The sequence below is a fragment of the Chamaea fasciata genome, unplaced genomic scaffold (assembly GCF_029207755.1).
Source record: "Chamaea fasciata isolate MVZ Bird 193981 ecotype frontalis unplaced genomic scaffold, bChaFas1.0.hap1 SCAF_2, whole genome shotgun sequence".
In the NCBI taxonomy this organism is placed as follows: domain Eukaryota; kingdom Metazoa; phylum Chordata; class Aves; order Passeriformes; family Sylviidae; genus Chamaea; species Chamaea fasciata.
In genome coordinates this window covers 111,849,339-111,967,839 of record NW_027094087.1, presented here as the reverse complement: position 1 = coordinate 111,967,839, position 118,501 = coordinate 111,849,339, and the positions used below count along the sequence as shown (strand labels likewise).

Below are 118,501 nucleotides of genomic sequence, written 5' to 3'. Positions count from 1 at the left end.
AAACACAACGAGTTCCACCTCGACATGGGGAAGATTTTCTTTGTGTTGAGGGTGGCAGAGCTCTGGAACAGCTGCAAGGGTGGACACAGAGCTCTCACTCTGGAGATATTCCAGACCCACCTGGATGTCTTCACTGCTCTGGGTGGCTCAGCCTTGGCAGGGGGTTGGACTGGGGGATCTCCAGAGGTCACTCCAACCCTCTGCCTCTTCCCCTCAGCTTTTCCCAGCCAGTGCCTTTTGTGTGTTGAAACTGGTGACATCTGAGATGCGACCTGAGACGCCTTCAACCTCCTGAGAGTTCCCAGTAGTTCAGCTGGTCTGGCCTGAAAAGAACATTTTAGATTTTAAACCCATTCCTCCTCCGAGATTCTTTTATTTTTGGTGGGTTTATTGATGTTCAGAAATACCAGTCCATTTTTGGTTTTCTCTCACACAGGAGTCAGGCAAATCACCTCACCATCACTTCGCACAGTAATTTAATGGCCAAGGATTCACAAGAGGAGCCAGGCAAGGATATGCTTGGTGAAAAGCAGTGAGCAAGACAAGCACTGGGCAGAGAAGGTGATGCTTCTGAGGTAGAGAGAATTGGCAAGTGGCTGGAAAATGTGGTGGAAGTCACCTTATGCCCTAAATCAAAGCTTCACTGCCCAAACCAGAAGAAAAACAGGGTCACCACTACACAAAGATAGATCATTTGCAGGTGGGTTTCCTCCTTTTCATAGGTAGGAATCTAAACAGCCAGTATTTAACGAATGAATGAATAGTAATAAGGTGTCACTTCTGTGGCAAGTCTCTTTCTGTTTTCAGTTGGGTAAAGATGAAAAAGGAAGAGACTATTGCTAAATTCCTCCATGTTGATAGGAACCCTTACAGCTTCTGAGTTAATGTCCAGTTACTCATTTGAGAGCACTTTGCCTTTGAAGGAGTTGAGAATGCTGAAATGAAATTTTGTTACCTGACAAAGCATTAAGATGCTATACATTTATTGACTCCAAACTGTATGGTTATTTCTCTTTCCTGCACACTCCCAGCATTTGACTAGGGAAGCCTAATTTGCATAATGCACTGTTAATAAGCAATTGCAGAATATGCAAACTACTGCTCTGCTCACGTCCTGCAGAACTGACATGAGTGCACATTATCTGAAGCACAGTCTGTGCAGTTCCTTCTTTCTTACTCTTGATGATGCCTCTGTTTCTTCATTGCACCTAAGACTGGCTAAATTCTTTTATCTATGAAAAGGTAATGTCTCTAATTACAAAAGTGTTCACTTGGTCTGTGTGTGGCAAATTCATTCTAAGCAGACACTGAGGCTCAGTGTGACAAGGGAATTAATGTTTGGAATGCACAGGGAGGTGCTCCCTGTTAAATTCGATGACAAAAATAACCAGACGTCTTTTGGCCTGGAAGGTGACGTGGCTCAGGGAACAGCTGTGGCACAAACAGGAAGCAGTGACAAGACATCAGAGTTACTCCCCTGGATGACCACTAATAATGATCATCAACTGCTCTGAAGGAGGAAAAGGGTCTGAAGCAGCTCAGTTTTCTCGAGAAGCAGCTAAGAACTCTTTCTTTATAAAAGTTAAACAGCTCAGCACCCAGAAGTGGCAGATAGAATAAATCTGGATCTATCTGATCCCTTTACCACAGGATCATTTTACATAAACGAGGGAAGCATCATTTAAAGTTTTCTATACCCAGAAACTGTCTTGTGAGGACAGCTACAGCTTATGTAAAATTAATGACAAGAAGAATTTATTTTGCAGTTTCTTGTCCTCTACTCTCTGTCTGATTTTGGATGTATTTCAATGTCAGATTAAAGTTAAGCTTCAGGTATGTCACTGTTGAAAGGAGGTCTGCTATCATCCTTATTTTCCTGTTCTTTTCCCTTTTCTGTCAAAGCACCAATATTCTTAAGGTCCTGCTGATCTTGTATACAAGCTTTATTTGTCCCAATTCCCGAGAGGGTAATTTGTGCTGATTACCTGCTCTGCCCTTGCTGCTGGCAGAGCTGGCAGCTGCCAGCACCGACTGCCAGGCGCTCTGGCAGGGACAGCAGAAGCTGCCACAGCTGTGAGTGGCCCTGAGGAAGATCCTGGTTTGAGTTTGACAGAAGCCCCATAGGGGGCCCACAGCTCCACTAAAACCCAAAGCCTGCCAGAGGTGCTTAAAAGCAGAGAAAGACAACAACACAGGGAAGGAAAAGGCTGCTGGGATCAAGATGCCAAAAGGTGCTTCCTGTGGGAGAGAAGACAGCCCTGGATGTCCCTTTATCCTGCCTTGCAGGTCCTCACTTTGAATTTAAGCTCCTTGTTTGGTTTGCAGATCCTCTGCAGAGAGAAATGGCCAGAAAGCACTTTTAAGGCCAGTTATGCTCCTGTTTCTCCTTGGACTTTATTCTCTCTTAGGAAGGGGAGACTTTTGCAGTTCAGGCATCTTGCAGGGAAAATGCTGCTGTGTCGGCACGCACCCCACACCCCCAGAAAGTATTTTCCATATAGGGAAAAGTTTAAGACTCACCCCTTGCATTTCTTATAAGGTAAAGGACCCAGAAACTTCTTTGCTGTCCTGACATTTCTCTGCAAAGGCTGGACCCTCAGAAGTATTAGGAACCCCAATACTGCTGTGCCAGGCCTGTGAAACAACCTGAACGCTTCCTTCCAGCACTGACCAAGTTCTAAAAACACACATTGCACAATGAACATTAGAAAATACTATTTGTTGACCTCTATGTTTCAATCAGTGCCTTGCTTAAAAGGGGTGATAAAAATACAGCGGGGTGCACGGTGCACGCACGGCCTCTTGATGAGGTAAGAGCAGCATGCTGCTTAATTCCCACTCACTGCACTTTGGAATTCCTGCCCACCAGGAGCTCGCTGATCTCTGTCCCTGTCCTAACATGCATCCTTCTTCCAGGGGTAATGCCTTGGTGAGCCAGCTGTTCTCCACTGTGCCAGCAGTGTGGCTCTAGGGAGCTGCCTTTTCATCTTCTGCCGTCAAAATTAACAGGACGAGTGGAGATAATTTGCCTGACTCACGGGTTGGTTTCCTCACTTCACACATCACTCAGTCATTCCTGACAGAGTTGGTGACTCTGGGAGGGCCAGCCCTTAGCACTCAAGTCAGTTTGAGTTTTGCTCCAGGCACAGGTGATCCTACATGGTTTTTGATAGGGCAGACCTGGGCAGGATTATGTCTTTTGACAACACTTTAAAGAACAGAAATCTGCAAGGAATTTTTTTTTTCCTCTCTTAGAAGACTGTAATTTCCATTTTTTTTTCCCTATAAAATGTAATGCATGGCTGGTAACAGATATTAGCAAAGTGTAAACAGGAGCTGCCAGGAAAAACTTAATGAAATCAGATCTGTTCCTCCTGACACTTAAATATAAACCAGATTGTTTTCAACAGCCTTTTTGGAGGAGAAAATGTGGGATTAGGGAATTGAAATATTATCCTAAGGGGAGTTCTTGTTTGGGAATATACATTTCAGGTTTTTTTAATATTCTGCAATATCTTCAGGCACATTTTCAGTATTTTCTGAGATCATGGGAACAAACAGTGGACAAAATGGAATTTACTGTCACTAACTTCCATATACTGGGGTTTTTTCATCCAATTGAGAATTAAGCAAGATTCTGAAATGCCAAAATCCTTTGCAAAATGGGAACTTCTTCCCACCCAGCTCCTTTTAAGCTCTTTACTGACAAAATGAAATCTGCTTACTCTGTTTGTATGCCAAGTAAAGATGGCCTCTTTTTGTGCTCTAAAGTCAGAGGAACAAGCAAATGGCCTTTCTAGCCACTCAGTTTACAACTGCCTCTTCCAAGTACAATTAACATTGCATATCCTGAAGGCAGGACGATTCAAAACCCTAAGTTTGCATGAAAGTCATTCTTGAAATACAGATAATGCTTTTTTTTTTTGTTTCTTGGCTAAATATGACCTTTCATTTCCCTCCTGCAGATTATCCAAGGGAAAGTGTTCTGCTGTATTTATATCCTGCCTCCCATTTCTCTGACCTCACAGCTCAGTTTGAAGTACAGACTGCATTCCATTCTTCAGACATCTGGGAAAATTGTCAGGTTTTTCCTTCCACCTAAGGAGTCTCCCTTTCCACTAAAGTGCATTGGGGACATACAGAGGTTGCTTTGGTTCCTTTTAGGAAATTGTTCCTGATGTCTTTTCTCAAGACTTTGATGTCAGTCAATGTTACTAGTGATACCAAGAAAGCAGTAAAAAAAAAAAAAAAAAAAAAAAAAAAAAAAAAAAAAAAAAAAATTCGTATGGTCAGTATAAGAATAAAGCAGCACCAATACTACAATTTTCTTTATTTTTCTCTGGAGGTGTGTTTGGGTTGGTTTTTTTTTGGTTTTTTTTGGTTTTTTTAGGGATTTTTTCCCCCATTAAATAAAACCCCAAGCCAAAGCTTCTTTATTCAGGCAGAGCTTGTAGTGACATAAAGCTCAAGCAGCCCAATCCTTTTGTCTCTACCCCCTGAAGTCCTAATCTGCTAATTCAGAATGAATTCAATAGACAATAATGAAATGATTGAGGTAGATGGGACTAATTTGCTGTCTCCTCATTCCTGTCAGCTTTATACTTTCTCTTCTTATTCATGACTTCAAGGCAATTGCTTTAGTGTAAGCTCTGTTCTGGTATTTGATTTCTGCTACAATATACCTCAGTGCTCCCTTCTCATCTTCAGCGATCAAGTCTGCTAGCAAGGAGAAAGGAAATCTGCCAGCAGCATCCCTGCCTAATTCACTCTGTTTACTCCTCAGCAATTGTTTCTGTAGCCATATCTTTCACTTCCACACAGTTCTCCAGGAAATTTAAGAGTAGAAATGAGGGCAAAGTAACAAGAAAAACTAGCCCATTTCCTGCAGGAAGCAGAATTAAATTCTTCAAGATAAGTTCCTCAAAACAGATTTGCATTTAGTAACGGACGATTGTGTTTCACAGACTCCATCTATAATACTACAGCTTGGATGTGTTTTGGCTTTGGTTGTTTCTTGTGTTGTTTGATTGTTTTTGTTTTAAATTCTGCTTTCTCAGAACATTCTTGTTCATTTTTCTGTGAGCAGGTGGCTGAAGGTGTGAGAGCTGCTCCAGGGAACCTCCATCCCTGCTACAGGAGCCACTGATCCCATGAGGAACAGTCCAGCAGCTCTGCCCAGGGCTCCCTTCAGCACATCCCCAAAAAGCACCACTGCTGCTACCGCCACTTTTTAAACAGATCCTCCCTTAGACAGCAGGAGGTGCTTTAACCATCCCATGCTCCAGCCCCCTGGAAAGCCTTGGGAAGAGTCAGAGCAGGCAGAGCCCAATAGACAACTCACAGGTTTCAAATAAACGCTGGATTTTCTAATTGTCCCCTCCAGTCTGCCTAATATCTATCTTTATGTGTTACTGCCCCTCCCTGCCCATGTTCCACATGTTATAGAGTGTTTTCTTCATAAGTCATCTTTAGTACTCAGGTACTGCCCTGGGGAAAAGTCTGTGCTGGCTCATTGGTCTTGTCTGCTGGTGTCTTTTCCTAAAGCTACCAGCTGGTGATTCCCACTGGATTTCTGGCAAGATGCACCCAATGAAAGTACCAGTGTGGAAATTCTGTGGTCATGTTCATGTGGCACTGAGCCAGCACTAAAATTTTTCAACAGGCAGGACATAATGTGCTAACTCAGCTCAGTAATGTGCTAACTCCAGCCCCTCCAAGTGCCCATCTACTCCCAAACATAGAGGCACAGCCTTCAAAGCCTCTCTTCTTTTGGATATTTTTTGGTTTTGTCTGCCAAAGCTCAATGGCAGGTTACATCTGGATTGCACCCAGTGCTGATGTCAATTGTTTATACAATATTCCAGCTTTTCTGCCAGGAAAACAAAACATGTAAAACTAATAAAGGCAGCCAAAACCAGTGATTACATCAGTCCTCAGAATCCTGCTACTTGTTGGGAATAAAGTCTAAGTAAATATCGATTTTTAGATAGTCAAATACTATTTAGCAGCCCATTCTTATTTAAATAAGTTATGAATTTTCTTATTCCCCTAAGACAAAGCAATCACTCCTCGACCAAACATATTGGTCCTTTCTATCTGTGCAATTATGAATCATAAAATATATATTTTAATGCAATTTACTGGAAAGAAAATAAATATTTTAATCAGATAAGGGATGCAATAGTTGGCATCCAGACCTCTGCTCAGCTAACATCACCTATTCAGTAAAGGAAAGACAACACTGGCAAGCACTGACTTCAAAGTGCTTTGCTTTGTCTGGACCTGAGGAGTTAAGAGCACCACTTGTGAAAGTAAAATTTAACTGTCAACCAAGAAATTAGATTATCTCTTCTGAGAGAAGCACCATCACAAGCACATGAAAGCATCTGCCAACTCATACATCTTTACTTCTGTTTGCTTTTGCAGAGAAGAACTCATCCTTTTCTATTTCCTCTGGTACAAACACTGCCAGGGGCTTAAAAAGCCAAACCGCTGCCACACATCCTACCCAGCACAACAATTTCCTAGACCAAACCCTTAATTTGTGTTTCCTTCTGGAAAGCAACTGGCAAAGCCTGTTTTTTGTTTGTTTTTCTGTGAGGCTCTAGATTACACATGTTAATTTAAACCTTGTGTATGTGTGTGTTCTGTTTCTTTAACCACGTAGATCTCCTTTTATCTCTGCCTGACCTCTGGCCGCTCTGGGATGCTCCACACCAGCAGGCTGTTGTGCAACCAGCAGCACCAGCCCCTGCTGCTGCCTCTCCCTGTATTCCTTACTTATTTGATGGCTTCTGGCAATTGTAGCTGCTGGTGACCCACACTGGCATAGCAGAGACAGCAGCTGTGCCAAGTGTGGCGGCCAGCAGGTTTCAGTGATGCCAGGGGAATGGATTACAGGAAACACTCATTTGAATGGGAGATGCTGTTTATGCTTTAAGTATGAGAAATATCAGGGCTTTTTCTGGGGCTGTTTGGCTCATAATTTTTGCAAGGTGCTTGTGACAGAATAGGAAGATACTCAAGCAAGGTTATATTCTTTAAGGCATTTTTAAAGGGCCAAGGCAACAGCAGTTTTTTTAAAATGAGGATTTCACATGATGATGAATAGTTGTTGTTATAATTTGGGATGGCTAACCATGTATACCGATCCACTGTGATGGGTCTGACCTTTTCTGCTGTAAAAAGACACATCTTTTTTCTCGTGTGTGTGTGTCTGTGCACCAGCCTGAATAGACAGTGCCTGGGCTTCTTCTGATGCTGGTGCAGAAGTGCAGCCACATAATTCATGCAACTCATCTCCTCAGAAGGTAAGATTAGTGATAATCAAGAGCAGTGCATTAACTTCCCAAGCAGCATTTGGAGAAATGATGGTTTTTTTAGATCTCTGATTCACTACTTACAAAAATCAGCAAAAAAGACGGAATCAACATCTGCCACCAACAAGCTTTAAAGCAGCAGATTTTACAGCACCCATCTGCATTTGCAATGGTTCAGATGCAACTCTGAGACCCTGATTCTGCAAATGTGAGAATAAGGGGGATGTGTTTCTTTACTGACTGGGAGAAAGTGAAGGAAAGATGCCCTGGGATCATGGAGCAAAGCTGAGCACGTGTCTAAGTGTTTGACATGTGGGGCTGAAGGAACATCACACACTGGGAGTCAGTTTCTTTTATTGGTATTCCCAGCACAGGCAGTGCAAGGTAAGAGGGAAAAGAGAACAACACTGGACATTTCAGTGAGTGCCATAAGGGGGTCACTTGTCAGGCACGTGGTGCTCTACAAGGGACAGACTTACACAGATAAGCCTGCATGAGGTAACTTTAGCAGCTATTCAGCCTTGGATGAAGGAATAACACAGGGATTTTTGCTCTGGTGAGGTGGTCATGATGAAGAAGTACACCTGCAGCAGGAAGTGTGCATTTATATAAATAAACTGACCTTTGATACATGGTTTCTGAAACACTGCAGGATCAGGAAACCAGGAAACAACTAAAATAAATTCGTTCTTTCTTCTTTAATGAAGCCGTGGGCTTTCAGATCATCTGCTGTGTGATCTGTGAACGTTTGGCACCAGAAATACCTTCATGTATGCCTGACAATACTGCAGAGGAGCACCTATGCACACCTGCCCAGGCTGGGGGCTGCCTGCCTGGGGATCCCTCCGGCAATGCTGAGCAGTGCAGAGGGGTCAGGCCACCACTCTGGAGCACCTGGAGTGGAAGAGGCTGCTGGGGTGACAGATGGGGACAGCAGGTACAGGGGAGCATCTCTTCCCCCCCTGGCAGTTCAGGGCTGAGCTGGGGTCCTGTCAGAGGCCAGGGGCAGCCGTTCAGTCACAGAACGGTCAGGCTGGAAGGGACCTCAGTGAGTCACAGGTCCAACCTCCCCGGTGGATATGGCACAGGATTGTATCCAGAAGGTTCAGGAATATCTCCAGTAAGGGTGACTCCACACCCTCTCTGGACAACCTGTGCCAGTGCTCGGTCACTGTTCAGGTGGAACTTCCTGGGCATCAGTTCCTGCCCATTCCTCTTGTCCTGTTGCTGAGCATCAACGAAACAGAGCCTGGATCCATCCTCTTGGCACACTTCTTTAGATATTTATACACATTAATGAGGTCCCCTCTCAGCTGTCTCCTCTCGAGGTTGAACAGCCCCATCTCCCACAGCCTTTCGTCACCACAGAGACGCTCCAGGCCCTTCATCTTCGAGGCTGAACAGCCCCAGCACCCAGAGTCTTTCCTCATCACTGAGGAAAGTCCCTTCATCTTTGTAGCCTTCTCTAGACCCGCTATAGGAGCGCCACATCTCCCTTGTCCTGAGGAGCCCAGACCTGCACACAGCGCCCCAGAGGAGCCTCACCTGGTCTAAACAAAGGAGCCAGGACCACCTCCCCGACCCGCTGGCACTGCTCTTCCTAAAGCAAAAGGTTCCCTCCGCAGGCTCCTCCTCCGCGGCGGGGAGGGGCCGAGGCTGCCGGGTCCCGCCGCGCAGCTCCGAGCGGCGGCGGGCGGCGATCCGCAGCCGCGCCCGGCCCGGCCGCTCGGCTCGGCAGGCTGGCAGGCAGGAAGAGGAGAAGGAAGGAGGAGAAGGAAGGAGGAGGCAGCGGGAGCAGCAGCCCGGGGTAGGCAGTGCCAGCGGGGGCCGCGCACCTGCCGAGCCCGCGGCGGGGGCGGAGCGGGGGCGGCTCCTCAGCTCGGCCGCGGGGCCGCTCGGGAGCGGCGGCCGGGCCGGGCCGGCCGGGGGGGCCGGGGTGCGGCCGGGCGTTCCGTCACCCTGCCGGCTACCGGCGCTCCGCCACCTTTTGTCTCCTTTTCTCCCGTTTATTTTTCCACGGGCGGGCGCTGCCAGGAGCCCCCCCCTTTTTCCTGCTGGTTGTTTGGGAGGCGCTGCTCGGTTTCGGGGGTGGCAGCGCAGGTTGGTGTCCCGGGGGCGCGGGGCTGCCGGTGGGATCCGAGACAGAGCCCGGCCCTGCCCTACACCTGCCCTGCCTGTGGGTCCTGGGGGAAGGCGGTGCCTGCCCCTTCCCCCGGCTCGCTCCCGCTGCCCTTGACCTTTGGGATGGCCGGAGCCGCCCTGGTCCGTCCTGCCCGTCCCAGGGCACCGGCTCACTCGCAGGGGCTGCGCTCCTCTGCGGCTAAGCCCCCCTGTATTAAATAGAGGGAACGCGGCTATTTAAGTGTCCGGAGTAATGGATTTGGCAGGTTCTGGCTCAGGTGCAGAGCTGCCGGGTATTAAGCATGATGTGCATTTGTTCCGCCTGTGTGCGAAGGCGTTTTTGAGCCCTTAAGGACGCCCCGGGGAGGGTTTGGTTACCCGGTGTCTGCAGACACTGAATTAATCTCAGCCCCGGGGGAGCTGCGCTGTGGCCGGGCGGGACCTTCCCTCTGCCTCTCCAGCTCAGCTGATCCCAGGGTTTGCCGTCTTTGCAGAGGGAAAAAGCCGCTCCCCGCGTTCCTGAAATAGGGAGGAAGGAATGCTTCAGCGAAGGAGCAATACCAAGTTTGAAAGGTAAATGTGGTTTGAAAGTAAATACGGGAATGTGGCTTTGTACTTTGCGGTACAGCAAGGAGGAAGTGCAGGGTTGGTTTCACTATTGGCAGAAATAGTTGCTGGAATGAAAAGAGCATAAAACAAGTTTGAGTGATTGAATGGGGCACTGTCCTTGGGCTTCATCAGTAAAATTGAAATATAAAAAATTGTGTAGGTAAACTCCTGGTTGTGTGTTGTAGCCCATTAGTGTGATTTCTGAAGTGTAGCTTGGTTTTTAAAATCTGCTTTTATGTGCAGTAAAATGTGATCTTTACAACCTGTTACCACAAGTTTTATTGGCCACAAATTTCTTTGCTTAGGTGTGATGGCTTGAGAGGCTAGTTAGAACAGAGGCTAGGCAGTGCTAAAGGAATAAAGTAGGTATTTATTAAAAACGCCTTCAAAGGATACACCTTGGGCAGTACAAGAGCCTGGCAGAGGCTACACCCAAGATGAACGGTGGGTCACACGTTTTCACACTTTTATCCGGTTTTGGTTCCTTTACAGGTTGGGGTTAATTGTCCAATTACAGCTTCAGGTTATGAAGTCCCATCCTCTCAGATTGCTCTCCTCAATTCACTGTTTGTACTTTCTGGGCCTGAAGCTGCAACGGTGTCCTTCGTTCTTGGGCTTGAAAAGGATTGTTTTGTCTGACTGAACTGTGAGGAGAGCTTGCCAACACTTCATATGAAGTTCAGAGTTATATACTAATGTACAGAATCTGGAAAATATGAAAGCTGAAACTAAAGGCATCATTTGGAGGATATTTTTTATGTTTATTAAAATGCGTTTGCATGTCAGAGGAACTTAGGCATTATGTGGAGACAGAAATAAGCTGTTGACAAGTAAATGAGAACTCAGGTGTTTCTGCCTGCAGTACATAAAATGAAATCAATCCCTCTAAATAGAGTTAGGCTGCAGTTCTGTCTGTGCTGCTGTTAGTCCAGCCATCTTTGCTGGGAAAAGGGTGGGATCCTTGTGATGGGATTTATCCTGAGGATACACTGCTGGGAGGTGGTGTGAGTATGATCTGTGCCGCAGGTGCACAGATGCGCAACCTGGCGTGACCACTGAGCACTGAAACCTTTTGTAAGATGTGTGAAGTCCTTTCCTGCTTGCACTAGAGCTGTTAAATAGTAACCTGCTAAACAATTGCTTTGCTATAATGATAATTGCCCTGTCCTATTGTATTTTAAGAGAACTGTTTAAGGAGGTGTTTGACCTCAGGTGTTTGTTCTTTGCCGGCTTCTCAAGTTTGTTTTTTTTTTTTTCCACTGGGTATTTCTGTCACCTCACTTGGTGTGGTTGGTGAAATGATGTTGGTGTTTAGAGAGAGGACTGTGAGAGAGGAGAAATGGGGATTGGGATAACCCTGAAATCAATCTGTTACTGCTGGAGGAAAAATTCACTCCTGCTGTGAGCTACTTTTGCCAACCTCTTTTTCTTCTTACCTTTTTTCTCTCACTTGGAGCTATCTGAAGCTCATTTCAACCAAAGACAGATTATTGACGAGAAATAGTTGTTTTAAAATTGGAATTTGGATATCTGACCTAACCAACCAGCTGTGGCTGTAAGGGGCAATCCCCAGCTTTTAGTCCTTGTGTTTGTGCTCCTGCTGCCTTGGATTCATCCAACGTGGCAGTTTTGTGGCCGCGGAATGAGTTAATATTCTCTGTTGGATCAGCTGTATTTCAGGGCAGGATTTCTGGTGGATCAGCCTGTAGGACTACAGGGTCTGACACAAGGAAGGCAGGGATCTTTATCTGGAGTTGGGAGAAGGGAGGAGGGGGGTAGGGTTGCACTTTCTTTAACCTTTGCAACCTCAGAGAAGAGGTAGGAAACTCGTGTTGGGTGGGAATGATTATGGGCTTTGATTAATTGCACAATCTGATTCAGGGCCAGGGAGGGGGTGGAACATGCCAAACGAGATTAGCAAGTCAATTCACTTTTAGGGTAGGGGAGGTGGCAAGCTGAACCAGGACACGGTGGAAAAAATAGAGGTATGACAAAAATGTGTTAGGGTAAGGGAGCAGAGCCTTATCTTCTGGTGAGATACTCAGTTATGTATAGAGGGGGTAGTGTTCCTCTATTCCTGGGGAAAAAGTCTATGCATGTGGTGAAGCTTTCAAGTTGCCAGCTTGGACACAGCAGATCCTGTTTGTGGTCACTTACCTGGCTGAGGAGGAGCAGCTTCGATTTCTGTAGTGAGATGGGGCAGTGAAGACAAGAGGAGAGAGTCTCACATCTTTGCCTGCCCCGTGGCAGCCCCTAAAATTCTCACGTGAGCGCCAACCGTACGTTTGGCAGCTGTGCTTTCTTGCTTTGGCTAACCTCCTGTTGTTTACCAGGAGAGCTCATGCTGAATCCTCCCAGCTTCCCATCAGGAGCATGGCAGTGGCTTGTGCTGACATTAAACAGTGCTGCCCAGGAGGGTTGTGGGGTCGTTGCAGACCTTGGAGTGTCCCCTGTCATCCTGCTGGGGTGGCTGCGTTTGCACACATGGGTTGTGGTCACACCTTGTGCCTACAGCTCCTTTTGCCTGACTTGGCAGCTGCCTGAGCTGCTGCCAGGTAACAGTGCAGCCAGTTCCTGTTGCAGTACCTGGAATAAATTGTGGGGGCTTTTATTGTCCAGGGGCTTCAGCCCATGTTGGAACAAACAGGAGGGTCTTAGTGAAAAGTTTAAACCGAACCACCACAGGCTCGCTCTTCCCTGTGTACTGAGGACACACGTGATCCTGCTTTCTCCCTTGTGCTGGTGTAGGGAGCTCCAGTGGTGAAAAAAACTTGCTTTTTCCTTTCCCAAGGCTTTCTGACCATGAGGAGCTTTGTGCAGTGCTGATACTGGGTCAGGGAAATGGGGTGGAAGAGGGAGTGCTGGTCAAGCCTTGCCGGCAGCATTGTTAACAGCACCCACTCTCAAGCTGGAGGAGTCTCTCATTCCAGGCTGGAAACACTAAAGCCATTTTTGAACAAATTGCAAGCTCATGAATGTTTCTGATGTGCTCAAACAGATCTTTGTGAGCTGGGGAGTTGCCTGTTTGTAATCATTCTGGGACAAAAGCAGAGTGTTTTGATGTCAGCTGGCTTTGGGTCAAGTTCTGAGTGCATCTTCCCTTTGTGTCTCCACTGCTTTGTACCGTGCCGAGCTCTCAAAATAAATTATGAATTATAAAAATCAGAGAAGGCTGCAATTTATGTAGGCTTAGAATTCTCCACTGCATTTTTCATGTGAAGATTAGGGATGTTAATTACTTGCCTCTGAAATGGATAATTGCTGATTCAAATGTTATGATTAGAAAACATCCCAATAACTCGACCAGACTATTTACTTACCAGCTTCTCTTATTTGAAGACCAGCAGTAAACAAAGGCAGAGTGAAGAATTTGCCACGTCGTGACTGAAGGTAGAAAAAAAAAGCCAACAAAAAACGTGCAAGGAGATCAGCCCAGCAGCAGATACTCCACATTTGTGGAATCCAGAGGCTTTGGGGGATCTTTGTTCCACTTCCAGACGAAGAAATAACGCTGTCACACGTACAGAATTGTGTCACCTGAGATCTGGGACCAGCTGTGGTGTAGATGGCTCAGCTTCCTCCTGGGATTCGTTTCATCATTTCATTCTCACGAGATCAGTGGTAAGTCTGGAAGTGTTGGTGGTGATCCTTGCTGTGGCCAGTGTGAGATTGTATCTGTTGCCTTGCTCAGAGTTTTTAGTTTTTTCATTGCTTAATATATTCAGGAAGAACATATAGCCAGTGGTATAATAAATAAACATTGCTGACATTTAAAAAGGGAGATGCTTTTCTGTGAAACCCAGACAAACCCTTGCTAGTCAGGTGTGCTAGAGAATAAAGCCTTTTGTCCTTTTCTGTGGAAGGTATGTATTTGAAAGATTAAATTGCATTTTTAAGATCCTAGGTGGGAGGAGTGCTCAAGATTAGCTTTCTTTTCTTAGCCAGAAGTATATTTTCTCCCCAATAATTTGATGGGTGATACAGACTTGTACAGTTACAGTTTTAGTTCTTGCAACTGCAATATTAAAAAAAAAACCAAAAACCAGCAAAGCCCCCCAGCAAAACTAAACAAAAACCAAATCCTCCTTGCTTTAGGAAAACGAATCCTGGAAGTTTTATGGCATCAGTTCATGTGTTTCCTGAGATAGAATACTGAGTCATTTGTTTGTGAATAACAAAAAAATAACAAATGAAAGACCAAGCACTTTCCATCTGAGCCATTTTATGACATTTTTGCTAGTTGAGCAGCAGGAGCAAAGTAATTTCAGTTTTATCCCTTGAGAGGATGTTTTCAGTCATGAAGGTGAATAACTCTGTTCGTGGGATGGCTCTTTCCTTTGAATATGCCAGAATTATAAAACAAGACCCTGGTCATGTAAAAGTTCACAAGGCAAAAAATTAATTGAAAAAGGTTAATTAAAAATCAGGGACTGTAGTAGGCAGTGTGATATCAGATATTTGTATGTATATATGTAGTTATATTTACAGATGTTAATTTTAAGATCAAGGCTAGAAGGAGCCAGTAGACACACTTCGGGTACTTTGAAAAGCACAGATCCACAAAATGCTCTCCTTAAACAACTGAAACTACAGTTAGGGAATAGAATAGATCAGATTATTGTCTTTGTTTAATGCTTGCAGTGACAGTGAAATAAAGATGCCCTTTTAATTCAGCTGAACTGTGGAGAAAGACCCAAGGATCCCAGTGAGACACGAAGGGGAATTCCTTCCCAATCCCAAAGCTTCTCAATTCTATTCTTGTGCTCCAGTGTCAGTCTTATTGTCCATCTCTGGAAATGACTGATTCCTGTTGTTAGAGGAAGGCAAAAGTAAAGTAAAATCCTAAAAGCAGTAAGAAAAGAAGGAATTATCCAAACTGACAGTTAAGGGAGCCATCACTTACATCCTAGCAATACCACAAAACCCAACGAGACAGGGAGGTGTGGAATCTGACTATCAGTGTGTTCAGCTGATGTTTAATAATTTTGAGCTGATGTTTAATAATTTTGAGCTGACGTTTAATAGCCCCCAAAGGAGAGTTGAACACCAGGCAGGTCAGGTCTGTGGGCTCAGGGCACTTCCACAATGTCCTGCCTGTTTCATGTGCCACCAGGCTCCCTCCCAAGGCTACATCAGAGCAGATGGGAAGCAGCATGACAGGGGGGCTGGTTCTTCAGGCTGCTGGAGAACACCAAAAAATCATCTTCCACTATTCCAATATTATCAATGACTTATGTAATGGTTTTGTGTCACTTGGCACTAAAAGAAAATCTAAATAAAATAATTTTCCATTTTTTTTCCTTTTATATCGTAGGTACAGAGCTTTCATTTTCTCTCTCACTTTCCTGCTGTATGCCAGCTTCCATCTCTCAAGGAAACCTATCAGTATAGTGAAGGTAAGAGAGGTGGTGTCCTTGTTTAAACATCCTCCCGCTCCTGTCACACACGGACGTCGTTGTCTTTTTCAGTATATCCTGTTGTGAAAGTCAGGGTTAAATTTTAACTTGAAATGCCTTCAAGATGAAAGACTGATAAAGCTGGCACACAGTGATGTTTGCTTGATAAACTTTAGTGAGACCACACCTAGAATATTGCATGTAAGTCTGGGGTTTGGGCTGGAAACAGCTGTGCCTACCCTTAATTCATGTGAATTAATCTAATTCAAGGTATTGGAGAGGTTTACGTTCTAATGGTTGAGAAAAGTTGCTCATAAGTGATGAGTTGAGCATTCCACTGGCATTTCCAAGAATGTTCCCAGTACTGTTGAGCATCATAATCGTTGTTATCTGTACCCCTGTTCCAGTGAAGCTGATGACACAAATTCTCTGATTCTGGGTTTGTTGCTTTAATCTTCAGTGTTCATAACTTGCCAAACACAAACCAAATCCCCCAGTGCTGCATTGTATAAAACTGATGAGTAACAGTGGGCAGAGTACCTGATGTTACTGCAGAATTTCAAAGATTTTTGCTGTCAGGAACACCAGTTCACTGTAGAATGATTTTTCTAACCATGTCATTACTCTCTCATGTAATGATGTCTTCACCCAGCGAAATGCCAAGCACTTAATAAGGGCCAAACAGTTTTACTGATTTGGGTAGGTTTGACGCAGGTACAAAGAAATCTAGAATTGTTAAATTTCTTGTTGTAGGAGAGTTATCAGTCCCCAGTTTGCAGGTGAATTTTCCATTTTCAAACGTCCTTTTTCCATTTTCATTTCTGTTTCAGGGAGAGCTGCATAAGCATTGTGCAAGTCAAGTTGAGCTTGACACCTACAAAGAATATGCTGCCCAGATCCAGCCTGTCAAAAAGCCATTTAATGCCTCTCAGTGTGGATGGGAGCCATTTGGTAAGGCTTGGGGTTTGGGTTTTTGTTTTGTTTTGTTTTTTTTGTTTGTTTGTTTTGGTTTGGTTTTTTTTTTGTTTTGTTTTGTATTTTTCTTTCCTAATAATGAGCTAATATTCATAATTAGATTATTTGCTTCTAGATATTTCTTCACGTGTGCATGGAAGGGGTATTTTGTTTTCCATGTGCTCACTGATTTCTCCACAGAAAGCGAAGTTGTGACTTACCTTACAATTTTTTGCTACTTAAAGTCACTTAACAAGTAAAATAATATCACTTGTTTATAGCTAAGAGATGGTTTCAGTAGGTCAGTTTTCAGTGAAAAATGGGTTTTGCCTTTAGCATATCTATTTAGGAAAAAAAGAATGAAGGATAAAATCAATCATTATCATTTTGGGCTTGTTTAATTCAAGCAATCTTTTAAGTGAAATTACTTAGTGCTTATCTGAATTGGACCTTTTCAGAGTCCTTATCTGCCTGAAGGAATATTTTTCTCTCCATTTTAATGAAGAAAAAGGGGAGACTATTGCAGGAGAGACTTGACAACTTACTGGATAGTTTATGAACCCAGCCTTTCACTTGAATAGAAAAAAAAAAATTGCCTGCTGAACAATTAAATGTTAGTTTAATCGTATTTGACTTTAAATGAGACTTTGAATCATTCCTTGACACTTTTATTGCTACCAGAAACATCAGTGAAACAGATGAGTCCATTTTGTCAATGTGCCAGTCCACCCCAGTCTGTGCAGCCATACATTCTAATTAGTCTTTAATTAGCAATTAAAAAAAAAAAAAAAGTGCTGCTCTCTTCAAAGATAATTAAAGATCTGAGCTCTGGGGTTTCTGTGGACAAAATCCAATGTATTAACTCCTGCTGCAGGGTCTGCTGAAAAAATTGAATCCCCCTGGTGGGATGCATTTAAACCTGGGTAGTGTTTCTTGTCCCTTGAGCAAGGGGGGATTGAAATATTGATTGACTTTTTTTAATGGAGGCTTTTCAGCCCAAATGTCCTCCTTTTTCCATGGACATTATTGCCAAGCTGCCCCTTTGGAAAGGCACTCCAGACTTGTTCTTTCAGGTGTTTTTCTGGCAAAGCTGGGAGTGACACTGAAGGAAGGAATTTGCTTTCATGTCTGTGACTTCCTGCTCAAAGCCAATAGCAATTGTGGCAATTTAGTGCAAATAAATACATAAATTGTCTGGGTATGAGCTCAGCTCACTTGAGAGTTGGCGATTCCATCAGGGTGGAGCCCCTTTGCTCCCTCCATCCTGTCTGCAGTTCCCATTTTGGTGTCATTATGGTTGTTTGCTCTTCAGGGCAGAACTGTGGGGTTTTTTTCAGCAGAACTCCTCTGTGCTTTGTGAAATGAAATGCAAAAGGCTTTACCCATTAAAAAAACAGTCATGTTAAGCTGTTTGTTTAAAAGCCTCTCTGATGATGGATTTTTTTTTTTTTTGACATTTTGACTGTTAGGATCTCATGCTTTTGCAGCTCATCTTAACCACCTCTAATCAAGCCTGTTAAATTGGATTTTGGATTTTCTTTTGCCTAAGGACTTATAAGAAAAGGGCACCTTGCTAATAACTGATGTTTCTTCTCTTCCAAAATGCTGTTTTAAATAGGATGGGCCTGCCAGTATTTTCCTAGTATGGTAGAGGCAGAAGGGTATTTTTTTGTTAAATAAAACATTGGCGAAATATTTGCTGAAGTTTAAATGTGCCTATTGAAAATTGAATGTCAGTAAACATTCACTGATGTTTTTCTTGTTATATGTAAAAATGGTTGGGAAGTAACTAGTACATTTAAAGTGATCCTTTGTTTTGAAAATTATTCTTAGATAAGAGCAACTACAAACAGCTACTGGGAGCCCTGGATTACTCATTTTTGTGTGCATATGCAGTTGGAATGTATTTAAGGTAAAGGCCCGTTCTCTTCAGTGTTTATTTATGAGGCTATGTGACTGCTGTGATATTGTGCTTTCTTACTGCAGAGTTTCTGATGGAGAGTGAGAAATTGATTGCTGAGGGGAAAAAAACCAGGTGATTCTAAGCCCCAGTGGTATCAATCTCTGATACTTAGAAAGCTTTTTACCTGCACCAATCTTGACTGCCTTGTGCAGGAATATTTTCCAGATTGAAGTCTAGCTTGTCTTTTTTTCATCTAGAATGTGAATCAGTCAATCTCCAGTTTCCAAATTGCACTGATTGGGTTAAAATGATTGTCTTGGCTTTCTTTAGTCAAAGAATGGGAGCAGACACCTCCTAAAAATAATACCAAACTCATCTTGAAGTGTGCAGTCTTAGCTGCTGTTTGGAGATGCTTCTTTTTATTGACTAAAGCAGAATCTTCATCACTTGAATCGTTAGCAAGGGAGACAAGTCTCACTTCAAATGGCTGGAGACACATAATTTTGAGAATGACTCTGTAAGTAAATGACTTTGAATGTGCTCCAGATGAGTATCTCCCTGAAAGATGGTTGTGCAGATGTCAGAATTTAGCAATTAATGTACTTGAAGTGTTGTGTTGGGGTTTTTTTTCCCCCCATCAAGTGCTAAAAATTACTCTTTTGCCGCTGCAAAGGCAACCAGCAGTTACCAGTAGAGCTTCTCCTCAACCAGAATTAAACATCACAAAATATTCTTCATTTGTGCAGGCTTTTTGGGGTGTGATCTCAGTTTTAATTGTGGCTTTTCTCTTTATTTCCTCCCCTATTCCTAGTGGACTCATCGGAGAGCGGCTGCCCATCCGGTACTATCTGACAGGGGGGATGCTGGCCAGTGGACTCTTCACTGCAATGTTTGGATTGGGTTATTTCTATAATGTGCATAATCTGTGGTTTTACATAATGGCCCAGGTAGGCACAGTGTTAATTCAGACACAGAGTTCCTCCCATGGTGCTCTTTAGGGTGATACTGGGGGTTTTTCTCTTGCACACAGTGATGAGTGGTTGGGTGGGAGGATGTAAATGCTGAAATATCTTGTTGATGACAGGCAGAACTGATAGAGTGGATAACCCCAGGCTTTATTTTTGGAAAATGGTGGGTTGTTTTTTTTTCTTTAGTGGAAGAACTCTTTGAAAGCAAATTAATGTGTTTCACTCTGTGTCAAATCAGCAATCAAATCTTTGCAAGCTTAAATGTTGAGTGAGTTTTAAAACAAGTGTGTTTACCTCTGTCAGTCTGCCAAGACCTAAGCGACACATCCTGGCTTTCTCTGCAGGAAAATTCCATTTACACTGCTAATGATGAGCAATCTCCCACACTGGTGTGGCTGGGAACAGGCAGCTTATGTAACAAGATTCACAGTGGGGGATTTTTCAGAGCTCTGATCAGGTGTCACAGGAATTTTTACCGTTGGCCTGAAATGGAATTTAGGTCAGAACCAGGGTAGGGGTTGGCACTGGGGCCATTTTGGAAAGGTCTGCACCTTGCACTGCTGCTTTTGGTGTTGTTGCAGTAACACTCTCACCTCTGGTACCTCTGCATGGCCGTGAGCAAGGTGGTGGCATGCAGAGATACTAACCTGGGCACGGCACTTCTGTCACCTTGTCACCAATCTGTCACTGCCCCAACTCTCTGGGATCAGGTGTTTCCCAGGACAGGAAATGCCTCCCTCGGGGTTGAGCTGTCCTGTGGGATGTGGTCAGTGAGCCCTGTAATTCCAAAGGTGGTCTCACACCACCAAGCCCCGTTGGTTTTTGTCGGGTAGACTGAGATTGGTTTTTGTTGCGTGTTCAAATGCTCGTCGCACATGTGAGGTTTTGTATTGTGATATTTGTGTTACGGTGCAGTTGGAGAGAGGGAACTCCTTAGGAGTTGAGATGAGTTAAAAGTTCTGTGCAGTGTGGAGGCTGAAATAGTTCTTACTTCACCCTGAATATATTAAATTCCTCCTCTCAATTTATTTACAGATGTCTGTTAAGCATTTTAAAGTTATCCAATCTCCCCTAAAGTTGTCTTTTTTTTTTTTTTCTGCTTTATTTGATTGCAAACATGCTTTGCCATATGCTCAAGTTGAGATAAGTGTTATGCTGCTGCTTGAGTGTGAGGAATTCACTTCTCTGTTCAGCTCAGTGCAGTGTGATTTTTGGTAAACATGTGACTGAATTACAGTATTCCATGATTGAAATCATAAACTAATTATAGAGATGTAGATAGAGGGAAGTTCTCTACAAAACTTTGTAACTTGTTTATTCCTGGGGGGGAAAAATGCTTTCAGACACCTCCAAAACTAAGTTTCTAAATTCAAAGCATTTGTGTAGACTTCCTTTTCCCAGTGCAGGAATTGTGCAGGAGCCTGGTTTATGACGGGAAATGTTTATTTATTATTTTTTTTATATACTTGCAGATAGCTAATGGGTTGGTGCAAACCACTGGCTGGCCAAGTGTTGTGACATGTATTGGCAACTGGTTTGGAAAAGGAAGGTAAATGATACATAATCCAAAGGTTTGGAAGTACAGATCAATACATTCTGGGCTGTGATATTATAGTTTATTTAAATATCTTTCTTAGGCTTCTGTGGGTTTGTTGGGTTTTTTTGAGACAAAACAAAGCAGTTAAAATTTTGAGAGGCGCTTCCTTTGTTATGCTGCTTAATTTCTATATGGATTTGAAACTGTCTCCCTCTTGTCAAAACAGTGTTCTGTGGTAGCTCTTTTTCAGATGAATTATTCCAGAATTATACTAGGATAATTCTTGCAAATATAAACAGTCTAAAACTACTCTTAGCAAAGGCTGTTATTACACCATTTGAATGTGAAATTTCCTGTGTTGTCATTTGTGTTTCAAAACAGTTGTCAGGGCATAACTAAAAAATACCTTTGTGTAATGTTTTTTTCATAAACTTGAAAATTTAGAAGGCAAAATACATATGACAACTGATTTAACCTTTCTTTTATCACCTTCTTTCAAAAATCTGCTTTTTTTAAACCTCAATCCTGCACAGAGATCATTCATAATGTTTATTTTGTCACATCATACAGTAATTTTCCATACATTTAGCAAGAGCTGCATGCTAAACCCACTGATTCTGATAATGGTTGATGCATGTAGCATACAATAATGCTACTTTGGTACCATCCTTTGTATCTGTAGAGCATTATTGTTAATCAGTTCCAGAGAAGGATGTACTGAAATTCAGTATTTGATTTCTGTATAAACCACAGGATAGTTAAAAAGATCTAGCCTCAAATTAATATTCCATTTGGAAATGCAGAGAATGGTAGCTGTCATATATTACTGAACAAGACTGGGGAGTCTGTACAAAATAAATAAGTTTATTCAGGCTTTGCTCTGTGCAAAATCAACATCCTTTACTTTTAGGATGCCACATAGTGGGCTGGTGAGTAGGGCTCTGGTTTAAGTGTCAGTGACCTGGTCCTTGTTTTCATTCTGCTGTAATTCCATGGAGCATGAGCAGACTTAGATCTTGTCTTCAGGCTGTGGAAAAAATTCAGGTTTGTTCAAGTTAGGCTGCTCTAGGTAAAATCTTGCTGAGGGAAAGGCAGTTCTCCCATGGCTTAAAAGGGAAAAAAACATCCCTGCTGTCATGACTTCAGTGGGATTTTTGTGCTTTACCTTAGCTCAGGTGGAGCTGATGTGCAGCAGCTCTGATCTGGGATTTCAGGCAGGCAGGAACCTCATGAGTCTTTTAGCCAAGCATGTGCAGGTGTCATCTTCTACCAGAGCCCAGCAGGTCCAAAGTGGCATCAAAAAATACCGAATTTGCTCCACATATCCCGTAGAGTTTTCTTCTGCATGACAAATCTGACATGTCCTGCAAGCATCAGATTATCAGTGCAATGTGTTTGGAGGAGGGTTTTTATTCCCTAAAGCATCAGACTTGGTGTCCACGTGCTGCACAACATCAACATACTTATTTTAATCAAATAAACCATCCAGAGATATGCCAGCCCTAGTGGTGTTCTTAAATGCCAGTAAGTGCAGGATAAATTCTGTCATGCTCAGAGTATTCACAACAATTTTCTTAATATTTAGGTGCCTTAAAATTGCCAGATGGAGATTGTAACATAAATAAATGATGAGTTGAAGAATCATAGGATATATTTCACTGACACCACAGATGCACAGCCATTTTGATACAAAAGTGTATCAAATTAATGCTTAGAATGAATGTTTGTGTGTTTTGTTTTTTTTTTTAATGCAGGAGAGGTTTGATCATGGGAGTCTGGAACTCGCACACATCCGTGGGGAATATCTTGGGATCCTTGATTGCTGCTTACTGGGTGTCCACGTGCTGGGGCCTCTCCTTTGTGGTGCCTGGGGTCATCGTGGCTCTCATGGGGGTTGTTTGTTTCCTGTTCCTTATTGAACGTGAGTGTTTCCCTGGGACACAGCCTTGGGGGGCTCCTGTTCCTCAAGCTGTGCCTGTACCTAGAGAGAAAAAAAGCAACATCCATAATTTTCCTTTGGTGGAAAGAGCCTGTGTGCCTTCAAAGAGCTTATCCAGTCAGAGTCACAGAATCATTGAGGTTGGAAAAGCCCTCCAAGGTCATCAAGTCCAGCTTTGGCTGACACCCACCTTGTCCCCAGCCCGGAGCACTGAGTGTCATGTCCAGCCCTTCCTTGGGCACCACCGTGGGGACTCCACCACATGCCTGGGCAGCGCCTTCCAGTATTTAACGACCCTTTCAGTGCAGAAATTCCTGCTGGTGTCCAAGCTGAGCCTCCCCTGGCCCAGCCTGAGGCTGTTCTGTCTCCTCCTGTTCCTGTTCCCTGGGAGCAGAGCCCGAGCCCCCCAGCTGTCCCCTCCTGTTCAGGGAATTATAGAGAGAAATAAAACACTCCCTGAGCCTCCTTTTCTCCAGGCTGAGCCCCCTCAGCTGTTCCTCATCTGGTTTGTGCCCCAGCCCCCTCCCCAGCTCCCCTGACAGAGTGACACTTCAGAATTCAGCCCACTGTCCTATCCTTAGCTCCCTGTGCTGATTAATGGTTTGAGTAGACCTTAGCAGAAAGTCCCACCTGGCTGCAGGGCATATTCTGTGCTGCCATCCATCCTCTGTGCTGTGAATTACAGGAGGCAGCTGATGGAGCAGGTTTTGACACTTTTAATTAGAAATTAAAGAGGAATGCCCCATCCTGTCCCTCTGCAGACTCAGAGATGCAAATGCTTTTTTTTTTACTGTAACTGTCCTGTCTCAGGAAGTAAATTTTGGCAGACAGAACTAGAATTCTGTAACTGGCTGGACTGCCAGAGTAGCACTTTTTATCAGTTTATTGTCAGTAAGTTACACTATTTGAAAGTGTTCTAAGAGATCTTTCTAAGGCTTGTTTTCACTGTTAGCTATGTGTGGTATTTTATTTCAGATCCTAAAGATGTCAGTTGCTCCTGCACACCGTCCAGTGTAAGTAAATGCATTTTCTTTTTTCATTTTTGCCTCCTAATAAACCCATTTATTAAGATGGTTCTGTGAATCAGATTGTCTGTGTGGCTCTTTGTGCCAGGCTGTTGTACCTGTTCCTGTGCTTGAGGCAACGATTGGTCTTCTGTGCTTCACTGGTAAAGCAGAAGCATATTTTCTCTCAAAGCAAATGAGTCAAGAGGTGAATTAATTTGTTTTAACTAAGGTTTTGGAACAGTTGCTCTCACAGTAAACCAAGTAAAAACTGTTAAATTTTTTTTTTTTTCTTGAGTTTTCCTACTTCTCTGCAGTCTACTTGGAGCATCATTGTAGGGTGTTTTGTGTGCTCAGAATTAAGTATTTTAGAAAGCTGTGTTCAGTGGAGGAAAGATTTCCCTAGGAAATCCCAAGTTACTGTGTGAGATGATTCCTTCTCTGCCTCGGGAAGCTGTGAACCCAAGAAGAGGGAGGCAATCCAAATGGAATTGGAGAAAAGAAGAAATCAAGGAAAGGCAACAAAGGGAGCATTAGAAAGACCAGCTGTGTTTAACTTCTCATAACAGAATCTCATTCCTGGCCCAGTTTTGTTCAGGATTGTGCTCACAGGTTGATCTTGTTTCATGTTCCCTGAGATTCTGCTCTGTGTTTGTCTCTACTGCAGCCAAAATCTGGAGCAGTTCTTGTTCCAGGCTCCCAGGAGCCCTTGGGCAATTGGGTTTGCCTCATTTCCAAGTATTTTTTGGGAATAGTAGAGGGGATTGGCAGAGCAGGCCATGAGGTTTCCCATGTCTGAGGGCAAATCAGGACTGTTGGTGAAAGTCCCAAGGGAATCTCACATGGAAATTGTCTGTACATGTGGATTCATGTGAACTGGGCATTTTCTTTGCCAGTCTCACAGGTAGATTGTACAGGGTTGCCTGTTTTTGTTGGTTTTTTTTTTTACCACCTATATTTTCAAATCAATGGAGTTTTGCATTTTAAATGCTCTTGAATAGGTACTGAAGGCAACTTTTCTAGTCTGTGTTCTCTCTTCTTTAATGTTTTTTTTATCTTCATATGAAGCACTTCTGATAAAGCTTCTGAATGCTTCTGATGGTCTGTGGAACTCCTATTCTTAGTTTATTCCTGTGAGACAAGGTGGGCTCACACTATGCTTTGTATTCTTAATTTATTTCTCTTTCATTTCTTAGAAATAACTTCTGTAAAGTGTGAGAGTATTTTAAGTGACTCTCATTGCCTGCTGTTAAGAGTCCCATTTTCCTCAGCTTTTATGTAGTTCAGAGCATCATTTTTATAGAATATCCAGTTAAGCCTTATGGAAATAAATATTTATTTGTTTTCAAGTACACTTTAACTGGAAAGCATAACTAAAGAGCTCTGCACACTATGTTGCTCATATGTCTCAGTGGGCTGGTGTGGAAAATTCTGACATGGCATATCAATTTACCATGATATTTTTTAACAAAAATCTAGTATTTTAGGAGCTATTTCTCCCAGTTGCAGAAAAAGAGGAGCATTTGACTCAGTCTTCACTAGTACAGCAGCAGGGTCCCTGCTCCAGGCTCACTCTCACTGGGTGAGATGCATTTGATCTTCTGTTTCCCTGGAAACCTCTCTCTGCAGAGCAAAAGGCATCACTTCTTCCTTCCCTATTGCCATTTCACATCTGGAAATCTGGGAGGAGTTTCTGACAGGGCTTCCCCACTTGCCTTGGACCCTTCTCAGGCTGAGATTTGCCTTGTCCTGGGGAGAGCTTTGTGTCTTTGGAAGTGCTCAAACACTTCAGTCCTGAGTGGTCTGTGAGGATTCTAAACCCTTGTGGAAGGGGCTCACAGCTTCTGTTCACCACAGAGAGGTGGCCTTAGAAATTAAGGAAATTAATTAGGTGAGAGTTCCGGATGTCCAGGTGTAGGTGTGGTGATGACAGTATCTGTCTGTAAAGAAAAGTGAGTGGTAATTGAAGGGAGGTTCGTGTAGTAAGATCAGAAAAAAATATTTCATCGTGTTGCACAAGGGATAGAATTTGGCAGCTGTAAAATACTTCCCATTCTTTTTTTTTGTTCAGTCATTCCAATAACAGCCTGAACAACCTTGTAGGCTCTTGCAGAGAGTTAGAAATCTCAAATCTCTTTTTTTTTTTTGAGGCATTAAAAGTACACACTTGCTTTTCTCATAAGGCTGTGGCAGGTATTTTTGGCCAGATGTCCTGGGTAGGTGCAGGCAGCTCTGCTGGCTGCTGCTAAAAACTAAATCTCGTTGTGGAAGAACGAGGCCAGTTAAATTTAAGCACCACTAAAATAAATGCTCAGCAGGAGGGAAAGACTTAGGGTTTATATTAAGATGCAGAGATCAGGCTCCTCTCTGTGTGATGTCACTGTCTTGGATGAATTTGGTCTACTGTTTATTTGCAGCATGGTCGTGAGCCCAATATTTCCACAGAGTTTGCAGTGGTGAGTAATCTGATTTCATTGAGTTGTCCAAAACCACAGATGGAGAGGCAGGCACAGAGCCTTGAGCGTGTGGTTCTTTCTCTTTTATTCTCTGGTTTCCTGGGCTCTGCTTCATTTGCCTGAATTCATCTTGGCTCTGATTTACCCATCTGAAATTTGTTTCCAAATAAATACTTGAGGACAATAAAGTGCTTTTAAATGCTGGCATTGGAGGCTTAATCTTGACTTTTTGAAGAGCTGTACCTATGACAAATGCAAGGGAGAAGTCAGTGGGCTTTATTCAGAATTGCTGCGCTTCCTTTATGAAAGTTAAAAAGGAGATTTAACTTTTTTTTCCCTTTGGGAAATGTGATTTAGAACTGGTTTTATTACTTCTCATCTTTTCTCCCTGTGTCTTTTTTTTCCCTCATAGTTACATCACTTTCATACAAACCTGCCTTTGTACTCTGGGAACTTCTTTGTCTTGACTTTTCATTCCCAGATAAGTTCCCTCCCTTAAACTCCTGTTGCAAAGTGCTTGTGCATTTAAAAATTACCAGGCTGCAATTTTTATCACCTGAAAAGGACGAAGAAGTCCAGGTATTAAATGTGCAGCCTCTCAGTCTAGTCCTTTTCCCTACACATTTTCTCCTTACCACAGTAAATCTTATTTTTTGACAGTCAAATGAAAAAGTCATTCATTTTTCCTCTGCTGAGCTGCTGATGAAAAATGTAGATGACTTGTCTCTAGGTGATGGATTTTCTTCCCCATGGATTCTTGTAAATCACATTTTTGACAAGAGCCAGATTTTCTGTATGATAAAACTTAAAAATCTGTTTTATCAGACCCTGGAGGTTCAAGTGTTGTTGGTTTATTTTGAGGAATGCATGTCCAAGATTGCTTTTGGCTCAGCTCTGTTCTGAGCAGCAGAAATACCACAGTTTATCCTCAAAAGTATTTTTTTTTCTTAGGATTTGATTGATAAAGGGCAATTTGTCTGAAAAATACTGAAATACATACTCTGAATTTTTCTAGGGGGGAAAGAATTACCCAGTGATGGATTTTTGAGCTGGATTGCTCAGTGAGGATTTGCATTCTTTTTTTACTTGCGGTGGTGAGCTTGAGGAGGGGGTTATTTGGGGCAGAGTTTCAGGGGTTTTTATTGTTCTGTCTTCTTGGGTTTTTCAATGTGGTATCCAGTGTGTGATTGGACACTTCAGCATCTCATCCCTGAGGAATACACGGTGCTTCTTTTGGACTTAGCAATAGGTTGTCCATATCTGACTGCAAACCCACTTCAGAGCTGTATATTCAGTTCTGCAGACAAATCTGAATGTCCCTGGTAACTCTTTTTAGACTAAAGATCTCAGAATGGTGTTTTCCAGTGAATGCAGTTTGGTGTGACAAATGTACTTGTTAATAAATAAGGATAAAAAGCAAGTCCATCAGGTGCTTGAAATGGAACTTTTTATCCCATTTTTTTCTTCTGGAACTCGTTGGAGGTGCTCAGACTCCTCATCAATACTCCTGACCACAAGAACACAGTGCATCTATGGGCTAAAAGAATATAGTGTTACAGAACATAGGCTAAAGGGATGAACTCTTCTCTTAAGGGGATTAGGAAAGTGAAAAATCAAGGTTTTCATGAAACAAATCAACTTCTGTAGTTGCTGCTGGATTCATCTGCTTAAGAGCAAAAACTTGGTTTGCAATATCAGTAAGTGCAGTAGAGGAAAAAGCTGCTAAAGATGTTGAGAGGGGCATGACTGTGCTCTGAATTCATCTTTTTCTGTATAAAACCAGTGTGAAATAAACCTTCAGATCACTTTGTGAGTGCATTTTATGTCCATTGCCACAGGTCTGTTAAAGAACTTGAAAATCTCAAACCACATGGTTATCGAACTAAAGATGCTCCAGTTGGGGTTAGGTTTATGTTACAATGCACAAAAACTTCTGCCAGAGAGATGATTGACACTAATGTCATCCTTAAAAAAAAAAAAAAAAAAAGAAAAAAACAAGCAGCAAAATTAAAAAGTTTGTTTTCCTTTTTTTTAGAGCTCTAAAACCTTCCTGAACGGCGCCTCTCGGTGCAGAATCCAGATGCCGACCTTAAATGCTAAGGAAAATGGCAAGCCTCAGGTAAAATATAAAATATTGCTGTAAAATAGCATAGAAGACTTTTTAAGGCTCACATGAAACCTTTACTGTTTGCAAAGATTGTTCCTCTTTTTATGATGCAGAAATCTGCTTCCATCTCCACACACAAATGTAACTTTGGATGAGGGAACAAAGCATTACCTGCCATAAATAATGCAAACTGAGCTGTAGGAGATGGCAGTGCTTGCTGGATTGATCTTTTTTTTTTTCTTTGGTGATCTTGACACAATTCCATCAAAAACAATGCACTGCAAAATACTTTAAAGACAGCCCACTAGAAATATTTAAATTATGTATGTTGTGTCCCATCCTTGCAGTCTCACTTCTCTCCCTTTTCCTTTCAAAAGCTCTCTGTAGTTACAAGATTATATGTGGAGATGGAGAGTTCTAAATATACTCAATTATTCACAAAAATCTTGCTTAAAAACTCATAACCATAAGGGCTGCTATTTCTCACTAGAAAATGAATTCTGGACTTGCCCATTTTGTGGGCAAAAAACCATTTTATCTGTGATGGACATGAGCTGAGAATTTCCATTTGAAATTTTGTGTTTGTATTCAGTGCACTTGCCATGTTGTATCCTGAGAGGATAACTTTTTTTTTTTTTAACTTCTTTCAGACTTTTCCAGGAAAAGAGAAACTTCCTGTTCTCTTTATCCTTTGCCCATAGAATAAAAATGAGCATTCACAGGGTGGAATAATCAGTGTTGGTAAAGAAATTTTGAAATTTTTGCTAAGGAAACACTTCAATACAGCCTAAACCCCCTCTGTTCTGAGTTTATTATTTTTGTTTTGAGCTGCCCAACAATGGTCTCCTGTCCAGAAACCATTTGTCAGTGTTATTTCACAAAACCAGCTGGAAGGTAAAGGGAGATGTAAGTATATCAGCAGGTGCCTTTAGATAAGGTGGAATTTACAGAAGAAATACTTTTAAATTTACAGAAGAAAGGGCGGTGAGGCACTAGAACAAGTGACCCTGAGAAGCTGTGGCTGTCCCATCCCTGGAAGTGTCCAAGGCCAGGCTGGATGGGGTTTGGAGCAATCTGGGATAGTGGAAGGGGGTTGGAATTGGATGATTTTCAAGTCCTTTCCAACCCCAACCAATCTGTGATTCTAAATCATGATGACACAAAGCTAAAAAAACAGTAAATCAGCAGACAGATTTCCTGTTTAACTCTGCTGGTGCCTCTACTGCCACCCTGTGAAGGGTCTGCCTAGCAAAGGGTGGGGAAAATGTCTCCCTGTCCCACTGACCGGTGTCCCTTGGGAGCAGGACAGAGGGACAACAGGAACAATGAACCTGGAGAAATTGCTGGCAATCCTGGGAATATCCCACCCTACCAGCTGGAGTGTGTTTGTAATACAGAGTCTTAACAAGGTTTAAAAATAAGCTAATAAAATCATTAAAACCCTTTCTTTGTCACTGTTTGGGGCTTCCTGATTTTCTGCCAGCGACAAGAGAACATCTTTTTCCTGTCAGAGCCAAGCTGAACATCTTCGTCTTTTTACAGAGGTTGTGTTGCAGTTATTTGGAGCTGATTTTCACAGTCAGCTTTTGAGCCTCTACAAACAGCAGATGTTTTGCATTTCTGGGTTGGTCTCCAAGCACACTGGAATGGCAGCTTTTACTGGGTTTTCATTGACCTCTGCTATTACTGTAAAAAGGAAGCAAATACTCAGGATCTGCAGTGATTGAAAGCAGAATGTGTTTTTGGCTGCGTGACCTGAATACCTCTGTGCCTTCATTGCTGCTTGTGTTAGGTTGGCCTCTTTAAAATGACATAAAATTGTGGGATAATGAATCCTTCCCCAGAGATCAAGAGTGTGCCATATGCCTGATCATGCTCTGAGACAAGCTGGCAAGGCTGTACAACATCACCTCTACCAAGCACAAGCTGCTGGGTTTATTTATCCTTTAGCTGTGTGCAGCATAAAAACCCCCCAAATCATTGACAAAAGTTTCCAGCGTGAGTTTAAGTAAGTTACTTGGACTTAGGTCACCTCTACTGCAATACTTACCCATTCTCCTAAAACATTTAGAGCTGCTTGTGTGAGAAATGAGCAGTGTTGCCTCAGACAGTCCTGGATGAGTTTGCTGTGCTGATTGTGCAGGAGATAGTCAGGCACCCTCTAGAATCCAGTGGGGAGCTTCATTGCTTAAACCCTTCTTTTTTTCCCCTCTGCTCCCCCTCTCTCTCTCATTTTTTTAAAAAATTTAATAGCTTATGGCTTGAATTGGTGCTGTTAAAATCGTTCAAATTTTGAGGTTGCTCCGGTAATTCAGAAGACAAATATTTTTTATGATGATGGAGATACTCCTCGGCCATGACACAGGTTTGCAGGGCCATGTCAAAGGTCCTGAGGTGCTTTTTCTGTCTTCTGATTAATGCTTTATCACCTAAGCCCAGACATTGGCCTCCTGTAAATCCTGCATCCCATCTAACACTTCATCTAGAATTTTGGATGCTGCACGGCAGCTTCTAAATCTGTGCTGCGTGTCTGGGCTCAGGTGTCCAGATGCTTCCCTGGTGCTCTGACCTAAATGATGTTCTTTAAAAACTGAATTTATTTAGAATCATTGAGTGTAAAATAGCAGAATTGAATTTTCCCAGCACTTTTTTTTCCCTTCTTCCATCAGCTTGGCAAATATTAATCAAAGTTTTCATCTTTGCAATAAGCACTGCAAATGGAACAGCCTGCTGTTATATCCTTTCTAGCCTACAGTCAAATATATATTGGAGGCTTAATTCTTCCGTGAGGCTTTGCTCAGATGCTGAAGAATTAGGAGAAAGAAGACAGTGTGTAGAATACATAACTAGGAAAAGTACACAGCTTGGTAAAGCCTCTCAGCAAGCAGGTGAAAGTGAGGATAGCTACATCCCATCCTTTTTCCAAGTTGGAAAAGAAGTGCTGAGGTCTATTTATATCTTAATTTTTTTTTTTCTGTGTACAGCTGTAAGATGTAAATTTCCAGTTCTATTCTGAGAGTTCGCTTCAGTCTGGTAGAGGATTAAAAATAACATAAACCCTCCTGGTTACACTGGGATGGCTTGTTCTTGTGGAGTGGTAACTTGCTCCACAAGTATTCTTAGCAGCCAGTGGAATTCGTGGAATAAAATCCTTCCTAGTTCTAGAAAAGAACTCAGAATTCAGAACTTAGGCAATGCTGGTGAGCTCCAGGCTTTTATAATTTGGGAATTGCAATGCTCAAATGGAACAGATTTGAAAAAAAACTAAGTGATTGCTTAAGATGAAAGCACTCACTGTCCGTAATTCATGTGGAAAGATGGCCTGTACTAAGATCAGACAGCAAGATGATGTTACAGAATCTGAAAAACAGGCTCAGTGTTTGTCCAGAAGGAAGATAATACATGATTTTATACAGAAATATATCCTTGTAGAAATTTCTTGTACACAATGCTGTAGGACTCAGTAGCTTGTCAGCTTTAATTAAACCACATTTATGTCGTGGGGTGAGGGGAGATTGGAAACTTTTATTCCACTGAATGCACTCTTAGTATGTGGTAGTTTTGCAACTTGAAACTGTTCTTCAATAGAACAGAAACTTGCTTCTATTATGGACTGTATGCACTCAGAGAGAAACAGCCAGATACCACCTGATGTTCTGAATATAGTCTCTGCTCTGTCTGTATACTCTGGATATCCACACCAAGACATTTTTAGAAGCTGTAACTTTCTGTAATAAAATAGATGCTTGTTTTTAAAAATTACTTTGTAACTGTTTGATTTCTTAATGCATACTTTGTTTCTTTGTTCTTTTCTCCCTCTCATCTGTTGCTGGCGGGCGTTGCAGGATGCAGAGATGCTGCATTTACTCACTGACAGTGAGAACTGCAGCGTGTCACTGAGTTCCAGCACAGGGGAAGGAAGACATGGGACATCAGCCATCAGCTTCCTTGGGGCTCTGAGGATACCTGTGAGTGCCTGTGCTGCTCCTCTTAAGAATGAAGTTTTGCCTCAGAATTCATATTTCCATGAAGTTCTGGATAGAGCAGTAGTGGATATTAACTTTGCAGCACGGTCTTGAAATGTGGGGGACTTTGGGCTTGATTTATCTGGGGGAAAGGAGGCTGAGAAGGGGATCTCATTGCTCCCTGCAGCTTCCTGAGGACGAAAGGTGGAGAGAGAGCTGCTGATCTCTCTCTGATGATGTTCAAGAGGCATTTGGATAATGGCTTTTCAACGGGCTTCAACTTGTGTCAGCCCTGAAGGGATTCAGCAGTTGGACAGGGTGGTTGCTGTGGGTCCCGTCTGGCTGAAATAGTTTATTCTGTCCTAAAGTCTGTTCTAAAGGCTGGCTGAACCTAATGACACATAGTTGTTAAGGGTGGAATAGCAAACTGAGTCCATAAGGACTTCTGTGTGTCAGAACTTCCTCCTATGGTTCCTCTTTTTACATTGTTTTAAAAAGCTTTGATCTTAAAACCTCTTTCCTGAGAAGTTTCAGGCAGCCCAAACGTTTGGACTGCTGGTAAAGGAAAGGAAGTTTCCTCGAGGTCAGAACCTGCCATTTTTGATTGTCCTCTCAACCTGAAGCTTGAATGCAGAAGTAGGATTATTTCAGATTGATTTGGACCACGTGTAGAGTATAAAAAAAAATCCTACCCCCAACCTCTGTATTCCTGCATCTTCTTGTTGTGATCAGTCTGGTCCTCAGCTGTTTTTCCTGTGGCAAAGTGGAAGCAGTGGGTGAAAAATTGCTGCTGTTGCTGCCACCTGGAATCTCTGAAACTCTGTGATATTTGTCCTGCCTGTTGGTGGGAAGGGTCACAGCTGCATGTGGAGTGTGTGTGATCCTGTTCCTCAAGATAACTGCAGCCCTCCATACCAGGGATTTAAGAAATCTGGTTTCAAGCAAGAAGTTACCACATGGCGAAGGGAACGAAGATGGGTTAATTTGGCAGTTTAGTTGCAGCTCTGTGCAATAAATGCAATTTTATGTGCTCAGCAGGAAAGAGGATTGAGCAAGAAAGAGCTTTAAGCAGGTCATTGCTCAGTCTGTGATGTGCTCTTACCACATTCTGATCTGAACTGTGTCAGACTGGTTTACTGGCTTTTTAGAGAGCTGAACAATTAGGGAGAAATCTTGAACCCATCCAGAAGAAAGGAGATAAAGAGCACAGAAAGATGCCGGTTTCTCTGGAACACACTCCAAACCTGCTATAATGCTGTATAACAACTTTATTTAAGGGAAACAAGGGGTGCAGGTGTCCCAAACAGCATAAAATCTTTCACATTCATTTCTGTGTTCTCTGCTCAGGTTATTCAGTATCATTTTAAATGTGTTCTCTCTTCAGGCAGTTCAGTACAATTGAAACATGTAAGTAAAATACTACTGCTCAGAGAGCAGTCTTTGTGCTCTCAGGGGAAGAATGCTTCTTGAGAATTCATGAGAGAAAAAGAAAAGCCTAAATGCTTCCTAGAAACCATTTTCATAATGGTCTGTGAAAGCAAATATCTCTGTCAAGATACTTACTCGCTGTTTTCATTATTCTCTTAGGGAGTTGTGGAGTTCTCCCTTTGTCTCCTGTTTGCAAAGCTGGTGAGCTACACTTTCCTCTTCTGGCTCCCCCTCTACATCACAAATGTAGGTGAGTATTACAGGAAAGGGGCACAGAATTATGGCTACAAAGTCTCTGCCAATACGAGCTTGGAATAAAGAAGAATATAAACATTACTGCCTCTGAATAAGGCTTTCTCTGCTGCAGTAAACAGGAGAGTTGTAAGTCACCAAGCAGGTTTATAAATTCAGTGTTATGGGAGGGCATTTTCAAAACAAACAGAAGTGGCTGGCTTATCTTCAGTAATTCCAGGCATAAATGCTGTGTCTTTAGCTCTTGCAAACAAATCAAAAAGTTCTGCTCTCTAACAATATTTTTCATGATTGAAGTGTCCTATTAAAACGTGTACAAAATAATTCAAATTAATTTATCTGTTGAGTACTGATGTTTCGATGTTTTTATACTTTTAGAGTGCAGGGTGGACCACGTGTAACTTTTTAGCAAGCTCTGTTGTGATAGGAGAAAGGGGTAATAATTTTAGACTAAAAGAGGGTAGATTTAGACTAGATATAAAGAAGAAATTTTTTGCAGTGAGGGTGGTGAAATGCTGCAGCAGGCTGCCCACAGAACTGTGGATGCCCCAGTCCCTGGAAACATTCAAGCTCAGGCTGGATGGAGCTCTGAGCAACCTGATCTAAATAAAGATTTCCCTGCTCATGGCAGAGGGTTTGGATTGGGTGACCTTTAAATCTCCCTTCCAACCGAGACCATCCTCTAATTCTGTGATTATGGAAGTGGTAAAATGTCTCTTCCAGTGAGTAATTGCATTCGAAAGTCTGTATTGCTAAATACCTGCTTCTGTTCTTACTTCTTTTCCACAATATCAACTTATTGTGGCTTATTTTGTGTAAAGAATTCTGCTGTAAGATGCCTTTGCCCTGGCTTTACAAGTCTGCTGAGATTTGCATGTTTTATAGCCCAGGAATGAGACAAATATTTTGCTTCCCTCACCAGAGCATCTTGATGCCAAAAGAGCTGGGGACCTTTCTACACTGTTTGATGTGGGTGGGATCTTTGGTAAGTTTTAATGTTACTTCACTCTTGATCACACCAGTTCAGGAAAGGCTCTGGTATACACAGCTTATATATTTTATAATTCATATGCATTATTTCTACTGAAGAAGAGTAGCAGTAAAGGTACTGAGCTGTGAGTCATGTTGAAAAGTGAAAATCTAGTGAAATACCTTCACAGCCAGTGATGCTGTCCAGTACAGATTGGAATAGTCAAATTATGGAATCTTTTATCTCTGTCAGCTCTGGCTCATGAGTCTTGGTCACCACCCATCAAAATACTTCCTTTTGTCACCCTAACTTAGGAAAACTGTCCCTGTTTGCTCAGTGGTGTGGATTTTGTGGGCACCAAGGTTAATGGCCACAGGTGTTTTGGTTTGGGGGTTTTTTTTTATGTCTTACATAACTGTATGTGATAAAGTTGGGAGATCATAATAGTAATAAAGTCTAGGCTATTTCTTAATAATTTTCAAGGTGACCACTGAATAAATTCTCATGCCACTGCAGACAGTTTAGTTCATTTCCCTGGTAGCAGTGGGACATGGGGAGAGAACCAAGTTTGCTATTGCATGTGAGGAATTAAGAGATCAGTGAGTGGAATACCAGAATTCCAGCAATAGGTCCATGTGGTACCTGGTAAAAGGCTTTTTGCCTTGGATATTTGGAATAAATAATGAGGAGGAACAAGTGTCTGTTTCTGTTGTCCTCAGGTCAGAGCTGGTTGTGTTAATGAGGATGTTGCTGTGTGAATTCTGTAACTACGCAGTAAAAGCCATTGGGTTCTGTTGCATTAAATTAAACTGCTGTCTTTTGTGCAAAACACACACTGAATGTTTTCCTCACACCCTGTGTGTTCTTTCAGGTGGGGTTTTGGCAGGTCTGATTTCAGACAGGCTGGAGAAGCGGGCATCCACCTGCGGGATGATGTTGCTGCTTGCAGCACCCACAGTAAGAGCCTGCCCCTGTCTCACAGCTGTGCTTGAGGCTGTGACACCATGCCCTGGACAATTCTGCAGGCAGCACCTCCCAGCCTGGATGTAAAGAGTCCAGGACAGATTAAAAACTGGCATGAAAAGTTGAGCAAGTATAGATATTGGAGCTACACAAGCTAACGGGCTTGTTTACTAAACAAGCAAACAAGTCTAATGTAATTTCTTTTTGTTACAGAATATATGAAATATTTCACTCTCTCGTAAAGTTTGATATTCAGGTCTTAGCCAGAATTTTACCTGCTTAAAGGCTAAAATTTCTGAGCTGTAACTGGTGGAAAATTAGCAGATGGACATGAGAGAGACATTTTTATTTGATTTTTTGTGAGTTCTGTGCTGTGCTGAAGCTGCAGTTGGAGAATTTAAAATTGAGTGGTCTCATAGCACAGCCCTTCCTTCTGAAAGGTCATAGAGAATCCTGCCCCTTACCTTCCTTCTGTGTCCAATCAAACAATCATTCTTCTGTGGCCTAAAAGGGTTTAGTAAAACCTGGAACTTTCATGTAATGCCAACTAAGATATCTGGTAGTTAACATGGGGCAAATGGGGAAGCCAGGATTAGTCCATATGTTGGTATTAGTCAATATGTTGGTATTCTTAGTGCTTATTTATTCTTTTTCCAGCTCTACATGTTCTCTGCAGTCAGTAAAATGGGCCTTGAGGCTACTGTAGGTGAGTATTTTTAAATTATTCTGCCTGGCTTTCTATGAACTTTGCATTTGTGGCTTTTGGTGCTCTTTCCTTTTGTCCTTTGTTTTCTATTTTATCTTTTCCTTAGGGGAGGAAGTATGGGATCAGATTCCTTAGATTTGGTCTTGCAGGCTTTTTACAGGTTGAAATGAGAAGGCAGGAAATGAGTAAGGGGTGGCAGGAGAACAGATTTAGTTAACATCATTGGTCTTCCTGAAGCTTGTTGTGTCAGCACTGGCTTTTTTTTATATCCCTTGTGCCAAATGTCAGAGATGTTTAAATATTGCCTGTAGTAATTTTGACAACAGCATTAACTTGAATAGGCCGAATTCACCTGTGGCTTTTCTATCCTCAACCAGAAATGGCAACACGAGTGCTGGCAGTGGTATCTCACCTGCCTAAAGGCCTTGTTCACTTTTAGGGTCCTCTGGTGCTGTACAAGGAGAGAAGGGACTTGTGGGTGTATCTTGTGAGCAACCGCTGCCCTCATGGTCATTTTGGTCAAATATTCCCCTTTCTGTGACCTCCCAGGATCACTAAAGACTGTGGGAAGTGCTTTTTGTCTCAGCCCCATCTTCTGGTATGTTTGAGAATTCTCATCATGGAGTGAGCATTGAAAACAGAGAGGAATGAATGTTGGTTTTCATCCTTTCCCAATTCTGTGTTGGGTCAGGGCAGCCAAGGTAGGATTAAACCACTTGGGAACCATAGGCTGTCGTGTCTCCTGTTGTTATAGTGAACAGTTTTTCATGCAACTCACTTTTTTTTTTTCTTTTTTTTTTTTTTTTAACTTGGAACAGTGATGCTGCTTATCAGTGGTGCCCTGGTGAATGGTCCTTATGCCCTGATCACCACTGCTGTCTCTGCTGACTTGGTGAGTTTGGCTTCCCCAGATTTGGCCTCCAGAGAAAGTCCTTTGACTTTTGCGGGGTCACTAGGGAGAGGGATGCGTTGTCCCAAAGCAAGGGAGTCAGGAGCTGGAAAGGCAGTGCTGAACTCAGCCACTGAGATCTGTTTTAGAGTTTGTGTTCTGTTATGAATGAGTGCCATGCTTGTGAGAGGCTTCTGAATTATTCTTGACGACTCACAAGACTGTGGGTGGCAGCCCAGATTGAATCTGAAGGTTGCATGCAAAGCCAGGCTTCTGTACAAGTGCCTTGTCCCCTTTTACATTTTGCATTTTTAAATGATTGGAGGAGCTGTGCCTGTGTGGGACATGAGCTGGTGATTTAATTCCCATCAGAAGGCTCTGTCTGGCACAGACCTTCACAGAAGTAAAAGTATGTGAAAATAAGAAGTCCAGGTACTTAAGCTGCCAGAACTTGAAGCAGGATCAGGTCAGCCAAGTCACAAACGCCATGTGAAAACATTAGCATTGCTCAGTAGGGAGACTTTGGAAGTTTGTTTTGTAATGTGTTGGTTCTTTAGGGCACCAGGCAAGAGACAAAAGTCCTCTTATTGTCTGAAATGCAGGAATGTTTAAATACAGGAAAAGGGACAGGGCAGAAATCTCCAAGCATCCTAGACTTGCCCAAGGGGCTGACACTGCAAGGTGCTTGAGGCAGATTGCTTGATGCTGGAGCACAGATGCCATGTGGAGGGGTGGGAGATGGATGAGTTAACCAAGGCTTTCTCAGAGCTCAGCTCAGGATGGGTCTGAGCCATCTCTGTCCCTCCAGGGAACCCACAAAAGCCTGAAAGGGAACGCAAGAGCCTTGTCCACCGTGACGGCGATCATCGATGGAACGGGATCTGTGGGTAAGCCAGGACCACCTGCCCCAGCTGGGACACGTTAAAACAAAGCATTTTTGAGAAACTGGGCTCTTCAGGTCACATTTTGCCAGGACTCAGAAGAGTTTTGGAAATGGGTGTCTTGGTTTGGAAAGACAGGTGTCTACCAGGGAAAGCTGGAGCTTCCCTTGGAATGGAGAATGTAAACCCCCTCCCTCTGAATTATTATAATTTTGAAATTAAGGGGCTCTCAGGCAAAGATATGGGAATGGGAATAACAGTTCTTTACTAGGAATTATTAAAAAATAAAAAATTTAGTAGTACAAAAAGAGGAAACAAACAAAAAAGAAAACACTGACAGAGTCAGAACACAACCTGACGCCCTGTTGGTCAGGGTGTTGGGAGCAGTCCAGTTAAGTCCTGGAGAGACAAATGTGGTTCTGTTGGAGCAGAGATGATCCTGTAGCAGGGTGTAGTTTTCTCTGAAGTGGTGGTGAGATGGGTCTGGTCTTCCTCTGGGAATCCAGTGCAAACAGGCTGCCCTGGTGTTCTGAATCTCAGGTTTTATCCAGGTAGGAATGCTTGGCTCCTCCCTCTGGGTGGAGCATCTCCCACTGGGATGATGTAATTGTATCAGCCATGCAGTGAGCCTCGATGGCCCATTAACAGCAGATATCCCCTGGAGGGAGGATGGGTGGTGGAAGAGGTAAAGAACACTGCCCCACCTGGTTTTAACAGATGGCAGTAGAATACATACTTCTGGTTACATCTTGCATTGCAACCCAAGGCAATGGGGAAGAGCACAAACTTGACCTGAAACCTCCAGTGGTGCCACACCTGAGGGTGGGAGGAAGGGGGAGATCACTCGTACTGGGCACAGACAGCAAAAGGAGATGGCACTGGGCTGTCCTGGGATCAGGGATGTTTTATTTATGCCCTCCATGTGGAAGGGAAGACAGTAAAATTCAGCTTAGTACTGGATGAGCATTTTGTTGAGCCAAAGGCAGATGTTTATCACACATCTAAGTCTTCCAGCTTCTCACCTGTACCAGTAATGTTTTGCACTTTCTGGGACTTTTTAATACATCAGGTAATACTGAGTTAACTAGATGGAAAAATGGATACTCTAATTCAGAATAACTGCATTTCAGTACAGTAAATCTTACATTGCACAGTTCTGTCAGTATATAATAGAAAATACCAAAATATAATGCCAATATTATATTTTAGGTGCAGCTTTGGGGCCTCTCCTGGCTGGCCTTATTTCCCCTTCTGGTTGGAACAATGTGTTTTACATGCTCATGGTGGCAGATGCATGTGCCTTGCTAGTAAGTCTAAAAATTTAGATTATATGTATTTCCTCTGTGCTAAACTACCTCAAAATGCAAATTTTCCTTTTGCCATATCAATATTCCATGTTGTATTAGACTTCCAGTGGTGTAGGAGATTCTCAGTCTAACAGCAAATTTGCTCGTTTTGAAATTCTCATCTAATTTTAATGAAAAGTGCAGATCAGATCTGATGCACTTCAATTCCTGAGCAAATAGCCAGCTGTTAATTGCTGGCTGAGCAGCTTAGGGCAGGCATAATTGCAAGTAAGCCTTCATATTTAAACCTAGAAGTTGCCTCAATTCCACTCACGGAAGAATCACTTCTGTTTTCTTTAAAGCCAGTTCATCAAAGCCATAAAGAATGCTTTCCTACATTACTGTATCACCAAAATCACCCTGATAATGAAGCTGTTGAAAGTTAATACATCACATATTCCAGATGGGCCCTGAAACAGCTGTACTAAGTGAGATGAAGAACTGGCAATCCTGGCTTTTCACAGTAACCAGGAGCAGATGTTTGGGGAAAAAAAAATCACGCAGGTGGTGGCTTGGTCCAAAGCACTGAGCCCTGGGCTCCTGCAGAGGAGCTGAGAGTGTCACGCCATTCCCTTCCTGACACTAGAAAATCAGAAAGCCTTTTGAGTTACAGCTGAGGGTTTTTTTTTTTCCCCTACATTCAAATTAAACCCCAACTTTAAAAGTTTTTTTTGTTTTGGTTTGGTTTGGTTTGGTTTGGTTTGGTTTTTTTATGTTCAGGAGTAATTCCCGGGAAATTAAATAAATAAATTGTATAAGTTAATAGCTGAAGTGTGTTGCCACTGATAGTCAGCAGCTTTATCCACAGCAGCAAATCCTGGTTTGTGCTGGTCTCAGTGTTTGGTGTTTCATGCTGCAAAGTGAGGCTTGGGAGGTTGTGATATTTTCCCTAGATAAAGTTCTCATTGGTTTTTCTCTTACAGTTACTAATTAAAATGAAAATATCAATTAAAATGCCTTTGCAAAGGTCTGGTTTTGAGAGGTTGGACTCTGCAGTTGTAATAAATCCTTTTTTTGCATAACTGTTCTACTCTTCCTGGTTTTTGCAGTGCAGCATGTGGATACCTACGTTCAAATATTATTTCTCCAGGGATACCTGGAGGGGGATTTAACCTCTTATGTGGTGTTCAGTTCTGTCACTCCTCGCCACTTCTGTGCCTCTGAAACTGTTTAACTTCTCAAAACATTCATACTTAAAACAGTGAGCAAAGTTATATTTATAATAGTGAGATTCTGAGGATAACATAACCTCAGTGAAATAGTGAGGAATTGGAGTGAAAGCTCCAATTCTGTCTTTAATGAACATGAGAACCTCCAAATTGTATTTGTAAAATCACTTTCCTGCTAATATCTCAATAATCCCTTTAAAATGCACTTGTAAGCCCTGATGCTGCCCAGACAAGCAAATGTGACTGTCTGTACTCACCTTGATTAATTGTGGGATTAAAGCTTTTCACACACAGGGTTGTTTTTTGGGAATAGCAGCTTCCATGCTCCAAAATTTCTTTTTGACGCGTTTTCTTGAAGTCTCGGGGTCCCTCTGCTGGTTTCTTTACCCATTTGCTGGTAAAGTAACCATTGTGGTTTTTGTGAAGAAATTGACCTCTCAGACACAAAAAGGAAATTATTTTCCTCTTGCCTGCTTATTGTGAAAGCTCCTCTTCCACATATTACTGAGTATCTGTAAATCTTTATTTTTTAAAAAATTCAGTATTACAGGGTAACGTTTCAAGTGAGAAACTCTCCAAATAACAAAGAGTAATTCTGCTTCTTGTTTATCTGGATGATATTAAAGGAGATTTTGTGATTGTATTTGCAGCTCTTACTCCGTCTTATCCAGAAGGAACTTCAGTGTCACGCAGATCACACCCTGTAAGTGTTTTGTATGGCTGCTGCTCTTTAATAACGCTTTGAAAACACACTTCAGAGCCTTCCATACATAGTCATAAATGATCACTGAGGTTGGAAAAGACCTCCAAGATCAGCTCCAACCTTTATCCCATAATACCTAAATGCAGACTGGACATGTTAAGGTTTTTTAACCATTTCTGTCTGTTTGAATTCTGCTTCAAACGAGTAACCTCAGTTTGATGTTTTCAAATCATGGATATTTTCCTTTAGAACATCTTCTTTTGAAAAATATCTGGAAACACCTCTGTCACAGTCTCTGTGGGGTTTTTCCCCCAAATATTTAATCCTCCATGGGTTTCATTGTGCAGGTGGGGAATTGCCTGCCCTGTGTTTAATAGTAGTTTGAAATGTAACTTTTTCCAAAAGTTCTCCTTAAAGAAAAGGGTGACTCTGAATTTACAGTATTTTGAATTTAGAAAAGAAAAGACAATCCACTGAATTAATACCCAAAATCTAAATTGAGCCCTATGATTATAGAATTTTGGAGAAGTAAAATGGAGAGAATAGAAAACTGCACAGCAGGGGCTGGATCCTGCCTTCTGGTGCCTGTTCTGCCTCACACCTCAGCTTTTCCTGCCTGCTTGCTGTTCTTCCCCAGGTTCAAAGAGCACTGAGCTACAAGACCAGAGCTGGGATAAGCAGTGTGCCAGTGGATGGAGCTCTTCCCTGTAAAACCAAACACCTTATTCTGTGTTTGAAGAGTCTCTGTGTGGTGAGGAGCCTTGCAGGTTTACTGGGAGCAGCTGGTAAATCCCTGAAGCTCTGATTTTTGCACATGTATAAGTACCTCAGGATGGCAACTGTTCATCAGAGGAAGAGATGGGGACTTCGGGAAGGTTTCAGCAACAGGCCTTGACTGAGCCAAAGAGAAATACCAAGTGCCTTTTTTGTTTCTTTTGATAGGATGTTTTTAATTGAAACTGCGAAACTCTGTATTTGCCAAAAATCAAGGCAAAGCTAGAGCACAGGAGGAAGTTGAAATTTTAACAGTCTCAGAGTGACTGTGCCAGTGTCAGTGAGCAAAGTATGTGTCTCTTATGTCATCTTGTGTACACTGAGAGCATCACTTTATAGAGGACAATATCAGCTGGTTATTAAGATGTGCTGCTATTAGTATTTGAAGCTGCTCAGACAATAACCAACCCACTGTATTATTAGCTTTTAGCTACAGTACTACTTCCCAAGGACAGCATCTAGCCTTTTGGTGGGTTATAAACTAGAATTTACTCTTGGCTGCGTACTGCAGTTAGCAGTTTTCACAGATCCTCTGGATGGATGTTAGTCCTCCATTAGGATTATGCAAAAAAACCAGGAGTCCTGAGCAACAAAAAGCAGTTTATGAGTCAAAATTTCCAGTGAGGGCTCTAATGATTTTTCAGGGCATTATAAACTGGCTGTGCAAACGTCCCAGAACTGTGCTGCTCTGCTGGGCTGGGCTGGGCTGACATGAGAGAGGTTTCTTTGGGGTGGCACAGAGCTGTGAACTGCCCTGAGCACCACAGGACTGAGCAGGTGGAGCTGCTTTGGTGCCCACAGGCACAGGGCTCTCTGTTGGCTTTCAGTGCTGGTGTGTGCAAGTGGAAGTCATTGTCAGATCTGGGCCTTAATATCCAGAAATCTCTCTCAAGTGGCTCCAGGTTTCAGATTTGGAGCCAAAATACTAGGGAAGAAAAATTACCTGTGTGGGTGGTAGTTTGTAAGAGAACATTTGAGTAGCGAGTGCTACCCAGAAAATTGATGGTTTAATGTCTTCAGTACGTATCATTTTTTTGTACAGCTGTCTGCTTTGCAAACAGAATGTTTCTGTGATTTATTTTTTATTTTTTTGGGATAGGAAATCTTTTTGTGAAAAGGAATCTTTTTGTGAAAAGCAATCTTCTTTTTTGTATGGGGTGTTTATACTTAGATCACAAAGATTTGGTAACTTAAACTGTGTGCTGTCCTTAACTGTATTTATTAAAGCTCTAGGCCTTTGTCTTGCTCTATGCTCTTAAGTTTTGTGAGACAGTGCAAGAGTCTTGACTAGCAAAACACTTTAAAAGCCCTGCAAAATATTCAGGAATGTCCCATCAGCTGCTGGTAACACTTAATTTCCAGGGCTGTTTTGTACCTACTCGGTCTTTGAGTTGCTTCACTGGTTTGATCCAGCACTTTTGGAGCACAAGTGCTTCATGCTGACCTGGACAGTGTCAGAATGAGCTCGTTTTTATCTGTTCTGCTGAGCAGAGGTGCAGGGATGACCTCAGACCCACAGGGACTTCGGGAAGGTGCCAGGTCCTTGCAGGGAGCTCTAGAAGGGTCCTGTCCCTGCACTTACCTGGTGGAAGGTTGACCTCACACATTTTGAGTAAACCAAGGGGGATGCTCAACATGTGAACTCAGCAATCTGTGCTGTGCTTGGGCTGTGGTTAAATGAGACAGAACTGTGCAGCAGTGTTACTTGAAAGGACTTCCATTCTCCTGGGATGGGAAACTGCTCCTGGAATGTCAAACTGCTCCTTACTCAACCAGACAGAGCCTGGGGCACTGCTGAAACAGCCTCTGATGGGGCAAAAATAACATTGCAACCCCAAAACAGCTGTCCTGGCACAACTTCAGTGCCTGTGTGGGGAGGGAGAGATGGATGGAGAACCACTTGAGCCAGAAGTTCCAATCCCTTTCCCCAAAAATACGTGTAGAGCTTTATTCCAGTTTACTGAAACAGTTCAAACTCTGCTGCGCTCAGATTTTGAGAAGCTGTTCCCTGTGGGCTGAAGTCTGAGGTTTAAAAGCTTTTGGTTGTATTTCTGAAGATATTTAAGTGTGTTTTGGGTCTTACTCACTGGGGCTGCTGCTGTTATTTATTTATTTATTTGAATAGCTTTTGCACTGCAGTGACTTGGGATAATGACAGATTACATTTCAGTTCCCTCCAAGCTACAAATTTGTTGGACAAAAAGATAAAGATTTGGTTTCCTTTAAAAAAAAAATTGAAAGTCCCCCAAATAGTGAATAAATTGTGTGTTTTGTTAGTATCAGGTGTCTAGATCCATTAATCTGGAAATGGGCAAGACTGACAAAATTTTGTATGTAAAAATGTGAGTGACCAGTAGGTACAGCCAAAATTAAATGTGACTGCTGGGTTGGTTTGTTGGGTTTTTTTAATGCTGATTATTGTGAATTTTATCCGTTCACCATCCTGTGTTGAATAAAAATAGTTTCTGTTCTAAACAGAGAATTGTTGAGTACTTTATCTTTTAAATCTCCATGAAGAAGTGCTCCATTTACTGGTTGGAAGGACGCGCATCCCTGCTGGGACATTTGCCTGAGTCAGGGGCTGAGTGTGGCTCCTGTGGTGACTTTTAAGGTGACTTTTTTTGTTGTCAGCTTTGCTTGCTCTTCAGTGTATAAGAAATTGGCATGGCAAAGCTTCACCCTTTCTCTCTAGCTCTGATCATCTCCAGCATTTATTGTCTTGATTCTATTAAAATATTTGAGGGGGTTTTTGTGCCTCTGCCACACAATGTCCAAACCACAGATGCTCTGGGGAAAAACTGACTGGAGAGGAAAACAACTTCTGGTTACAGAATTTCTGATCAAAATGTGCCCAAGGTGCCTCATAGGAATAGGCAAAGAATAGCTGGGCTGCCTTGTAAAAGAAGGGAGGCTCAAATCCCAGTTTCTGTTTTGCCTGATGGGGAGCAGGAGCTTCCCTTGTGAAAATCTTTGTGAATTTGTTGCTGTTGCTGGACAAGCTGCAGGGGGGGCAGGAGGGGGGTGTCTATGTGGGAGGGATTTTTAGGGTGGGAAGAAGGTAAATAAGTAGCAGGGACAGCAGTGTGGTGTCCACAAGCTGCTTTGAGACTCTTCCTGCCTGTAAGTTCTGCGAACCCACTCCGTGCACCAAGACTTAATCCTGTGTGCTTTGCTAGTAAGGGAAATTCCAGAAGGAAATTCTGCCATTCCTTTAAGGAGATCATTGCATGTGCTTCTGGCATAACATCCTTAGAAATAACAGTGGGAATCCTCCACATGTGTTTGTGCCAAAGCTGTGCTGCCTCAGACTCTGGCTGAACCCGTCGTGTTTAGGCTCAGGGTTCTTTGGTTGATGCTGGGAAGTTTCTGCAGCGACTGATGCCTGGGGTTGTTTGTGCAAAACAATGCTGCTCAGGATGAGGCAGGTGTAAGATGGTGTGAATTAAATCAGAGGGTGTTTAGAGCTCTGCTGGAGGCTGATGGTTTTCATACGGAATTAATTTGGGGAGGATTGATTACAATTCCGTCAAATGATGAGGCCCAGGATTGGTAATGGTGGCCTCTGGTCTGAAGTAAATTTCTAAATTTCTGGCCCGTGTATTATGGAAGTGGTTAGATTAGATTATTTAATGATTTGTCCCCAACTCTGATAGGATGTTCTGATTGCTGACCTATGCCCTTTTCACCTTGGAGCAGGGCTGGTTTGGTTTTGTTTTGCTCTCTGCTGAACCAGCCAGGGGATGGTGGGGACACATCCTGCCCTGCTGTCACAGCCTACAGGGACTGCAGTCACTCCCGGGGGTTGTGTCTGCTGCTCTGGGGACCTTGAACTGGATTTGCTGCCATGCTGAGTTAAAAATGTGACTGTCATCCTTATGGCTGGGAGGGGGAAGGGGAGGATTTAACTGCTGGTAGAATTCAGTCTCATGTCCAGTGACCTTAAGTGCTGGGTTATGTGTGTCACTGCCTCAGAGTTTAATAAACTGGGATTGTTAGAAAGTGTTAGTTGTTTCCTCCTTTGTCTCCCTTCTGTTGGTTATTTTCCAGTTTGGAATAAGGAGATAATTGGCATCAACTGTGGGTGTTTGGGGTTCTTTTTTCCCCTCTGTTATTTCTCTGTCTACCAGTTACCCTTTGGCTGCAGTGAAACATTGACTGCTCTGTAAACTGGGAATACAAGAACCAAATTTTCTTCAGCATATTTCAGGATGCCTGGGGTATTTTTTGTTTTGTTTTGTTTTTCCCTCTGTAATTCCTCTGTCTACCAGTTACCCTTTGGCTGCAGTGAACCACTGACTGCTCTGTAAACTGGGAATACAAAAGCCAAACTTTCTTCAGCGTAGTTCAGGATCCTGCTCAACTCCTGCATCAGGAGATCAGCTACACAAATGTGTGCCAAGTCTCTTGATGCTCTGCTTAATGCTGAGGATTTCAAGGATGTTTTCTTCACCTCATTATGATCCTGGGGTAGGGTTTCTCTCCCTCCTCCTCTTACAAAGCAGCTGACAAAACCCCACAGTTCCTCAATGTTCCCTTTGCTCCAGTTGTTTGTTTCATCAGAGGAGGACACTAAACCCATTTCACATGTGCTGCCATGTAAGAATGAACTTTGGAACGTTGTTACAAGGCTGGAGTTATTTTCAGTTTATCTGGTACCTAAACCCTGAACAGGTGGTCTGAATTTCATGGGTTATTCAGAAACCAGCAGCTGCTTCCAGCGTTGGGGCCAGAACAGGAAGCAGCAGCCTGAGTTCCTACGGTGAAACAAAGTGATCAATAATTTCTGTGTTCTCACCTTCTCTTCCCTGTGATGTGAAGGGTTTTTGGTGTGGGCAGCCCATCACAGCTGAATGGAACAGGCAAAAGCCTTGCAAGGGGTGAGTTCCCTCTGAATCTTCCACCGAACACACTGCTGTTATTTCTGCTGCAAGGACAGGGTATTATATTCGAGTCTGAGTCACCCAATTTCACCACAGGCCACATGAGGCTTTAGCTTAGTAAGTACAGCAGGTTCTGAATTTTATTCTTAAATTGCTGGGATCATCTGGTTGGAAGCAGCTGAATGTTGTGTCCTCCTGTGGCAGAATCTGCAGGTTTAGTTTTATACTGAGAGGTAACAATGGGATTCAATTTAGCCGTTGCTGTTAAAAGTCTTTAGAAAATCTTCCTGCCCCTCTGGCTGCAGCTTTTCAGTTACATGAAGGGAAGAAAATATGGTTAAAAAGGAACAAAAGAGGTCAAAAAATGTCTCAGGAGCATACTCTTTCTTCCAGATTTTGCTCACTTGCTTGCCACCAAGGGAGATCCACTATCACAGCTGGTTTGTGTGTCTGCCTGTAAATATGTGCAATTGCTGAAAGAGCAGAGAAAAATAGAAACCTTTGGGTTTCCTTGCTCTGATTTTCACAGTAGCAGTTCTCAAAATAGATGTCACCAGCCCAAAAAGGCAGAACCAGGGTGACTGACAAATCTGGAGTGAAGGCAGAGAAGCCCAGGGAGATTTGGTTTAGGACTGATACCTGTGTTAGACCTAAATTAGATAGATTAAATTCCTATACAAATCCCTGTCAGGCACATGATGTAGCTCTAAATTTACCCCAGGTGTCAGCAAATAATCCTTTGAGGAGGGTGAAGTCCATCACCAGCAAAGCACCTAGAAATGGAGCTAGAATGGATGAAATCCCGTGAACATCTGAAGCAGAACTAACACGTGCATTTCTCAGAACAGTGTTCGCTGTCATTTGAAATGAGACCTCCTGCTAGAAAGGTTGCAGATGATGTAAGACTTACAGTAACAGGGAAAACAAAGCCCTCCTGTTTGCCTGCTTGAAATCCTCTAATAAAATAATGCATCTGTCAAATGTCATTCCTCTGTGTCATCAAAAGGGAAATGTTATTCCAAAATGCAGACTGCTTCCCATACACAGGGTTTTTTTCAGGAGACCAGGGTTTTCTTCCCAGACGCATAAAAGCAGTCAAAGGGTATGATTAGCAGCTCTGGTACATTCACCTTATGCATCTCTGTAAACATCAGGAGCTGCCTTCTGCGTTGTTTTTGCTGTCTCTGTTTTTCAAGCACATTGAATTGTCCACATAAATGGGTTCTGCTTGGAACAACAGCCAAAAAAACCCACCCTCATGATAAACTGCCTTGCTGGTCTTATTTTTTAGGGAAAAAAAAATAAATTAATGTAGCAGTGCATGCCTTCCATGCAGGTTTAGTATTCTATGGTGTGAGTCTGCTTTCAAGCAAGTTTGCCCAGGCAATTACTTTGTGAATTACAGTTCGATTCACCCAGAGTCAAATCCTGGGTTGTTTTGGAGCAGCCTTTGCTGGGCACTGCCTGTGCAGGCCTCTGAGCTGCCCTGCAGCAGCTCCTGCTTCTTTTGGAGGCTGGGCTGGGATATGCCAAGGGCAGGATGCTTTCACAAACTGATCCTGAGTGATGGGCTTTGTGTCTCAGGAGGATTTGCTCGAGTTTAAACCTCCTCACCTTAGGAGTGAGAGGCAGAGCTGGTTTCTGCAGCCAGCGGGCTCCCAAGGGATCATGGCCAAAGAAACAGGGAGGAGATGCACCCAGGGAACAGCAGAGGCAGCCCTGGGGAAAAACTGGATTCCAAAGACACGAGGAGAGTGTGAGGCTCCTCATGGGTAGTGCTGGGATCTCTTAATCTTGTTGGAGGTCTGTGTCTCCTTGCAGAGGACTCAGTGGGAATTCCTAAAATTAATATTCAGCAATGCTAACTGTGATGTTTGTTGCAACGTGATGCTGTACCACGCCAGCAATATTTAATTCACGGAGCCACCACCAGTCCCAGTGGTGTGTGTGTGTTTGAGGGGGAAGGAAAGCCTGTTCATAGTTCAGGTTATGCCTTCAGGTTTGCAGAGACTCTCAGACATGGGTGTGCTCACAGACCTGCACACAACCCGGGCACTCCACTGAGCAGCAGCTCCTCTTCTTCAAACACAACTCCAGCCTCAGCCACTCACCCTGGGAAAGTGATGTGTTGGGGAGGGAGGAAGGGAGAGCAGTGTGGAGGAATCAAACAGCCCAAAAGCACCATTTTATTAAGAGAAACAAAGTGCTGTGTTGCCTTTGGCTCTCTCCCTAGCGCCAGGGTCAGGCGCGCGCCCGCTCCAAAGTAAGCAGGGCTTGGGTTGCTCTGCAGGAATCCTGTTGGGCTGCTGAGTGATTCTGGCTCTGGGGCTTTGCTGCTGCCCCTGGACACAATTCCGGGGGCAGAGGGAGGCAGAGAGCTGGTGGTTGTGCTGGCAGAAGGGCTGGATGGCAAATGGAAGGGAGATTGCACCCCTGGGATAAAGTGGGGCAGGGGGAAGAGTGGGGAGCCCCTTCCTCCCTGGCAGGTGAGGACAGCGAGGCAGAGAGTGGGGAGCAGAGCAGTGGCCAGAGGAGATGATGGTGATGATGGAACAGCACCAGGGGAAAACAAACGAGTAAAAGTGCAGGAAAAAGGCGTGGGGTTGGAGAAAAGAGCTGGGCACAACGTTGTGCCCTTTTTAGTGAAGGGCTCTTGGGTTTTCATTTTATTTCTGTGTGATTATTTCTGTACGTCCTTGATCTCAGTTCCTAGATCTCAGTTTCTTGTTCCTGATCTCAGTTTCTTGTCTGAAAACCTCCTTCCTGCCCTACTGGAATCTTTTAGGCAGGGGCTAAGGTCCAAGGAGAGGAAAGCCTTCACACCCCGTGTCCAGGTTGTGGGGAAGCAGCTGAAGGTGAGAGGAAAGGATTTAGGGAAAAAAGAAAAAAAGTGAATCCAGTGAAATCCATTCAAAAATGAGGGAAAAGGAGAAAGAGAAGGATGAAGGACCGTCAGCTTCAGCTGTGTTGGAGTGTGACTGGAGAGGGTCCAGTCTCTAACAAAGCCCCTCTGGAAGAAGCTTCTCACTAAAAGGTTTGGCTGGGGCCACCTCTAAGAAAAGGAGGGTGCAGGAGGGAAGGGGAGATATGGGGAGGGGCTGAAACCCAGCCCTGGGGTGAAAACCTGATCTGTGTCCAATCAACTGGAGGCTGGAGAAAGCAGAGTTAAAAGTAATCCAAAAATAAAATAAAATTCAAGTTCTGTATGAGGCACTCCCTCCCCCCATAAGCTACTTCCATTTCATTTTCTGCCTTTCTTCAGTGCTGCCCTCCCTCCTGACCATGCCATTAATCCATGATGTTTACCGTTTCCTCAGGAAATTGGACTATCTTACTGCATGAAAATCTCAGTTCAATTTTCCTCAGTGAGAGTTTCTGGCTCTCTGGAGTTCTAGAGGGAATCTTATGTACCTGACATGGATGAACAGTCAGGTTCAGTAAAGAGGAGACAACCAAAAAGAAGAGCCACAAATGTGTTATTTGAAGGCAGGCAGTAATGATTTGTCATCCAATCTTTTCAGTTCCTTTGGTCATGACCTGTGGTTTTTGGAGATGGTAAGAACGCTCTGGAGAGTCGTGTGACTCCCAGGAAAAGTGACACTCAAGTACTTATAATTTTGGGAATTTATTTAAAATTGTCCCCATTTCATGTTGGCTTCAAATGTTCTGGCAGAGCAGATCAGACGCTTTCAGTGCTACTGGAGGCTTTTGTCATCTTTTTTACATGGATTCTGTGGCGGATTTTTGGCCTCCCTCCCTAAAAGCTGAGACTCTTTAATCTCTTCAATTGAGAAAATGTTCCTCTGCCTGTTGATGGAAACAGCACTGCACAAACAGAACGAATATGAGAAAATACCTACATCACAGAAAAAAATGTCATCCATCTGAGAGGTTATCTAGCTGTTTATGAAGACTGGTATTTTTAAAATGTTAACACAGAAAGTGTAATTTTTTTACGTACTGCAAAGAACTGTGCAAAGTCTGCTTGACCCCCCCAGGAATTCCAGATGACTGTCTCTGGAGTGATGCAGCTGAGGGACAATCTCCCACCCATTGAAAAGCAGCCCCCAGCAGTGACACACTTCACAGCCATTGCTCCTGATGTTGCTGGAGGGCCTGATCAGCAGCTTGCAGACAAGGAGGCTCCCAGGGATGAGTCAGGGATGCAGCAATGATCACCTCGTGCTCTGCCCATGCCGGGTTTTTGGCCCAGACACCCCCGTCCCCTCTGTGAACTGCGGGGAAGATTGCATCAGGCTGGCACCAGGACCAGCAGCCCTCAATTTTTGGGTTAATCTTTGGGTTGGCAAGACTTTGGGGTGTCTGAGGTCTGCTTGTCAGGGAGATGGAGGAGCTGATTTACAGTGAGTCACTGCACAGCTCCGAGCTGCTCACATGGCAGCCTCCCAAAACAGGCATCTGAAGCAACTTCACTTTCCCGCACCACATAAAATGCCAGGCAGCTTTCTTCTTTTCTCTAAGTCGAGCCATACATCCCTTCTCCCCAGTCTGGGATCATGGGCTGCAACCCCTGCAAAGACTCTGCTGCCAAGAGCATGAGCCAACCTTGCCCAGTGGAGGGAATTGATCTTTCCACTTCTTGGCCATCCTCCCTCTAAATGATCTAGTGGGTGACTCCAGGCACACTTAATTTCATTTATTTATTTTTTTTTTTTCTCATCAGCTCTTGAAAGTTTCAGTTGGGTCTCTTAATTCCTTCCATAACCTTATAAAAACACAGCTCTGAGCTGGGCTTTCCCAGCAGCTCTGTCCCAGGGATGCAGCAGGGTCATTAGCAGCCAGCTGCGGCCCCTGTGTGTGTCTGTGTGCGTGTGTGCTTTGCCTTGCAAGCTCCAAGTCCTGCAGAGGTGCCTGGGACAGGATTCTTGGCTCTCTCCTACTTTAAATGAAAGCCTAGGAGCAGACAGCTGGATTGAGGAGATGGCAGTGGGACACAAAGAGGTAGGAAATGGAAAGCAGAGAGGGAAGGGAGGCTGAAAATCAAGTGGAGAGGTTGCAGTGGAAAGGAGGGCAGCCAAGGCTCTCTGTTGGAACGCCATGGCATGGAGATTCCTGGGGTCCTGTGGCTCCTGGAGGTGATGGAAAGTGGAATCAGGATGGAGGGTGGGCTGCGCCAAGGACCTGGTGCCTCTGCTATAGTGAAAGGAAATGCTACAGTGAATGGAGAGTGAGCCCCTTCCACCTCCAGCAGGGAAAGGCAATGGGTCTGCACCCCTGGGAGACCTTCAGGAAACCAACCTGGGACCTGCCAGGTACTGCAAGTGTTCTAGAAAACAGATCACTGGAAAAACTGCTAACATAGAGCAGGAGAAGTTTTTTTTTCCCTCAGTAGACAAAAGAGAAAAGCCAAGAAGTGCCAGATGCTGTATTGGACAAGTGCTTTATAAAATGGAAGGATTGCCAGTGGCTTGAGTCTGCTCTTCTCCAAGCCAGCACTGCACACACACAGATATTTGTGAGGTAACAGGGGTGGCTGCTCTCACTTCCACGAGATCTGAGCCTATTAACTGGCTCTGAGCGTGGAGACACAGCGAGAATTCCTGGTAGGGACCAGAATTTTCCCTAGAGCTGTGAAGAGAATGAAGGCAGAATTATCAGCGAGGTGGCCAAGGCTGCTGGATTAAACAGCAGAGCTGGTTCCCGAGTGAGTAATCCCACACCTCCCGCCCACAGAGCTCCGCTCCTGCACCCCAGTGCCCCAGACCAGCCACGTCAGATGTCACAGCTCCCTTCCAGCCCACGTTCCTGGGGCTTTGCCATGGAAACCAGGATGACAGTGAGCGTGGCTGTACTGCATGGACTGGGAATGGGGCTGGGGTGAGCAACAGGACCCAAAAAACGGGGCTGGAGCCAGGAGTGAGGTGGAGAGCTGTGCTGTTGAGTGGGGAGGTCAACCTTTCTCTCCCCTTATTTAAAAAAAAAAAAAAAGTTACAAGTAGAATAATCATAATAAATATGTTTTGGAAGTTTAGAAACTACTCAAAAACTTTTTTTAAACCCATAGTATATATATACACACATATATATAATTAATTTTAAATGTACGGCTGTATATTTACTCCAGCCTTACAGAGTTGGCAATTAATTAGTTAAAAAACAAGAAAAAAAAAAAAAAACAAACCAAAAAACCCCTACAAGAATAAATGCCCTGCTCCTGTAATTCATGGTGGTACAATACAGGGATAGAGAGGGATGTTTCACAAGGGTTCAGAGGGTCAGGACACAGGGGGAATGACCCTAAACTCAGCCAAACACCACTTTCAGGTGTTTCCAGGGTTTTCAGGGCCAGTGTGGACAAATCCTATAGAGGTCCTAATATTAATAATTAGTCATTCTCTAATTAAGATTCAATATGATCACTTCCAGGACTGGGCCTGTGGAAATCTGGCAGGGTATAAAAGGAATGTACAAAGAAGTGAGGTAAAATTTCCATGTGCAGCATACCATGTTCTTTCTGTGGGTTTCTGGAGAGGAGTGAGAGCTGGGCTGGAAAGGCCAGTCGTGCTCTGCATGGAGGAGCTCCCACTGCCACAGCCATCATTTGGCTGTTAAAAGCATAAATCAGAAAGTTAATTCCTGCAGAAAGCCTACATGACTTCAGGGGAAAAAAAAAAAAAAACACACCTAGAAGCAAAAAATGGCAAAACACCAAAGAGGGTGAAAAGAGGGAGAGAAGGCTGAGCGAAGTAGGGAGAAGAGGAGCTGTGGGAGGGAAAGGGAAGCCTTCCCAGCTCCAGAGGCAATCTGGAATTTTGGCAGAGGTAAAGCAGCAGGTCAGGGCCCTGTGGGGACATGGAGACAGACAGACACATGCAAGGGACCTGCAGCAGAAGGATGGAACCTGCAGGAGAAGGGATTGTTGGGCAAAGAAAGCACTTGAAGGCTTAGATATGGAATAGGTAAGGAAAAAAAGTTGATTTCAAAGAAATAGTATTCTCTTTTTAATTCTAGGCAAACTTTTTACAAAGTACAGAATCTTTCACTGAAAGTTTTACACTTTCTGGCTCTTTCCCCCCCATCTCAATCCCTCTGAAGATCCCTGCTGTGCAGTGCCCAGGTCTGGATGTGCACACAGCAGGTTGCAAGGGGCACTGAATTTCTTGACTGCAGCAAAAAAAAACCTCCAGGTTTCAGAGAGGCTGAGGGTTGTGCTCTCACCGTGTCAGCACAGTGACCTCTGGGCTAGAGAAAGACATGCGAGGGGACAGGAATGGTGCCACTCCAAGCCCAGGCCAGCATGGAGAGTGACTTGAGCAACCCTTTCCATCCTTAAAGCTTTTCCCTGGCCCTCTGAGCAGGGTTTGCAGCAGGGGGAGATCTCAGCCCGTGCAAAGCCAGCCTGGCTGGGTTGTGCCTCCACAGCAGCAGCTCCGAGGGTAATTTACTGAGCATCCTCCTGTTACACCTCGGGAACACTAATAAAGCTGCCTCTGAGCTACACACACACCGAGCTGAGGCCGGGGCTGGGAGGCTGAAGTGCCTTTTTCTCTCCTTGGGAGCACCCCCCGGGGTAAGTGGCGTCTGGCTGGGGCACTGCCAGGTCCTTGGGCCCAAGGCTTGAGCCCTGCAGATCTCCAAAAGGTACATTCCAGGGGTTGAGTGCACGGAGTGAAGAGTGTTGGGCTTGGTAAACAGCTCAGGGGAGGCAAAGCAGAGCTGCGAAATGCCTGATGTGGTCAGGGGCACAAGGGCCGGGTGCTGCCCTGAGCTGGGCAAAACATTCCTGTAAGGCAAATGGTGGAAAGTCGTTGTCTGGCACTGTACTGCTTGGGTTTGGTCTTAGATTTGAAGGATTTGATGAGATGGGAAAATGCTTCCCAACAACTTTTGCTCCACGTTGCCCAGCGTATACTGAAAGAAGGAGACCCTGGAAGGTTAAACCAACTCAAGGCAGTGATCTGCTGGAGCTGCACATTCTCTTCGATGAATGTTATCTCCTTTCAGGCATGGGCTTGAATTGAGTCTTCGATTGCATCAGGCTTTTGTCATAATTTCTGAGTGCTCAGCTTTTGAAGATTCGCTTCTACATGAAGTTCATGAAAAGAGCAATAGCAGTTTTACAGCAAAGCAGTTTTTCCAAGAAGTATTAATGTAGTTAGGGAGAGGGGGATGTGTGCTGGTGCTTAAGAGACAATTTTAAATACACAGGGAGTAGATAGGACAAGGACAGTGGAGAGGCAGGACTAGGATCATCGCCTGGATTTCAGAGCTTGTCTTTTTGCTGGCTGGAGAAGCCGGTCACATTTAAAAAGAAAAAAAAAAAGAAATAATCTAAAAGTCTCGCTGATGTGAGACTCTGATCATTAGATATCTCAGTGAGATCAAACCCTGAAATGCACCTGTGACGTTGTCCGACCACTCCTGGAGTGGGTGATCACACTGGGCGAGCTCAGTATCCTCCTCTACAATCCCAAATGTCCCATGTGCATCCCCCAGAGTGAGTGTTCTTGTTGTCTCTTTCCAAATGGCCGCATTTTTGTCATCACAGCCATCTTCCTCAGGAACCTGCTGGGGCAATCAAGTAATTCAGGACTGAATCACAGCCAAACAGGATTAAGGCAGTGCTTAGCAGAGCAGGGTACGGAATGATGGGTCACAGAGGTCCTGGCTGGTGCTCAGAAGCAGCGGGGTTGGTGTGGAAGGGCTGCTGAAGTGGGAGAAGCTGTAGCTCAGCACAGCCATGGGGATCCCCTGTGGAGTAATCTGAGGGATTGGGCTCTGGGATAGTTCATAGGATAGTCTGTGGGACAGACTGCAATGCAACCTAGAGGATAGTCGAGTGGCTAGTGGGATATGGGATGGGCTGTAGCACAGCCCACAGGATAACCCCCAGGACGCCCCTGCAGTGGCAAGGGCTCTCTCCTCAAAGACTTCCAGTGCCTGCTCCAAGCTGGCAGAGGAAGGATGCGAAGCAAAGCCTTGCACTCCCCAAAAGAGCCACCTTGCTGCTGGTTTTGAGAGCTTTAGAAGTACCACAGCCTTCAGCCTGAAAGGTCAGCCCGGCTCTGGCCCCCGGGCAGCTCTGGGACCCACCCAGCCCCTACACATCCCCTTTGCAGAGCAGCAGAGCCCTGTCTGCACTCCCAGGGGCAGCCAAGGACAAACCGGAGCCAGGGACAAACCACAGCCAAGGACAAGCCACAGCCAAGCCCCTTGGCCTCTGCCGGGATCAGTTTTGTCTCGCTCTGGCTGCAGGGAGGATTTGGGGTGGGCAGGGTGAGCAGCACCCACCAGAGGCCAATAAAAGCTTTTGCAGCCCGTCCATCAAAAGCCCCGGAAAACCCAGGGAGTTCATGCTGGCAGGACAGGCTGTGTGCTGCCTGTACAGCCTCTCTGCTGTCCCCAAACTCCGTCCCCGCCGTGCCGGAGCCTCGCCCGCCGCCGCTCCGGGTCCCCGGGCATTGGAGCACGGCACAGCCCGGGCAGGGCTGATGGCATCCGGCATCTGCTCCGGGAACACCGCCGGGGCTCCGCTGCCTCCTGCCTTCCTCATGGCAGACGCCTTTGCCAGGAGACTTCTCGCTCCCCTAAATAACAAATTCCTTCTCTCCGGGGGCGGCACGGATGGCGGTGGGCGAGAGCACGGGCTTTGTGCTTTCTTGGTGCTGCTGGAGCTTACGGGGGGGGGGGGGGGGGGGGGGGGGGAAGAGCTTCTGCTTTTCTCTTTCTGTCCTTGTAATGATAACGGGAGGGATGTGGAAATAGAGCTGCTGAGTTTGGATTGAGACGGTCCAAGCCCTGGCTGGCAGTGGGTGTCTGAAAGGACACTTCCAGCGCAGGGCACTTCCAGACGGGAGCTTGTCACCGTGCAAGCAGCTCGCTAGGAGAGGCACTAACTAATAATTACGGTCCTATTTCAGCGTAAAATCAAATTATATCTCTCACCACCCCGCTGAAGGAGGGTTTTTCTCCTCCGCAGCCCCCCCGAGGGACAAATGCCACTGGATTCTTGTGCATAACAGGAGCTGGTCAGTCCCGGGGGCAGAGCCCGAATGCGGATGCCCAGCAGCTCTCAGCCTTAAAGCCAGGAGGGGTTGTTGCTATGGGAATGGAGAGGGGGCTTGCAGGCAGCATCTGGAGCCTGTGCCTTTCCCAGTCCGAGGCAGCTGGATTTGGAGGGAAGCAAAACTAAAAGGAGGTGGCAGAGAGAGAGACAGAGGCACAGCAAAATGCATGCATGTTAGAGGAGGGACCTTCCCAGAATGAGAGTACAGTGGGATACAGAAGAGCGGGGACACCAAACTGTCAGCCAGCGGTGGCTCGGCCGGGTAGGATAAACCTGATTTTCCGCTCTGATTGACACTGGAAACAAGTCCGGGGAGAGCCCAGCTGTAGCAAGATGGGATCTGCCTCCTCGACTTACCGGCCCAAATGTATTTATTTGGACATTGACGGAAGAATTCAAAAGGTACTTTTGCTGTTTTTCACCAAGTGGCGTCTCCGGACGCGGCTGCGGGCGGTGCTGGCTGCCCGACCCATCCCCGGTACCGGAGGCAGACGCGCATCCAGCGGGCTCCGAATCCCTTTTCGAGGGGAAAGGGGGGGTTCCTGCGTGCCTTCTGCTTTGTACACGGATGTTTATTTAAAGGGGAAGGGGAGGCTGGCAGAGGGGAGGGCTGGGCGCTGCCAACACTGAGTCGCTGCCAGCTCTCCCTGCCGGCGTTGGGGATCCTCGGTTTTCGCAGCCGCGTTTGGCTTCCGCTCCCGGAGCGGCGTCGCGCCGTGTTTACAAAGTTTAGCCTGTGGCGAGGTTTTCCCCCAAGGCAGTGGGAGCAGGGAAGCACAGCCGAGCTCCTCGGGGCTGTCTGCCCGGGGGTTCCGGCCGTGGGCATCTCCCTCCGGCCGAGCTGAAGGTCAGGCAGGTGCCCGGCTCTTTGTGCACGGCCGGCGGCTGCGGGGGCACCCCCGCCGCCTCCGCCGAAGTTGCTGATAAATGCCGGCAATTAAAACTTTCAGCGCCGTTCGCCTGCCTTGTTGGGTTAAGCACGGTTCAGAGCGCAGGGAGAGCTGCGGGAGAAATGTGTCCTGGCTAAAAGGGAGAGCTCGCACGCTGCCGAGCTGACAGCCCACTGCTTTTAAACAGAAACAATGCCGACGCCTTTCTGCAAGTCTTTTTTTTTTTTTTTTCTTTTCCCCTTCTCTTTGTCAGCAGCTCTTTGGCCGCAAACCAAGTGCCTTTTTTGTAACACAGAGCTGCTGTGAGGCTCCAGAGCAAGTAAACTCTGATTTGCAAAAATTCAAATCTCTCTCGTCTTCCAGCTCTAAATTTTCGGTTCACCCAGCCTCGTCTTTTGTTGCTTCTTTGTAAAGAAACAGCAACGACACGGTGTCCCTTCCCTGCCCTGTGCTGTGCTGTGTGAGTGCCCGCAGCGACGGGGTGAATGGAGATGACAGTCCCATCCCACCACACACGCCCCCAATCCCCTCCACCACTGCCCCGGAGACCCGCGGTGACCGCTCAAAGTCGTGTCCTCAGGAACAAGGAGAATCCAGATCTGTGCCGGATTCCCCAGAGAAAGCTGCTCCTCTTGATCCGCCTTATTCGTTGCTTGGTCTTGATGATGATGGTCCCTCTGCTGCTGTGGGGTTGTGCCTGCCGGCTCTGCTGAGCTGCGGGCACTGATTCTCCTTTTCCTGGGTGTAATAAATTAACCAATTTGGTGTCCCCCCCCGAAGCACGGATTGAATGGAGCCTCCTGGTACCTGTACAGTTCAGTACCGAAAAAAATCTTTGGGCATTTCAAAAGGGTGGTGAGTGTTTCCATAGTGTCGGTAATGCACAGTGTTTGTCATCTATGCTGGATTAAAAAAACAACAAAAATAACAGCATTTCTCCAACCAGCCTCTGGAGTGTACTTTTAACACTAAAGGCACAGGAGAGGCAGAGTCATATGAGCAAGCAAATGCAAACTCAGGCAGCATTAAGGGGGTTTAATCTCGGTAAATGTTATCTGCTTCTTTTGTCGGGTGTAAAATCCTGTCTGTGTAATGTTTGGAAGGATTCCTGAAGTCAAAAGTGCCGTGTAAATGGGGTTCACCCAGCGGTAAGCAGGGCATATCTCAGATTCTCCTGCCTTCTCAGAACATCATTAGAAAGAAGCAGAAGGGAGGAGGGGGGGAAAAAAGCAGCAGCCCTTAATCTTCCAAGGAATGCAGCAATGGAGACTTCTAAAGGGAACTCATTAAATCAATGCTGAGCTTCTTGTCAGCCAATAAAGAGGTACAGCTTCATTATAACAGCGTTTGTTGAGTTTGAAAGGGCTCAGCTCCAACGCGACCTGGCCCTGCAACAGAACTGGGCATCCTACCCCAGCACCGCTTGTGGCTGCAGCTGTTCAGAGGCAATTTTTTTGGGTGTTTCCATGGCCTCATCCTGAATTTCCGCCGGCGCAGCCGCAGGGTGTGCTGTTGACTTTGGGAGAAGTTGTTTCACCTCGGCGCCGGGGTGAAGGAAGGGACAAACCCTGCCCAGGGACCCTGCGCCCTGCAGATGAGCAGAGTGCTCTGCAGCAGGAGGGTGGAATTAGACTAAGTAGGTTTGTGTGTTGGCAGGTCCAGCGGGGCACAGCAGGGAGGGCCAGAGGGACCTGGTGCTTACGAAAGAAGAGTTGGCTGGCTATGAAATCCTTCCCAGGAGTTACTAAAATAAAGGAGGCACCCTCAGCCCGGTTGAAAGCAGGACCACGCCAGTGCCAGCACGTCCCAGAGGAAGGGCTGAGGTCCATATCTGTCTCTAACAATTTCCTTCTGGACAAAGTGTCCAGCCCACAGCTGGAGAACTGAGTGGAGTGATGGATGAGCAGCTGGCTCACGGGTCAGGCACAAAGGGATGTAGTGGATGGGGTGACATCAGGCTGGTCACTGGTGGGGTTCTGGAGGGCTCCTGTGCTTTTCAACACCCTCATCAACAACCTGGACACAGGACTCCAATGAATACTAAATAAGTTTGCTGATCACACTGAACTGGGAGGAGCTGGTGGCTCCCTCAATGCCAGAGAGGCCCTGCAGGGAGACCTTGACAAATCTGAGGGCTAGGCAATCACCAGCAGTATGAAGTTCAACAAGGGAAAAGGAAGGATTCTGCACCTGGGATGGGATAACCCTGGCTGTGTGCATAGACTGGAGAGTGAGATGCTGAAGACCAGCACCAGGAAAGGGACCTGGGAGTCCTGGTTGATAGAAATTTGATTATGAATCGGCAGTGCCCTGGCAGCCAGGAGGGACATCCCTGTCCTGAGGGACATCAGGCCCAGTATGGCCAGCCAGGCAAGAGAGGGGATTGTCCTGCTCTGCTCTGGGCTGGGGCAGCCTCGGCTCGAGTGTTGGGGACAGTTTTGGCTACCACAGTATTAAAAAGTCATTAAACTATTAGAGAATGTCCCAGGGAGGGCCATGAGGATGGTGGAGGGCCCTGAGGAGAAGCTGTATGAGGAGCAGCTGAGTTGCCTTGGTCTATTTGGACTGGAGAAGGGGGGACTGAGGTAAACTGACCTTCCAGAGGCACAAAATTGTCTTCACCAAAGCTGACCACAGTGTTGGGCTCTTGTCCAGTGAGCAGAGTTGGCTGAACACCTCTCCAAGCTGGGGCAGCTTTAGGAAGGACCTGAGGTGGCTCCCCCAGCCCAGCCCAGCAGAGTCCACCCGTGGGACCCCAGGCTGGCAGAGATAGGGCCATGCAGGGGCTGTGGGAAGGGGAAGATCAAGGGCTGTGGGATTACAGCCACACTCCAGATCCAGGGCTCGGCACAAACCAGCTTCAAAGAGGTCACTTGTTCATGGAGCTGAGTGAAAAATGAAATTCCAGTGTAACTATTCCTGTCCAACACCCACGTAAAGGGATGCACACCCGGAGAAAACAAGTGCTGCTCAGTTTATTTATTTCTAAAGGATCTTCTCAGCCAGCAGTCCATCACCCACTCGCTTGGACACACACCTCAGGAGCACCTGGGGCTGAGCACACAGGGAAACACCGGGGTGTGCCAGCCCTGCCACAGCTTGCTCTGCTGCCAGGCAGAGGAGAAGACAGCGGGGCAAGGGGAAGCCGTGGCTGTGTTTCCTGTAGGATGAGGAGGTCTCCACAAACCAGCATGGACTGGCATTTCCCCTAGTTCCTGGAGTGCCACTAGATGGGGTCAGGCACCCAGACCCCCAACACTAGTGGAGACCTGCCAAATTTAACCCAGATCTGGAGCATTATTTTCCTCCATTTTCCATCATTAACCCCTTGGCTGCATTTTGAAGAAAAAATCCTATTGAGTCTGTTTTGAATTAAAAATCCACCAGGAAAAAAAAAAAATTAGTTCCCCAGCTCATGCCCAATCTTTTTTTCCATGGAGAAACTACTGGGAACATTTTCTTTTGACCTTTGAGATTTAAATGGTAGCAGAGCAGAACCAGCCAGTGGCCTTATTCCCAGCACGATGGCTTCACAGCTCTCCTTTTCAAATGTCACACAGTAGTGGCTTTGCTTGCAGAGTTTTAAGGAGTTCCTCTGAGAAAAATGCTTGTTTCAAGAGGATTTCAGTTTCCAGTGTCTTAATCAACATCATATTTGTAACAAGTATGGAAAAATCAGAGGGCTACAGAGCCTGAAGTAACTGGAAAAAGAGGACTGTTGCCTTTGTCAAGGATTCTATGAAATCACTCAGTGGTATTTTCCTCAGAAAGCGAGTAAAGAATTTTGGAGTCATTTTGCTGGTTTATTGAGTCATTCTGGATGTCAAGCAGAAATTTTTCTTTTTTTTTTTTCCCCCCCTCAAAGAAATGCATTGAGTTCAAGCTTTCTGGGTGCCTACTGCCCTGACTTGTGTTGCAGGACACTGGTCCATCCACAGCCACTGTTCCCCTTGGCCTGAGGTCCCCAACAAACAGGACAAGGCTCAGAATGAGCTTTGGTGCTGTGGTTGTTGCACCGAGACATCAGCGCGCAGGAGTCGCTTCTGTCACATGAGCTTTTTTTTCAATTACAGCAGCAGCATCTGTGGTATAAATGCCCTGATTCTAGCAAAGCCAACAGATTTTTCCAAGGCTCACCAGGCTATTTTTAACCTGCAAAACTGGATTCAGATAAAAAAAAAACAAAACACAGCAGAAAAAATAATGGCGTGATGTTGCCTTCAAGGCGATGAAGTGTTTTTGCACCCCGATGATTCTTTCAACACAGCAAGGCAAGCCCATGGACCCCATCCTATGTCTGTTTGGACTGAGGATTTAGGGGAACACCCTTTCAGCTGCCAAACACCAAAGGGGTGCACAGGATGGGTGCTCATGGCAGTCAGGACATGGACACCTCTGGGGGCTGCTCTGCGCCGCATCCTGCTTTAGCACGGTGAGGCACAGGAATGGTTTTGTGGGATCAAGGCCATTTCCTTAGTGCTGCCAGACTCTGTGGCTGTGGGAGGGTAAAAGGTGGCACAGCCTGAGTCTGGCCAGGCCTTGGTTAAGCTTGGCTTTCTCACTTTAGCTGGCCCTGGTGAGCTCCTTCTTGTTGTAAAGCAGCACAAAACGAGCAGCAGGTTCCTTGAACTCTGTCACACTGCAGCACATAAACATTTAAAGGAGTAAAAATGCCTGTAACCCATGCTTTTGAAAACATGAAAAATAATGTTACACATGGGCATCTCTCTCCCCTACTCTCCTTTCTCCCCAGTGGGGGCTCCTCAGAGCATTCAGGGGTCCAAACCATAATCCCAGCACAGCTCTGTAATCCCAGCCAAAATTCTTCCATACCCATCACCCAGCAAGACTTGTTTACCGCTGTTTATCTTTGTGAAGTCACACTCGGTGTATTATATTTATTACAGTTTATGTTCACACTAGTCCAGACAAAGTGTAAGTTTAACACTCTCAGCCTAACACTTTCCTCATAGGTAACTCTGGCGTTACCTATGGGTTCAGACCAGCCAAATATAGCTTATTCTCCTCATATGCAATTCTTCTGGCTCCTCACAAACAAGACAAAATCATTCTGTTTCTAGAACTGATGCCTTCAGTTTTAGCTTTCATATTTTCCAGATTCTGTACTGCAGTAGTGTGTAACTGCGAACTTCATACAAAGTGTGAGCAAGTTCTCCTCACAGTTTAGTCAGACAAAACAATCCTTTTCCAGCATGAAAACCAAGGATACCATTGCATCTTCAGGCCCAGAAAGTACAAACAGTGAATGGAGGAGACGAATCTGGGAGGATGGGACTTCATAACCTGAAGCTGTAATTGGACAATTAACCCCAATCTGTAAAGGAACCAAAACTTATAAAACTGTGAAAACATGTGACCCATCGTCTATCTTGGGTGTAACCTCTGCCAGGCTCTTGTACTGCCCAAGGTGTATCCTTTAAAGGCCTTTTCAATAAATACCTACTTCATTCCTTTCACACTGTCTAGCCTCTGCTCTAGGTAGCCTCTCAAGGCATCAGAACCTTCCTCATGAACTTGCTTATATAGATTCAAGTCAGCCTTTTGCTGGTGTCTCCTCAAACCTGCTTTTCTTCACTCCATTAATTAACATTTTCCTTCTAACAATCCTCTGTTACCAAGCCAGTCCAGTTCCAATGTCAGACTTTAATCGTGTGAGCAGCTTGGAAACAAGCAGCTTCACTCACAACTACTGAGAGCACTTGGTGCTGAAGCATCCCTGTTATCCAGTTCACAAAACATTTCAAGCTTCATGCATTCGTGTGCTGCAGGGTTAATTGCACTTAGAACTCCACTGGCAGCACATGTGTGCCCTTCTTGTGTTAAGAAAAGCCAGAATACAGACATTTGTGTTGTTCGTTAAAGGCTGAAATACCATTAGGAGCTGTTTGTATTTCTGCTGCAGAGGACAGGAAACTTTCAGCCTGGCCCCTCACAATCGGCCTTGCTGGTTCCTGGTTGTGTTCTGCCATTAATAATTCGTCCTGACAGATGGAATATTTGCAATATGTGCCTTCATATAATCAGTAGGTTGCACAAGTCTCTGTTGTATGTAATCTCCCTTTTCCTATGAGCCCTAATGACTCTAAAAATGACTGAGATCCTTCTTTGCTCACAGTGAAAGAGCCAACCTCTGTCATGCTGCCCCTCTCAGGGGACAACCTGCAAGACTGTCCTGGCCTCACACATCCATGAGTGCATCGTAGACATCTTTCTTTCCTAAAGAGAGGAAGAATCTCCTTTCCCACAGCTCTCTTTTCAGGGATGTTACGGGGTGGGAATTGTGACTTACCACATGCCTCAGGATCCTGGTATGTCAGCTCTGTCTGGCAGCTCCTGTTCCATAATTTAGGGCAATGTGTATGATCAGGAAACGAATGGGATTCACCCCAGGTGACCACAGGCATCCCAAAGGCAGTGATGACTGCTCCAGCAGAGTCATGCAGGTTCCCCTGCAGTCCCTGGGGAGGCGGGTGGCATCTCCAGGGGATGATTCATCCCATCCTAAAGGGGGTTTTGGAGACGTGTGGGCTAATTTGGAGATTGTCCTCCTTTTCTGCTGGCAACAGAGGGCACCTGGCAGAGAGACACTCGGGAGATGCTGAGCCTGTGGATGGTTAAAATTACATCAGGCAAACCCCACACGTACATTTCGTGTTGAAATGAACATTACCAAGCCACGTCCCTGCCCAAAACTGTGTGAATCAGCAGGATTACAGAGCTGTAGCTTTTGGGATAATGTATCTGTCACACTTCTTATCCTCCATCAGAGCCGGTGTTTGAGGAGCTCGGGGGAGTTTTCATTTTTGCTCAGACCCTCCCCAGCTGAGGGGTCTCGTGTTTCTCCCCCACACATGGACACGCACACATGCACTGCTTTTCTGCTTTTCTCTTAGAGAGGCTCCCACTGTATCAAACAGATGGCAAATCTGGCAGACTATTTATAATGCTGCCTAACGTTCGAAGCTCAGATAAATGAGTGGTTTTCTGAATATCAGCTGTTAATTAGTGTGAGAAATAAAAAAGGAGACGGGGAGTTTGGGTATAGTTGGGCTGCTACTATGTTAGTATCTGAGTTTAAAGAATTAGAAAGCTGGAATATTTTTAAATATGGGATTTTAGGAGAAGCTTGTTTTGGATATTGGGGACTATGACAGAGGGGACATTTATGGATAGTTTTTGAGGAAGACCCAATTTGCTTACACATTGAGAAATACGAATTCCTTCTGGTGATCCCTACAGAGGGATACCTAAAATTTCTGGATTGTTCTTCATTTTGTTTTTGACAACAAACACCTCTGGAAAAACCACAATCAAAAATTTCACATGAACCTTCTGCCTGAATAGTTCAGAAATTCTCCATGAAAGCTGCTCTTTCAGAAGCAGCAGCAATTTTTACCATCCATGCAAGATACATGACTGAGTTTTACTAGAATCTTTTCTAACATAGCATCCCCCATTCTCATTAGTGAAAGATTGTAATTTTGATTGTTTAAACTCTGCAATTTCAGCCCTGACTCTGAACATTGCTCACTGAGCTGAATGAAAGACATGACCAAGTGCTAAAGTATTGAAGACAGCAGGTTGTAACCAGAAGAAAAGGCGTAGAATGGGAAACTGAGGGTACACTGGCTTCAAAAATGTTTTTACATTATTTATTTAGCAATTTTACTAGGGCAAAATAAAAATAATCAAACAGAAATTAAAATCTTGGAAGAATACCCAGTTACAGACAGCAAATCAGAACATGATAATGTTCTGGACAGAGTTTGCTGTTTACAGAGAGGATTAGCTGTTCTGAGGATCAAATATAGAACAGAAATTGGATTTGTAAGCTGTGTTTTTACCTATCCTATCTGAAAGCAAAATATAATGTGATTAGTTGTAAACTGGTAGGCTGCAGAGTCTGTGCACAATGGTCCTTTAGTAAAATCTCCATCACAGTCCTTAATCTGAACTCCTCTCCAAGTGGGAAAGCCAGCCCAGAGCACCAGGGCTCTTAATCCCTGCTCTTCCCAAGAGGGTTTTTTTTTAATCCTTGTCCTAGACCAGAGGTGGGTACTGTGGATTAAGAGACAATGGCTCCTTATTTCAGAAGAAAATGTTTCAAAAAAACCGCTGAACTGTTTCCAGGAAAAGAAACCAGTCCCACAGAATCGAGGGCCAGGCCAGGAACCAGGCATCCCCATCGAGCCACGCTGTCCTACTTTGCAGTCCCTGCATGCCTCATCAAAACGTTATTTCCACTCCAAAAAGCCTCAGTTATTATTCATTCTGCTTTTCCCCCATTTGCGTCACGTTGCTTTCCAAGGCAGACAGAACATTGCCCACTTAAATTGAATGGCTGCTCCTTGATCTTGATGGAAATTCCTTGACACAAACAAGTTAAACTTTCAGAGAAGGCTGTCATTTTTCTCCTTTTTCCTATAATTTTTTTTCTACACGCAGTAGAATCACAGAATTGGGTTGGAAGGAACCCTTAAAGGTCTAGTTCAACCCCCTGCAATGAGCAGGGACATTTTCAAGTTGATCAGGTTTCTCAGAGACCCATCCAGCCTGGCCTTGTATGTTTCCAGGGATGGGCCATCCACCATCTCAGAGGTTTTGATAACAACAGCAAGGACAGAAATAAGAATTCATGTTAACTCTCGGGGTGGGGGGGGGGAAACCTGTTTGCAGACGCTGCATGACTTTTCAGGAATACAGCCTTTTCCTCCTGGCACAAATCCAAGGGGAATGCAGTTAACAGGGTTTATATGTGGCTGATTTTCTTCTTGGCAATTAGTCATCAATCTGCAAGCTGAAGAAGAGGCCTCTGTTTCCCTTTCCCATGTGGTTTGTCCCTGCTGTGACTCTGCTCAGGCTTGATTTTGGTTCTGCCTTTGCTTTCAGAAATTGAGTGTCTAGTGTTGACTGGTCTTACAGGAGACTTTTGTGCTGCCAGGCAATATCAGTCCTTGTATCCTCTTTTTCCTCATCCCTGGAGCTTCAACCCTGGATTTATTGTGCTGACTTGCATGCCTCTGCACTTTTTAAATGTGTATTGTGAGGAAACCTGGAATTTCATTACAGGAAACCCTACACATGCATGATCTTAACCCCAGCTGTCAGAACTGTTGTGGTCTCCTGACTTTGGCCTCTGTTAGATCTCAATCCTCTCCTAAGCAAGGATATTTTCCTGCACCAGGCATTAATGCAGGGAATGAAATGCTGGGAGACACATCTCAGCAGTGGTTTCTCACCCACAGGGACCTAAGAAAGATTTCTGCGGGTCAGAGACAGCTGAGACAGGTCTGAAGGGAGATGAAATTTGTGGATCAGACCCCCAGACAGTGCCAGAAATGTATGATCATGGAGACTCAGGCTGAGCAGCAAAGGCTTTGGGACACCTGCCCAAGCAGGGACATCTCCACAGGGCGGGGTGAGATGTTCTGTCCTGCAGCCAGTGCCAAAGCTGCCTGTCCTCAAAGCTGCAGGTCAACCTCTGCAGGTCACGGGAGAACCCACGTGCCCCAAAGTGTGGCCACGAGCCCAGTGTCCCCACATTGCCTTCCTGCTGCTGATGTCCCCCCAGTGCTAATGGACTCTGGGCAAATAGGATTCCTATACTGTGCTGGAGCCATCAATAGTACTCAGTGCTGTCCTCCCATCCTCTAAAGCACATTCCAATTGTGTTCCATCAGCACAACTGGCATCGACTTTGCTGGGAGCACGAACCTGCAGACAATAACAGGAACAATTGCCAATGGCTACAGAGCATCTGAGGCTGGCTGCTGTGTTTTAGAGCAGAAGGGAGATGCTCAGAAAAGCTCAGTGGGCTGCAAAAGAAGGAAACTTTAATACCACGTGCTTTTTGATTAAAAAAAAAAAAACAAAAAAACAACCAGCTGAGGACGAGCATCCTGAGATGAGTACAAAACTGCAGTGGGTGATTCACAAGTCCAGTTTTAGCAAACCTAAGTAAAAATGCCAAGTATGGAAAACTGAAAAGGATGTATGGAGATGGCTCATGATCTAGTATCACAGCCTTTGTTTCTCTTCCCACTCTTTCACTACTGCATGGAGTAAAAGGAAACGTTAAATTCATACTCAGTGCACTGAAAGTTCCTACTGCTTTCTGAGTCAGGCCACCTTTCTTACCTTTAATGTTCGCTAATAATTTTTTTAATCTTTTCCCTTTCTTGTCTGTCCTGGTCAATTACAATTGATTTCCAGAATAAGAAACCTCAATACCTGAAATAGCACTTCTGGCACATCACAAGCCTTCAGCCTCTGTTCAGCCACAATTAACATCATCTGCCCAGCTACTGCATGTTGTACTCTCCAATATTCTGCCAGCCAATTTTAGCAGCTGTCAGTCTGTCAGGATGCTGGGTTCTGCTGGGAGCAGGATTTCAGCCCTCTCTGAACTCCATTGGCTAAGTTTTATTGCTTTGATTGCTTCTGTGCTTTAATAACCAAGGGTCAATCACTGGGCAACAGAGACTTTGAAAACACACCCATTTCCCCAGCAGCAGTTACTACCTGCCCCAGCAATCAGGTTTTGTGAAGATATTGCCTGGAGTAATTTCATCTCGGGCAGAGCACAGGGAAGGTGGGTGTGAGTGTAGGTGTGGGTCACACCCACCTCTTGAAGTGACCTTCATCATCCTCTTCTCTGCCACAAAACCCCTCAGGAGTAAGAAGGCTCCTCCCCACCAGTGGAAACTGAAGGCTGGAGCTTTGCTGAAGTGTCTGTGCACCACCAGGGCAAACCAGCCTGGCCAGGCCTTGCTGTGCTGTCCACACTGTTCTGGTCCTTCAGGCTCCCATGCCCTGACCTCTGAGCAGACACTGGCAGCACAGCACACCCTGGGATCTCCCATGACTTCCCCATTTCCAGGGGCAGAGGTCTGGTTGGCCCCGTGTGACACCTCCAGCTGAGGAGGGATTTCCCCTGCACTCTGAAAGGCACCTTGGAGGAACCCTGTCACACCAGCGCTATGACAATTCAGGAATTGAAGCACTCGGAAGTCAAGACTGATAGAGTGAGATTGCAGACTTAATTAGCTCCTGGCACCTACACCTTTCAGAGGAGTCTTTAATTAGATGATGACTTGTTATTTTTCTCCAGCGTGGTCCTCACCTCACTGAACACAGCTGCAGCCCCCCTGCCTCCTCCCAGCTGTCATCCCAGATGACACATTCTCTATTTCCTGGGCCACCAGTCTTGAGGCTGATCTGTGGACATGCACATCCCTCATGCCTGTGAGGGGTGGGAACAGAAACCCTGCCTGAGAATGTGGGGTGGCTGTGAGGGGCGGAAAATCGCATCTCCAACACTTGCAAGGAGAGGACAATTTTGACCTTGATGTCCCTGTTCATCTGCAAAATGCAAGTTTCTTGTTCCTCCTGGGTTTTGCCATTAGGTCAATCTCCACAAGAGCCTTTGAGCTGCTGCATCCTGAACCCAGAGGGTCTGTGGCTCTTCCCTGTGGGATGTGAGAGAAGAGGGCTGCAGTGCTGGGCAGGGAAGATGCTCCTCTGCACACCACTGCTCCCCCACTGCCAGCCCCTGCAGCCTTTGGATAAACCATCCCCACTGCTTATTGCTGTTCCTGGCTTTAAGAAGGAGAGTCTGCATGCAATGAGGCACTTAATTTCTATGGCAGGTTCAAAGCCTCCACCATAGTCACTCAAAGGAACTCAGAGCTGCTCTGAGAAAAGGGGCACAACGCTGGCAGAAGCATTCAAACCCAAACCTTTATTCTCATGTCTACACTTTCTTTTTATTCCTCCCACGCTTGCTTTTGGCACTGGCAGCAGAGATACTTTTCAATGGCTATGTTTTCCCCAATAAGTCCACTAGGAACAAGATTTTGATTTATAGCACTGGAAGATTTGCTAGTGTAACATACACCCAACAGAGGAGATGTGGGTTTGGATTGGAAGCAACCTCAGGGACCTCAGTCACAAGGACAGACATCCTATAAATACTGCATTCATTGAAATGGGACAGTCCTCATGCGGAGTGCTGCTGTTGAATTCTTGAGTGTTTTTCTTTCAGAGGCAGTGTGCTGTCTCTGAACCCAACAAGCCATCTAATCAGGACTCCTGGGTTCTGTTTCTGGGCTGCCACTCACCCGTGATAAGATACAGGGCAAGTAATTTAACATAAACAAGCTTCAGATTACAGAGTTTAAATATTGCACAAGGGCACAGTGAGACTGATGGGAAGCACTATAATGGTATTATTAAAGTGTTTTTTAACTGTAGAAGAAGCTGGGAGGACCATGACCTACAAGTCCAGATGGACACAGGGGTCTTGGGGAAAACTGTGGCATGGGACTGTGTCACTGAAGGCACAGAAATAGCAGGAATAGAAAAATTGGATCGGGGATGTGCTGCTCAGTCTTCTCAGCATTGGGAATTCCTGGTGTGGTGTGGAAGGGTAGGGAGATGAAGAGGTGTTTGGGGAGATGGGATGGTAACAGTGGCAAAGTTTATAATTCCAGGTCTGGCTTCTGACCTAACAACAGGAATATCTGACAGTCAGTAGGAATTTTGGCACAAGCTCTGCTCACTTGAAACCTAGTATAAGCTGGTATAGTCCAAAAAGCAGTGCCCTTTTATACCATCCCAGGACCTGCCCAAATCTGGGCAGTTTTCTTCCTAAATTCAGGCTCTTATGCTCTTAAATTTACAGTTGTTGTCATCCTGTAGCAACGCTGCGTTTTGAGAAACCCCATGCTCTCAGCTCACACACGTTATTGCTCCACCTCTGAACAGCACTTGGGTCTCCAGAGCTTGCTTGCTTTATCAACAAAGACAGAGGTATTACACAGGAGCAGAGAAATATTCCAGCTCACAAATCAAATCAGATAATTGAAATCACAGACTGTGCCTGAAAATTAGCCCGGTGCATGCCTGAACAGGATTCATATCTCACTGGGAACTAACCATCCTATCTCTTTTTCTTCATTTTTTCCCCTCTGCTACTGCTGTTTCCTTTGGAAGGTGATCTTCAGTAAATACTGCAATTCCAAAGATATTATGGACCTTTTCTGCATCGCAACAGGGTTACCAAGGTAGGTCTGTCATTTGTGACATTCATTTCACTTTTGTTCCTTTCCTTTGGGAACAATTTAAAGACAGGCCCCAAATGATTTATTTAGCTGCTATTCAGGCTTGTCTCTCGTTGCAGTCTGCTGGAAGAAGAAACTGGGGCAATCAAGAGCTGGAAAAGTGTGGAGGCAGGGAATTGAGCCAAATTGGTGTTGGCTGCACGTGAGGAACAGAGTGGAATAGAGTAGAACAGAGGAGAAAGAATCTAAATTAAAAGCAAGTGAAGAAGCCCAGCCCTGAGTACACACAGGTTTGGCACACCTACCACTTACATCTCAGTACTGCATTTTTGCCCATATTGAGTGAAACGCAGCCACATGTTTGGAACCTGTTTCTTAGGGGGAAAATGAGGCCAACAAGAAGTATTGCCACTAGGAAATTAGCTTTCTCCTTAGGTGTTTTAAAATCTAATCCCAGCTATGGGATTGCCCAACACAAAGCACCCTAGCTGAACCATTTTATAGACCATAAATATCTCCAAATCCATTGCCCAGGCCACATATTTCCTAATCTATATTGTCTTGCAAAGTCCATGTATCCCTCCTGCTGTAATTTTCCATTTGGGAAAAATCCAAATAGGATTTGTTCCCTTCAACCTCAAGAGCAGTATCCAGGTGGAATCTCAGTGTTGAGAGGGGTCCACATGAGTGGGTGTGTGGGAGAGGTTGGGATGTGGTGCAGGGTGGCACAGTGTAACATCCATTCATCCATCCATCAGTCCATCCATCCATCCATCCATCCATCCATCCACCATCATTAATCCATCCATCCATCCCACATCCATCCACCCACTATCATTAATCCATCCATCCCAGATCCATCCACCCACTATCATTAATCCATCCATCACACATCCATTCATCTATCATCCATCCATCCATCTGTCCTCCATCTGTCCACCCATCCATCTATCATCCATCTGTCCATCCATCCATCCATCCATCCATCCATCCATCATCCATCTGTCCATCCATCCATCCATCCATCCATCCATCCATCCATCCATCATCCATCTATCCATCCATCCTCTGCAACACCTCCAGGCAGTGGAGCAGGGGGAGGAAGCCCCTAAATCATCTCTAGAACCCCTAATCAGCTCTTGAAGGAGGAATTTGCTGTCTTCATAAGGACCTCAAGCAGCCCAGGCAGGATGGAACAAAGCAAAGTCTTTATCTCTGGACACACAACTTTGCAATACAGGAGAAGTGCAGGACTAAAATAAGCCAGTCTTTTAATCATGGTTTTATTGCATGACACCAGCTCTGGGGATTGAAAGATAAAACTGAATTTGCATAAACTGCTGGGCAGAATTAATGCCCTTTGCTGTTTGTTCTATTTCCTCCCCTTTGACATTAGAGAGGTTAATAACTCTCATTTCCCTATGATGTCAAATACTTCCACTCCATCGCCCAGGAAACTTTGTTCAGCAGTTTTAATCATTCACAATCAGGGTGTTCACTGCATATTTGGCATTTTATTTTCATCACAAGATTTTCAAAGGAAAATTGCATTTCAACTCCAGGATCCTGGAGCCAAAATAAACCTGCAAGGTTTACATCTGAGCTTATGAGATCACCCTTAACACAGTATTTAAAAAATAAATTCTTTTCTACCCCATATTCTGCAAGATATTTGTTTTGTTTGTTTTGGTAAATGAATAACTAAATAATTTAAAGACATTCATAGCACCAAAAGTCATTTGTATGGTATGAGTCAATACGTAGCTACTGAGTCAATGCATCACAAAATACAGCTTTTTAACAGAAATTGTTATTCAATGAGCCAAGAGAATAAATGAATTAGCAGGGAGCAAGGTCTGCTCTGAGATCAAAAATGATCACATTTCACATGGGTGAAGCATCAAGCCTAGCCTGTCCTGGGCTTTGACTCTTTCTGCTCTGAGGTAACAAGAGGTGCCAGGCCAGGAGCAAGGAGAAAAGATTCTTCTGCAAGAGAGAAGATGGCTGTGCAGCAGCACAGAATTCCAGCTGGCATTTGTAGGTCAAATAATCCTCTTTGGGACTTGGTTTTCAGGAACACGACCATCTCCCTTTTGACAGCAGACAACTGCATGGTGTCCATTGATCCCACGATGCCTGTAAACACAGAGAGGTAAGCCCTGCTGCCACCTGCTCCTCCCAAACAGGCTCAGGCCCCGGGGCAAGGGAGATGGTTGCCTGCAGAAGCCTTTTTTTGTGCAGGGGAGGTGAGCAGCCCCCCAGAGGGAGGGGGATGGCAGTAAGAAATGCGTGCTGGCCTATAACACGAGTGCTGGTTTGGAAGATTTTTACTTGTTAAAGTAGGAGTAATTGTCTGAGGGAAAAAAAAAAAATACTGCTTTTAGGTGTTTCATGTAGAACTTCTGCTCCTTTCCATCCCTGTTTGCTGTCAAAGCTCTGTTGTTCCCCCAGTCCTGATTGCTCTGCTAGGGCACAACCAGCAGATTACTTGAAAAGCAAACCCAAATCCTGTGATGAGTTTAGGTCTCCTCATTGTTGGCTTTGGCCCGTATTTCATTATGACTTATCGCTGCCATTGCTCTTATTGACACCGTGTGGCAGAGCCCCAGCAGCTGGGAGGGAGCTCCTGCACAGGACAATGTATGAACACAGAGCAAAAAGAAGTTGTGGCTGCCCCTGGATCCCTGGAAGTGTTCAAGGCCAGGTTGGATGGGACTCTGACAAACCTGGGATGGTGGAAGGTGTCCCTACCCATGGCAAGGGGCTGGAACTGGATGATTTTTGAAGTCCTTTCCAACACAAACCATTCTATGGTTCTGGGATTCTGTTCCTAGTAAATCACAGGGTTGTGTGCTCAGAAAAAGTGCCCATTGCTCATTCAAACTCGCAGGTTTTAGGAGGGCTTAGAATACATTCAGATGTTTCTTCCTATTTCTCAGGGAGTACGGATGTGAAATACAAACTACATTTGGAGTGTTGCTTACATCCAACCCTCTCTGACTCTTCCAGGTCTCCTTACAAAGTGATACCAGTTGTGACTGAGCAGCTCTCAGGTAAAATGACCCTTTTGAACTGAGTCTAATAAAGCTGAACTAACTAAAGTTGAATTTGTAAACATCTGCATGTGGAAATTATGTGGCCATGATGCAAAAACCTGAAGATGTCGGTGTCATGGTTGTAGCTGCAGCAGAATAAGAAAAGTTTGGTCACAGTGTTCAGTACGAAAGCTTAAAAAATGAGCCCAAATTTCAATGAATTTGAGGATCAGGTGAATGATCCTCAAAGTCCAGGGGACTTTCCCAGTGCCTCTATCTGGTCTGACTCAGCACTCCTGACGCCCTGGAGAAAGCCTTGCATGGAGCAGTGGGGGTTTTTCAGGCAAGACAAATGAAAGTTTGCCCTGCAGTGTTTTGTTAAACCTGCCCATTCCTCAGCAAAGCTCTGCTGGAAAGCTGAGCACAACATCTGAGCCTCGTGCTATTTCCAGATGGCTGAGGAGAGAACATCATTTCTGTTGTGGGTATGGTAGCTCTAAGTGTGATAAATATTTAAATTCACCTGACAAGATGAAAGAGGGCCTGGGTGAAAGAACACATCTGAAGCACATTCCCCAGCCACAGGCAGGGCTGAAGTGCCACTCCTCCCACTTCTCCTTGCCTGCCAGTCTCATGCTCATGCTCAGGCTGGTAGCTCAGACACTGGAGCAGAACTTTGCCTGGGGCAATTCCTGTGAGCATCTGGCTCATGGTTTCCCTCATTTGTGCAGCTGCAGCTTCTCCTGGCACCCACATCAGGGCAGCCTGAACACCCTGGAACCATAGGGAGAGGCTGGCAGGGGCTGCAGCAGGAGAGGAGACATCAGCTGGGGACACTCCTTGGAGCAGTCAAATGAGAAGATAGGAGAGACAAAGGGCAAGATGTTATGGTTGTGCTGGAGACACAGAGTGCACAGGCAGGACAGGAGTGAGACAGAAAGACTGGGGCTGGCAAAGGCAGTGTGCAGGAGTGGGAGAGTTTGTTGGGATAGGAGAGATGATGTTTTGGTGGTCCCACCTCATCTTCTGTCTTAGGGTCCTGAATTATGGATGACAAGAGTGTCTGACACCACTGTCTTCTTCTAAAAGGGGAGGCACAGGGAACTGAGGCTGTTCTCTGAGGCATCTGCATTGGCAGAAACATCTGGAAAGGAGGATGTGGGGAAGACAGAGAGGCAATAGCAGGGAGATTGTGCGTGCAGGGAGCAAAGGTGAGCAGAGAGCAAAGAGAACACGGAGGGTAGGGAGCAGGGATGAACCTACCCACAGTAAGATTTGTAACAAGCCATAAACAGGTCAGTGACTGCCAGAAGGAGATAGTCACAGCCAAGGGACATGTGACTGAGAAGGGGAAGAAGCTGTTCTGCCAAAGTATTTCCTTATTGTGGCAACCCCTGCTGCAGCAGCATCACTCTCCTGGTCTGGGAGTACACTGTTTGCATTATCACATGAGAAAAGGTGGGGTGGAGCACCAGGCTCTGTGTCCCAGCTGGTGTGAGTAACCAGTCTCCAACTGCCCCATGACAGAGAAATGAGGCCAGCAGGACTCCACCAGAGAATGCCACTGAGTTATACCAGCTGGGAAGCTGATTGAGGGGCTTTCTAGAAAATATACCTCTTTCTGAATGTATTTTTTTTATTCCCCTTACATGAAGCTAATAGTATCTTTTTATAGGACCATGGATGACTTCTCACACTCTCCCAAGGCCCTCATTTTTCATCCCCAGCTGACAGCACATGGCTCTGCTTTGTGCAGAGCACAGCTCACTGTGTCAGCAAGATCTCTCTTTACTCCCTTCATTTCATAAAACAAGGATTTCCAAAGGTCTGAGCTGTAAAGGGCAAGAAAAATTCTGGCCATAGATTGTCAAAACATAAGACAGAGTCTGCTATGGAAAGTGGAAGAAAGTTGAGCTGAGTGTGATGGAACTAATGTTCCTTGGTATCTTTTTCTCTTTCACATGGCTTGTCATCAATCTTAAGCATTCCTGACATTTTGCTGACAGTAGGAAGAATAAACAGAGTGGGAAAATGTTACTCTTCATTAAAAGAAAAAAAACCACAACCCAGCTCTGTTCTATTCTTCACTTCTCAGACAACTCTGCCTTCATCATTCTGCTTCCCAAGGCAACTCATCCAAATATGTGCCAAAAAGGGGGTCACCCCAATTTTCACAGTGGTGGGAGGTAATGCACCTCTTTTCAGCAGTCTCCCGGCAGCTGCAGAAGAATGACACAGAGAATAGAGGCTGTAAAAGGTGGGAAATACAATCCTTCGGGAGGAAAAATATAAGCAGTGGCTTCTATCCAGCAGAGGAGATATCCGCTGGAGTCCTGCTAAGAAATAGTTCTTCATTTCATGCCCAGAGTCATAGGAGAGGGTTGGAAATTAAAAAAAAAATAAAAATAATAATATTAATAAAAAAATATTATTCCAGAGAGTGTTGGATGCAGCAGCAACTGAAGTGTCGGGGTCAGCTGTCTGCAAGTGTTAGGATTAGGGTGAGGGTTAGGGTCAGGGTTAGGGTTAGGGTCAGGGTTAAGGTTAGGGGAGGCCTGAACTGGCTGGCTCTGAGCCTGTGAAGCTGCTGAATCACAGCCTGTCCCTCCTCCTACGGCCCTGAACCAGAAGACACATGGTTATCCAAGCAAAGCATCAAAACCCCTGTGGCAAACCCTTTTCTCTGTAGTTTGTAAATTTGCAAATCTATTGTGTGAGCATCCTCTCCCTCCCAACAGCAGAAGGGCTCTGGTCTGTGTCCTCCTGGTGAAACTGGCTCAAAACTCACAAATTGACAGCTCTGTTGTTGCTCTAATTAGTAGGGTTCAGGCACTTATAGATTCGACAGAGGTGACAGTTAAATGAACAAACCCTATTAGCAGCATCCCTCTCGAGGGATAAAATTGAAGTCTGTTGAGTTTCTTAGAGTGCAGAGAAAGGAGCTGCTGTGTGGAGGTCAAGTGAGCCTGACCCACTGTGGTCCTGAAAGGCCAGGAAAACATTCACAGGGACTTTCCTACTGCTCCAAAGTCAGGGCAGCAAAGCCCAGCAGTGGCTGCACTGGAGATCTGCAGGGATGCTCTTTCCCCCCTGGGTGATTCAATACCCAAGATCTTGTGCAGTTTGGTACTGGTGAAACGACAGAAGCTTGTCACTGTGTCTAAATCTTCTTATTCTGGCATCTCTCTCTTCTCCTTTCGGAGACTTCTTCATGCTCACAGCTCAGCCAAGACTGAGAAGAGAGACTGGGAGAGAAAAATCCTCCTCCCACGTGCTGCTCCTTATGTGCATCTCACATGGATGCGTGCATTGGGATGTGACTTTGGGATTGCTCACCTGATGGGGAATTTGCCTGCAAAAGCCCAAGTTAACCTGAGCTGTGAATTACGTGAATCTGGGGCTTAGCATGGCAGATTCATGGGCTTGGGCTTGAAATTTGTCCCTTCCTGAGGCTTTTGTCCATCTGGCTGCTTGTGGGTTTTTTTTTTAATTGCTCTGACTGCCTTCATACAAGCAAACCACAGAAAGTGAAATGCAGACAGAAGCCTGAGCCAGAGGCATTTGTGAGAAACAGGGCAGGGATTCACCAGCCTGCTGCTGGCATGGAAAGGGAGATGCCCATGCCCTCCCAGCCTTGCTTGGCCAGAGCAGAAAAGACAGGGGGAAGCCAAGCCACCCCCCCCAACCCCACGGACTCCCTGCCTGCAGCCTGTTGAGGCTGCCAGGGTGGCAAAGGGAGCCAGGGAGAGTGGGAGGATGGAGGTGGCTCCCTGGCCCTGATCCCAGAGGGTCAGAGAGTGGAGGAAGAGGCACCGCTGAGCAGGGTGGTGCAAGGCAGAGGGTGCCTGCCAGTAGGTAATAAACCATCTGTGCCAGTGCAGGGTCAGCTGAGCTGCTCAGCGTGCACCTGGTGCCAGTCTGGCAGGGAAGGGGAGCTCTCCCTGCCAGCCTCCCACCTGGCCACAGGGAAAAACGCTGCTGCCACATTCCCCCGCACCTGCTTCCTTCCCAGAACCTGCTGGAGACGAGGCAGAACAGCTCTTTTCTCCGCGGTGTCCTGGCCAAGCTCCCTGCTGGGCTTGGCAGAGGCCATAGGGCAAAGAGCAGAAGTCCCTGTGCCTGCAGAGAGCAGGGGAATGAGCCATGGGGAGCCTGGGGAAGCCTGAGCTGGCCTGGCCCCTGCCCAGCTTTAACCATTGCAGCATCTTCTGGAGGGAGGGGACGATGGTTCTAATGGTCATTTGTCAGCTGGAAAACACCCAGAGTGTTGTGCAAAACCCTGACTTGCTCAACACCTGCATTTGTAATCGTGGCACATTCACAGTGGAAGGTAAGGGGAGAAGAAAGGGGTTGTTTTTTTGAGGGATGCTGCCACAGAACCCTCAGCAAAGCGCCCAGAGGTGCTGCCAGTGCTGCTTGCAGTAGGATTTCCTTTGCAGAGAGGGAATCACAGCAAAACAAATGAAGCAATCTGAGGGAAAAGGTGTCTGTGTGCACCTGGGGCTTCAGCCCTGCCCAGAGGTATAAAAAACCCAGAAGGCAGAGGGTAATGGAGGGAGCAAGAACACACTTAAACCTTCCTGTTCTACAAAGGAGGGGACAAGCAAGACTAAATTATGTCAGAGCAATGTCTCATTTTCTTCAGAAACAGGGGTTACCAGAGGTCTTCCCCCTCGGAAAGGAACAGGGCAGAGAAATGGATCTTTGTCTCTTTAAGATGAGGCGAACTGCCACTCTTAGTCATATATCTTTACTGCACCCTAGGGTTATAAAAACATACATCTTCATTTTGAAAGTCTTTTATTACATCCATAAACATCAGATTGCAGCTGACTGTTCCCTGGATGAGAATTTCCTAGTACTCCGAGTGAGTTTTGACAGGGGGAGGGAGTGAAAGTAAGATTGTTGGGGTTTTGGTTGTTTTTTTTTTTTTTTACTGGAACAGTGTTTATAGGGAACTTGTCAGTCTCTGGCACGCTGCAGCCACTGTCAGAGGGCTGAGCAGCACTGAAGGGAGAGGACACGGGTTTCTCTGCTTTCTCTGCTTATTTTCACTCTTGGACTCCGTGCCACCCCAGGTGCTGCCCACGGTAAGTTTTCCTCCTCTCTTAAATAGGACACAGCATTTGCTTTGTTTCAGCGCTTGGGTTTTGTGAGAAAACTCGAAAATGGGTCTCTCTGTGAGAAGAACAAATCTGTTTTCTCTGCTAGCCACTCTGCTGGGAGCTGGGGGAGAAAAAAAGGAATTAGATCTGAGACTTTGAGAGCACAGAATGCTTGCTCCAGTTTTGAGACACAGGGGGTAACAGCCAAATTGTTTTGACCAGCGATGGGAATGCCCTTGACAAGTATTGCTGACGTCTCTAATACCCGAGGAATTGCAAATCCTTTCCACAGGTACAAGAGCTGTTATTTAGAAGTGAATGGTAAATGCTGGGCTGTTTTTCTATCTGATGTGTTTTGCCTGGGTGATTGCACTCGTGAGGCATCGTGTTCCCTCGGGGAAGGACAAGAAGTATCTGCAGAAATGCCACCGGGGTGTTTCTGTGTGGGGTATAAATAGGTGCTCTGTAATCTGCAGTGTGTTTTTGAGTGAACTCAATGTTTCCTTTCCTTGAGCATACCCCCAGTGCAGGAATCACTGCAGCACTTTGGGGCAGTTTGCATTAACTGGTGGGGGAAAGAGGGAACAACCCCAGAACAGCATCTCAGGGCTCAGCAAAGGTGATTTGTGCTTCCCTTTTGTTTGTGGGCATCCTAAAAAATGGGAAAACATTGCTATCATTCTTCTTCCTTCCCAAAGTGTGCTGTCCCTTGAAATCTAGGGTCCTGTTTCGAGGGATTGTTTGCTTTTCCCTGTGCTGGTGATTGCAATCCTGTGATTACCTTGGGAAGAGGCTGGGGCTCCATCAGGCTGACTTTCCTGAGCCTGCAGAAGATCCTATGAGCCAGAGCTGGGGAGCTGCTGCCACGAGAGCTCCCAAGTGTGGCCACTGCTGCAGGAACTTAGGGAACAATGGGATTTTGACAGGATCCCTGTGGCAGCTCTGTCCAAGCTGTGTTCTCAAGAGAAAAGGGGCTGGGAAACTTGTATCCTGCTGTGTCCATCCCACAAACCAGGAAGGGCAGACCTTGTTCTGCAGGGACAGCGCTTTGTCATCTCACGTTTGCCGGGAGTTTATGCAAGGCAGCACAGTCCTCAGGCATTTGCATCAGAAATATTGGTGTCCAGGATAAAGCTGAAAGGCAAGTTGGGTTTTATTTTGTGTTCCTGAGCTGTGGTGTTGTTCATGGGCACTCTATCACAGTGTGCTGGTGGTGTAGAGACACTGACTGTCAGCAGGAACTGTCAAAAGCCAGCTGGGACTCTGGGTGTCCCAAGATCTGTGAAAGGAGTCTCCTCTCCAGAAAATGCTGCCTTAAAACAAGTCACCTCTCAGAGACTCAAAATAAAACTTCTGAGGAACCCTGACTGTAATCTGCAGGAAGAGGAAGGCAGGTAAGGCAAGGAGTCCTTTCCAAACCCTGTCACTCTTCAAAGGACCGACACAATTTATTGGCCTCACCATCAGAACTGGAAGCGTGGGGACACAACTTTGCAGAAGGGTTGAGGGTGTCTTCTTTCCTTTCTTTCTTTCTTTTGTTTTTTTTTTTTTTTTTCTTTCATGTCTCCCTTCAATTTTTTTTTTTTTTTCAGAGAAAGAAGAATTATTCCAGAATTTATTGGGACAGATTGCTGAGCAGTTCTCAAGGTAAGAAACTGCAAAGCATTATTAATTTAAAATGCTATTTCTTTTATCAGCCTGAAGTGAAATTTTCACAGGAGGCAGAGGGGCATTAAAGAGATCTTTCAAATCCCACTCTGTCTGCCAAATTTAGGTCTGGGACACGTTATTTCCTGCTGACAGCAATACAGTAGCTTAAACCAAAAGCAATTTCAGTGATTATCTTTGATCTAAAAAGGAGATCAAGTAGTAAATGCCCCTTCCCTTTTAGGAAGAAAAAGAAATGCTTCTTCGTTGAACAGTCAAATCATCAGATTTGTTTCATTTTCCCCTTTATCACCCAAAAATGTCTCTCCTCCGAGAGGATTTCTCAACATCTGTGTTGCTGCTTATTTAATCCCAGCTGGTTTCAATAAGACAGATCAGTCCCACCACAGCCCAGCAAATCACCAGCATAACTCGACGGGAGGGGAGGAGGTTTCAGAGTGTGCAGACACCAAGACGCTGCGCTTGGACAATTACGGATTATCAATTTAACAATTATCAGTTTAACTTTGCTTCCCTGGTGGGGGGAATACAGTAGCAGATGAAGTGTTGTAGAGCCACAGTACATTCCCAGGGCCATAAAATAAAAAAATCACTTGTTAATTTTTTCTGAAAATGAAACCCAGGTGTATTTTCTGTCCCAGTGTTAGCATTTCCATGGAGAATTTGCTTTTCTTTATGAAAAAGGAAAGGCTGGGCAGATCAGATCATAGGGACACAAATATGGACATTACTAGCAGAAGTTCTTAGCACCTAGGGTAGGTGGAGCATTAAATGTATAACATTAATACATGAGGGTTTTCTTTCCAGGGTTTTTAAAATCAATGAGCTGAAAACGGAAGTAGCTAATCACTTGGCAATGCTGGAGAAAAAAGTTGAATGTGAGTGTCCCTTTCTTCCTATCACAGTGGGAACTGGTGCCTTGTGACCTCTGACCTGTCCTGCTCCTCTCAGCCCCTCCACTTTCTCTAATCCCTTGTAATGTGGCCAGCTTTGAGCCACAGGTCAGCCCGTGGTGAGGCGTGGGATGGTGGGAGCCTGCGGTGGCACTGGTGTGGGAACCAGGGTGGGCTGGCTGGTGCTGCCAGCATCCAGAGCTCCTCCTGTCCTCCGAGGGGCTGCTGAGCCCTCCACTGAGCTTTGGGGCCTGGGGCCACGTCCTGCTGTTCCCATGCCCCTGTGGCAGAGGGTGTCCAGCACCCACCTCCCCATCTCCACCTCCCAGCCCCTGGCCAGCCCCTCATTGTCCCCCATGGCCCAGGTGTCTGTCACCTCCCTGCACCCAGCAGTGATCCCCCATCCCTCTGCACTCCCTGGTCCTCTAACACTGGGGAACCTGATCCCACCCTCACTGGGCTGTTTGGTCTGTAATTCCAGGGGTAGCACCCTCCTTCACAGAATCACAGAATGACTGGGTTGGAGGAGACCTTTAAGATCATTGAGTCCAACCCAGCCCCAACACCTCAACTAAACCATTGCACTGAGTGCCGCATCCAGTCTTTGTTTAAACACATCCAGGGATGGTGACTCCACCACCTCCCCGGGCAGACCATTCCAGTACTCTATCATCTTTTCTGTAAAAAAACTTTTTCCTAATATCCAACCTATATTTCCCTTGGGGCAGCTTGAGACTGTGTCCTCTTGTTCTGTCAGTTGCTGCCTGGAGAAAGAGACCAACCCCCACCTGACTACAGCTACCTTTCAGGGAGTTGTAGAGAGTGATGAGGTCATCTCTGAGTCTCCTTTTCTCCAGGCTAAACAAACCCAACTCCCTCAGTAGTTCCTTGCACCATAACACAACCACACTGTTACAGTGCAACAGCCAAATTAAATTCACCCGGTCAATGAACTCCTTTTCTGGGTTTTTTCAGTCATTTTGTTTCCCCTTGTGCAGCTCCTGAGATGTTTCAGTACATTATGCAGAACACAGGTCCCAGAGAGACAGGGAAGGGGTACGAACAAGGTGCTGCCATCCAGCTGTGCCTCCAAAGGCCACATCCTTGAGGGTGCTCAGCACTGAAATCAGGAGCAGGGAGAGCCTTTCCCAGAACTACAGCTCCAGAAAGAACTTTCCCCACTAGGGCTGGCTGGGGAAAGAAGAAAGAAAAAAAAAAAAAGAAAAAAAAAAGAAAAAAAAAAAAAAAAAAAAAAAAAAAAAAAAAAAAGAGTTTCATGGTTCATGAAAGAAGTTTTTTTTCCTGAAACTTCCCCTGACCAGAAGCTACCTTGACCCTACAGCTGCTCGAGGAGACTGATCCCTTTGTCAGCAGGGACAGGAAGAAATGTCCATATTTAAAGAGCAGCTGCAGGGAAATCTCTCCCTGTGGCCACCCCAGCCTCAGGCTGCTAGCACTGAGGGATGTCCATGGAGGGGCAACCTACAGCTTGCCTTCCCCCAGAAAGGAACCCAGGTATGAATTCCTCCCTGTTTGGCTGCTGCTTCTCCCCAGGCTCTGCTGGTTTACTCTTTGACCCAAAAAAAAAAAAAAAAAAAAAAAAAAAAAAAAAAAAAAAAAAAAAAAAAAGAGAGAGAGAGAGAAAAGAAAAATGAGCTCAGTCACTTTTCATTTTCAAACTTTTGACTAAATGCCATGGATTAGAGCAAATGAGGTAAGCTGTGGGTCTTTCTATCCCCTTGGCAGCCCAAGCAAGCAGCTATCCCAGCCAGCCAGGGGCTGCTTTTGGCCTCTGGTGAACCCCTGGCAACCCTAGCACACACTCTGCCTCTCAACACGGGCAGCTCATGGCACAGGAGGGAGATAACCAAGGCATTCATGTCATTCCTGGCAGGAAAAAAATGGAGCACATGCCCACTCCAGCACTTTATTGCCGGTTTAGGGAGGGCAGCCTGCCCAGAGGAGGGTTCTCTCCCTGAGCAGGTCCCACTGCTGATGGAACCAGCAGCTGATGGAGCAATCTGGGGGAAGGGGCTCCCTGGGCTGCCTGTCTGCAAGTGCACCCATCTACTGGAAGTCAGACATCCAGAGTTTGCAACAGAGCCCAATCTGCAGCATTCTGAAATAATTCCCCGGGCTGTCATGTTTAAGAAGCAAAACCGTGGGAGAGAAGGAGTGTCCAACCTCCCTGCTTGAGCTGGGTTCCCAGAGGTTCCTCTAGTAGCCATGTTTCACTGCTGGATCCAGCCCAAGGATTTCTTTAGACAGCACAGGGTTTTTCAGGAGGTATTTCTTGCAGTGGGATAATGTAATGGGCTCTTAATCAGTGCACATGACATGGCCATTTGTCATTTGCAAGCCAAATGTGGAAAGAATTGTGCTTTTATTTTGCCTTTTCTCCTGCCTCCTTCAGAGATTCCCTTTTCCACCACCACTTTCACATGTGCTCTCCAGGATTTCTTCCCCAGAGAGGACGTGTGTATGGGGATAAATGCTCGTGACAGCACTACATCTGCACCTCACATGGCATGTTCTCAGCTTCCTTCCCATTCCCGCCTAGAGACCACACCAGAGTTGTGTTTTCAGGGAGCCAAATCTTGTAGCTGATTTTTAAATCCCAGCTAAAGCCTGTCACTTCCCCCTGGAAAATGAGTCCGTGCAGAGCAAGCGCTGGGAATTCTTTGTCCCGTGGCTTGACTTACTCTGCACAGCAGCCCACACGAGAACAAGGAAGCTGGCAAAAAGCCCTTCGCAATTTGTAAGCACTTCACATCTACCTTGAGAAAATAATTGTGTAAATTCTCTGCTCCCCCGGAGATATTTGGGATGAAAATCAAAGAGATGAAGCACAAAACAATGCTCAGGGCTGACATTTTGCTCCAGAACTCCTCCCTGCAGCTGCCTGCCCCACTTCCCTGTCTCTCTGATAACTCTCCTTGGCTCCCACTGCTACAAAATCGGCACTGGCCACCAATTAGACATCTTGGCAAATGGGCTAGCCAGGAACTTCTCCCAGCTGAATGCACCAGTGTGGTACACAGCAGCACAGGTATAGCATAGCAGCTGCAGCTGATCGTCAGCTGTTGAGCAAAGCATCCCAAAAAGTGTAGGCAGGTATCTAGGAAGAAGATATCCAGTAAGCAGGACAGCAGCGTGCCTGCATCACCACCTCGTGAACACCCCCAAAAAATTGCCTGTAACAATGACAGACAAAAAAAAAATAAAAAAAATAAATGCCTAAATGGGATTTTTAAGAGGAGGGCATCCCTGTAAACAAACACAAGCCAACCCCCTTTCCCTTTCCTCTCCCAATGTGTGGCACTCTGTGCTTAGTTCTTACACACCTCTTCCCCTTCTCCCAGTTCCAGCTGCAATCTTTGTTGTTACTCGCCTAAAGGAAAACAAACCCCAGGTTCCCTGCTTATCTCCAGAGCTGTGCCCTTCAAGGCAGGGTTTTATCACTTACATGCTGCTCTCCAGATAAGTGTGATCCAGACTGATTTTCTAAGAAAGTTGCTGAATGCTGATTTTCCGATTGCGCGTTCCCTTGAGCCGTGGCTCATCCATGCAAACAACGAGTTCAGTAAACAAATGAGCTGTGAAATCACTGCATGTGAATGACACGGAGGTAACAAGTGGTGCTGTGTCCTTGATCACGCTGACAGTTCAACGAGGGGGAAAGAAAAGGGAGAATTATTCTCACACTCTCACTGCGTCGGGCTCTCCCGGCTACGGGGAATAAAGTGCCCTGCTGCATAAAGAGGCAATCAAACTTTTTGCCTCGTGGCTCTCACAATTACATGCAGAAGGGAAATATAGGATTTTCTGTGCCGCATGTAGAAATAACTTTTGATTACAGAATTGATCGGCAGAAAGAAGTGACAGGATTTCAATAGTTAAAAAAAAATCTATAATTAGACCCGAATTTTCAACATTTTTCTCTCCCTCCTACATTCTCACTTCGGTTTTTCTGTATCCAGCAATGCCTCTCAGAGCTCCTTAATGCTCAGCAGGAACTCCTTCCGAATTTAAAACCTTTTATCTTAATGGGAATTCTAATCCTACCGGGACGTGTTTGCATAGCCGCTCTTATCATCCCATCACGGGAGTGGGGTTGTTTTTTTTTTTTTTTTCCTGCTCAGGATTTCCTCTGATTCGTGCTCTGCAGCCCAGAAGTGAAGGCACCAGAAGAGCTGGTGGAAAAGCCGAGGTGTTACAGCCATTCGGTGAATTTAAAGCGCCCTGGCTGTTATCTGCATTGAGCAGCAGAGAATTCCCGTGGGTTTCCAGGATCTCTGGCTTTGGCAGCACCTGCCCGTGGGAGCTGGCTGCCTCGCTGGATAACCCCACTGGCAGAGCTCTCCGAAATCCTGCACCGGTTTGAAACGAGATCCTGCGACTTTTCGCCATGGTAACACCCCTTCTTGTTTCCCTCTGTTGGCAGTGGAAGGCCTGAAAGTGGTGGAGATTGAGAAATGCAAGCGCGACATTAAAAAGATGAGGGAGGAAATGGCAGCAAGAAGCAGCAGGTAAGTTCTGCCTGGGACCTAAGCATAGGAGAGAGTGTCTGGTTTCAAACCCTAATGCAACATTTCCACAGAATTATCTCCTGGGCTTAGAAGTAAAAGAGCGAGGAAGCCAATAACCATCAAGGGCAGTGGTTTTAATTTACCATTTGAAGATTTATAGCCATTCACCAGTTAAATTAGCTTGAGCCATGGGAATACAGAAAAAGGTCTTGGGAGTTATTTGTCACCATACAGAATGGGGAATTCTTTATCCAGATTTACTGGGAGAGAGAGAGAGAGAATGAGAATGAGAAAATAACTTCTGCACAGTGCAGTCTTTGGTTGGGAACCAGTTAGCACTCGAATCAGCTCCAATATATTCTGGGAAATTACCAAATAAATATGTAGCAGCTCCTCTAATTATGATCTCATGCTATTATAAATCAACTGTTTCAAATTCAGCGAGAAATTGGGAACTTACTTTCTAATGCAAGGGCTCATTGTGATGGTGGAGCTCAGTTTTGCTGTAATTAAAACACCAGCAGAAAAAATTGCATTTCGTACCGTGCGTGGTCTCAGCTGGAAAATGCCCCCCGTGTCACTGAAGTGCCCCACCAGGACAAAGAAATCATCACTGTGAGGTTGGGAATGCTTCTGGGAAGGTTGCTGGAGAGGAATGTACCATGCTGCTCAAAATGTGGGTGAAGGGGATTTTTCTCTTACACTGTCCTGACAGTCTGGGGGTCAAATTGTCTGACCTTTAATCAAAAATGTTTCCCACTGAGGCCAATAGGAGATGTGCTAAAAGATTCAGGCTTTGTAATCACTCGCTTTTATAAATGTTGCCACCCAGATATGTCAGGAGGCACATTGATAATTCATTCCCATGAAGTCCAAGGCCAAGTTCAGCTGTCACATTAGCATAAACGCAGAGTAACATTATTAACTTCAGATGTGTGCCTCAGATTTATCCCAGCAGGGTGGGATGCAGCTTGCCCTGTGACTTGCATCATTTCTTGTTGGGGTGTGTGGAGAAATCTCATTAGAAAAATCCAAGCCCAGGTTGGCAGCAAATGTGAGAGCATGTGTGCTGCTTTGTGCTGGGTGTGATGTGAGAAACGTGTGTGCCCATGTGTCTTTCCTTCAGCTGTGATAGAGCTGGCAGAGCTGAACAGGGATGCACAGGTGGACAGGGAATTAGGTCCAAAAAAAGAAGTTGTGGCAAGTCTGTGTTGGCTCAGTTGCCAGCACACCACATCAGGAAGCACAAGACTGTCCCAGCAGCCATGACTATCTCCCATCCCAGATCCTGCCACCTTCCAATCTATATTTTGTGGTCTAAACAACAACCTGATAACAAGAAAAGCTGGAGTGGGGGATGTTCCGTCTGCTCAGTGCAGCCAGCTCCAGCTGGGGTGTCACCTTCACCCAGGGCTCGTGGTGACATGTGACGGGCTCCAAAAGCCAGACACCAGCACGGGGTGTGAGGCTGGAAAGCTGTGTGTAAAGATGGGTGTGGGGCTCAGCTGGGCACAGACACCCACCCTGGCTTGCTCTGAGCTCACACTCACAGCTGCTCTGGCTGGAGCAGGAGTGTGACTCGTTCTGCTCAGCATCACTTCGGTGCTGCATCCATCTGGCTGTGTCACAGCTCCTCTGGTTACCTTGAGCTACATCTCCCTCCTCCCAGCTGTTCAAAAGCTCCTCTTGCTTGCCCAGAATTCTGCCCATGACTATCTGCACCCTGTGGGTTTGGAACCCAAAGCAGCAGGTAGGGGTGGATGCAAGACTGAGGAGAGGATGCTCCTCGGTGGCTCCCATCAGGAGCTGCTGAGGAATGAGCTGAGGTTCCTGATTCCCAAGCCACCAATGCCCCACAGCAGCCAGGTCAGCAGCCTGAGGTGACCCCAGCCTAGGGATGCTTCTCTCCAGGGTGGCTGAGCAAGCCCTTTCCTGTCGGCATGAGGTATGTGCTGGAACAGAGGCATCCCAGGAAGTGGAAATGTGTTTGCTCTCATTTAGACCTGTCATCCATTGTGCAGTGTCATTTGCTAGATAATGCATTGTGGCTGCAATTAGGGATCCCACCTAAATGTAATTAATGTACATAAATATGTCTGAGTGCCTGTATTCCTTCAACAAGATCACAGTGTACACAGCTGTATGGATGTTTACCTTTCCTTATATTTGCTTTTACATTACCAAATGAGGGAGTAGGGCTGGGCAGCCAGGTTTATAAAAGCGCAGTGAATTGTGCATCTCTCTGTTCAGAAGAGCAAAGCAGCTCCATTTGCATCCTCCTCAAATTGCCCTTTTTTTTTGCTTGTCTGCTTTTCGCACTCACCACTGGCAGATGCTAATAGCATTATGGTGTCATTTAAAATCATGATCATTTGCAGACACAGTTTCACATTTGTGAAGGTCTGATGCATCCTGGCTCTGGTGTGTTCCCCAGTGTGCTGGGATGAAGGCTTCAATATCCTGCTACAGCTGGGAATTAGAGATAGCTGGCTGACCCTCAGCTAACCCTGGCAGTCAGTTCCAATTAGGGCAAGGAATGCCCCAATCTCACTATTTTTATCCTACTAATACCCCACACTGTGGAGTTTTGAGGAAACAGCTTTAGAAACCATTAAGACAGCTTTTCATCAACTGAGAATCTCCTTAAACGGGGCAGGAAAAGGCAGCTGGTTGAAGTCAGCTGACCATCATGAGCTGTAAAATGACATAACTTTCACAGGATTCAGTCATTGCCACCAGAAATGACAGCAGGCATTAATGTTAAGAGGAGAAAAGAGACCTGGACTAATTCCCAACAGAGAAGAGAATCACTCAAAAGAGATACAGAGCAAAATATAATAATCAAAAATGCACAAACTGAGTTAATGGAATGCTTTGCTTGGCTTCTTTTGGGAGGTTTCTTTTTGCTTCCTTTGGCAGGGGGCTTGAAAACTCAGAGAGGAGAATCCAAATGTTAGGACTCCAGGGATAAATCCCTGGAAGTGCTCAAGGCCAGATTGGATGGGGCCCTGAGCAACCTGACCTAGTGAGCAGCATCCCTGCCCACGGCAGGGTGGGTGGGGCTGGATGATTTTTTAGGTTCCTTCCAACCCAAACCATTCCGTGGCTGAATTAATGCAAAATGCAAGAAGATCAGGCCTCACACGAGAGTTCATTAAGTCCATGTGGACAACTGGGAAAAACCCTGCAAGGCCATTGAGTACAACCTGTGACTGATCCCCACCTTGTCACCCAGGCCAAGGACATGGAGTGCCACGTCCAGTCCTTCCTTAAACATCTCCAGGGATTGGGACTCCACCACCTTCCTGGGCAGCCCTTCCAATGCTTGGCCACCCTTTCAGTGAAGGAATTCTCCCTGATGTCCAGCCTGTCCCTCCCTGGCACAGTTTGAGGTCATTTGGGAGGAGAGCCCGACCTTCACCTGGCTGGAGCCTCATCAGGGAATTGTAGAGGGTGATAAAGTCTCCCCTGGACCTCTGCTCAGATGGAAAACAGCTTGGCTTTTCCATATGCAGAGGAAAGAAGAGTAGATAACTGGCAGTGTTAATAACCAGGCAAGTGTTAATTACCTGTAATTGCTGGCAGTGGCTCCCTTTCTCCAGGATCAGGGAGCCAAGCAGAGGTCTCTGCCAAGTCTGTGCCTCTCTGCTGTTGTCCCACATGAGGGGCAGAAGCCAAGGAGGTCAAACCACCGAAGTGGAAATTCTTATGGGCTGCAGCAAGGCTCAGAGGGTGCCTTCAGCAGTAAATGAGGACAGATGTGCCCGTGCCCATAGCCAGCGTGGTCCCTGGCCGCCCTGGAGAGGGATGCCTGCCATGGACAGCAAGCTGCTCCCTGGAAGTTACTTGGTTCAAGGAGAAGTGGTTGGGTATCCATGGATACATGCCTGAACTCAGATGCTTCTCTCTTGAATGCGAATAGGCCAAGAAAGGGCAACAGGGCTGTTGCACTTGGGGAGAAAATCCTAAGGGGGGGGTCACACTTTTAAAGAGTTTTGAACACCACATTAGAAAGGGAGAGAGGTTATGAGTGGGGTGGTTCTCTGAGGCCTGGCTACTGGGAGACCAGAGCACTTCTGGTACTTTTTGAGGCACTGCACTTCTGTTCCCTCAATGCTAAGAGCTGAATATTTCATTTCAGGACTAACTGTCCCTGCAAGTACAGCTTTTTGGACGAAAACAAGAGGCCAGCTCCCCGGAGGGATGTACCATCCTACCCCAAGGTACCACACAGTCCTTGCTCTTCCTACATTCCCTCTGCGTGGCTGCCACCCTGACAAGTGCTGCTTTACAATGCCTGACTCCTTCAGCCATTAATTCCTAGTTATTCTAAACCCAAGGTATGATCCAAAACTCCTGCCAGCCAATGGAAAAAGCTGTCAGTTGCCCACGGTGACTTGAAGTTTAATTCTCAGTAGTCTTTAATACTTGAAAGCTCATTAGTGTTTGAAATGTTAATGAGCATTGTGCATTCATCAACATTTAACGCTCTTTTGTCTAGTTATATTTGTTTATTCTCCACGCTCATAGCAACAATCAAAAACACCCTGTAATGCTGGGTTCTGATTGAAAGTAGTGCTGCTGCCTGTTTCCTCCTAATAGATTATTTTTTAATTTAAAAAGTAATTTATGGGGATGTTTCACCTAGGGAAACAAAGAGAAAATGCGACATTGGATTCTCTCCAAAATGATTCATTGTCCCCGTGAAAATGAGTTAGTGTATTTGCTAGAGAAAACAGTAATGCTGGAAGAAAAATGTCTCCTGGGCAAGTACAAGTACAAATCCACAGTGATGAATGAGGCTGAAACCATGAAGAGCACAGGGTCTGTGGTCCCAGAACTGGCAGTCTTTGCCCACAAGAATGATGAAAAGCTGCCTGGTTATGCCTGCCCAGTGCTCAGCTCAGACCTTGACAAAACACCAGCTCACACATTTGCAAATCATGGTTTGGCTATGGGCATCTCCTTGCACACACCAAAGCTGGCTCAGCCCCCCTGAATCCTCACGGTCCTGTGTGTTGCAGGTGCATGACATGGGCAAGGCTCTGTGCACATCTGTCCTCAGAGCCCAGCAGAGCAGTAAATTCTGTTTGTTCTGCTCTGACTGGTAAAAGTGACCTCCACTGAAGCAGAGACTGTGGGACTTCCATTGCTTTTAATTAACTTTTGCCCCGGAGGCTTGTGCTCCTGATTCTAACACATGATTTCACAGAACACATCAGTTCTAAGCCAGTTTTTTTCCCTTAGTACGAATATATGTCAGATTAAACTTTGATGGACTGCTGCATTAGGATCTTGAATTAAGCATAAAGGCTACAAAGAGTTGCACTGACCCACTGCAGAGTAAACTGGTAGTTTTTATTTCTGCATTATTCCTAGACCAAAACTCATGGGAGTTTGGAGTTTTGGAGATTTGAAGAAATCATTATCAGTTTTCAGGCACAGGATTTGCCCAATGTCAGTGAGGCTGAGGGAAGATGTCACGCAACACCAAATCTGTGTTGCTAATTTGCAGTTTTGTGGCAGAAAGTCACACTAAATGTGCATTGTGTATGCAAATACAAAACTCCTTGCCTTCTGAAGAAGAAAAATTAATCTTCTGTGTTGTTCCTCCTTGGATTAAGTCTCAAACGGTTTGATGGCTCAGAAATTGTCATTCACCTGCTGAGGAGAGTAAACCCAGACTAGAGACAGCCATGGTAAATGGGCCAATTGAAGCCACAAGGGTTTTGAGTCCCAAAACCACTGATGAATAGGATCCTGAAAAGATGAATCTGCAGAGTTCTGATACCCCCATGTCTTTTAACCCTGCACATTCCTTTACTTTTCATTTTGTACGCAACCATAACTATGAGTGAGCTTGATTTTGTTTTAGGCTTCTGAGCGTAATGATAAAAAATCACTTGAATCTTGCAGGCTGACAACCAATTTGAAACTGTGGGCACTCTTGAAAAAAACACTTGAAATGAGAGCATAAATCATCTGAAAATAAACATATCATCCCCACCAGCTAATTTAGCACTGTAAGCAGAGACATTTCTCACTACCCCTCCCTAGCTGGCAGCTTTGAGTGCCACTGATGCTCTGCAGGCAGCAGAACCAGTGCAGCCAGGGATGGGTCTGTGCCCTGTGCCTTTGGTTCCCTGTGCCAGATTTAGCCATGACCCTCTTCCTTAAGACCTCCACTCTTCTTTTTCTCCCAAGTTCTGCTCCACAAGGATCTGCTGCAATGAGCAGCTGCCAGCTGGCGGGAAGGGTGAGGAGGGTTGGGTGGCCAGAGGGAGAGATCATTTGCTGTCTCCTTGGGAAAAGTGGCTAAACCCCTCGTGAATGGAACCCAGGGAGCCCCAAGGACGTGCCAATAGCATTGCCACGGCAGGGACACCCTTGTTTACACCTCCTGCCTTTCTGTCTGCAGTACATGCTGTCCCAGGAGACCATCGAGGCCCTGCGGAAACCAACCTTTGACGTCTGGCTGTGGGAGCCCAACGAGGTGAGGATGTCACTTCAGTTGGGTTGGCACTTTCTGAGAGCCAATAAGGCCAGAAGAGCCCTTTGAGACAGTCTGCAGGGTTTCCCCCCTTTTCTGCCCCTTACTCTCTATTTTTTTTTTTTTTTTTTATTTCCATACCACACCAGAAATGCAGTGCTTCTTCCTAGCAGCTGCCAGGTAGATTATGCTGCTTATCCTATCCTGGCTCCTCTTTATTTGCTGTTTAATCTCTTCCTGGTAAAGTCCCTCAACTGGTGCGCTGTCATTACTGCCACATGAGTTCTCTCATACCATTTTATCTGAACAAATCAATCCCCAGCGAAGTGTGTGCTTAAGCACATCATCAATAACTCCACTCAGATCAATAAAGCAGCGGGCAGAGGTGCAGGCATTGATTCACCCCCCTTCAGTTGGGGTTTTTTTCTGCAGTTTGTTCTGGAGACAAGGCTGCATTCAAAGCCAATTAGTATCTCCTTATGGCTTCATTTTCTTCTTTTTCTTACTGCTATTAGTGTTATTCATGGTTCATTACTTGCACTGCAGAAGGTTCTGGAAGGTCTGTGTGTAAACCTCTGGAAGTGTGAAGGAGAAGGATGCTAAGAATGGGCAGCTTATAATATAATGCAAAACCAGATATAGCAAACGCAAATCTCACTTAAGAAAAACATAATGGAGGACAGGACTAAACCAGGGGTTTAGTGCTGGCTTTTACCCAGGGGAAGGCTTGGGTAGTTCTGGCAGCACCCCCAGCAGCACCCTAATTACCTTCTCAGAGGTTGTACACACAAAATAATTCTGGCTCAGCATGACAAGGAAAAACACCCCATAGCACATCCACAGGAACAGCACATTCCCTTCAGGATATTTCCTGTGTCTGGAAGAACAACAGAAGGGCTCTCTGGTGGCTTTAGGTCCGTCTCCCATTCGCTGAGGCTGGCAGAGCTTCCCTTCTGCAGCCACTGCTCCCTCTGCAGCCCCTTTCCTCGGTTCCATGGCCATAAATGCCTGTCAGGTCTTTGCAGCAAGAGGGAATTACAGTCTGACAGGTGCACCATAACGCTGCTGGATTATTGTTGTTCTGACTATTAAGAAAGAATGAGGAGAGACAAAACCCATTATCCACGGTTTCCTGTGGGCTGAGGGACAGTACTTTAGCACAGTAACTCATTCAGAGGGCTGGGAAACATTTATGTGGTGGCATGAACAAGGCAAACAGGCGGGTGTGGAGATTGAACTTGCCCTGCAAGGAGGAGTCTGCTCAGAAATGAGATTCCACACAAGCTGTGGTGAGCCGAGCACCATATGGGTTTATCTCACCCTCTTAGCTCTGCTTTATGTTTACAGAGAATATTTCAATTCTGTCAGTGCTTGTTTAGCACTGAGTGTTTGCCCACGTGCTCAGTGTGGGACAGGCAGGTCACAGACCTCGGTCATCTGCAAGCAAATGAATAATGTGCTCTGCTGCATCTCAATAAACACAGCTTTGCAGCAAGCCTGGATCCTCCTTCTCAAATGCCCCCTCACTTTTCTAGCCTTACAAGAGCCCCATATGCAAGGTTTTGCTGCTGACCAAGAAAGCTAAACATGAAAACTGAGATCCTCCTGTGTTCAGGGGCAGGAGATTTGGGGCTGATAGTCGCCTCGTCACTCACCCAAAGCTCTCTTGGCAACAGCTGCAATTTCTAAGAGTAATTCAGTACTCCTGGGTAAGGTTTATTGTCTTGGAAAGTCATTTATGGAACTATTGCAAAACATTTGTCCTACCAGGGCAAGGGAATCTTCAGCAAAATGCTGTCTGTGTGATCTGAGCAGCGTTCAGCTCATGGCATTGTCCCTCAGGTCTTGCAGGAAAGTCTCTTCCTGTTTGGATTGCTCAAAATCTGCCCTGTTGTTACTCCATGACTTATATTTATTCCCTGGATAAATATGAAGTTTCATTAGATTAAATGATTTTTTTTTCTGGTGAGTTTCTAAGAGCTGAAATAACAGAGAACTAACTAGAAATGCCTCCAGGGCTGTATTTGTGACATTATACTCGTCCTGTTGAAACCCCTGGACCGCTTTATTTACAGTCTGAGAACTTCTTTTTGTAACACAATGGCCACATTCCATCCCCCTGCAGATCTGGCCTTCAGAAATGGGAATGCAGGTACACATAAACTCCTGAACTCCAGGAAACCTGCTCATCTCTGTCTGGTGGAAGCTGTTGAGAACCCAAACACTTGTGGTTATCAATATCTTTTGTTTTCAATTCTTTCAAGCCCAAACGATTAAGTATGAGGGACGATTAGATGTGAGGGGTGGTGCCAAATGACCTGCATCCCCCTTGCTACTGCAGAGCAGGTGTTGTCTCAAAAGAGGTGCCTGTCCGTGCATTTCAGCTATTGGGACCCATAGTTACAGTCTCCATGAGGGGGATAATCACACAGCTGCTGCAATTTTGTAGGGTTATAGTGGGAAATCTTTTAAACAAGAAATATGAGCTAACGTAGTGGAGTTAGGAGCGCACAAGAAGTCATAAAGAAAGAGGGCATTGACAAATGTCTGAGATAAATGTTTCTTTAGGGATCTCTTATTTTCTGCTGTCATTTTCTATTCAGCTAGAGCCTGATCCATTTCTGTAGAGCCAGGGAAAAGCTCCCACTGGTTTCACTGAGCAATAGGACACATCCCAGCTGAACTAGAGAAATGGCAATGCCTTTTTTTTGTGAGCAGGAATTGCTGTGACACACACGAATCACAGTTACTGAAGAGTGCTGGTGTGATATTCAAAGCCCTGCACAAAACCTGTGAAGTCAACAGCAGTGTGTCTGCTTCAAAAAGCTTTCAGACTCTTTCTTGTCTCCCCTCTTGCACTGTCTTTAATCATGCCATCTTTGAACATCTTTCTTTCATCTAAAGAGGGCTCTGCAATTATTTGATGATTGCAAGAGGGAAATTCACTTCACAGGGTGTCCTCAAGGGATATTTACAGAGCCAACAATAACCTGCCTGTTCCTGGCTGCAGATGCTGAGCTGTTTGGAGCACATGTACCATGACCTTGGGCTGGTAAAAGACTTCAACATCAATCCTATCACGTTGAAGAGGTGGCTGGTGAGTATTTCAAGTTACTGGTGTTTGCAATTTTCCACATTCAAAAATCAATAAACAAGGCATTTAGTCATGGAATTAACATGACCCCGCGTGAGTAATCCCAATGAAAGCAGTCAGTCTATACAAATCCTTAAAATTTAAGTACTTCAGAAAAATGTTTGCGTTCTTGCGGTCACAAATGACTCTTTTTTAATTGTTTTTGCATTCATTTGCTGAGGTTTCTATTACTGAAAGCAGTTCATTTCTGCTGAATGCTCTTGATACCTACTGTAAATGGAGGCAAAGACAAGTGCCTTCAGATATAGCTAAAAAGTGCCAATATGTGCAATGATCATTCAATGTACTAAATCAAAGGGAGTAGAGAAAAGAGCAAGTCAGGAAGGAAAAGGAATTGCTGAGAAGGTAACTTTCTTTACTTCAGTCTTTGATGTGAGAATGTTGCAGAGATGCAAAATGTGAGAAAGCTGAGATCATACCAAAAGTGAGATGTCTAAGGAAGAAACACTTGAATATTTAAAAAGCAATGAGTTTTCAGGTCCAAGGAAGAGCATAAGAAAGTGTTCGCTAAAAAGCTGAAGAATATATTGGCTTTCTTAAAAAAGCTCATCATGTTCCTAGAGAACCATAAAACAGTAAATATTTTAACTATTGTTTAAAAAGCATCTAGGGATAGCCTGAGGAATTATAACTAGCAAAAACTTACGTCTGTGTCTCACAAATTGATTAATAATTAAAAACCCCTTGATGTGAATTCATCATACAGATGTTTCATAGGATTCCTGTACTAAAGACTTACATCTCGCTAATCTCTTCTAATTTCCTGAGGAGCTTGCAGAGAGTAGAGGGCACTGTTTTAAATGGATGTAGACTCCCAAAAATGTCACAAAAACTGGAAAGGACAAAGAAAGGATTAGGCTCATCACATGTTACTGTACAGCAATGGCAGGAGGCACGTGGGGCTGTCACTGCTTGGTGTCCTGCTGCAGGAGGGAGACAACAAGGCACAAGGCCGAGCAGAGCCTGCATTAAGGGATTAAATGTCACCACAGACGGCAGGAGGCTCACCTGAAATTTACTCCAAGCACTGGTGAAGCCTTTTTTAGAAAAATAATATGACTGCATTAAAGGAGACACCAAAAATGATCAAAAGCTGGTAAATCTCTCTCTCTGAAGAAGGCAAATGAAGAGCTGGGTGGTGTTGACCTTACAGAGCAGCTGAAGACAAGGGGTGGGATGAAACCCAACACAAACAAGGGGAACACAGAGCAGATAAACCAGAAGATCTCCTCCTCCTGTTTCACAGCCCAAAAACATGGGAAGCAAGGTGATATGTCAACACACACCAACAGCCCACCCACACACACTGCTGCAGGCAGCTTCCCCTAGCTTGTGTCTCCAAGCAATTTGTCACCACTAACATTTAAGACAGCCTTACTCTGAGCAACAAAAGGGGAGTTTGTTGTGTATTTTCTACAAAGGTAAGACAGGGTGAGGTCTCCTATCTTCTTGCAGAATGCAAGATTAATTCTGAAAGCCTCAGGGGCTCTGTTCCAAAATGGGAAGCTTCCCCAGGCACAGTATGGACATCACTCTGAACTTAAGTGGGAGAGAAAAAGCCACCTCATGCTTATCCTGGCTTTCTTGCTCCCACATCCACTGGCTACAGAAGTCTTCCAGAAAGAGGAGGAAAGAGTGATTAATGCAACCCAGTCACTCCATCCCTTCAGTGCTCTGAGTCAGGAGTCCCCTGGGATGCTCTGGGCTCCAGTGCTGGACATGAGCATTACATCCATGCAGGTTTGTGCAGTGCCATGGGTGTGCACGTGTAGGCTATGAGATACTCACCACCTGTGAGCCTGGCTGACAACCACATCGTGCCATTCCTAAGTCATTTTAAAATAATGAAATGTGTTTCTAAAATCCTTGCTGCAGAATAATCTGTGCAGTTCTTGCAATGAAACCCGCAAATATTGAATGAGCATTGAAATACCACATTTCTCTTGACCTCATCCGGAGCTTTGAGGTTTCCTAGAAGTCAGGAGATGGGTTAAAGTGTTTGATCCTGATGGGGTGTGAGGACTCCTGAAGTAAATTCCTGATTTAGCTGGGGAAGGGGACAGGAATTCTGTCCATGTCATTGATTCAGGCTCAGTAACTAAAGTATGTGCATGAGGGCTCTCTGGGGTCCAGGCCATGGAGGAGGAGTCAGCAGAAGGATCCAGCAGTGCTGCTGACTCTTGTCTGCTTTGTGAGGGACAGGAAACCAGAGGAGCATTGGAATAATGACCGTGGCATGTGCAAACCTAGCTGTGCCAGCCTCCCTCAGCCAGCCTGGCTGGCACTAGCCAGGACACAGGGACAGAGGGGCTTTCTCCTGCCTGTGGAATGAGGGCAACCAAGCCAGCATCTGTAGAAAGTCAAACCACACAACAATGGCTCCTGTGAGCCCAGGACAGCTCGACCTCTCTCAAGGCTGACTGGTGCAGAAAACCCACGCAGGTGTGCTCCAGCCTGGTGTGCATTCACATCTCCTCTTTGCCAAGCAACACATCCCAAAGGGCCACCTCTGAGCACTGGCAAATGGAATGACAGCCATGTTTCAGGCCCCAAGGTATCAGAGCTGCATTTGTATTCAGCAGGAGAGGGGGCCAGGGGTGGGCTCTGAGCCCTTTACAGTCCCCAAGGTCACCATTTAGCCACTGCAAGGTTTGAAACAGAAATTTAGCATGAGAGCAGAGAGTCCTCTCTTAAGGACTGAGATGCAGCTGTGCTGGGATGTTTGCCCATTGCTGGCTGCTATGGGAGGGGATTTTCTGTGAGCATTATCTGCTGGTGAATTCTTGGAACACAGAAATTTCACCCAGGAAGGCAGAAAGTGTCGGAGGCCCTGTGTTGTCACACTGTCCTAGCAGAGAATAATCCTGGGCCCCCTAGGACTCCTTTAAGGATATACAGTGCTTGGTAAAACAGTTCTGCCACCTCTGACAGCCCCATTCCCTCTATCTGCAGCTGTGTATTCACGACAACTACAGAAACAACCCCTTCCACAATTTCCGGCACTGCTTCTGCGTGACCCAGATGATGTACAGCATGATCTCGCTCTGCAGCCTCCAGGTACCACCCCCCTTATCCATGGCACCACTCCATTGCCATCCTGAAACCTCAGCCACCTCTCCTGCAAAATGGGCCACCTGCCTTTGAAGGGGCTGCACTCACTCAGTCCCCGGGCACGCAAGGAGAGGTGTTGCATTTCCACCTCTGGCTTCCCACTCAGACACCCCATTCCTGACCCCAAACACCTGCACAGTTTTCTGAGGCTGCTGGGAAGGTAATTTCACCTCCTGGATGTCCACAGTTTGTACTGTGGTGGAGTGAAACATTTAGGAATGACAACCAAGCCTTTACTGAATTATGGCCTGTGGGTATGTTCTTTGTTTGGGACACAAAATGTTCCCACAAGAGGTTTTCTCCAAATATGGGTTTTTATCTGTGCTTGTCCTGTAGCCTGGTATATATTGTATGCAGGACGTACATTTGACCTTTATTTTGTCCAAAACTACAGGCATCAATTAATTTCACTGCTTGGATAATCTGCATTCATGTATTCATTCCATTCCCTTACAAAACTGCTTTTTTTCACTTTAAAAAACCCCCTTTTTTCTCAATAGTTACACATATCGGTTACTGGCCTAAGTCTGTTTTATTGCCAGTAGCAGTATGAAGAATAATAATTTGCCTTAAGTCCACGCTATTCAAAAGCTGTGGGAACACAACATTTGATTTTTCTTTCTCTTTTCCTAACTTTAGTTAATGAAGGATGCAATGGCAACTGAGCCATCCTCCAGCCCTCCCTTTAACTAATCAGGGTGCTCAAATGACGTCTAAGAGACTGTACTTATGTCTCAGTGCTTTTATATGATCTTTGCAGTAATAGCAAGTTTCAAGGAAATTGCCTCCTCTGAGCTGCTGTTACTTAATGCAACAAAGGCAAATCTGAGTCATTTTTACTGGAAGGGAAGGCAGATTTCTCTTTCTTGACTGAAGTAAATTCATCTAAGGAAAAATGCTTCATTTTGCTCAGATTTGCACTTCTCTAAGAAATAAATATGTCTGGTTTCTTTATTTCTTCTAATTTACAGGGATACGGGAAGTAGAAATTGTAATACTATGCTCATGTTTTGTATTTTACAGGAGAAATTTTCCCAAATTGACATTTTGATTCTCATGACTGCAGCAGTTTGCCATGACTTGGACCATCCTGGCTACAACAATACGTGAGTCTCTTCTCTTGCTTTCTCTTTCCTTAAAATTTATTTTGGTTGGCATTTTTTTGGTAGATCAGGTTTTCCTTCTCACAGCCTGACCTTTTCCCAAGGCCCTGCTGGTCATTCACACATGGGCCAAAGCAGAGCTCAGGTCTGGGTTGGGGTTTGCCAGCTGTCCTTGGTTCTGTAAGGAAAATGTTTTTTTCCAGATTTCTATTCCAACACCTTTCCCCCCAACTCCTGAGAAAAGAAGGTGAAATACTTTACAGCTGGTAACAGAGCTATCAATTATTATAATGGAATAATTACACTAAAATGCAAAGGGGGATTTAGCTTACACTTCATTTCATAATTATAAATCATGAAGTGTACTTTGCTCTGTTTATTTTCATGTGAGGGAATTATTGCTGTTGGCCCACAGACACTTTTGTGTGCATGTGAAAGAGAGAGAATCTCATTTATTTGTAAACATTCATTAAATGAGGGCAGAACCCAGTTCTGACCAGGACTGGTGAGAATCTCTGCATTTGCCATTAGTGGGGGTTGAATTAGACATGAAGAGTTCCTTCTGGTTTTGTTCTATGTAATTTCAAACTAGAAATGTGGTGAAATTTAAAAAAGGAAAAAAAAAAAAAACCTTTTGCGTGAATGTTCATCCACTGAGGGGAATCAGTGCCTGAGATTATATTAAAATGATATCTATTTTCTCTGAAAATCCAATTTAATACCAACAACCAAAACCACCCAAAGCCACAAGGGCCTTTTTGCATGATAAATTCCAGCAAGGTTTATTCCAGCATGCCGAAGGGATCAAGGACAAAAAGACCTGGCCATGTGGTGTGCACAGGCCTAAACAGGGGTCAGGGACTGTTGGAATGCTAGAAACTTAGATTTAAGATGTTAGTATATAGTAATATGTGTGAGTTAAGATGGAGGATTCTGGGTGTTGTCTAAGTCCTTCCTCTTCACCTTCTTCTTCCTTCTTCTTCATGGGTTTGGGTGGTTTTCGGTAATTGGTCGATGGAGTCCACATTGCAGACTTCAAGTAGTTAGTTATTGGATTTAAAGTAAAAATAATTTAGGTGGCATTTCATAATCGGACAGGTTGTCCTTGAAAAGACCTGGTAGAGATAGAGAAGCTCTCCATTTTACCTCGTTTTCTTAGCATGCTAGCTGGAGCTCACGGCACATGAGTCTGTAAACACTGTGAACAGATAAGAGATAATAAACATTCCAAGTCCAAACTCGACATTTACGTTTCCCATGTTATTCATCCTGACCTTGACAAGGGAAAAAAAGAAGTCAAAGCCATCACAAAGGACCAATGGTCTACGGGCACAGGGGCAGTACAAAGGGCAAGGCAAAGCTCGGTGACCTACAGGGGGGATGATGGATGAACAATTGGACTGGGCAGGGTTAAGTGGCCAAGGGGAGAAGCAATCCAAGGTAGATTGGCAGTAGGTCTGCAGGGCGCCATGGGGGAAATCCTCTCTTTCAGCCTAGGCAGGGAAACTCCATGGTAGACCTTTCCAAGGCAAGGCCCTGGGAATTCCCCCAAGAGATTCCAGGGACTCCACAGTTTGGAGCAGCTGGTGGGTGTTGCAGTATGTTTTTATGTTAAATGGGTTGTTTTGCTGTTCCCTATATTAATAATTTAGTCCTAAGTTGTACCCCTCTCCCTTCCCTGTACTGTTAGTAGTAGATTGCATTCACCTATGTGGCTGTCAATCCTTCCCTAACCCTGCCTTTTCTTCCAGACTGCTGCCTACCACTCTCCCAATTTTCCATGCCTTATAAGTTGTTTAGATTGTTCCCCTCCTTCTATGCTTCTTTATTGGTTTCAGTTTCGTAATCCCCGCTTTGTTCCCCTCTCCCTGTTGGATCCTTAGCCTGAACTCGGCCCCCAGAGGAGTCCCTTAAAACCCACTGTCCTGCCCTGAGGGACAGACTTTTGCTTTCATTTTTTCTTTTAGGGAGAACTTTTTCTTTCATTTTTCATTTCGAGATTTTTCAGGTCCTAGCTTCTGCTCTGTCTTTGAGTTAGATTGAGATCTATGTTATGTTTTTATAATAAATAAATATTGGAGTTGCAAGGTAGGCCCCTCCCGCATTCTTTATGCTGATCCGCCTGTGACTGCCTGGGACACGCAGGGCTCCAGGGGACTGTGTCTCCCCCCCCATAAAGGAGCAGTAATATCAAAGAGTGCCACGACAGGAGGGTGTCTGCAGGAGTTTGTTTTTTCCCCTCACGGCTTTCCCTGCCCTCAGGTACCAGATCAATGCACGGACGGAGCTGGCCGTGCGCTACAACGACATCTCCCCGCTGGAGAACCACCACTGCGCCGTGGCCTTCCAGATCATCTCCCAGCCTGAGTTCAACATCTTCTCCAACGTGGACCAGGACCAGTTCAAGCAGATAAGACAGGTGAGGAATGCTGCTCCTGCACGTGCTGTTCCTGAGGTTATAAACACGCACGGACCTCCCTGATCCCTGGAGGGCAGGGCTGAAAAAGCCCCTCGCGCTGGAAAGATCCGAGAGGGATTCTTGGAAAATTTCCACAGCAGCACTCCCTGTAATGCGCTGCTGGGGAATAATGAGTACATCCTGACTAATAAAGCCTATGGCATTTTGGGGGTAGGTATTTATATTGTTGGAGGAGCCAATTAGCTCTGACTGGGGAAGGATTAAGCTCTCATAGCAGAAGTTTATGCTTTAAGGGAACACTGCATTAATTTTAAGAGGGGCTTCAAAGGGGGAAAAAGATTTGGAACAGCAGATCACTTGTACTGTTGGAAGAGGCCCTGGTGCACTGGGAGTCATCACAGTTATCTCTGAGGCACTGAACAATGTTACAATTCCCATTAGGGCTCTGAGGGCCAAAATTCAGTCTTAATTTCCACGTTGCACCTTCCTTACACACCCAGTGAAAAAGCAGTATGAGGGCTGGTTGGAGTTCCTGATTCTGCCAGTGTGTGGGAAACTGGCACCGGCCCAAAACGGACTGCTCCGTATGAAAACCCACAACTTTAAATTAACCACATGTTTCCCCATCATAAACTGTGCACAGAAGGAGGATACAGAGTTCCTTGTCCACATCTGAGTGGTTCAAAGCCCTTAATCCGAAGAGGATGGGCACAGCTGGCATCCACACTGTGATTTTTGTCTCAGGGCCACTAAGAGTCAGCAGCAAAACCCACAGTGCCTTCCAAGGAGATGAAAGTAGATCTTGGCAGCCAGAGTGTGGCTCTTAACATCCTGTTGTACAGTTTGCTTTTCTACAATTAGTCAATCAGAAAGGAAAAACCTCAGTGTCTCTGGAATATCACATAAAACCATGATCCTCATGTACCACAAACTCTTTATAATCCTCTTCCCATTTCTTTGGCAGTTCCAAGTCAGAAACTTCCCCTTCCAGCACGAGCAATTCAGTGCATCTGAGGCATTTTGTGTGCAAGACAGACCCTACTTGGCTTTGCATTAGCAGACTTTGTCAGGAATGTCAAGTTAATATGTGAACATGTTTTCTTTGCTAGGGGATAATTACGTTAATCCTGGCTACAGACATGGCGAGACATGCAGAAATACTGGACTCTTTCAAGGAAAAAATGGAAAACTTTGATTACACAAATGAAGAACACATGACCTGTGTAAGGAGGTTTTGTGGATTGTTACTTTTCTGTGCATGGAGTGAAAGCTTGTAGATTAACATTTGTTTGTTTAAAACCCAAGCTTTAATATATATTATCAAAAAAAGAATCCTTCCTATGTTCTCTGCCCCACCAAAGAATAATTAGAATTTGGAAGTGCTCTATATTAAATAGATTCTTCCAGCTTTAGAAATCTTGAAGTCCCATCAGGAAAATAAAAAAATTTACTCTATTAGGCTAAAAATTCTTATCGTCCTTTACTGTGGGGCAAAAAAAATCCTTAAGAGTAAAACCTCTAGTCCCCTCTATTTCCCAGTACAGTTGTCTTTAATTTCCAGAGAAACCTCTTCCCAGCTGCCTCTGAGTGCTCCACAAAAAACTTAATGGTCACTTGTGACTGAATCTCTTCATGCAGCAGATAAGTGCAAGTCCCACTGTGACACATCCCAGTGCTGTAGAGGGGAAAACCAAGGCAGAGAGGGGATAAGTGATTTACACAGAGCAACTGAGAGAGGGAAAAAGGATCCAGATCATTTAAGACCCCTGGTTTAATCCTGAAATTGCCCTTCCTGGTTGAAAGCATTGCCTCCCACTGCATTGTAAGGTTGTGGGTAGGGGAAAAGGGCTGGCTTTAGGTCTGCAGCAATTAAAGTATTATCCTCTTTCAGCTGAAGATGGTACTGATAAAATGCTGTGACATCTCCAACGAAGTCCGCCCGATGGAAGTAGCAGAGCCCTGGGTAGATTGCTTACTGGAGGAGTATTTTATGCAGGTAAGAGTGAGGGAGAGATGCAATTGCACAATTTCACCATTTTCTGCTATTTTCAAATCCCACACGTGCTTCAGTGACAGCCCAGTCTGGTTCTAGCTCTGAACTACCTGGTTTAATGGAAGTTTCCTGACCCATGGCAGAGGGTTGGAACTGAGGGACCTTTAAGGTCCTTTCCAACCCAAACAATTCTATGATTCCATGGAAAGTTTCTACTACAGAAAGTCAGAGAAGGATGCCAGCAAAAGAACCTGCTCAGTAAGCAAGTGGATGCAACAGATTTTTTCTTTCAATCTTTAGTAAAGAAGAAGATATACTTTCTGGTTGAATACCTGAAAATAATCAGCCTCTGGAGAATGATGAGGAAACCACAGAATTATTCCTTCTCTTTGAGAGCAGCAAGAGACATTACCAGCTTTCTGAATGCTCTGATATATTTTACCTCACAAGTCCAGTGGGTTTGCAAAGGGAATCAGCTGCCCTGTAAGCCTGGAGGTGAACACTTTGATGCTGGTGCTGAGCAGAAATAACTGAACAGAATTCTCTTTGTTCAGACGTTGCCCTCCACAAAGCAGAGACATTGGCCTGAGGGAAGCACATCCCTATTCTGTGCTATCTTCAAACACCTCTGTGATCTGTATCTGAGGGCTGCTGATCTGCTTGGTGCACCTGGCAGCCTCCTAGACAGGATTAACATTTGGTGTCTCTGGGTTTGTTCCAGAGCGACCGAGAAAAATCCGAGGGGCTCCCGGTCGCCCCGTTCATGGACCGCGACAAAGTGACCAAACCGACGGCACAGATCGGGTTCCTCAAGTTCGTCCTCATCCCCATGTTCGAGACAGTGACAAAGGTAAAGCCACCCAGGCCCGGAAACCAGAGAGGGGGAGAGCAGAGCTTCAGTGTTTGCCCTACCAAGTGTTTGGTTACCCAGGGAAATGAGGGTTTACCTTCCACACCCCGCCTGCCAGCCCATTTTTGGCGTGCACAGTTTAATAATGCAGCAAGTTAAGGAATGCAAAAGGAAATGCTGATATTCTCTCTTTTGTTTCCACTTAGCTATTCCCAGAAGTGGAGGAGGTGATGCTCCAGCCCCTGTGGGAATCCAGGGACCACTACGAGGGGTTAAAACAGATAGATGATGCTATGAAAGAGGTAAACTCCAGTAATCTCCTTGATACAGCAAACATTATAATGGAATAAGCCAAACATTATAATTAAGCAGCAGCTTAATTCTGAAACAGTGGGAATGCTTGTGGTGTAATCATTATACTGAGAAACACATTCATTACACCTGGCTAGAGAGGGGTGTGTGCCACAGGCAGTAAAAGCTTGTCCTTGCAGAGTCCACCAGGAACCACACAAGTATGGACACGGGAAAGGAGCTGCTTGCAAGGCATAGACCCCAGGGATAACCCCCCTGGCAAACACCTCTCTCTGAAGGGATCTGCCCTCCCTTGGGAAGGAGTTTGCCTGGGTTACACTGCAGCAAAATGTTCTGGGATGGGCAGTTCGAGGCTCTGCAGCACCAGTGCATGAGTTTATTTTCTGGGGTGGAACTTCCAGTCACGTGTGTGTCATCAAGGATGTGCTTGGCATTTTGAGGAATCACTCTGTTGTGGCAAAGCATCCAAGAGGATTAAACAACCAACCAGTGAAGCCCTTTTATTGCCCACTGGGGACTTCTATGTACAGAGCATCTCTCATTTTGTAAGGCTCAGGGGAGGTGGGAATTCCAGGTAACTGCATCTGCTGTCTCTCAGCATGTCTGCATTGCCTCAGGAGCCTGGCAGGGCAGAGACCAGTGCCCAGGGCAGCAGTCAGTGCTGGTCCAGCTCCCTGCAGCCTGTGACAATGGCCCTGCACTCCTTTCTTGCACACCTCTTCCAGTGCCTCTTTTCCCTGCCAAGATCCATGACAAAACCTGACCAAATGGCAATCACAGAGTAGGGAGTTTTCTGACATGAAGAGATTGATCATGCAGGCAGGGTACTGTGAGCCACTCCATCATTAAAGTGAGTTGGGAAGTGCCCTGGAGCACCAGTTGTGCTGATATTGTTGGATGTGCGGGTAATGAAGGTTCCTTCACTTGATCATCCATTGAGTGGAACAGGAGCTTTGCTGTAGCTCCCATCTCTTCTCAAGTGCTTTGGAGGAAAAGCCCCTCAGCAGCTCAAGTACTGAGGCTTGTTGATCAAAGAGCTCAGGCTCTGAGGGCAGTAAATTTTAAAGGAGAACAAAGTCTTTTAGGCATTTTTCCATTTAGACAGGAGCATTTCTCAAACGAGGGCAAAAGAACTCAAATACGACTGCCAGACTTTCTGAGTCTTACTCATCTTTCAAGTTGAGCTGAGATTTTACTTCTGGTTTACAGAAGCTGTCAAAACAGCATTTTTATACAAACTGATGGAGCTTTAATTACAGTGTATTGGCACAAGAGGTCTTAAAAAAAATAGGAGGTGCTTGAATTTAGAAATATTCTGAAACAAGAGGACTTAATTAATAATCTGAGAGCCTAGTACAATTGCTGATGAGAAAGACTGAGTTCTGTTTGCCCAGGACATCATCCAGAGCTGTTTGACTGGAACAATGCCTGTGATATTCCAAGCTGCTGCCTGTTATTTCCCAGGAAATGTTGCACATGCCTTGTGGAGAGCTGAGCATGGGACTCACAGCAGCACTATGAGTGTGAGTCAGGGGGGATTAATCCTGCTCTGCTCTTAATTCCAGCTGCAGAAACAGAAAAGTGAAGGTTTGACAACCGGCAGCACCGAAAAGTGAGACCAGACAGCCTTTGAACAAATCAACCACAAGCCTTGAGGCTCTACTCTGGTTTGAGAAATGCTGTATTAGCCAAGCAGAGATGGTGGCTACGTCAAACTCCAAGTGGGACCATACAGGGAGAGGTGGCAGAGATGGATCCACAGCCTCCTCACAGAGGCGCTGCTGCCGTCGGACACTGCACACTCCCCAGACTCTGGCATTCCCTCCACGGCCTCCTGGCAGGATTCCCCAGGCTCCTGAATTCCCTCCACAGCTTCCTGGCAGGATTTCCCAGGCTCCAGCGTTTCCACAACAGCCTCCTGGCAGGATTCCCCAGGCTCCAGCATTCCCACAACAGCTTCCCAGCAGGATTCTCCCTGCGGACACTCCAACCTTCAGCAGATCTGCCTTCTTGGTGACTGAGCTGCCTGCAGTCTGTAGAGACAAATCAGAATTTAGCTAAGGAGCCTTTTCTGGGAAATGGGCCACTGGCACCAGGAGCTGTTTTAGTCAAGATACTCTCTATATGTGTACAGCAGTATGCTAATGACAGCATAGCTCACCAGATGCTTATACACTGACAAGAGTCCTGGCATGCATTTTGGCTTGCCTAGTAGGCCCTAATGACACGTTTCTTCTCATTATTTCTTGAATTTTATAGTGTTCACAGTACATTCAGAAGCCCAGCATAGTGGATGCAATTTTCTTTTTTTTTTTTCTTTTCTACACTAGAAGAAATCAGAAGAAACCTTAGTGAGTTTGCAGGGTCACTTTGTGACCTGGTACAGATGGACACCACGGGATCCTTCAGCATGAGCAGAGAAGGGAGCACAAAGCTGAAAAAACGATGGTGCAAACACATTTTTATCCTTGTTGATGCAAAAAAAAAAGAACCCAACAAGAGACACCTTCAAAGATGTACAGATTTTTTTATTATTATTATTATTACTTCTAAACTGATCTGCTAAATTATATATTCTTCTACAGAAATGGGTGTTATTGTTTCATTTTGTGCATGTGTTGACATGAGAACTGTCTGTGTTCCTGAAGACCAATGCTCCCATAATGAATACAAGGGAAGGGGCTGTACAGGAGAGGGGAGGGATGGTTTTCCTTGGAGGAGAAGCCTTAAAATTATTCCTGTGGTACATCATGAAGAGCTTCAGTTCCATTGATGGTTTTGTGATGGTTGGGAGCCAAGCTCTGCCCGGGTGTTGCAGCTGTGTGAACAGACAGTGCTGGGATTGATTCCTGTGCACCACCTCAGCAGAGGGAAGGCTGGAATAAATCCCCCCACCAGAATCAAGGCACAGCCATGCTTCTCACCTGGTTTCTCCCAGCTGGGAAAGGTTGTCCTCCCTGAGGGTTTCAGGCCCCATCATGGTGTGGCTGCTGGGAGCAGGGATTCCGTGCACCCTGGCGTGCTGGCATCTCCCACACTGGCAGTCACAGGCATGGATGTTGCTCAGGCTCCCCTTGGCTCCCCAGCTCTGCAAAGCCCAAAGCTGCAGCTGGTTTGTCAGAAAGATGAGCAGGAGGGAGCCAACCTTTCCACTCACGGCCCAAGAAACACTTGAGGCAGCTCAGCCTCTCTGACAGGTCTCCAGTACCAACCCTGAACAGCAAATCCTGCCTCCTGCTCTGGAAATTCAGATTCATTCTCCTCTTATTTCTGGATATTAATCCTGAGTTTAACTCTCATTTCTCCCCCAGTGCCATTTCCCATGTTTGGTCTCTTTCATTAGCACAAAACTTTCATTTCAGTTACTCTCCAGTCTTTCAGGGAGATCCAAATTACCTTAAAACTTCCACCCCTCTGCTCTCTTCCTAGCTGGAAGTTTCCAGAGACCCAGGACAGACTCACAGCTAGTTCTGTCTGCTGGTGCCTCCTCCTTTAAGCAGCTTTTTGTGTGTGGTTTTGGGCTTCCTGCTGCAAACTGGAAAGGGCTCTGATCCCTGGATTTGAACAGATCCCAAGGGAAATGGAAAGATCCAAGCACAGGGTCAGCTCCAACTCACACAGACATCTTCATGAATGGATGAACTACACCCTAGTTTTGATTAACCTCAAACTTCTGATGCTTGAAAATTGAGTCTGAATTACGTGGTTTGGGCCCCTTTTTCTTTACTGAATCTTGTAACTCAAAGTACATTGCAACCCGGATTGTTCCTCTGTGGAATTCTTCACTACTTTGGCACAAGTAAATCGATTTTACCATCTCCACTCAAGCGGATTTCCGTCACAAATCAGCTCCCAGAGCAGATGAGCCATGAACAATTGCTTAGGCCTTGCCAGCTTCTGCACTGAGCTACTCACTTCAGATGAGAAAACCTGCTGTACAAACTTGACTGCGCTCTCCTCCCACTAAAACTTCTGAAGAGTTAGATCCTTACAGGAAGTTTTGTTTCAGCTGGGAGGATTTTCTCTAACCACAAACCCTAATCCAGCAAGTATTTATCCATGTGCTCAACTCCAACCAGCCTAGCCATAGACCCTGGCACAAAGGAGTTTCTTGCACAGTGCAGCTTCCTTGGCTTTCTCTAACTGAAGGATTTGGGGGAATTGATGGTTTGTTTTGGCCTCCACCAGTTTTAGGAGCAACCAAAAAGCTGTTTACTGGAGAGAGACGAACAAAAGGCATTGATGAAATCCCAGTGAATTTTTTGGAGCTGCATCAGAAACATGGAAAAAGGGAATGCAGCCCATCCTCAGGGCTGCAGTAGTGACTGCAGTGATGCTGTAATGGTGCTGTGAGGATTATTGAAGGAACAGGCAACACCCAGGCTGCTTTCACAGGCAGCTGTAAAATAAAAAAAGAAAACCATGCAATCACCACCAGCTAATGGTATAAATGGGAATACCACAGTATTTTTTTAAAATCTCATTTTTCTTTGTAATATTGGATTTCTATGAGACAGTCGTCCCAAGATATGTTTAACCAAGGGAAATGCAAGGCATTCTCTCATAATTCTAGTTTCTTATGCTTTTCCCACAATATTTAACATTGTGATTCATATGCTAATTAAAGGATTTGAGAATCTCGGCAATCAGCCCATTAAAATGTCACACATTTTTAAGGTGACATTCTAAAACCAGACTTAGCGTGAGAATGAGTTTTTTTGAGGCAGGGAGACAGATGTCTCTCGAGTGTGATTTAATCTTTTCTCCCCCTATACCAATGAATAAGAGTGGGTATTGTGTCTCAGTGTTGTTTCAGTTTACAGTAGGTGTCTTACAGAGGATTTTCTAAGGCCTGTTGCAGCTTTCAGCATCATGACAGTGCCACATGCATCCCAGCCTTGCTTTGCTATCCTAGACTTGTGATCAAAGCTGAGCATGAAATGGGTTATAACAATTCCACACCAGTTAGCCTGGGAAACTAATGATGAGCTCTGGGATTTTACTCTTTTTTTTTTTTTTTTTTTTTTTTTTTTTTTTAAAGCTGTGAGATCCCACAGCCCATTACTCTGTTTTTTAGTGTAGTTTGATAATCAGATCAAACTGGGGCTGCATGTCCTGGGAGAGAAACAGTTTTTTAAAAATGTTCAGTACCCCCACAGCAGCCAATTTACAACAATTTACAACAAGGGAAGTTTAGTGTCTGTTAATGCAGGAGTCATGTAATGACACAGGAGTACCTGTACATGGAAATTGTTCATCTCAGAGCTGCCTCTGAGCAGAAATAACAACAGCATCTACTCCATGTGGGAGTTGGAGCCTGTCAGGAGAAGCACTCTCATGCACTGTTTGATTTTCCCATTTTAAACAGCAGATTTTTGCTGCAAACTTCTTCCTAAAACCACCAGAAGAACAAGTCTTACCTTCGTGCCTGGTCTGTGGGATTAAGAGCAGGTACACTGCTTTTGTTCTCCTCTTGATGCCTTGGGAAGGCTGACCTGAAACAGAGACTGGACAGAGCTAGAGAATAAAGCAGGTATTTATTGAAAGGCCTTTAGGATACACCTTGGGCAGGACGAAAGCCTGGCTAGGGCTACACCCAAGGTGGACTTAGAATGGTCACAAAATGCCTGGCCAATCAGGGGATCTTATATTTTTATAAGTTTTGGTCCATTGCATATTGGGGTTTAATTGTCCAATTCCAGCTCCAGGTTGTGAGGTCCCATCATTCTTGTTCCTCCCTTCAGCCCACCCTTGTTTGTGCTTTTGGGCCTGAAAGTTGTCCTTGGTCTCCAGCAGGAAGAGGATTTGTTTTGTCTCCCTACTCTGTGAAGAGAGCTGACTGACACTAAATATGAGGCTCAGAACTGCACCCGTGGGCAGCACAGAATCTGAAAAACATGAAAGCTAAAACTTAAGGCATCACTGTCACACTGTTAAAATTTCTGTGAGAGAGCAAACAGAGTGGGCAAATCCTCTACCCCACTAAGGCAAAATGTCCCTGTATTTGCCTGTTTTTCATCTCTTCGACTTACCTGTGGCTATAAAACAAAGGAACACACCTGCCAGGGATGAGGAGCACTCAACCCCCAGCCCACAGGAAGAGTTTATGTGAAAGGAGCCTCAAGTAGGGCCATCCAGCTGCTGCTCCCAACTCAAATCTCTGCCCAAGAGGTTATTCTGGGACCTCCTGAGCCACCCTTCTGTATGCACCACCCTCTTCCACGCAGCTCCCTTGTCAACAGGATTGCTCAGTACCAGAAAAACACAGCAAGAACTTTCTGAAGAGGGTTTAAAATCAAAGAGCTTGGGTTCTCTTTTTCTAGGCAAGGTGGCAGAGCAGCAGGTGGTCTCTCCTTTGTCTCAGCTCTCCAAGGCAGAAATGTAGTTTGGGCTCTGAAAAAATGGGACATTAGAGGTCTGTGTGTGAATGCTGTGATAGCACAAAAAACCAATAAGTCATAATAATAAACTTAATAATCTGCCACTGGTTCCAAATCCCTTCTAGAGTGAGCCAGCAAGCCAGGGCTTCCCTCTCCTTTCAAACAGGGAGACCCACATTTGTAAAGCACCTTGTGGTTTTTTTGGATGCAAAACCCAACAGTTCTCATTACCAGAAAATAAAAACGTCTGGCCAAACCCACTTATTAGAAGTCCTCATAAATGAAGGAGCTGTAACCAACAGGTCAGACATTGTGGTGTAGCAGACCTGGCTCTTGGTTAGTGAGAAGTCAAACTCACACACACAAAAAAGGCTTTCTGGCTATTTTGGCACCTAATCAGGAATCACAGGTGTACTCAGGCACCAGCACACACATAAAGCAGCTATCTGTAGACATTTTTGTAACACCACTCTTGGCTCTGTTGCAAGACAAACTTAGAACCAGGAGGGTTTGGAAAGTGCAAACCGGTGTTGTCACAGCCAACGTTTGCTATAAAGTCTCTGAGGAAAAAAAAATCTCTGTTTTCCAAACTGTGTGGAAGCACAGTTACAGCCTGGCTGGCAGAGCCAGCAGATCCTCTGCCCTAAAGCTCCAAACTGACAGGGACTTGGAGCAGCTCTGTCATTTTATACCAAAAAAAAGGGCTTGTTCTCAGCCCACTGATGGTGTTCTGGGCTCAGGACAGCTGGGACACATTCCAGGCTGGAAAATGGCATGAGAAAACCAACACAAAAACATATAAATCCTCCTCAAACGTGTGTGCCCGAGCCATGCCTTCTGCAATGCCCAGTTAGCAGCTGCCCTGGGTAAGCCTTGGAAGCTGGTTTGTCCCTCAGGGCTCATGCTACCACTGCAGGGCTGGCCAAAATTACAGCTTGTTATTCAGGGCATTGGCAAAACACATCTTGAGCACCAACAGGCTTGAGGCACTAACCAAGGAAGGTGGAAAGATTTCCCTTTCGATGAACAAATTCCCCACCAAAAAAACCCCAAGACCAGCACAAACTTGAGAGCTCAAATTTTCATTTTCTTCACTGAGCAAGCCTCAGCTAAATGAAATGAGCATTCAAAGCAGTTCTTATATGTTTGAGCTATTACTTCCCTTCCAAAAACCCAAAACTTATTCATTTCAGGCAGACTTATATTAAAAAACAAACCCCCAACATGCCTGTTAAAAGTGTTTTCCATCACTTTTCCTTGCCAGGCTTTGAAACAGCCATGGAAAGTCATGGTTGTGGCTGGGATCCCTGCTGTCCTTAGGCCCTGTGCAGTGTGGTGGGCAGCAAAGACGTGGATAAGGCACAGGGAGCTGTGCAGGCAGCAGGTTAAGCGCCCACCAAACCATGCTCACACCGGGAATTTGGTGTTTCCCCAGTGGCTTCTCCACTCCCACCACTCCCCAGGGCTGCCCAGGGCAACTGGACTCACTGGTGCCTCCAGGACTGGCTGCAGGGAGGGGATTTCTTACCGTGGGGAAGAGCTGAAGAAATATCTTCCTAAAGGTTATGGGGTGACAGGTGTAAAACACTGTTGTCATGGGTTAACACAGCTTGGTTTTAGTTAGAGAGGAATACTGCCCTGTTAGGACCTGTTAATTTCCTGTGGAAGGGACAGGCACCTATCAGAGGTCATTTTTAGATACCGACATATTTAGATGCTGACAAAACTGTTACAGCCGTGTACTCCTGGCAGCTCACTGGGGAGATGTGTGTGTCATAAAGAACAATTTCATTTCCTCCAGGCTGAGTTTTTTTCTCCCCCTTGCTCAAGACTTTGATCCTCCTCGTCCTCATCTTGCCTGTTGTGTGTGTTGCCAAGGGCAGATCTCCAGGGCCAGTGACTCTTCCCAGCTCCTTTGCTTGCAGATGACACAATCACCCATTTTAAGGTTGTTGAGCCAAGGCTGCGTCACCCAGAGCCAGGGAGATTCTGGCTTGCAGTGGACAAAAAGTACAGGAATCTCCCCTTTATTTGCAGTCTTTCATTTTTTTCCTACCAGCTGTGTCATTTCTCCACCCTGCAGGGTGATTTATTCCCTGACCTCTGCTTCAGGCTGCCTTTTCCACCCATGCAGGAAGCATCAGGTGGTGCTGCCTGATGGCTGTACCTTCATAAAACACTGAGCTAGGACAGGTCATCCAGCTTCATCCACTGGCAACTTCATGCAAAGGGCAGGAAAAAAAGCATTTCTAAGCCTACATTTTTATATATGTATTTATCTAGCTGTTTTTACTGAGGAGAAAATTGTGAACACTCAGCAGCTCCCACAGCTTTGAACTGCACTGAATTATAGACATTCAGATGGCTTCACGTAGGTGTTCTACAGATTCAGGCATCTTTTGCATGAAAATACCTAAAATTAAATTGAAAGGGTTACAAACTGATTAGTATTAAAGGCTTGTAGCAATTAGTATGGTACAGCTCTTCCTTTCAGACATGAACTATGCAAGCTAACTCAGAGTGTTTACTACTTTCAATGCGGAGATTAAGTCCATTATTTCCAGGGCAACAACCTTGTAACACCTCTGAATTTATCTCTAGGACAAAGGTCTTTTCTCATCCCAGTCATTAACATTTAACTAGGGAGACAATAATCACTCTGAAAGACACTTTGTACATGGAGAGGGGTTCCATGGCGTGACTTGCAGGAGGAACTCAGAGTTTGCAGAGTGAGAAATGGTGTTTGCAGACTATAAAAGTGAATAACAACCCCTGGGACATTCTTCAAGAAAAGAACGGAGTCCTGTCCTGTGCTTCATGGATGGATTTATTACTCCATACAGTGGGGTCAAAATCAAAGCCTGCTTTCCAGATGGGGTTTGCCTGAGGTTATTTAATTTTGTTTTTGAGCCCTGTCTTCTTCAGAGCTCAGCAAAAAGTTCACTTCATCACCCTGAGTCATATCAGAACACACTGCACCTCTGAATGTGCATTTACACTGGGCAGAATTCCTGAACGTTCAGGCTGGTGCCTCCAAGAAGATGCCTGGAAAATGAGCTTCTCTATAAACACACCAGGGCAGATGGAAGTGCCTGGATTAGCTCTGGGTATGTAGCACATGCTGCCCTTGCTCCCCTATCTCAGCTGCTGCTATTCCTCTACTGCCTGGCAGCACAGCCACCGGTGATCTGTGCTGATCCTTCCTTCCTTCCTTCCTTCCTTCCTTCCTTCCTTCCTTCCTTCCTTCCTTCCTTCCTTCCTTCCTTCCTTCCTTCCTTCCTTCCTTCCTTCCTTCCTTCCTTCCTTCCTTCCTTCCTTCCTTCCTTCCTTCCTTCCTTCCTTCCTTCCTTCCTTCCTTCCTTCCTTCCTTCCTTCCTTCCTTCCTTCCTTCCTTCCTTCCCCAGGTGAGGAGGAGGACTCAGAGCAGGCTTTAGAGGAGCTTCTGTAGTCAAATTCTTCTGCCATTTCCCTTGGTGGTGCACAGCAGGAGAATTTTGACCTGCAGGACAGGGGGCTCATGCTCCAATCTGCACTTCCAGCAAGGCCAGTCCCTTTAAAGAGTGACAGGACAAGGGAGAAGTGTCTTCAAACCAGAAGGGAGTTGGTTTAGATTAGATATTGGGAAGAAATTGTTCCCTGTGAGGGTGCTGTGGCCCTGGCACAGTGAGGGAATCTGTGTGGGGCAAGAATGTTGATAGCCCCACGAAGTTGCATCACCACCTGAGGGTTGCCTGCAGCCTCAGAAAATGGCTTATAAAAACAGTGAGACGGCATGATGGGAGGTGTTTGGAAAAGAAAAAGGTTTTAATTAAGACAAAAATAACAAACTACACAAAACAAAAGAGAAGAAGCTGTGCAAGGTGCAGGGAAGTCCCTTACACGTGCTAAGACTCCCCAGAAATGCAGGGAGAGTTTCCCTGCTCTCCATTAAGTATGTAAAGATCTAGGAGGGGGTTTTGGCATCTTGCTCAGTAGCAAATATCTTCAGGTCTTGAGGCACAGTTTCAAGGATCCAACAGGTGTCTTTGTCTTGGCACAAGGCCAAATAAGGCATCCAGATCTCTGGAGTTTACCTTGTAGGTAAGACAAGGGGTGAAACTCAAATCCTTTCCTAAGATGGGAACCTGCTAGTGTGGGGGGTGCATTGCTACAGCACAGGGTGCCCAGAGAAGCTGTGGCTGATCCACCCTTGGAAGTGTCCAGGGCCAGGTGGGACACTGGGGCTTGGAGCACCCTGGGATAGTGGAAGGTGTCCCTGCTCATGGCAGGGGACTGGAACAAGATGGTCTTAAAGGTCCCCACCAACCCAAACCATGCTGGGATTGTGTTTTAGGCTCAGGAAGGGCTCTGGGGTCCCTCCTGCTGCAGGGGGTCCATGCAAGGTGCAGCCCCCAGGGCAGCAGAGGCAGGAGCTGGCATTGCTGAGCCACAGGGACACAGGACAGACACCCCTCACCTGGGCCCGTGTGTAAAGGATAAAACTGAGGGCTGGGCTGGCTTTAGCTAGGAACAAAGTGCCAGACACTGCTTCCAAGTACCAGGATAAGGTCACCTGGACACCTGTGAAATGTCTCCAGGCTGCTGGTGTGTCTCTCAAGTGGCAATACAACCTTTAGCAAAGTAGTTTTGTCAGTTCAGTTTGCACTGAAATTTGCAGACCAGGCTCATCAGACAAAATTCCAGTTAGAGATTCATGGATGGAAGAGGCCTAACAGGTGTATTCCTGCCACGTGATGGCTGCAGTGTTTACACCAGGCAGGATTATTCCTCCTACTGCCCAAACACAGGTTCATCAGCTGGCATCAGCTCCAGCCACGTCCCACACTGCCCAAAGCTGGAACCTTTTGTCTTCTCCACAATCTCATTTTTTCAGCATTATGGTATTAGCTACTCCAGTCCATTAAGAGCCTCATTTTAGCCCATCTAAATGTATTCTCATGGAAGGAAAAGCAGCATAGGAACAAGGACATGTATAAGAGCCTGACATTTCTTTTCATGCTGGTACATACTGTTCACAAAGTCCCAGAAGAATATTACTGATGTCTGTCTTTACACAGGTGAAGGGGACTAATCATTTGAAAGGACTCCCCATCTTTGAGGGCTGTTTCATTATCCCTTCACAAAACACATTGAAATCCTTCACATGACACCCACATCAGTCTCCCCACTCCCAGCTGCACAACCACTGTTCTAAAGAATTGCCAAGGGAGGATCAAAGAAGAAAATTATACAAAAATTTTAAATAATTTTTTTATCCTCAAGGAGCCAGCGGGGTGGAGAGGATAATAGCCACTTTTCTCAGTGATTACATGGTGCTGGCAGTAAATGTTGCAACTATCAAAAGCTACTGATCACTTCAAACACCTCTGCCAGGAATATGAATCCATGGGAAATGTACATCAGCCATCCAGCCCTGAGTGGTCCCACAGGCACAGTCACCAGAAAGACAAACAAGCTCCTAAAACCACAGCAGCTGAAATGGAGCCAGAGTTTATCCTCTCAACATGAGTTTACCATGAACTTTTCCCAGAATTTTCTTCCTCCATATCAAGTTGAGATTTACCAGTTGGCAATTTTACAATAATCACAGATCTTAGTGAGGGTGTCTGATGTGAATCATCCCAAATGATTTGGGTTTGGCTCAAGCTGTAACTTTGACCTCAAATCCTAGACTAAATCTCTCAAATCTAAACCCTGCTTCTTCAATCTAGCTTTAAGAACACTTCCACAGTGCTTATCCACATGGGTACATAAAACTGTCATGTTGCACTGAGAGTTCTCAGTTTAAAATTCATCCACCAGGAGACAGAGATCTGTCAGGATAAGATGGGAATGGGTGTCTCCTTTTCCTCAGAGAAGGAGGGAGAAGGACAATTTCCTCCTTCTAGCAGATGCCATTAATTTTCTTTCCACTTCTAATCCTGCATGTTACTTTCTCTGGAAGAAGGCTTCACACCATGGTAGCCCCAAACTGCTGGGCAGTCTGCAAGTGTTAAGTGAAGCACAGTTCCTGCCTCGAGGAGCTGACCACATAACCCGAAATGGGACATTCATGAATTCCAGTGATGCACTGCATGTCCTAGGAAAAGTCAGCAGATGCTGCCAGTGCTGGTGCTGAACGTCCTGCAGGGACAGCAAACTCCTCCTCCTCCCACCTCATTCCTCCTGCAGGTCCTGCTCTGGACCTCTGTGTGAGCACAGTTCTGGTGCCACCCCTGGTC

At 45.3% G+C, this 118,501-nt stretch overlaps 2 protein-coding genes and 1 long non-coding RNA gene across 9 annotated transcripts; 2 read left to right on the top strand and 1 right to left on the bottom strand.

The window, feature by feature from the left end:
- The first annotated feature begins 8,965 nt into the window (after window positions 1–8,965).
- On the top strand, window positions 8,966–44,822 carry SLC37A1 (solute carrier family 37 member 1). 4 transcript variants are annotated; one of them, XM_066177104.1, is made up of 22 exons: window positions 8,966–9,126; window positions 9,935–10,013; window positions 13,394–13,670; window positions 15,364–15,445; window positions 16,276–16,396; window positions 18,233–18,311; window positions 19,114–19,249; window positions 20,743–20,819; window positions 22,562–22,728; window positions 23,722–23,759; window positions 26,168–26,206; window positions 28,242–28,325; window positions 32,159–32,281; window positions 33,866–33,956; window positions 34,881–34,943; window positions 35,800–35,885; window positions 36,549–36,597; window positions 37,416–37,489; window positions 38,295–38,373; window positions 39,577–39,674; window positions 41,533–41,585; window positions 42,223–44,822. In XM_066177104.1, the coding sequence occupies exons 3-22, from the start codon at window positions 13,615–13,617 to the stop codon at window positions 42,236–42,238; spliced, it is 1,611 nt and encodes a 536-aa protein (XP_066033201.1). In that variant the 5' UTR covers window positions 8,966–9,126; window positions 9,935–10,013; window positions 13,394–13,614; the 3' UTR covers window positions 42,239–44,822. The 4 variants fall into 4 exon arrangements, with proteins under 4 accessions (XP_066033201.1, XP_066033199.1, XP_066033202.1 ...); XM_066177102.1 differs by having other exon boundaries at window positions 13,389–13,670; XM_066177103.1 differs by lacking the exon at window positions 8,966–9,126 and adding an exon at window positions 9,284–9,419 and having other exon boundaries at window positions 13,389–13,670.
- A 12,574-nt stretch (window positions 44,823–57,396) lies between these two features.
- Window positions 57,397–108,488, top strand: PDE9A (phosphodiesterase 9A). 3 transcript variants are annotated; one of them, XM_066177098.1, is made up of 18 exons: window positions 57,397–57,668; window positions 71,171–71,241; window positions 73,313–73,390; window positions 74,248–74,291; window positions 80,971–81,025; window positions 81,854–81,924; window positions 86,384–86,468; window positions 90,610–90,691; window positions 92,887–92,961; window positions 95,969–96,055; window positions 99,065–99,169; window positions 100,247–100,329; window positions 102,589–102,745; window positions 103,855–103,968; window positions 104,637–104,741; window positions 105,460–105,588; window positions 105,795–105,890; window positions 107,466–108,488. In XM_066177098.1, exons 1-18 carry the CDS (start codon window positions 57,600–57,602, stop codon window positions 107,514–107,516), a joined length of 1,557 nt encoding a protein of 518 aa, XP_066033195.1. In that variant the 5' UTR covers window positions 57,397–57,599; the 3' UTR covers window positions 107,517–108,488. The 3 variants fall into 3 exon arrangements, with proteins under 3 accessions (XP_066033195.1, XP_066033196.1, XP_066033198.1); XM_066177099.1 differs by lacking the exons at window positions 57,397–57,668; window positions 71,171–71,241 and adding an exon at window positions 71,496–71,528; XM_066177101.1 differs by lacking the exons at window positions 57,397–57,668; window positions 71,171–71,241; window positions 73,313–73,390; window positions 74,248–74,291 and adding an exon at window positions 79,293–79,363.
- LOC136285655 (uncharacterized) lies at window positions 72,551–87,237 on the bottom strand. 2 transcript variants are annotated; one of them, XR_010719504.1, is made up of 3 exons: window positions 87,012–87,237; window positions 85,406–86,391; window positions 72,551–73,374 (listed from the first exon to the last, which is right to left on the bottom strand). It is a non-coding gene; the product is annotated as an uncharacterized lncRNA (long non-coding RNA). The 2 variants fall into 2 exon arrangements; XR_010719505.1 differs by having other exon boundaries at window positions 86,929–87,013.
- Window positions 108,489–118,501: the final 10,013 nt, after the last annotated feature.

Excerpts from the sequence above, each read along its gene's own strand:
- SLC37A1 (XM_066177104.1), top strand. The coding sequence starts at position 13,615 with ATGGCTCAGCTTCCTCCTGGGATTCGTTTCATCATTTCATTCTCACGA. Across the intron at positions 13,671-15,363 it reads TCATTCTCACGAGATCAGTG|GTACAGAGCTTTCATTTTCT; the intron begins GTAAGTCTGGAA and ends TTTATATCGTAG. Across the intron at positions 39,675-41,532 it reads CAGATGCATGTGCCTTGCTA|CTCTTACTCCGTCTTATCCA; the intron begins GTAAGTCTAAAA and ends TTGTATTTGCAG.
- PDE9A (XM_066177098.1), top strand. The coding sequence starts at position 57,600 with ATGGGATCTGCCTCCTCGACTTACCGGCCCAAATGTATTTATTTGGAC. Across the intron at positions 96,056-99,064 it reads TCACGTTGAAGAGGTGGCTG|CTGTGTATTCACGACAACTA; the intron begins GTGAGTATTTCA and ends CTCTATCTGCAG. Across the intron at positions 105,589-105,794 it reads TGTTCGAGACAGTGACAAAG|CTATTCCCAGAAGTGGAGGA; the intron begins GTAAAGCCACCC and ends GTTTCCACTTAG.